Source organism: Caloenas nicobarica, chromosome 12 (assembly GCF_036013445.1).
Source record: "Caloenas nicobarica isolate bCalNic1 chromosome 12, bCalNic1.hap1, whole genome shotgun sequence".
In the NCBI taxonomy this organism is placed as follows: domain Eukaryota; kingdom Metazoa; phylum Chordata; class Aves; order Columbiformes; family Columbidae; genus Caloenas; species Caloenas nicobarica.
The window spans coordinates 16,184,186-16,297,063 of record NC_088256.1 but is presented as its reverse complement, the minus strand read 5'-3'; the positions used below and the strand labels follow the sequence as shown (position 1 = coordinate 16,297,063).

The 112,878-nt window shown below is 45.8% G+C and overlaps 5 protein-coding genes across 7 annotated transcripts; 1 reads left to right on the top strand and 4 right to left on the bottom strand.

Annotated features, from left to right (window-relative positions):
• The first annotated feature begins 2,758 nt into the window (after positions 1-2,758).
• Positions 2,759-44,163, top strand: ARHGEF6 (Rac/Cdc42 guanine nucleotide exchange factor 6). Of its 3 annotated transcripts, XM_065643292.1 has the most exons (22): positions 2,759-2,923; positions 3,996-4,079; positions 12,669-12,753; positions 17,688-17,815; positions 18,228-18,429; positions 20,906-20,976; positions 22,028-22,122; positions 23,658-23,753; positions 24,582-24,704; positions 26,534-26,672; positions 28,603-28,662; positions 30,789-30,935; positions 31,804-31,890; positions 32,893-32,971; positions 33,737-33,870; positions 34,177-34,302; positions 37,633-37,653; positions 38,440-38,533; positions 39,307-39,396; positions 40,202-40,301; positions 41,178-41,232; positions 41,864-44,163. In XM_065643292.1, exons 1-22 carry the CDS (start codon positions 2,759-2,761, stop codon positions 42,002-42,004), a joined length of 2,322 nt encoding a protein of 773 aa, XP_065499364.1. In that variant the 3' UTR covers positions 42,005-44,163. The 3 variants fall into 3 exon arrangements, with proteins under 3 accessions (XP_065499364.1, XP_065499363.1, XP_065499362.1); XM_065643291.1 differs by lacking the exons at positions 2,759-2,923; positions 3,996-4,079 and adding an exon at positions 9,492-9,554; XM_065643290.1 differs by lacking the exons at positions 2,759-2,923; positions 3,996-4,079; positions 12,669-12,753; positions 37,633-37,653 and having other exon boundaries at positions 17,737-17,815.
• A 5,329-nt stretch (positions 44,164-49,492) lies between these two features.
• Positions 49,493-55,889, bottom strand: CD40LG (CD40 ligand). The gene is made up of 6 exons (XM_065643516.1): positions 55,734-55,889; positions 53,817-53,954; positions 52,531-52,576; positions 52,169-52,225; positions 51,818-51,880; positions 49,493-49,863 (listed from the first exon to the last, which is right to left on the bottom strand). The coding sequence occupies exons 1-6, from the start codon at positions 55,887-55,889 to the stop codon at positions 49,493-49,495; spliced, it is 831 nt and encodes a 276-aa protein (XP_065499588.1).
• A 20,886-nt stretch (positions 55,890-76,775) lies between these two features.
• On the bottom strand, positions 76,776-84,482 carry VGLL1 (vestigial like family member 1). The gene is made up of 7 exons (XM_065643547.1): positions 84,392-84,482; positions 83,810-83,845; positions 81,615-81,678; positions 80,551-80,780; positions 79,564-79,983; positions 77,457-77,516; positions 76,776-76,816 (listed from the first exon to the last, which is right to left on the bottom strand). Exons 4-7 carry the CDS (start codon positions 80,759-80,761, stop codon positions 76,776-76,778), a joined length of 732 nt encoding a protein of 243 aa, XP_065499619.1. The 5' UTR covers positions 80,762-80,780; positions 81,615-81,678; positions 83,810-83,845; positions 84,392-84,482.
• Positions 84,483-86,161: 1,679 nt separating this feature from the next.
• HTATSF1 (HIV-1 Tat specific factor 1) lies at positions 86,162-101,682 on the bottom strand. Its single transcript, XM_065643539.1, has 9 exons — positions 101,325-101,682; positions 96,895-97,099; positions 96,550-96,597; positions 95,713-95,867; positions 94,064-94,227; positions 92,311-92,410; positions 91,728-91,817; positions 91,093-91,230; positions 86,162-90,711 (listed from the first exon to the last, which is right to left on the bottom strand). The coding sequence occupies exons 1-9, from the start codon at positions 101,496-101,498 to the stop codon at positions 90,430-90,432; spliced, it is 1,356 nt and encodes a 451-aa protein (XP_065499611.1). The 5' UTR covers positions 101,499-101,682; the 3' UTR covers positions 86,162-90,429.
• A 6,439-nt stretch (positions 101,683-108,121) lies between these two features.
• BRS3 (bombesin receptor subtype 3) lies at positions 108,122-112,481 on the bottom strand. The gene is made up of 3 exons (XM_065643513.1): positions 112,051-112,481; positions 109,090-109,441; positions 108,122-108,529 (listed from the first exon to the last, which is right to left on the bottom strand). The coding sequence occupies exons 1-3, from the start codon at positions 112,479-112,481 to the stop codon at positions 108,122-108,124; spliced, it is 1,191 nt and encodes a 396-aa protein (XP_065499585.1).
• Positions 112,482-112,878: the final 397 nt, after the last annotated feature.

Sequence of the window (112,878 nt, the reverse complement as noted above, 5' to 3'; positions counted from 1 at the left end):
CTCCTTCAGCAGTAGCTTACAGCGTGGGTACTGCTCTTTAGGAGAAAACAGATAGTCCTAACTAAAATCTAATGCCAACATGTGAGCTAACACATGAAAGAAAAAAAACCAGCCTGACTAAAATGCTAAATAATGAGAATTTACCAATGTAAATTAGCTCATGCGCTGACTCAGACTTTATCGTTGAAGTCACCTGTTAAAGGCATCAGTAGATTCTGCAGCAGAAAAATATTCCAGTGTTTTCCTTTGTAATGGCTGTTTTCCCTCTGCTGAAAAAATGAGCAAGTTACATAAAGGTGAGGAGAATCACTCCAGAATGTTTTCTGAACATCTGAATATTGTTCTTAACTTGCTCATGTTACCATGCTGTTAGTGATGGTTGTGCCATCAGTCCTTTGATAATTGGGTAGAGACCATCCGCCACCTCCCTTTAAGTGATTTTAAGTATACGGTCATCACTGGTGTAAATCAAGCTGCAAATGTGTATTTGTAATTTGGGGGTGGAGCTTGGATTCTGCAAGAGATGATCAACAATTCATTTGATTTGTCCCTGTCAACAAATAACCAAAGTTGAAGTCTGTGCCAGAGACCAGAAACGGTTCCTCTCATGGTGGATATACCTTCATAGCCTGGGTTTGCCACAGAATTAATTTTAGTGTTGGGTGGGTGAATGAGCTGGAACATTTATGGATCCTTTCTGAAAGATCTAAGGTTGGCGTTGAGGTGGCTAATCAGAAATATCTTAAATTTTGGGACTTTCTGAATATGCATATGTCTCCAGTTTTCCAAGATGTTGCTAAGTGTTCAACATGGTGAAAATGTTTTCATTTAATTGTAGTTGCAACCAGTAACATCTACTTGGGTGCAACAGCTGCATGTGAAATAGTCATGAAACTAAACCTGCCTTTCTCCACAAAACAAGGTTTGCTTTAGAGGAGGGAGTGGGTGAAATGGTCCATTGTGTTCAGCTTTGTAACACTTGAGATTAATGAAGCAGGTGTGTAATTTTCCCTGTGTTGAAATATTTCTCTTGCTCTTTACATCAGAAATTGGTATGTTCTGGTTAGATGACTGAAGTGCATGTCCTCTAGATCCAAATAAATGATTGTCCCCAGTAGATGAATGAACATTACCAGTTGTCTTGCCTGCTACAAATTTGGAAAAAGAAAAAGCAAGCTATGGAAGTGGAGACTGCAAGTACTCACTTATAAAAACTAGTGCTCATGAGAACTGGAAAAAGAAAAACACACAAGTTCTTGTAATTAGTCATAAATTTGAAATGTTTTGCACACATATGGATAGTTGTGGATGTACTTCACCAGATGGCAGTGAGTTTTGTGATTTAGCTTCAGCCAGCTTGCTTGTTCGTGCTGGCTGCAGCTCTGTATTACTGGAGTTTCCACACAACAGAGAACTGGAACTCATCCCCATGTCCTCGTAAAGGTCAAAAGTCTGTCTAACCCTAAAAGGACAATTCTGGCTTCTCGCTGGTATCTATTAAAAATGATCCTTGCATAGGCCCCGGTTACCAGTCATAAGACCTGGAAAGTGCAGACACAAACCCATGCGTATTTATTGTATGTAATTTATCCTTCTGCTGTTCTGTTTCCCTCTACCCTTTAAATTCCTGGCCTAAGGAGGGTGAGCGCACTGATGTCTTGAAAACAGTTGCTTCAAGTACCAGGGTTAGGAATGGGCCCAGAATATCATTACTGAGAAATTCTGGTCTCTAGAGTAATTTGTTCCTGTTGCTTCAGTCGGTGATGCTCCAGTTAACTTCCTTGGCATCATGAACTGAGAAAATCGGTTTGTTTTCCGTCTGTTCTGGTGAGAGGACAATTAGGATAAGAAAATTGCAAGATGACTGGACTCTTCTAAATGAATATGACTAATAGCGATGGTTAATACTGTCCCAGAGCAGGGTGAAAAACTGACACTACTCTGTCTTCATACAACGGATCCTCAAGAGCTGGTGGAAAGGGACATTTTAGTAGGATGAGTAGGTGGAAAGTTTCATTCTCGGCTTTGGCTGATGTAAATTTAATGAACTTTTCAAAGTCATCCAGGATGTTTGTTTTCAGAGTTTATTGTCTTCCAAAAATCCATTTTTGATTATATGTGCACTTCTTGTATATTGAAAAAGTAATTCCTTCTATATTAAATACATTATCATTTTCAAAAATCAGACCTTGAAAATAGAAAAGTATTATAGAAGGTAATTTTGATAATTAGGTTTGCCGCATAAAGTTGAAAAATGTTTAAAGGTAGTGTGATGTCCCTCCCGATCATTTTTAGTGTGAAGGTCAATTTTAATAATGTAAATACCTTATAATTTACAGTATTAAAGACAAATTGACTTATTTGGGCAATAGCCACAAGTTAAGACCAAGTTCACAGATGACAAGATGCCAGCTGCCACAAGGAGGAAGCCACTAGGTAAGATCTTTTTGGTGGAATAACCATCCACATCAAATACTTCGGTTTTCAATAATATTGCAAATGTGTAGTCGAAGGCCTGCTTTGCCATCTTACTTTAAAGTAACAGTGCTAGAAACTTTTATTTTTAAAAAGTAAAGTTTCTTAACTTAGTTAACAGTACTTTTGGTTCTTAAGATTCATTGAGTTTCTGTGCTGAGAAAAAAAAAATAGTTTCTCTCTTGAGCTCTGCAAGCAGCAGCAGAGGCAGGAAGATGCAATCACGGATGTGGGTTCCAGCAAGCTGCTGCACAGAACGGCGCTGGCAGCAGAACTCCCTGCGATGAATCCAGAAGAACAGATTGTAACGTGGCTTATTTCATTGGGAGTTTTGAATTCCCCTAAGAAAATAGTCGATGATCCGGAGGAGTTCCTGAAAACTTCTCTGAAAGATGGAACTGTGCTTTGTAAACTCATTAATCGGCTTCTTCCGGGATCTGCAGAAAAGGTAACGCTTTAAGATGTGTTTTGCTACCCTGAAACAGAGCGTGGCTCAGGAAAATACTGCCCTGGTTATTCCCAGGTGTGGTTTTCCTTGGAAAGTGAGATGAGCAAGGAGCATCGGAGAGATTAACCTTTTACGTGTCAGTTACTAGTTGTATCTAATTGAGGGCAAAGTACGATTGTAGGTTTAGTTCTTTGATTTTGTCTCTACATCCAGAAAAAAACCCAAAAGGTTACAGTTGGCCAAGTTACGCGTGTTCATTCAGCAGCAGGAAATACCGGGCCTACCAGAGATCGAAATACCTTGGGTTTGAATTCAGGGACACGCGGTTTGTCTGTATTTATGTAAATACCATTAATTACAACTGTAAATATATTCACTCATTCAGAACTCTTACTGTAAAATACTTTGCTAGTCAGGAGATACATTGGAGAAGCAGATTAGGTTAGGAATAAATAACAAACGTTGCATCTATGCTATTTTGAACTGTCCCAAGACCTGCAAATCCTTTGGTACTTTAAGCCACGTATCTCCTTTCAGTTTTACAAAGCATGTATTCAGTCCAAAAGTGCGATAAGTAACTGCAAGAGAAAAAAAGGGAAGGACTCCAATGAGATAGGAAATGGCAACACTGTAGAGAAGCTGTTTAATTAAAAAAAAAAAAAAAAAAAAAAGAAAAGAACACACACAGACACACAAAAACCCCAGGTTCTCCACCCTGTACAACAGGAACCTTCATTTATTATGCAACAATCGGTTTTGCTAGCTCTTTATCTTTTGCTTATATGTGATGGTTGGGGGCAGCATGTTCTTAAAGGCCATCAATTTCCCACTGTCGCTTTGGGCGCTGTCATGTGTTGACATTCAAAACAAGATGCCGACCATTTCGATCTATGCATCACTTCCTCCAGTGGCTCTTTCTTCCTGCTTCGACAGCTTGCCTGCCACCCCCGTCCGCCCCCTGAAGAAGCTTCCCTAATTCAGTATAAAACGCACATGTCAATATTCACGCAGGCCTTCTGAATAGCAGCTATACGGAAGGTAATGCAATGATCTCTGGATTTTCTTTCTTTAGTATTGCCCAGAGCCTAAAAATGAAGCTGATTGCATCAATAATATTCAAGAGTTCTTGAAAGGCTGTGCGCTTCTTAAAGTGGAGGTAAGTCCACTTGGATCTTTTATTTTATTGTCTAACATGCTGCTTTAATCAGCCTTCTGAAAGGACGCCAGATGCCAGAGGGATGAAATCCATAGTCATTCCTCATCTTTTGTATTAATAACATAAATTAGAGCATGGGTAATTTACTATTCTGGCTGGAGAATTTGGAAGCAGAGTGTATTCACTGTGAGCTTAACAGGTTCCTTCTCATCTCTTGAGAAAAATGGTCAGGTAGAAACAAGTGCAGCAATAACAGGAGCTCTGTCTAAACAGGGTTAAGCAGTGTGGACATGCTTACTTTTTTTTTTCATTATTGGAGAGAAGTGATTGCAGGTTTTAGCCTTGCTTTAATACGAAGGTGAAGTATTCTTAATATTGCAGGATTTTTCATCCCCTTGCAACTGTTGCGTGAGATTCTGCTAAACGCGAAATATTAATTTGATCCTTACAGAGAAAAATAATCCTAATGAAGGCAAAAGACACCTTTTCAGTGGCTATTCCCGGTCCTGTATATATGCTGATTCTTATTCTTAAGCATAGCTCATATTTGCAAGATCAGAGTCTAAATTAATCACTTCAGAGTTCAGATAATTTCACCATCAAATTTTTTACTAAGTGCATATAGATTTAAAATGTAAAGACTTTTGTATCACACCGAAATTCCTGCAGTAAAAAAGAAATCTCTAACTAAGAGCCGTCACTGGCTCATTTGAAATATGCTCAACACTGTGGAAAAAAAAAATATATATTCTGAAGACAAATTCTGGCAGAAGCAGGGACAGCATCCTTGGGCATTGCACAGAATCCTCGCGCACCACAGGGAGAAAAGCCCAGCCTGTGGTAGTTCTGTTCCTGCGCTTTTCCTTTGAAGGTCTGAACAAACAAAGAGCTTTTCTTCTCTTCAGAGCTTTTCAGCTAACCAGCATGGGAATTTGCTCATTCCAGAACTGTTGTTTCCCAGTAATGCATTTCTCAGAGCCTGCTGTTGTGAGAGCAGATACATGTAGACTCACTGAAGGCCTATCACATCAGAAATCAGTTGTTGTCAGTCTTCTGGTACTGACCATGTGATTTCCTCCATTTTTCAAAAAGTTTATATTTCTACTTGAAAACTAATCATAACAGTTGTGGTGGGAAATATTTAAAAATAGGAGTCTTAGCTAAAAGAGAGGACAGGGGAACAGTCCTCAACTGTTACGCTTTAACATCTCATAGTTTTGAAAGCCAGTTCTGGAATGTTGCAGTCACACTCCATGATTTTTGGATACTAGGAATTAGCAACATGTGTGTCCAGCTCTTGGCATTGCTCTGATCCTCTCAGTGCCTTTTCTCCCTTGGTTTCAATTTAAGAAAAGGTTTCTGACTTCTTTTTTCTTCTGATTTGTAACCCACTTAAATCTTTGAAATATTCTGGCCCTTCAGTAAGGTCTCTTATGTTCATGTGGTTACCCCTGTGCTGGTTGCTGTGAAAGGAGAGCTTGAAAGCTGAATCAAAGCTCAAATCTCTCAAGCGCAAGTTTAAATTTTGCAGGAAAAATGAAAACTTTTTTTTTTTCCCCCAAAATACCAAGTCATATCAGAATGCCTGGTGAAGAGAGGAATTTTGCTTCTTCCTGGCCCCTCTCTGCAGCCTCAGGCAGAGGAATGCTTGAGGTTGGACAGCCGAGATGGCGCTTGTGCTTCGCTTTGGCTCTCCCGTATTGCCAGCTTTGCTGAGTTCTCTGAAGGCAAAGCCAGGGGAGACATGAAAACCCTCTGCCATCTTTTCCTTCTAAATGCTGCTCCGTTTAGACCCTCTTGGCAAAGAGACTAAGCAGCATACCTACAGGTGGTCCTGCCTCATGTCTGATGCTTAGTTTGCCTTGGGAAGGACCAGTGCCCTTCAGAGAGTGTTTCTCTGCAGCACATTCACTCTGAAAGCATGTTTGGAGCATCAGAACAGGCAGGGGACATTCTAGTTCCAAGATCCGTCAGCAATGAAGTTGCAGTGATCTGGTGTTATGTCTAAGGAAGATGAGCATAGGGTAGAAAACCTGTTCTGCTCCAGTAAGCTAGCTGGAGAAAGGAGTAACATCAGGAAAGCTCTTGGCTTAACAGGTTTGAATTCCCTGACTGCCATCCTGCTGCTTACCCAGACCTTGGATTTGACAATAAAACTCTCATGGTTCTGTCAAATTCTGCCCTTCTCCAAATGCCACAGAGAACTCTTGTTCCCTGTACATGAAGAAGTAGCCTGGGACTGAATCTGAGCCACTTCTCTTGTCTTGAGACTGACAAGTGTGTGCTGAGGTCAGAGATTCTGTTCCTGTTGCAGATGTGAGCAAAAGATGATGTTCTGAGGAACTTCAGGGCTCACACTTCTACTCTGGATTCTGACTTGTACAAAAGGGCCTCATCCTGGGGAATCTCAAGGATGACAAATTTCATGCATGATATTGGCATCCCATGGCTTCGTTGTACTTTGCCAAAGCAGCGGCTACCTTCGTACCGTGCCTTAAATTTGGTTTTGTCGTAAATGTTTGTACAGCTGCCGTTTGGAGCTGAATACATCCCTTCACTGAGCATCACTAGCGTGCAGGAAGACGCAAGTCCCACCTTCCACTGAACAGATACTGCTTGCCAGTCTCTTCCAGTGTGAGGGCATGAGATGAGGTTACTCCTGCAGAGCTACACATACGCTCTTCCCTCCTACTCTTCTTTTTTGTTGTCCTGGTAACTCAATCTTAGGAAGTGGAAGAAAGACACAGCAAGGCAAACAGCACCTTCTCCTGTTTCACAGGAACAGTGAAAGATTTGGACATAGTGGAAGGAGGAAGAAGGACGCTCCATGACCTCCCTGCTTGGAAATGGCTCCATTGAGTTGCAGCAGCTCTATAGGCTGGTGGTGTGAGCTGGAAGAGTCCATCTCATTGCAGGGTATAAATAACCAAACTCTTCCTTAGCTGCAGCTCAGGACTGAAGCCTGCAAAGGTTTGCTGCTTCAGACGTGTTAGTCCTGAAAAAGAAGGCAAGCCAGGGAATCAACACTTTCTTCGAACTAGATGAGTGCGTAATTAGGTGAAACAATGAGGTTATCAAAAATTTCCTGACTGCTTTTCAGTGCTAGAATTTGATCCAAGTCATAAGAATGTCTATAAGCCCAGCTCTGCTGAGACAGGGCTGGGCAGAGGATGTGAGCACCTCTTTGGAGCTCAACCGTCCGTACAGGATTCTTTGGTGGTTTGGACTGAGGAACAGCGCAGATAACCTAGCGATCCTTCATTTACACTGTGGCTTCAACCTCTAAGCTGTATATGACCCAAGATCTGGCCCAGCGAGTACTGCTAAGGCAGTGACAGCTGAATGTAAGCGGGTTAAGGTGGAAAAAGGAAAGCGAGAGGCCAAGGCATGGTAGCCAGGTGGAGTCTAGTTTAGAAAATACAGGGAAAAGATTGAGGAAAGAGAAAAATCAGTTAGAAAGCTCCTAGCCTAGCTTATTCTTGAGGGCACAAATGGGAACTGTTAGTCTTTGCTGTTGACACCACCGTGCATATAATAACAGCAGCTCAATAGCTGAGGATCCTTTACTGCTGAAGAAGCATAAGCTCTTCATTCAGCAGCAGCATTTTATTGCTAATATGACTACAAAACTTCTGGCAAGGGGCTCAGTTGTGTGAACTGAGAACTGTAGCTGCAAGATAAATCAATAGCTGGATTAAACCTAACTGTCCAGAACGATCACAGAGCTTGCAGCGCATCGTTGCCTTTGTGGGCAGAAACTGAAGCTATTTCTGCAGCTGGAGGTACTTGCAACCTTCACCCATCTGTTTGTACTTGAACAGAGGCCTTGGGAAGGCAGATGAAAAATTGTCACCCTCTTGGCTCCCCATCCATATTCTCCCAAAACCTGCTCTGCTTTGGCTTCCCTCCTGGTTTCCTAGCTGCGTAATGTCAAAAGCGAAAGCTCCAGCCCAGCACAGACCAGTGCAAGCACCAGGGAACGGGTACGTCTGAATTCAGGCTGACCCAGAGACCTCCGGTTCGCAGGTGTGTGGGGTGACTCTCACACCCGTGTCCCTGCGTGGGGTTGGGACCTGCAGCCGGGCTGCACCCTGGATGTCAGTACTGTGCTTCCCTTTCCACGCTGCAGCCGGCTGTTGCACTGAAGTGTCCGGGGATTTTCATGCTCCCTGCAGGAGAGCGTTCCCCACGGGCACACGCGGCACAGGCACCACGCTCGCCGCAGTGAGGACACGCTGTCTCTGAGAATTCACTGCCTCCACTGACCTGTGCCTGTCTGCAGGCCCTTCTACAGTGTTTCTCTTCTCAGTGGTGCAAAAACATTGTTATCACCATTTCAGTAGCCTGGATTTTACTTTCTTTTACTACCCTTTTCCCCTCATTTGTCATGTCCTTTTTCCTTTCCCTCTTTCCTTTTCCCTTTCTTTCCCCTTTCCTTTTCCCTCTCCTTTTCCTCTTCCTTTCTTTTTCCCTCTCCTTTTCCTCTTCCTTTCCTTTTCCTCTCCTTTCCTTTCCCCTTGCCTTTCCTTTCTTTTTCCCTTTCTTTTTTCCTTTCCTTTCCTTTTTTCCTTTCCTTTCTTTTTTCCTTTCCTTTCTTTTTTCCTTTCCTTTCTTTTTTCCTTTCCTTTCTTTTTTCCTTTCCTTTCTTTTTTCCTTTCCTTTCTTTTTTCCTTTCCTTTCTTTTTTCCTTTCCTTTCTTTTTTCCTTTCCTTTCTTTTTTCCTTTCCTTTCTTTTTTCCTTTCCTTTCTTTTTTCCTTTCCTTTCTTTTTTCCTTTCCTTTTTTCCTTTCCTTTCCTTTCTTTTTTCCTTTCCTTTTTTCCTTTCCTTTCCTTTCTTTTTTCCTTTCCTTTCTTCCTTTCCTTTCCTTTCTTTTTTCCTTTCCTTTTTTCCTTTCCTTTCTTTTTTCCTTTCCTTTCTTTTTTCCTTTCCTTTCCTTTCCCCTTTCCTTTCTTTTTTCCTTTCCTTTCTTTTTTCCTTTCCTTTCCTTTCCCCTTTCCTTTCTTTTTTCCTTTCCTTTCCTTTCCTTTCCTTTCCTTTCCCCTTTCCTTTCTTTTTTCCTTTCTTTTTTTCCTTTCCTTTCCTTTTTCCTTTCCTTTCTTTTTTCCTTTCCTTTCCTTTCTTTTCCTTTCCTTTCCCCTTTCCTTTCTTTTTTCCTTCCCTTCCCTTTCCCTCTCCCCTTTTCCCTCCCCCTGACTTTTCTTCCCTTTCCCATCTCCCTCCCCGCCCCCCGGGCTGCTCCGCGCCTCCCGCCCGCGGCCGGCGGAGGGAGCTGCGGCCGCACCGCCCGCCCGCGTCCCCCAGCGAGCGGCGGGGCGGAGCGGGGCGGCGGCGCCGCTTGTCACTTCCCCTTCCCCTTTCCCTTCCCTTCCCCGCGCCGCGATCCGGCTCCGGGTCAGAGCCGCAGCGGCCGCCCCGCGGTCCGCAGCACCGCCCGCCGCCATGCCCCGGGGCTGCGCGCCCGCCCGCCCGCCGCCGTGAGTACCGACCGCGCCGCGGGCACCGGCCGGGCTCCGCCGCTGTCCCCGGCCCGGCCCCGCCGCCGTCCCCATCCTCCGGCAGCCCCGCCGGTGTCACCGGGTGGTCCCCGCGGCTGTCCCCAGCAGGTCCTCGGGGGTGTCGCTAGGCAGCACCCACGGGTGTTACCCCCACCGGGCAGTTCCCACGCTGAGCTCGCCGGAGTGCAGAAGGCAAACCGGCTCAGGGGGCTGGCTGGGGGGTGTGAAACCCGGCGGCACCGAGTCCGGGGCTCCGCGCCGGGCTGCGGGCTGGGCTGCGGCGGGGAGAGGCGCTCCCCAGCCGCCCGCCTGGCTCCGCCTGGGCGGTTTTCGCAGAGCCGGCGGGGTCCGGCCGCGCCGGCGCTCCCGGGGAAGGCAGCGGCGGGGCCGGGGGGCGGCCGGGCTCAGCGAGCGCCGGCGGGGCCGGTGCTGGGAGCGGCCGCGGGACCGTCCGGCTCCAGCGCTCGTCCGCGGGGTGGGCTGAAGGGTGGCGGTCGCGCCGAGCTCTGGGCTTTGCATCGAGCTTGAGGTTTGCCGGGGTTTTGTCGAACTGTGGAAATAGTTTGTCCAGATGGAACAGCTCGGGCTCGGTCACAACCTGGCTTCCTCTAACTTTTCTACAGCTCCCATCGCGGTACTGGGGTTTTGGGTGCCGGTAACTTGCTAGGCACACCTGGGTTTGATTTTTCGTCCTTCCCGAAAAGCTGGGTGCTCTTCTGGTCGCTGCCCTCCTCGTCGCCTCGCTGTCTGTCTGTCTGTCTGTCGGAGAACTCGGCGTGCAGCAGTGCAGGTTTTTTTCTCTCCCAGTGCGATGCCTGACGGAGCAGCAGGAGCTCTGAAAGTCGGAAAAGCATTTCAATGGAGTTCATTAGATGACAGTCATAGATTTAAGTGGAGTTTTATTTACATCCACCAGATCTTCCGTGAGCTAAGAGCAAAAAAGCCTCTCCCCTCACTATTTTGCTTCTAGTTTTGCAGCTTGTCTTTTAATCAAGAATAGAATTATGGATGGGTCATGCTGAAAAAAGTAATTTTTAGCTCATAAATTAGGACTTTTCTGCCTAATGAATTTATTCTGGAACAAGCTGCAGAGTATATTTACATTACAGTAGCTGATCCAGAAAAGTTTTCTACATAGCCATTGTTCCACGGTAGCTATTCCAGACAACTCCTCCATGAAGAGAAGTCCTAAATTTATTGCTTGCTTTTGTGCTAGAATATTTCACGTATTCCTCCTGCCACCATTTTCCTCTGGACTTTGTCAGGCTGATGACTCTGAGCTCACAGCATTATTCTGTGTATTGAAAGATCAGGGATGTATTTTACTACTTTGGTCCTTTTAAAAAAAAAAAAAAAAAAAGGATTCCATTCATTCAAGGCAGGACTTGTTTTTCTGGACTTACTGAAGTGGAGGAAAAAGGGTATGACTGAGAAAACGACACACCAGAGAGATGCACGCAAACATCTCAGCCTCGCTGTTTGCTTTCCTCTTCTGCTTGGCCAGAGGGTGAAGGCGCGTTACTGTAACGTTTCATCCTCCAGCGGCTGCCAACAGGGTCAGCGCACGCCCGGGCTCTCTGTTACCGTCTCCCTTTCCACGGAGATGCAGCTTGGGCTGGAGGCGATGCTCAGATAGCACCGGCTGCAATTGCGAGGCAGGAAAACTAGTTCACGCACCAGTTGGCAGAGGGGATGGGGTCCGTGTGGTCCAAAGGAGCAAACCCAAGCGAGCGCAGGTGATATATCAGCTCAGAAACAGGCCAAGGTAGGTGAGGACGTCCCCAAAATGTGCAGAGTGGTAGGTGCGGTTGGAGCTGCAGGGCTACTGATTTTAATATTTGTAATGATGGCTGGCTGTTCCCCCTCAGAGCGTGGATTAAATTTCTTTAGGGTAAAGCCTTTCTCCCAGTATTGAGTAGCTGAGTAAATTTTAAAATATATTCTCAACAAAGAGCAGCCTTTGTACTGCCCGTGATGTACTTTATTGCTGTACTGATGTGTCTGTCAAGAGGAAGAGGTGCCGCGAGCATCCAGGGCTGCGGAAGAGTCCGGTCCCCTTCCTGTTTGAAATATGCCAAATGTACTCAAGGAGCTATATGTGGAAAGCAAGAAAAGGCCATTTTAAAGGGCAGTACTACCCTAGAGGTAATTAAGGCTCATGTACTTATTTAGCAGGATATGCTCTTCAGTGCATTGGAAGTGTTTGTAAGTAGATGGTGTCTGCCAGGAGAGCTTTAAAATCATCTTTCCTATTTATTGGTTGTCTCCATCTGCAAGACAACATGTATTCGGGGATTAGCAGATGGTGCCTTGGTGGAACCAATAACAGGGGCTTTTTGTATCGCGTATCTTTGCTTCATTAATGGTAGGATTTGAGCAGTCTGTATGAACTTGAGGGCATTTCTCAGGTGTTAGAGGGGACTGTAGTGTTTTGGAAACTCAAATTGCCCCTCATTGTGCTGGGGTGGTTTCTGAAGGGCTGGGTGTACAACATCCAGGTTATCGGTCGCAGAAAATAAGCCCTTGCTAACTATGTATCTCTGTTTTGCCATTGAGGCTTAGTAGTACAAAATTCTTTAGAATTTTTTCACATAAAATAACTGGGCTTGGCTTCCTGTAAAAAAAAATGTAAATATATTTTGTATGACATATTGCAACAGCAGAAAATTCTGTGTGTTTGTTTCTTCTGCTGTGAAAAAACTCATGTGCGGATATATACATATGTACAGCCTCAACCTCTTCAGCTTTCAAAACCAAAAATAGCAGCAAATCTTTCCTTCCCTCAAGGCAAGCAATGACCCTCTCCATGGCTTTCAGAGGAGTCCTTTCCCTGCAGACATCGCCAGTTTCTTCCCTGTCCCCAGCATTACGCTCCGAACGCTGCCGGGTCCCCCTGACCTTCCCACGCCACTGGCGCCCCAGGAATTCACTCGCTATAAGGGAAAAGGGACTGGTTAGCCCTGAATAAACCCCCAGCCCTCACGGAGATGTACGGGCTGCTTCATCCTCGCTGTGCCCCTCCAGTGCCGTGGGCTGCTCGGATGGCCGGAGTGAGATGCTTTGGGCTCAACTGACCAAGATCCTCTTTCGCAGGTGTTTGATCCACATGATTTGTACACTGGGGAACAGTTCTCCAAGGTCCTGAGTACATTAACAGCTGTAAATAAAGCTACTGAAGGTAAGTAAAAAGATTTTTTTTTTCCTGTCATCTTTTAAAATTCTGTCCTATATGTATGCTGCAGTGGGTTCAGGGGTTTTTTTTGTAATTCCTAGATTATGATGATTTCTGGAGGCTTGTGAAATTGTGCTGCCAGCACCGATGCTTGCTGCTGGACAGTGGAATCGACATTTCATGCTTCTATCAACTCTGGCTTTAGTTGTGGCATTTCAGAGTCGCTATATGCACTTTGCAGTGCTTGGTTATGGCTTTACACTAAGAAACCTTGGCTCGGTTGTGACAGTACTAAGGGACCTCAAATTAGGTCATTGCAAAGGCGTCTTGATGTAAATGAGCATGCACCTCCCAAAATGCAAATGTCAGATTTTAACGAGCGTGTTTTAAAGCCGAAGAGAAAAACAGATCCATCTGCATAATATCTTTGCTGAATGTCAAAACAAACGTTGTTGCCAGATGCTCAGTCAATTGTATTGATGTTTCTCTCCCTCCTTTCCCTGGGTCCGGGGCATAGGCTCCTGGATTTGGGAATCGAGCTGATGGCTTGTGCTGCCTCCCCAGGCGCAGGAGCGGCTGCTGAAGCAGAGCAAATGAGCTCCTCTTGTTTCCATCCCACATACACAGGTGTTCCCTACGGGATGCTTTAAACTGATGTTCAGTCACATAGGCTGTGAGAGGAGAAATTCCACGGGGAGGATGGTTATGGCGTGGGAAGGGGTGAGGGAACCAGGGTCTCTTTGCAGAGGGGCTGAGGAGCAGGGCTGTGCTGAGCTGGAAAGAGTTCGCAGGGGGGAAAGTGTTTATTGCCCCTGTCATGCAAGTTGATTTGCACAGGGGGTCATGAGCACCCACCAAAGTCCAGCACCAGCAGGAGAGTTTGATTTCCCTGTTGCAGATTACATTTTAGGCGATTAGAAGGAGAAAAAGTAAAAATGCAAACACATGATTTTCCTTTCAAGGGAAGGTTTTTCTGTTGACTTACTGTGCTTTGCCTAGATTCAGTTTGCGATGGCTTTCTCAGTTGTTTTATTCCTCTTTCAACTGAGTTTTTGCTTTTGGGTTCTCTTCTGCTAGTACAAAAGCTGCTTAGGTGTTCAGTGAAACAACCTCATTGCTGGGACTGCACCCTCCCCGTTTGCTCTTCTCTCTTCTGATGTAAGGCTTTATAAAATCATAGAAATGTAAATCTATATTTTATAGATACATTATATAAACTATTGTATATTGTGTTATAATGTATATCTTATGCAAACAATATATATAACTTAATAATAACAACACCAATAATAACAATGTCTAACAGTAATAGTATATAAATGCTGCTCTGCCTTTTTGCAGTCAGCACTCAGCTCCCAAGAAGTCAGTGATGGTGATTCAGGATCCGCACATCTCCTTACAGCCTCTCACCATTCTGTTCAATGACAGCACCCGGTGACCCCACGTGGAAAGCTCTTGCAGTTCAATATGATGTGGGTTATAAAATGCAGGTTGCCTTTGCAAACGCTGTCGTTATGATTGACATTAACTTCATTATTCTGAACGTAAAAAGAGTGAGAAACTCTCCTGGCTCTGTGCTCACCCATTGCTGGACTGGAGGGGTGTGATGGGGTGTGCACCGTTGTCGCAGCATCCCTTTATTTACAGCCCCAACTTGGTTCTTGCAGCCACCCATGTCCCAGCTCACTCGTGCAGTCACCGGCTGAGCTTTGCTGGGGAATAGTTTCTATCACACTTTACCAACGGGGCTATAGGGAAGCTGGGATCCTCTTGGTTTCATGGTAAACATCTGTTTGAACATATGCTTTCTCTGTTTAAATGTTAAAAAGCGCAATGCCCGCGATATAATAAACTGCTCAAGGCAGAGAGCACCCTTGGGAAAAGTACAGGGTAAAATAAATACATGTCTAAAATGTTTGCTTTTTGGTGGCTTGGCCAAGTTCCTGAGAAGCAGGAGCCTATGTCCTACAAACCGCCACCGCAGATGGCCCGGCTTGTCCATCTCGCCAGAGGCTGAGGGCTGAACGGAGCCTCAGGACAGGGCTGGTACCAGTTCCTGCCATGGCCAGGGCTCTGGCATCCCTGTGCATCCCGACATCTGCAGAGCTGCTGCATCCTGACACCTTTGTCGGAGCAGAGGGAAGTAGGTGACAGCTCGGGAAACGCTGTGGGAACGTGGTTTCTGAGCATCCGTTTGAAGTCCAAATCCCGGTGTCTTCATGGATCTTGTTATGCAAAAAAACTAGAGGCATCATGTGTAGTGGATAAACTCAGAGTTCAGCAGCTCAGCAGTAACAGAAATACAGAGCTTGATGCTTTCATCTGAGAGAGAGGGCAGGGGAGGAAAACCAGCTGTGCTGGATCAGGCGAGGCTCATCTGCCAAAAATAGTGTAGGAATGTGAGCAGAAAACCCAGCTATTTTAACCGTAGTTTAAGCAACATATGGCAGCAGTGTTACATGCTGGACCAGGCATAAAATAGGATGCTGTCATGATGCAATATAAATGATACACTTCCCTGCCAAACTGTCAAAGTCAGTTTTACATTTGTTTCTAGGTTGCTGCAGATATTTATAAAAGCTTTGGAAGATTGGGAGGGGCAGGGAGAAGCATAAAATCTAAAGTAACCGAGTCATTTCCGTGGGACTGGTGCTGATGGCTTGAATAAGCAGAGAAGTCTGGACTCGCAGTTTACGCCCTCCCTTTTTAGAAGGAATCAGGGGAAGAACATCTCACGCTGGCAGCCGGCCACCCCTCCTGGCCCATGAGTCGCCGAGAGCAGCCGAAACTGCTCCTGCTCAAATATCAGGATGCTTCAGAGAAAAAAAAAAACCAAACAACACAACCAAAACCACTCTGTGTTGCAAAGTGGGTTTTGCTGTTGCTGCAGCCCAGCGAGCTAGGAATTCACCATGTGGTCATTAGGCAGTTGTGTAACAAGCAGGGCAAGAGGGAAAACTGCCTGACTGACAGCACACGAGATTTAACAGGAACGTGGACCGGGCAGAGCGGTGCGTGTGGCCGGGGGCTTGTAAGGCAGCGGCGCCTGGAAGTCACAGTCACAGAGTCGGTCCCCATTGTACATGGCGCTGGAGAAAGACAAAGCAAGTCCGTTCTCCAAGAGCTCACAGTTTGCGTTGCTCCAGATCCAATTTAAGGATGAGGTTGTTTTCCTATTGAAACAAAAATCCTCTGGGGAGAATAAAAGCCCAGCTGAGTTCCTGTAACTCCCACCAAACTTCCCCTTTGGAATGATTTTTCCATCTTGACATTCAGACTGGACGAGAAGCGGGGCAAAGCAGTCTTAGAGTTTGTGTTTTCTGATTCCTGCTGATGCTTGGTGGCTTGATCACCCTCTCCTCTTGCAGCGTTTTCAAATAGGAACTCCAGACATTTTCCAGGGGACTTACACACCCAGCACAGAGGTTCCTGCAGACGGCTCTGCTCTGTCCTCCTTTTGAGGTCGGTCCATGGGCACGCCGGGTCCACAACGCAGGTGGAAAACAACAGCTCTGGGATACAGAAATGTTCTTAAATCTAAAAAGAAGCTACAAGGCAAATCTCAAAAGTACCTCACGTTTTTCCGAAATGGTAACGTCTGCTGGTGCTTCATTTGAGCACCATGGCACATAGAAAGGAGGTGATCTGCATGTTGTCCCATGCTGTGGCATGAAGTGCAGTAGCAGAGATGTACTGGGAATTACCAGGTGGCTTGGATCCCATGTTTTTACCTGTCTGCAGCATCCAAGCAGGGCTGAGCGCTGCCAGGTCCTGCAGGAGCCAGGACTGCTCTTGGTGATGAGGCCACTGACTCAACCTCAGCACAGGGCAGTTGTGACCAGGAAACTGATACCAAAAAACTTGCCAGAGGGTAAAAAATGTAGAAATAAATCACTAATCGTGAAAAATAGGTATGTGTCAGAGCAGCAGCATTATTTCCACCATCAGGCAGATGGTGGCAGGAACAAGCCCGGAGAATAGTTTGCAAGACGATGAGCATTGAGCATGTGAAGGAGGCAACTCCCAGAGCTCCTGGGACAGTCTGAGCCTTTCTGTGGGCTGCCAGTCTCCTGGAGTGACACTCCTGTCCTTCCTCAGTGCGGGCTGAATCCCTCTCTCATGTGGTGATGGCAACAATCCACAAACAGTGATCAAAATGTGCCTGGCCTCTTGCAGCTGTATAATGAACCCAGAAGGACTTATCTAAATAGAGAAGCGATTGTGTTGACCAGCTGTTCAGCATTCTTCTCCACTCAGCAGGGAAGCCCACGCTGCAGCTGTGGAGGTGACGTAAGCGCGCTCACTTGTGAGCTAAACTTTGAAACACCTTCAGAGGTGCTTACTCAGATCACAGAAACATTCCTAGTTGGGCGGCATTGGGCTGTTATTCTAGTTTTCTACCATTTTAAGGGGGATTTCACAAACATACTGCGATGGGATGTGTGGCTGCAGAGCTGGCATAACCTCAGAGCGCACTGGGATGCAATTCAACTTCTTCCATCATGGAAGCATTTATAGAATTATAGGATAGTTTGGGTTGGAAGGGACCTTTAAAGCTCATCCAGTGCCCCCCCTGCCATGAGCAGGGACATCTGCACCAGCTCAGGTTGCTCAGAGCCCTGTCCAGCCTGGCCTGGGATGTCTCCAGGGATGGGGCATCCACCACCTCTCTGGGCAACCTGGGACAGTGTTTCACCAGCCTCATTGTAAAAAAATTTCTTCCTCATGTCTACCGTTGACCAAGCCCAGCAAAACCATCCTCACCGTTGACTGGGAGTACCCGCACTGGAGATGCAGTGCACTTGCTGTTCTGCACCGAGAGATGCTCCTTCAAGTGTTTTGCCCCATTCTTGTTTATGGGCTTTACCCTTCGTTTTACTGTGATACAGAGGGATGGGGGACAGTTGGGTAGAACTCAGACGTTGTTTTTGCCTCACCAGATCAGCCGTCAAAAGGGCCATGTTCACATCTATCGTCTCTTAGCTCTGCAGCTGGAGGTCCCCACGCTGACTCCAACGGCGCAGCTTCCCAGTCGGCGAGGGTGTTGAGGAGGCAGTCCAAGCCTGTGGTATCCTTTATTTAACATCTCATCAAGGGTTTGATGGCGGTGCGGGTAGAGGGGCATGAGTGGTACCTCTGGGTCGAGCATGCCAGAGGGGCTTGTCCTGCCCCGATCTCCATCACGGCTTTGCTGCCCTGGCTGGGGAGAGTCTGGTGGCTTCTCCAACTCGCAGTGCTGCTCTCTGTGATATGAGAAGAGCGATTCTTATCTGCGCTCCATCGCACTGTGATACTAAATTAATGCTCGGGGACCTCAGAGTCCTCTGGCAGGAGTGCTTACACAAAAGCAAGACATTATTGCTGTTATAAAGAGCAATACTGAAAAAACAGCTGTCACAACAAAGAAGAACAATAGCTTGTCCTAGTGCCTTCTGCTTTTTTGGACTATTTACTGATTTTTCCCATGTTTCTTTCCTTAGGAGATGACCGAGAATGGCAGTCATCAGCTGGTGGTAAAGGCCAGGTTCAATTTTAAGCAGACCAACGAGGATGAACTCTCTGTTAACAAAGGAGACATTATTTATGTCACCCGGGTTGAAGAAGGGGGCTGGTGGGAAGGGACCTTGAATGGAAAAACAGGCTGGTTCCCAAGTAACTACGTCAGAGAAATCAAACCCACCGGTAAGCAAATTGCTTTCAAGGACTGATTGAATGACAGCAGTATAATGCAGTGTAGATCCTTGTGCCTTTGGGAAATTGCTGCTATTTATTAAGGGCCGTTTGCGTCCTTCAAGCAGCAGGGCTAATGGAAGGATGAATGAGGCCAGAAGGGTAAATCCTAGTCTTTCGCATGAGTTGTTTGAGAGCTGCTCTGCCCTCTTCCCCAGAGCATCGTGCCTTTCTATGGCTTTTTGTCAGAGACCTTGGTCAGGCATTGAATTTGCATTTCATCCTGGCAGTGGTGGATGCTCATGGTCTCAGCGAGGAAACCAACAAAAACTATACGACCGCAGGGAACGGTCCCCTGGTTTGTCCATAGCGATGGCTGATTTCACATAGTACGTTTTCCCCCAGATGCATCTTCTGCTGCAAAGCTACAGGCGATACTGAGAAAGGAAGAGGGAGGGAATGATCCATCTGCCTTTATTGAGCTTTGTCTTGAGTGTCCTTAACATTTTCTGCCCTGTGATTTTAACCAGATGTGGGGTGGTGATGATGTGAAGCATGCTCCTGGCTAACTGCCCTGTAGCACTACATAGCCATTCAATCAGCTCACCCTGTTGTGCTTCCGAGGCCATTGTGTGACAGTAAACTTGGGTTTTTTCTTACAAAATTCAGCTTTAATTCCTTAATGCGCCTTGAGGGCTTGCCTTAGACAGAGACCTGTTGTGTGTTCAGTGCTGGTTTTATGCCTCAGGATCAGCCCTGGCCTTAAATGCCGTGAGAGATCTGCAGAGCGCACAGCCCCTGTTAAGACATTCTTGCTCCCACACTTGCAAGCGAAAAAGCAAAGGAAGGAAGAATAAAAAATACAAAGGAAGGAAGAATAAAATTAATGAGTGACTGTTCAGAATCAGGCCAGCTTTTATTTAATTCTAAATGAAAAAATCACTGTTAGGATATCTCATCTCCCACTATTTCCCTCTGGGAAATGATGTCTGAGCTGGAGCAGGACATTGCAGCAGAGATTGAAGGCTTGTCTGGCACAACCCAGGAATCGCTAATTAAGTCAGCGAGTGGAGAAGAGAAATGTTTTTGGTTTGTTTTTTTTTATAAAAGGACAACAAACTTCACTCCCATGGGAAAACTAGATAGGAGCTGCATGAAAAAAAACAACACCTCAGTGAAGCAAAGGGCAAGTCTCATTGATCCTCATGTAGGAGCCCATCTGATTTTTTTTTTTTTTTTTTTTTTTTAAATAAAATCCGCAGAGATTTTCCCTCCAGATCGCTCTCCAGCACCCATTTCCCTTGGGAGGGGGGTTTGTTCCCCCAGCCCCTGCTTGCCGAGGACACGTGGCCGTATTGCAAATGATGGCTGCAGGGCCCGCAGCCGGGGTGGCCGCGGGGCCGATCCCTGGCTGGAAACCCGCGGGAGCCGCTTTCCTCGCCTCCAACGTGCGAGACGTGTCACTCTAAATTGAGTTACTTGTTTTTCAGCAGTGTCTGTGCTTCCAGCGTGTCCTAAGCGTGCTCTTTGGGTGGAAATATCTAGCTGCGTGGAGCAAAGCTCCTCCGGGCCTTTAAATGAGGCACGAAGCTCCCGGCTGGAAGCGACAGGAAAATCGACAACGGCAATAATTAGACGATACATCAAGCCGAGGTTTCCAGGGGCTAAATTTATCAATTTGGAGCCTCTCCCCTGCTGTCGGTGTGGAAGGAATTGCCTTCCATGAGTGATTGCGGGCAGCGAGGAGACAGCGGCTGCTCCGCGGGGCACCGCGGTGTTTGGGTACAGATGACAGCGGTGCCGGGCGAGCTGGCAAAGCTGCGGTGCCGGGAGAGCTGGCAAAGCCGCGGTGCTGCCGGGAACGGGCTTCTGCAGAGGAGGGAAATCAGAGCGGAGACTTGCAGGTGTGTGTCTGCGTGCACCACGCTGGAGGCATCCACAGGGATTTAGCAAAGGCAGAACAAGATGGGGATTGACTTCCAGGTTCGTGTGAGCTTTTTTATTCAAATTTACCTTCGTTTGGAGAAGGATTTTGCATCACAAATGACTGCGGGGGTCGAGGTTCAGCGTCTTGGTTGTTGTTGGCTTCAAGTGCTTTGTGAATCACCTGGAACAAATCGCTGTATCCAGCATTTCTGATAGACACCCAGTTTTAAAACCCAAATTTTGTGGGCCGGGTGATGCCAAACTGTAGCTCCAAACAGTGCCAGACACTGGGCTGCTGCCAGGGTTTTCGGAGCAAACCTGTAAGTTATTTGGCAGAGGCCGCGCGGTGCTTCTGGTGCGACTTGCTCGGCTGCCTTTGGTGTTGTGCACGCCTTCGGTTTGCTCTTGTTTTTTCTGAAGCAGGCAAACAAACCCTGCAATCGAAGTTTTGTATTCGCAGGGGTGAAGTTATGTTTGCTGGACATGATGCAGCAGTGGCTTTTCCTGCTGGAAAAATGAGAGCTGTGCGCTGTAATTGATTGATGTATTTTTTTTCCTACAGATAAACCACTCTCTCCCAAAGCATTAAAAGGACTTGAAGGCACTCAGCTGACAAAGAATTATTACCCTGTGGTAAGTTTTAAAGTGCTGATCATACATTTTAATAAGTAGCATATTATTAATCTTCTGAACCGGCTTATTCCCTTAGAAACCAATTGAAGCGATTTGTAACAATTGGGTATGTGACTCCCTATTTAAATGCAGCTGTTGCCATTTCCTTGATTCAGGGCTGTCGAGACAATAAACCACAAATGGAAGTTGCTGCAAGATGTCAAAAGGAGAGACTCAAAGTAGGCGACTGAGATATAACATAGCAAAGACGGCAGCTTTGAGATCAGTGATAGGGAATAAGGCACGAGGGACCCCTGCGGGGTAAGAGTTAAAATCCCTGCACGCGAACAGCTCTGGCTCTCGGTGCCAGAGGTGAAACGTGCTCATCAGCGTGCCTAAATGTATTTCAAGTAAAGCAAAGCAGAAACAATACGTCCAGAGAGCTGGGAACCACCTCCACTCTCTCCAAAGCTCTTCTGCATCGAGAAACTTCAGTGCTAACTGGGAGCGTGCAGGCAGTGGGTTTGCCCACCCTGCTGCTGGAGACGAATTGGCTGCTGAGATGGATTAGCAAGACCAAACCCAACTCAGCTCGTCCTTGAAGTGGCAAGTGAGCTGTGCTCTGGCTGGAGCTGCTGCAGGAGCCGCCCTTGGTCTGGCCACTGTTGCAGTTAAATTGTCGCCTGCCTTCCTGCAAACGGTGCTCCCAGGACGCATGCACCAACCGTTCGCTTGCATACCTTGGCAGCCGGTTATGCATGCAGGGTTAGGCATGAGCCTCGCAGGGGTCAAATACTAAACTCAGGTCCAAACTGACGTTGTCTTCGTGCTTTGCCAGAGAAGAAGCAGCAGCCCTTAACACCTGCTTTCCAGGACTCCCCCAGTTTGCAAAGTAAAATCTCAAAACTGGACCCTCAGGGCTTTTCCGAGTGTTCTGAGTTCTGCATTAACAAATGTAATTTATGGACTTAAAATACACTTCCATGCTTTTCCACCCTTGGAAGCTGATGTCATGTTCCTTTGACTGGTCACTAGTTCTAGGATCTACTCAGTGCTCTGTCTCTCACTCTAGGTGTTGCAAAATATTCTGGAAACAGAACGAGATTATGCGAAGGAACTACAGTCACTTCTGGGAACTTACTTAAGACCCCTCCAGTCTTATGATAAGTAAGATATAAGGGCATCTGAGGTGGAGAGAACCCTGTAACATTGACCATAGTTCATTACTTTGCTGCTTTTGAATGTTTAGGGACTGTTACTGCTCTTCTTGTAAAGCCTCGCAGCTTCTGTGAACCAGGAAAAAACCGCAGCGTTGTACAGGTTTCTGCTCTTTCCTGTTCCCCAGGCGTTGGGCTGTGTTAGAAATGGGCATTTCCATCTGGTAGGGGGCTGGCTGCTACACCCCATCTGCAAGCTGGTGCCTGGCTGTCCCGGCATGCGTGTTTCCCGGCGGCATGCCTTGCATGGCTTCTTCCCTTGTGATTTGCCTTGTTGTGACTTTTCAGCCCCAAGCGGCATCTCCTTGTCATCTCTTCATTTCGTGCGTGACGACACGTATTCTCTGCGGTTAGATTGCCTCTTGCTGAATCCAACCTGCTGCTGAGCGAGAAGTGACCCCCCTGTCTCCCCATCTGCACGGCCATCGGCTCTTAGAAGCTCCGTGCTCGGGAAGAGCGTGCTGCTGTCCCTTATGGCCTGAGCGACACCGGGGCGACTGGGGGCCTTTGTCAGGGCTTTACCTGTGGAAATAAGCCCATGTGTTTTCCATCCGTGCTGGGCAGTGTGGTGCAGGGGCAGCACACACCGTCCTGTCCTTACCCAGGCAGCGTACTGGTACCTCGCAGCAGATTGCTGTCAATAATTTCACCCTGCAGAAAAGACCTTCGCCTCCTGCTTATTGCTTCAGCTTTACAGTCGTCTCTCCCGAACGGTGCCGGCTCGGTCACCCCGTCCATGCGGCTGCGTTTGGGGCCAGGGTCCCTCTGGCTGAGCAGGCGGCAGGAGCACCGGGCAGTCCTGGGGCATCACAGGCAAAGGGCAGATATTTAGACATTGTCCAGCCCGGAGAGATGGGAGAGCGGTGTCTTAAGGCCTTTTGTATTTAAATCTCTCCTTCCTTCCCTGTATTTCCACATGGGATATATTCAGCTGTGAAATTTTCTTGTGCTCTCAGCCTTGGCATTAAGCAAATGACTTCAATGAGGGTGGGACAAGAGTGACTCTGAGGATTGCTCTGAGGATGACAGAAGCAGACACATTAGTTTTGGCTAGGAAAAATCCAGCTTCGCTCAAGGAACAAGGCAACCCCTACCTGAGGGGCTGCCCTGTAGGACCCTCTTCCCGTAGGGAAACCCACAGCATGAATCCCTGAAGACCAAGCTTTCTCTGTGCACACACCTCCTTCCCCACCCCCGGCTCAAATCCCATCTGTCTATGTCTATTAGACAGCTAAATATCTAAGAAGATTAGTGTGATTAAGTGATTAAAATCCAATTAAGATAATCCTTGACAGCAGACATCTTCTCCGGGAGGCTGTGGTATGTAGCTCACAGATTGTGGATTTTGTGTTTTCCCATGTCTGATGGTGTATCTGGGGAAAGAGAAATTCTTGGGTCTTTTTGGAAGGACTGCTTAGAGATACCATGGGGGAACTCCTGAGAGCAACATCTCTTTGATGCTAATTGGCGATTTGATTCTTCTAGGCTCAGCGCCGTGGACATCGCATCATTGCTGGGAAACGTGGAAGAAATCTCTGCATTTCAACAAACACTGAACCAAGCCTTGGAAGAAGTTGCAAAGTAAGCTCACGCCATAGTGCCAAGGGTGTTAAGCTATTCAACTGCAGCTAAAAATAATAGAAAGACACATTCATTAATGTTCCTCTTGGCTGATGTCTTAGACTTGTTAAATATAGAAGAAAATAACAGGATTGAAGAAAGGCAGCAGGTAGTGCTTTGGCAGGAGGGAAGGTAGAAGGAACTGACATTTCTACTGTTACGGCATCTGCTGAATGAGAGTGTCACTAGACCTGACATGAAGGTGTCACTAGACCAAAGACGCAGACACATGCAGGGTGGGAGGTCTGGCAGGCATGAAAATGGAGATTGCCAGGGAGCAAACAGCAAATTATTAGAGGTAATGATTTCCCACGGGGAGGCTGGCACACGTGTTTGGCCTTAGCCCAGCCTCTCCTTTGGAAGGGCTGGAAAGAGATGGGGGAAAGATTGAATATTGGAAATGTATTCAGGCTGTGGGTTCCCTTTCTCTCTCCATCTCCTCTCTCATATTCATGGGCAACCCAGACGGTGGGACCCCTCCTCCATAGCACCCAGTGCTTTCCAGCACATCCTCATCAGCTACAGTGGGCTGCGGCATCCCAGCTGCAGCTCTGCTGGTGGGACGGGACGTGCTGGGTCACACCTTGTCCCAGGCTGGTAACAGGTTGTGATACCCAGTCCCACCTGAGGACCTTCATCCTCCTCCCCAAGCTCAGTGCTGCAGTTACATGGTGACCTGGGAACGTCCCCACGCAGCAGGTGGTTCCTGGGCAGATCCCTGAGAGTGCCATAGCTGCAGGGTGCAGATCAAGAAGCTTAACGTTGTGGCTGGTGTGTTGATGTCCATAGGCTCCCCGAGAACCAGCAGCGCGTGGGAGGCTGTTTCATGAACCTGATGCCTCAGTTCCGCTCCCTGTACCTGACGTACTGTGCTAACCACCCGTCCGCTGTCAACGTCCTCACGCAGCACAGGTGAGTGATGGAAGAGGAGATTCAGTGAAATCCTGCCTTTTATTATTAATACTTGGCCTAGCGTGGCTTTTGACAATAGAGCAAAGAGATTCTGCTGTTGGGAAAACTGCTGGGGCTTTGGGCTCTTTAGCGTAGCCTCTCAGCTCCGGCATGAAGACAAGTCATGTTGCTTGTCTTCTGAGCTGGTCTCACAGGACTCTTACCTTGGGTAAAACAGAGGCAATTTCAGCCCTTGCCGCAGCATCTCCCACATGCTGTTTCAGACCCGCTGCCAAAGTGCTCACACACCGGCAGATGGGAATATCTTCCCCTGTGACACTAAGGTGTGGAGCACATCATTGCAAAAGGAAAGTGGTCATCAAGTCAGAGTTACCCAATTTAATAATTCAGCTGCTCTTCAGCCAGATGGTTAATTTGCCAGTTCGTAGGTAGATCCCAGTAATAACATCTTCCTTCAACATGTCTCGTTTGAGTAGACACCTGAATTTGTGTAAGATCATGCTAAAGAGCATGCCAAGCCAAAGGGCTGCAACTGTGTCATCCCCACTGCAGTTTAGCTGTCCTGCCTGCAGCGATGGCACAGCCAGGAGCCTGGCCATGCTGTTTAAGTCTTCCCTTTCTGTAGTGGCAACTCACAATATATTTACTTCCCTGCTGAAATCCACCTTTAATTCAGCCTAATGAAAAGCTTGGCTCCTGTAAATGACTCATTCATGTGGTTCCTCAGTCTGACCCCTTTTCTTAAATCAAAGAATCAGCTTTAGCAAATGTGCCGGCACATTCAAGCCACATTTTCCAGAGCGATGTACGATGTATGCGCTCACACCTGCGTCACGGCTCCCAGCAGAGACCCAGCGTGTTGCTGCGGCACCTTCCAGCGCAGCACCAGCCTCTGCAGCCCATGCTGCCCACCAGACACCTGGCCCGGTGCCACCTCGCTGTGCCGGGGGGTCCGATGCTGGCACTGATGTAGCCCCGTGGCCGTGCACGCCACACCCACCACCACACAGCTTCCTCCCCTGCGTCCCCTGGTAGCGGGGTCTTCATAGAATCACAGAATACTTTGGGTTGGAAGGGACCTTCAAAGCTCATCCAGTGCCCCCCCTGCCATGAGCAGGGACATCTGCACCAGATCAGGTTGCTCAGAGCCCCGTCCAGCCTGGCCTGGGATGTCTCCAGGGATGGGGCATCCACCACCTCTCTGGGCAACCTGGGCCAGTGTTTTACCACCCTCATTGTAAAAAATTTCTCCCTCATATCTAGCCTGAATCTCCCCTCCTTTAGTTTAAAACCATTACTCCTTGTCCTATCGCCACAGGCCCGGCTAAAAAGTCTGTCCCCATCTTTCTTATTGGCCCCTTTTAAGTACTGAAAGGCCACAACAAGGTCTCCCCAGAGCTTCTCTTCTCCAGCTGAACACCCCAACTCTCTCAGCCTGTCCTCCCAGCAGAGCTGTTCCAGCCTCGGATCATTGCTGGGGCTCCTCTGGCCCCTCTCCAGCAGGTCCATGTGTGTCCTGTGCTGAGGACCCAGAGCTGGACGCAGGACTCCAGGTGGGGTCTCACCGGAGCGGAGCGGAGGGGCAGAGTCACCTCCTTGACCTGTTGGTCATGCTGCTTTTGGTGCAGCCCAAGATACGATTGGCCTTCTTGGCTGCAGCTGGAAGCTCGCGGCTCCCTGCCCACCCTGCTGGGTTTGCAACACGGGAGGCCGGGCTGCTTTTAAAACACAACTCAGAGCAGAGCCCCGGCCAGCGGGAGAGCGTGGGAGGCAGCAAAACACAGCCCTCAGCGAGCCCTCCTCCTTGTTGTTGTTGTCTCTATTTATAGTGATGAGCTGGAGAAGTTCATGGAGAGCCAGGGTGCGGCCAACCCAGGCATTCTCATCTTAACCACCAGCCTCAGCAAACCCTTCCTAAGGCTGGATAAATACGTGACACTGCTGCAGGAGCTGGAGCGGCACATGGAGGTAGGTGGGATGTGGGGCTGCTGGGCAGGCTGTGCCCCTTGATGCTGCAAGGGCTGCACCCCCCGAGCTGCAAGAGGTACCTCTGCCCATTGGTATTTGACCACCACATTGCCAAAAGTACTTACCATCCCCCAAGGAGATGTTCCACGTCTGTGGCACACCTTTCAGATTAAAAGTGGGAAAGCAGTGGAGGAGGCTGGGGAGAGTTGTGGGAAGGCATTGCCTGCTCTGCTCCCCAGCCCTTCCTCAAAGATGGGCCATTTCCAGCACAAGTAAAAGAATTCAAGGTCAGGCTACAGCTGGTATTTATTTTCACAGTGGGTAATAAATCACCATTTTTATTATCATTTGATGAGATTCCTGTCCCTGGCTGCTCGCTCCTGCAGCTCACAGGCACATCCCCACCTCTTGCCCGAGGCTGGTGCTCCAGGGTGGAGGCAGAGCCACAGGGACAGACTTGGGGACAGACATGGGGACAGACACCCAGCTGGCAGCTGGTGCAGATGGGGGAGCGGAGGAGCGAGTGCCTGAGAGGAGGGGGAACAGTGAGGGGGGACAGAGACTTCCTTGGCGGGTGGCAGATCTACTTTAGGACATTTCTCCCCTTGGGGGGACTGTAGAGATCTCCATCCCTGTGCCACTGGAGCTCTGCTACTCATTCACTTGCTCATGCACTCCAGCTGCAGGGATGAAAACCTTGGGAGTGGTACAAGGAGGTGAAGAAAACCAAAGTAACAGTTTATTTTTAACCCAGTTTGCTTTTTCCCCTCTTCCAGTATTAATTCCTAGTTAATTACTCAGCATGCTTAGCCATGATCATTCAAATCCAGATCCCAGCCAGAGGATTACAACCTCTGTGCTTGAGGCAGGGTTTTTTCTACACAGGAGAGGGCATAAGCCTGCACTGTAGGCACACTACAGGCCTGGCCTATCGTGCTCTCGCCTGGCTTAGCTGAGCTGCAGGGACTGAGCTGAGCCTGGCTGCAGCCACCATGCCCATACGTGCTGTTTCCAGGATGCTGGGTGGGGTCAGCAGTGGATTTGGGGACACACACATCACCTGTTTCTCTTAGTTTCTAAGCCAAGTGTGGTGGTTTGGTTGCATGAATCAGTAGAGCTGAGGTTTAAGCTGTAGGAAGTGTATGGATGTAGGCAATATAGATGTATACATTGCGGCCGTATACCACAGCATTCCCTGCACTGCTGCACAACTGGAGAGGGTGCAGGTCTGTCCAGGGCAGCCCATGTCCCAGATTTGGAGGCGAGTGATCCCAGACAGGTTCTGACAGCTGCAGGGACAGCTCCATCACAACCTAAACACCTTTGAATTTGCTTGGCGTGAGGTCTGGATGGTGAAGAGCTTATGATGTAGGGCCGGAGATGCCCAGGAGGCGGTGCCGGGAGAGTACCAGAAGGCAGCTGCAGTCAGAGATAAGGGGCAGCATCCTGCTTTCCCTTCCCTGGCCCAAGAGCTCTCCCCGCAGACATGCCCTCTCTTAAACCCAGAGGTGATGCTCCTGGAAACTGCACCCTTTATGGGGAAATGGCTGGAACAACCTTGCATGGCAGTGGAAGCTTCCTTCCCAAAGGTGAAACCAGAAATCCACCTTGCACTTCCACCTGTTTTGATTGATTTTTTTTTTTTTTTTTTTGCCAGCTGAGTTTGCTCGAAGTAAAACCCTATCTGCTTTTGTCACTTTGCACTCATTAAATTGGTATCAATGAATTGGGTAGTTGCTTTAAACCGTGTCACATTGAACAGGGTGGCGAGAAAGACACCTGGGGGATTTTGTCCCCCTCCTGCAGCCCATGCTGCTGGAGCCCCACATCCCCAGCACCCTGCGAGCTCTGCAGCCCTGGGTGCTGTGCTGGGACGGTGGGTGCTGCCCAGGGCGGCTGCTGGAGCCTTTTCACTTTTTCTTTTCACTAGGAGGCGCATGCAGATCACGAAGATGTTTTGAAAGCCATCACATCCTTCAAGTCCCTTGTGGTAGGTGGCAATTCTTAAAATAGAGTGCTCCGTTTCAGGGCTGCGTTTCATGAAGAATGAGTCAAGCCTGACATTAGAAAAAAAGGTCTTTTGGAATGGAAAAGATGGGTTATGAAGAATCTTAATTTCAAGTTTCAAGCCTAGAGCTGCCCCTCTGCCCGTGTGTTTCAGCGGTTACACGCTGGCTCCGTGGTCCCAGCAGCAGAAACGGAGGATCTCCAACTTTCTCTTCCGCTGCAGAAAGCCACGTGTGGGTAGTGGTGGTGGCAGGGTCCCTTTCATCTCCTTTTGCCTCCATACCCTGATCGTCTGCCAACTGAAACTAGCCCACCCTTGCTCATTCAGATGAGCTCTGAAAGGTGAACAAGGGTGTCTGACTCAGCCCCTCGGAGCATGTTGAGCGACTCTTGGTTTTGTTGAGGTTTGCTCCTTGGGCATCAGGAGGTTTTGACTAAATTGCAGGTAATTTGTGGTGCTGTAGCCACCAGCGGGGAACAGAGCAAGGGATGAGTCAGAGATAACAATCCTACTTCTGTAAGCTGTGTTACATCCACCCCTCGAAGTCCTACTGCGGTGATACGAAAAAGAGGGGGAGAAAGCCATCCACGTACACAAAGGTTTTACCCGGCAAAGCTTTTTTCGATTATTAAAAAAGCTTTAGTCTCTCTCGTTTTGTAGCCACTGAATACCTTTCACTAGAACCACTCCAGATGTGGCCCAGCTTCCTTCCTTAGCACAGCAGATGCAAGTTTTCGGTGCTCAGCAGTGCAGATAAGAAGATGGGGAGGAGAAAGTTCATAGAAAACAGGAAAGGGTGATCAGGTTACATTTACTTAGAAACTCAACTCCCTTTCCATATATTCTAGTAGATAATAGGGAATAATTCAGTTAAATTACAAGGTGTCATTATTCTTTAGGAATGCTTGTAAGTGATGGATGGTTTTACTTGAAATGTGTGCTTGGGCGCTGAGCATTTAATTTAATTACATTATGACTACAAAGGTTCAGTGCAGATTTGAGGTTAAACAGGCAGAAATGCCCCTTGTGACAGACACGTTGTCCCATGGTGGGACCAGGGATGCTCCTGAGCGACAGCAGGGCAGGGATCACAGAGCCACATTGCATCTGCTCAGGCTACGATGGATTGCTGTGGATTTTATAGGGATTTGCATCCTGGGAATGACGGATTTGGACACCCAGGGAGCCATCAAAGCACAGGACAGTCATAAAATCAAAGGAAGCCCCCACTGTCTGGTTCAAAATTGTGCATTTTCAGCCTAAACCCAGTGCAGCCTCTCTCTTTGAAGATCTGAATAGTCAAAGAATTTGCATGAAACTGAGCTGGAAAGGAGGAAAATCTCTGTCAGAAGCAGAGGTTTGGAAAAAAACAAGCGGCTGGTGAAAACTGAGCCCAGGTTTGGCTTTGCAGCAATTTTCCCTGTTGGCAGAGGGGTCAGTTAAGTCAAGTTTTGCTTGGACTTGCAGGTCTGTCATAGCTCAGTCAGCATTGTCCTCTGCTTGCCGAAAGCTGCTGAAGGACTGGCTGTTCTGTGGGGCTGTACCAGTCCCCACCTGCTGAGCATCAGTGCAGTCTTTTCAATTACAGCACCTTCAACAGCTTCTTTTTGTGCTACTGTACTGCACCACTGAAATATTGTGCCAAGCCCTGCTTTTGGGTTTGCAAGTTTTGGTTAGAAAATATCCACCCATCTGATTTGTGAGGGCTTTGCATTGCTGCAAGTATAACTCTCTCTGCTGTTTGGGCAAAATGGGCAGTACCTCTCTGAGCATCAGCAAAATTAGAGACATTTCACTCTGTGCTATCTTGGTTTGGAAAATATGACCCTGTACTCTCAGAGGCAGGACTGGTTTGGAAAGAAAAATTTGCTCAGTACAGTTAGCAATTTATTTGACATTTTAACGTATTCATTATTTCATAAATCGCTAGGGTGTGATTTTTTTTTTTTTTTAACTAACTTTATGTAATCGAGCCAAAGCAGGCTTTCCTGATCTCTTGGTGTGACCAGCCCTGAGCCCACGTGTCTGTGGGAGCCTTGCTGGTGAAACCATCTGCATTGGGATGGTTTGCGTTTGGGGCTAACGCAGCACCCCACTGTGATTCCCAGTCGCAATGCCAGGAGCTGAGGAAGAGGAAACAACTCGAACTGCAGATCCTTTCCGAATCCATCCAGCGCTGGGAAGGAGAGGACATCAAAACGATGGGAAACATCATCTACATGTCCCAGGTTATGGTGCAGTGCGGGGGAGGTGAGGTGAGTGCAGTGGTCCTTCTCCTGCCTAAAGACATCGTGTCCAAATACCCCCTTGCTCACGGGATCAGCGGCGCAAGGCGGCAGCTACTCCCACTCCAGACCAGCAACGTGCTGACAAATAAAGCCGATAAATAATTTTACCTGGAGAAGCGCTGTGCAATGGGACTCTGCAGGTCTTTGGAGTCAGGCACCCCGGGCACTTGGCTTCAGGTCTTTGCTGACACACTTTTCAACCAAAAGAAGTATCTCAGTGTCATAGAGCACATTAATTTCCCTCTTTTCCCCCTGTGACTTTCTGTGAGAAATGAGAGTGACTTGAAAGTGTGCATTAGCGTAACCATTTTGCCACGTCCTGTGCACAGCGCGGCAGATGCTGTGACGTCCCACTCCAGAGCTGACTGTGCTTTGGAAATAACTGGAGGGATTCCTGTGCTACTGGTCCTAAAGCATCACACCGGCGGTGTTAAAGGCACACATACTGCATGCTTGGTGTGAGAAAGTTCTTGTTATCACTGAATTGCTTGCTTGCTGTAAGAACTTTTCCTTGGGAAGGGAAGACCTGTAAAACAGAGCCCTGTAGAGTCAAGTCCCAGAGTCTTGTTTGGGACGTGAGATGCTGTGGGACATAAGGTTTTGGTCTTCTGAGGCACTCTGAAATGATTGGAAGAAGATTAGTAGGATGCAGACAAAATGTGTGTGGTAAAAACTAGTACAGAAATGAGACGCTGGAAAGAAAAGAAGCCAAAATAACTGATTTGGGAGTGATCTGTCGCAGGCTGTGATTCCAGCTGCAACAGGTTCGGTTTGTTGGAGGAAAGTGCTTGTGATGCATCGCAAGCTGGACTAACCTAAATTCTTATCCCCACAGGAGAAAGAAGAGAGATATTTCTTGTTGTTTTCAAACGTTTTGCTGATGCTGTCTGCAAGCCCACGGATGAGTGGGTTCATCTATCAGGTAGGCATGCTTTATTTGAGGTTGCAAGCCGTTAGATGTGAAAAAGGAAATCAGATAGCTCTTACCAAATTCAAGTCCTCTGTTTCCTTAAACCTCTCTGTTGTGATGCAAGTGCCCCAAGCTGGGAACCAGGGCTTGGTTTTACTGTGCCTGCCAGGACAGTTAGTGTCCTCGTCCTGCCAGCTGGTTAAACAGCATTTGGTAAGTGCGAATGCTGTGAAATTACAAAAAAAAAAAAAAAAAAAGCACCTGAAAAATGCTTGTAGCATGTTGTCCTACATGCTGTTCTGAGGAATTTTGTGTGTGTGTGTGTAAGGTGTCGTGACCCAGCTGTAGGGTTTTGTCCCACGCAACCAGCCAGCTGAGTCTCGTGGTTGTGCCCTCTCTGGAAAATACTTCACTACTATAAAGCCCACTGTAAAGAGCCCAAAATTTCCACTCCATGAGGCACCTCAAAACATTGCATTTCTTGTGTTTTACCATTTGAATGGCTGCGATCAGGCTGTTGGGAGCTTGGCTTTTCTCCAGCTGCCCGAAGCAGTCAGATGTTCTGCTGTTGATGTGTCCTACACAAGCGTGATGGGGGAGATGGGAAAGATGTGGGAAGGATTTGTCTAGGCTTTTAGATTTTACCCACCAGCAGGATTAAGGTGAGCAGGCAATTCAGATTGCAAAATGGGGACAGGGAAGCCTTTCAGAAAAACCAGGGGAAGTTCATCCTGCTGACTTGGTTGTAAAAAGGGTTTGCACCGAGTGAAGGGAAAGGGCAGCAGATGAGCCGGGGGTGACTCAGTTGTCAGGGGAGCCTCTTCTCAGGGGTTTGACCTACTTGTGCAGGGAAATCTAGATCCATACATTAAAGGAGACTCTTCCTGCAGTCTGAAGCCTTCACAAATTAGTTTTTAATGGCGTTTCCCAAAGAGAAAGGAATCAGCAGGAACGAGCAGAGCAGCGCCTGCTGGGAAGCAGATGCAGACACTGACTCCTCCTCAATTCTCCTAGGGAAGGCTGCCTTTGATGGGAATGACGCTGACAAAGCTGGAAGATGCTGAAGGGAACGAGCACATGTTTGAAATTGCAGGTCAGTGTGGCCCCTGCCTGGGGACATCCTCCCAGTCCAAAGAGCAGCTGCCACTGGAGGTACTGGTCCTCCTCCTCCCCCCACCCACTGCACCACACTCTTCTTTTTGCCTTTTTACCATGTGTTGTCTGAGTTCCTGACCATTTCCCTCCTGGTTGAGGCAACCTTCAGCCACTGCCCTTGAGCCCTGTCTTTGGCTGCTTTTGGAGACCGTAGTGTTCCGTATGGCACAAATCTCCTGCCAGGGCTGTTGGTGGCCCCAGTAGCACTTCTCTGTGCCATGCCTGCCCTGTCTAGATCTGGGGTCCATCCCACGCAGCTGTGAGCACAGAATAGTGGCCCTGCTCATCAGGTAGCTTTCCTAATGTTCCTCCAAATTTTCCCCTTCAATTTATCTCATTACCTGTAGCTATACATGGTTGTCATGCTCAGTGACTTGGCTGCAGTGCAGCTGTTTGTGCTGATGGTGTTTGGTGTCAGGGTCCTGTTATACATGGAAATGTTGCGTTTGCTTACTTTTACCATTAAATAATTCCTCACACATTCATCTCACCGGTTCCCTTAGGTTTCTGTGCTGCTCTCACACTGGCTGGCCCTGGGTGCCCAGAGCTCGATGGGCAGTCACATCTTTGCGTTGGCCTTCTGCAGCCACTGGACTTGGCAAGCTGAGGAGCCGTTTGCTGCTGTGCCAAACCGATCTCACCCTGTGTTTCCTCTTGGGTCTCTACCACTTGCTAAAGATGGTTATTTAACCCTCTCCCGCAGGGAACATGACGGAGCGGATCACTGTGTCCTGCAGCACCAGCCAGGACTTGCATGAATGGCTGGACCACTTGCAGAGGCTGACCAAGGGGACGTGCAACACCGTGTCCAAAACGCAGTCCTGGGGTGCTCATCCGGTGAGTGTCCCACCTCCCGGGGCTCTCTGCTGCCTGGGATTCCGCAGCACTGCCTGAGCTCTCTGTTTTGGCAATGCACCTTGATCCTGAGGTAACGTGTACAGCTGGAAGACACATCCTGCAGTTTTGCTTGTGACCGTGTCGTGCTTGTACCATTTGACCTGTATCCTGCCCTGTTTTTGTTACATGATGCAGATGTCTCAAAGGGAGGTCACAGTGAACTCTTCTCCATGCCCCTCTGCTGCTTCTTCTCTTTTCTTGTTTGTTTGCCAATAGTCTGTATTTGCTTCCCATCTATTCTCTCAGACATTTAGTTCAGCTGCACAGATCCGTGGGCCTCTGGAACCTCCCAAAATCCTCAAGCCCTGGAGCCTGAGCTGCCTCCGTCCTGCTCCTCCACTCAGACCGTCAGCAGCACTGAGTTACAAAGAGGTAATTGTCCCGTGGGCCTGCAGAGGAGCGTGGGTTCATGGCAATCCCTAGCGCTTGTGTCCAGGTTTCTTATCCCGATAGCGAGGGCACAGAAGCTCGGGTTAATGGGGATGTTGAGAGAAATGACTCTGAATCACAGAATGTCCTGAGTTGGAAGGGACCCACAAGGATCACTGAGTCCAGCTCCTGTTCCTGCATAGGACAACCCCAAAATTCACACCATGTGTCCGAGGGCATTGTCCAGTCTCTTCTTGAACACTGTCAGGCTTGGGGCCGTGACACCTCCCTGGGGAGCCTGTTCCAGTGTCCAGCACCCTCTGGGCAAAGAACCATTTCCTAATGTCCAGCCTAAACCTCCCCTGGCACATCTCCCTGCAAAGTTTCACCCCAGTCCTGTGATGGATGATTGTGGCTCAGGCTGGTTTTGTGCTGCAGATGAAGCACGAGCACGTGTGTTTGCAGGCTCAGCCCCAGTCCCCATGTTTGCTGTCGGCTGCTATAGCCAGCACCCTCGGCTACTGGATGTCACTGGTCCCACAGTGCGGTGTCCCACAGCCTTGCATGTCCCATCAGCGCTGTGGTGGAGCTGCCTCTCGTCCTCCTCCTCCTCCTGCCTTGGTCTGAGCCGTGGGTGGGAGCTGGGCTCCCTGGGACGTGCTGCCCGGAGAGGAGAGGGGAGGGGAGACCTGATCGCTGTCTACAGCTACCTGAAAGGAGGTTGGAGCATGGAGGGGGTTGGTCTCTTCTCCCAAGTAGCAAGTGATAGGACAACAGGAAATGGCCTCAAGTTGTGCCAGGGAAGGTTCAGATTGGATATCAGGAAAAATTTCTTCGCAGAAAGGATTGTCGGGTATTGGAACAGGCTGCCCAGGGCAGTGGTGGAGTCACCATCCCTGGAGGGGTTTAAAAGACACATAGAGGAGGTTCTCAGGGACACGGTTTAGTGCTAGAGTTAGGTTATGGTTGGACTCAATCTTGAGGGTCTCTTCCAACTGGAATGATTCTGCGATTCTATTCTGTGAGAGGAGCCGCAGCAGCAGCTCATTGCAGGATGAAGCAGCGATGCTGCACCAAGAGGCAGAGGAAAAAGGCCCGTTGATAGTTGTCGTGTCTTCTACCCTGCTGGGCTCCCTGCAGCAGCCGTGGGACTCGACCTTCGCTGCCCACCCGAGTGTTTTACACACCCGTTCCCTGCTGGGATGCAGCAGCCCAAAGGAATCGCTTCCCCCACAGAAACCCTAAGCCTGGGGGGTAGGAGGTGGCGTGGGGGAAACCCAAAACACAGCTCAGCTCCAATTCCCACCCCCCGGTGTGGCTACAGTGCTCTCCTTCCCTACCTCACGTTAAACTTTTGGGATTACTCACCAGTAACTTGGGTAACGTTCCTCTCACTGAGTGAGCACTCTGGTTCTGAGTCAGCTGCTGGTTTTGGTGCAGCAGCTCTTGGAGCGTCACTGCCCGGGCTCCAGCAGGGACAGGGGCAGCGAGGGGGCTCGCGCCCCCCCAAGCCCCCAGCACTCAGGGACGGAGAGCCTGGCAGCAGGGGGGCTGTGGATCCACTACTCCAGGTAGAGATTTTAGGTAACCTCACGGTATTTTGTTACATTTATTTCTTAAAATTTGTCAAACAACGCATTTCAGTTTGGGAATGAAACTGTTCAAAACCCAACCAAGCAGACTGGAAACAAACCTTAATCTTTGCATGGTCTAAATCCCTAATGTAGATTAAACCGTTTCTTGCTTGCGTGGTGAATTAAAATATAGGAGGAGGCTTCAATTAGACGAGAGATTTTTCTGCATGAGAGTGCAAGGCTGATATTTGTTTATAAGGCAGGCCAAAACCAGAGGCTGAGTGATATCATTAACACCACCGTCCTTTGCAGTTTCTTGGTTGTCCCCTGTTGCGCGTATCAGGAGTTAAAACTCTGCATTGAAACCAGGCGAGAGGTTTTTGTCACAGAGGCCGAGCATGAGGGAGCCCTGAGGGGCGGGATGCTGCTGCAGGCGGGATGGGAGTGTGCAAAAACCAAAACTGTGGGTTGCACAGGAGTGGGCTGTGCTGGCCACGTTGGTGGAAACCCAAAGACTCGTGGACACAAGCCTGTGATGACAAAAGTGAAATAAGTTCAGTTGTTGGCCTGCATCTGCCTCTTCCCTCCCTCTGGGGTGCTCAGTCACTAAGCAGAACTCCTATTTCACCTTACTTTTTTTTATTTTTTAAATTTAAAGTAGGGCACAAGATAAACTGTGCTAACAGCTCAGTGCAAATCACCTTCCTATAATGAAGATATAATGAACACAAATTTCAAAGGTTATTTGCAGGGAAAGGAGTGGGGGAGTTTGATTAAAAGATTAAAGAATTTCAGACATCCAGGGTTACTTTGACTGGCTTCGAGTAGTGTAGGACGGGATGGCACAGTCGTGTGCGTTTCCTCATACCTAGCCGTGCTCAGGAAACCCCAGAACCTGCTTGCGTACCGCCCAGCACTCTTGTTATTTCCATTGAAATTGGGTCATTTTTCCTGTTCTGTTTCCAGTAATCATTTGAAATGACAGAACAGGTGCTGTGGGTAAAGCGATGTGTCCAAATTCAGGTTACCAAAGTGAAAAAGATTTATGTATGATTTCTCCTACCTTTTTTTTTTTTTTTTTTTTTTTGAGTGGCCTGCTTTGCATTAGATGAGGGCTTTATGTTGCCGGGATTGAGGATTTCACTGGCCAGAGTGGTGCGGCTCCCTGTGCCGAGCATCCCCGGAGTGGGACCCTCCGTGGTCATGCTGGTGGAGCAGGGAGATGCTGATGCCTGACGCTATCAGGTCTCCAGTGAGGATGGCAGGTCCCCTCCAGGAGGGTCCCCTTTGAGAAGACACAGTCCTGGGAGATTGTCACCAGGGTGGGCAGAGCGTCTTCCCATCATCCTGGCTGGGTCGGGTTGAAGAGCACAGGACCAGTTTTGGGCACGGGGCCAGACCCCGAGCTGCTCCCCGGGGCTCGGACGGGAGCGTTGGCTGTCACCAAGGGGTGCTGCTCCTAGACAACCAACATCTACAGAAACCTATTACTAACCGAGGAGGCATGTTCTCTATTTTGATGCATTTAGAGTGTATTAATGCCCACTTACCATGCGTTTCACATGTAATTTTTCAGTTTTGCATGACACCATGCTCCTTTGCATGTTGGTAGTGCTCTAAAACCAGTATGGAGGGTATGCCACATTAATCACAAGACTAACATTTAAATGTGTTTTAGAATTGTGGATTTAATGGACTTGGTCAATAAAATCATCAGTCTCTCACAATCATCTTCTCTTTCTTTGCATATTCATTGTAGAGGATGTCTTATATCTTAAAGGTAAGGGTAGATACATCTCTTTGGCTTATTGTGGCAAATAATGCTAGTTCTGTTCATGCTGCTTGTGCTTGCATGACCCTAATTGCCTGGCTGTATCAGTAAGTTATCATGAGAGTAAATGGCAACTGGCAAATATATTTTGAGATAACTCTCAAGAAGGATTTAGTATTATGGTACTTAAACTTTCTGGCATGCCTCTTCTCCTGCTTAAATTCCTTATTGCATGTAACCTACTAATACACTAATTCTCTACAAATCAGCAAGACTTGCAAATCTTTGAAGGAGTTTAAAGCTTATGTTCCTCACTTGTGGAGTTATAGCAAACACTAACTCTGTGTGTGTTTGTTCTCTGTATATGGGGGGGGCAGAATTTATACTCTTAAACAAATCATTTGGAAACAATGTCATGTGCTGGTTTATATTAGAAATGAAATCGAGTAAAGGAAATAAACAACATTATAGGGTTTTTTTTAAACAGCACTAAGAGTGCTGTGAATGTGTTTGAATTCTTTGGCTAAAGGATTTTAGCTGAGGGTTGAATTCGCTAAAGGAGCTTGGCCTGGCCCAGACCTGCAGGTGCAATTCCCACTGCTGTTCCAGGGAGCACTGGGCCACAACTAGCACATGGGAATGGCAAAAACCATCATTTTGCCCAACTTTGTCATTGTCTGCTTTGTAGTTCTCTGGTGTATTGTGTGTGACATGGATAGCTGCGTTCAGCTGCGCTGCTCAGCTGTTTGAATTGCATTTGGTTCTGGTTAAACACAAGAGTCTCTTTCTTTATAGGATTCCAGCAAAAGTCCAAAAACAATGAAGAAGTTTCTTCCAAAAAGGAAAACTGAGAGAAAGCCATCTGATGAAGAGTTCGTTATTCGGAAAAGTAAGTGGTGTATTTTTCTCCTATTTTCGGAAGTTTCTGTGCGCTCAGTCACCTCCAGGGGACTTTGAGAACAGAGGACTCTGGTTACGAAGCCACAGAGCTACTTCCAAGTAGTTAAAACTGCATTAAAACTGCTTAGCAATGGTCATCAAAATGTGGCTAAGAGCTGGGACAAACCCTTACCTGGCCATGCCAGCAGGTTCTGGAACAGTTTCTATGGCAGTACCAGGGAACAAAAAGGCCGTGTCCCTGCAGGGGTGTTCGCCCGCAAAGAGCAGTGTCCTGGCAGCTCCCTGAAGTGCACTTGGGGGTTTTATATGAAAGGCCATGGTCACCCAGCAGTGAGCTGCTGCCGTGTACAGCCTGAAGGTCGGACGTCTCCCTCAAGAAGACAGTGCTGAGCTAAGGCTGGAAATAGAGCCTTCACATTTGCAAGTCCTGCTCTGATGTGGCTGTACCAGGGGCTGCTTTGCCAACCCAGCTCTTGGGGATCCCTGCACCTAAAGTCAGGCATGGCCCTCCGAGTTTTGCTGAGATGAGCGGCTAGAAGTGCATTTTCATACTGTTTAATCACGGTGCTCGATGGCACAGGATGTTGCAAGGCCCAGAAAATATAAAGGACCTTAAAAAAGGAATTAGGCAAAGTCTCAGAGATGGTGTCAGTCGAGGAAAAAACATGCTCTTCTCTTAGGGGACTTGGGAGCAAAGGTAGGGAGAGATGAAGCCAGAGCACTTTGCTTTTTGTGATAGCCCTTGCCTGCAATGTTTTACAGGTACTGCTGCGCTGGAAGAAGACGCTCAGATCCTGAAGGTGATCGAGGCATACTGTACTGGGGCAGGCTTCCAGCAAGCTCTCAGCTCAGGTGGGCACACAACCAGGTTATTTAGTTCTCACTCTGCCTGCAAAGCTGATAACCCCTCCGGGAAAAACAAAACAGATGGTTGCATCATACAGCAACGAGACTCATGCTAGGAAACTATGTGGTGTTCAATCTTCAAGATAAGGGAGCTTCATTTACCCGGTGGTTTAGTTGCCATTGTTTTTCTTCTAAACACAGAGAATGAAGCAGGTAGGAGGGCACATGAGACACATCTATTTCACCAGCACTTGTTAGGAATTAAGCAAACCTTGTCAGTACCTGTGGCTGTCAGCACTGAAAACCTGATGGTAATCTCAGGTTGCATGTAGCTTTAGAAAGGAAGCATGAATATTATCTCTCAATCAGCTGCGTGTTTAAGAACAAGCTGCTTCATAAGAACCTATCTAAGATCTTCAGCTCTGGAAATATAACTATCTATCATTGCTGGTGAGATGTCAAATTGAATCACTGAACTATCAAATAATGGTACACTTAAAAAATGGAGGGCATGTTTCTTCTGAGAGCTCTTGACCCTAATCAAATTATTTTATTTATAAGTCATGATGTAGCTTTAGATGCAATGAGCACTCTTGAAAACTTCCCACTTGCCGCTTTAGCCCCAGGGTAGTGGTCCGTAAAAGGCCACGTGTAACTGTGGCAGAGAGCTGGTGGCTGCTGGAGCCCCCGTGTCCCCAGCCTGCCCCAGGCTCTGGAGGAGCAGGGAGACTGAGGGCTGCTGTCTCCAGAGCAGCATAGGCATCAGAGAAAGTTTCCCTTTTTCTTCCTGATGAGTAATTCTTGTACACAGGCTCCCGCAAAGACTCCATCCCCCAAGTCCTTCTTCCTGAGGAAGAGAAAATCATCATAGAGGAAACAAGAAGCAACGGCCAGACTGTCATGGAGGAAAAGTAAGTGTGGCTGCTCCCCACTTGCAGATTCCCTTGTTGCTTTTTGGAAGGACATAAAAAATTAACGCACTTTCCTTCTGCATCTCTGCAGAGGAGCAGGGCTGGTGTCACCGTCTGCTGCCTTAGTCCTGGTGAGAACCACTGGGCTATTTCAGTGGCTGTTTTGTCTCTTTTGAAGAACAGTTGCCTTCCCAGCTGCTCTGATGTGGCTGTAGCCCTCTGGGACTCTGCGTGCTGGGTCCCATTGAGTCCCAGAGCTCACCCAAATGTAGCTAATGGGGTCAGGGAGGACAGAACCAAACAAATGGCTTTTTTTTTTTATAAAATTACTGACATACTGGGCCACTGTTACCCCTTGGGAGCCTGTCTGGCACCCTGGCTGTGAGTGCTCCCAGCCTGTTATACAGCTTCAGTGTCTGGCTGACCACACCGATCCACTCCTTTTCTAATCCAGACAGCACATTCCTTTAACTTTTTTTTTTTTTCAGCATAACCTCAAGGAATCAAGGCCATTTTACAAAAGATGCTCAGGCATTTCCAGTTTTAAAGTCATTGTTATTTATTGCAGTAGCATAAACAAGGAAGCCAAAGCCACAGACCTTTGTTGATAACTTAAAGATAGCAGAACAATTGTTTTTCTTGAGTTTTTGAGAAAAAAGCCCTGAATCTTGGACCAGTGGCCTATAAATGCTCCTGGACTGTGTTTCCAGAGGTCTCTCACAGCCAGCATGGATAGCAGCAGCCTGATGCTTGCAAAACAGAAGCTGGAAGCACCTTCCCCATCAGCGCCTCACTCACAAGAGCTCCCCTGCTAGTGCTGTTTTGCTGCACTCCAGCTCTTTTTATTTACTTATTGTTCTGCATTTCTTTTTGCAGGAGCCTTGTTGACACAGTTTATGCACTGAAAGATGAAGTCAAAGAACTGAAGCAGGTAATTTAAGTGGGATTGTTTTTGCTGGGAGCCAGGCTGTACAGAGTCATTGTCTTTGGTCGGTGCCCAGGAAAAGTCTCACCGATGCTGGCCCAATCCTGCAACTCCCTGACTCAGCGTTAGTTTTCTTCTGGTTTAGCTCCCTGACTCAGCTCACCACGCAGTCCCTTGAGCTTCAGGGCCAGGAGGAGGGAAGGAGCAGTTGGTCTGTGTGGTAGCGTGAAACTTTCCCTCTACTCTAAAAAGCTCTTTCAACTTGATTGTTCATTTTATAGGGGTCTGGGGGATACTAATTCTTGTAGACTCAGAGGAAATACATTGTCCTCCTGCCAGCCTCAAACCTGGAGGTGGGAGAGACCATCTCAGGAGAACAGGGTCCTCCAACCCAGGCTAAAATCAGTTTTCTTCCTGTTCAAAGTCACTGGGACTTTCATGGAGATTTGTAAGGGAATAGTGGTCTACTTGAGCAGATCAAACCACAGGTAACCCATGTTTATCCTTGCAAGCTGGCATGTTCAGCCTCCCTGGTATTTCATCTCCTCTGAGCCAGCAGGCAGCCAGGTGGGTGGAAGTACCGCATTGCATAAAGTGCACTAACTGCATCTTTATTCCTTTATTTTTCACCTTGCAGGAGAACAAAAGGATGAAACAGTGTTTGGAGGAAGAGCTTAAATCTAGGAAGGACCTAGAGAAGCTGGTTAGAAGGCTGCTGAAGCAGACAGATGAGTGTGGCCGGGAGGACACGGGGCGCAAGTCGTCCCTGATTGCCTGAATTTGGGAAGAAGCTGCTGGCAGTGGTGTGTGACCTCAGGTGTTTTTTGGGAAGCGGAACTGGATCTTTTGCCTCTTCTTGCTCCTTGTTTTGTTGGTTTTGGAGATTTTGTTACCAAAAAAAAAAAAAAAGGTCATAGAGAAAAAAATAGTTTTTCTTCCATCCAATAAGGAAATCAACCAGAAACAATCAATCACAGCTAAACCAGTAAGCAAGCGGTCCATGATTCACAATTCATCTGCAGCAACTAATACCTCATCGTACCTGCTACCGGGAGCAAATACAAACTCTGCTGATGATTGCCGCTCACAAAGGGTTTGGCAGCAGTTTCCTAGAGGAAGCTTAAGCACTTTTTAATGCTTTCATTCTTTTCAAAAGCACCGGTACCTATTTATTGAATGAAAACATTATTGAGGTGGCATTGAGCAGAAACCAAAAAAGCACCATGCTCCTCTTTTTAGATAATCACAAATGGGGAAGCTTTTCCCATCTACCTTCTTTTTCCGCCACCCATTAGTTGACTGTAGCGAACTAGAGCCCAGCAATACTGTGGTTCCCATGTGGCCTTGATACTGATTAAAATGTGCAATTACCATGAAGACATTTGAACTCTTTGGGGAAGTCAGATCAGATCCGGAGCACCTGTCAGAGCACATGGGAAGGTCTGTTGCCCAGTACAGCTCGCGATTAGCACAACAGGTAACTGCTCTGCCCCTCCATCCCTTTTCTTATGCATGACCTATAACTCCTACCCCTGGCTTTGTTTTCACATTGAGTTGTCCACGTATCGTATGAGTTTATAGTTTTGCTGTGCTTCCCCTTGCAGGACATGCTTTTTCTCTGTATGAAATGTAAATGCTGCTTGACAACAAAAGAACCCCCAAACGTGCTGGTTCCCCCCTCCTTCTACCCACATTAGGGTCTCTGTCGCTCCTTCCCAAAGGCTGGGAACGTAGCCAATGGCTGCTTCTCCCCCTGTCACCCAAAGGGGCTTTCTGATAGGAAAAAGGAACTTTCTTTTGTGATAGAAAAGGCATTTGACAAGAGCTGGAACGTTCCTGGGGCAAGGATGTGCAACACCCTTCCAGATCCCTGCACAGCTCCTCGACCACAGCACACGGGCAACATGCATATGTATTGGCTATCTTCATCTTATTCGGTGTTACACCCTAGTTTAGAACTGATGTTTTTTCCTTCCTTCCTTAGCAGCATTATAAAACTAGCCTTTTGTTAAAGTAAATAAGTCTGACGTATATCACAGGGCAACGTGGTCCCAGGGTGTGCAGACACACCACAGCTCATTACAGTCACACCATTACATTGATCATGAAGGACATCATAGAGGCAATAATTACAACTCTCTCCTTGCAATTAAAATTTAGCCAGAGCATAGCAAATGGTGTTTGGGGAGAGCTAGACTCCAAAACACAAGGAGTGTAAGAAGAAACCCTCCTTAAATCTAAGTTGTTTCTAGGACAAAACAAGTCTTTTTTTGCTCTGGCTACGTTTACCATCCCCAGAGCATCCCAGCCGGGAGGCAGCTCTCCACATCCCCACGCAGGCACAAAGCTGAGCGATTTGGGCACCAGTCAAGCCGTACTGTGCTGGCTAATTGTTTTCCAGGATAATGACCTTTGCTGCTGTTCTGGGAACACTGTGCCCAGACACCCCATCACCATCTGGTCCTGCTACCTGCCCGAAGCTGGGCTGGGGACCAGGCTGGTGACATGCAGCCAGTGCAAGGAAGCAAACCAAGGGCCATATACACACCAGGGAGAGGGCAGAAATGTTTCCTCCCTGTCCCTCTGGTTTAGTTGAAACCCGTGCCGTGTACATATGCATGTTTGTAAGATGTAGTGTGATGGAGGACACACTGGGACTTCTTGGATTTGTCAAGAGCTAGAAGCCAAAAAAAGACAAGAAAATAAAATAAAAAGGAAAAGAAGCCATGCCGGATGGTCAGCAATGTTTCCGTATTTACTTTGTTTACAGTGCTTTGTAAATAGGTTCCAGTGAGTCTGTCTTTAGATGGATGTGTCAGCTGCCTTCCAATTTATCTTTGTCATGTAGGTTTATTTACTGTAACTACTTATGCAAGTTCAACTTTTCTAACATGTTTTTATTTTGAACAGTTTTTTAATTGACATTTTCAACAAATAAAGAAGGATTAAAAAAAACCCAAAAACACAACATCACTTCTTAGCTCTCAGTTCTGCTTCCTTTGTTCCCACCACCACAAAAGCAAAGCCAGTGCTTGCACTGGGCATCTCCCATTTGCTCAAAATGCTTGTGGCTGCCTCATCCACCCTTTGACTTACTGGATGCTGGCAGGGATACTGGTGTGAATGGTGATGCTGGCACTTGGGTTGTTGCTCCCACCATCACCCAGACCTGCAGCAAGGAAGGGCACCTGGTCCCAGGGGAAAGAGATGCATTTTCTGTCCCTCAAGCCCCACTTGCACGCTGCTAACGAGGGTGCTTTATGGAGAACAAGCTGCTCTCCACTGCACCGGCAGGTTGCTGCAGATAAGTGACTTCCTGCCACTTTGAGCTTTAATTTTTTTAATTTTTTTTTGTTGTTGTTAGTGCATGTTGGTTTTTTTTCTGGAGATTAGGTGTGGTGACAGGATTTCCTTTGGTCTACCGCTTGGACAAGACCTCTCCTGCACGCTGGTATTTTTAACTCTTTGGTAGAGACACGCTGCGCTCTTGACCTGCAGCCACAGTGGGACGATCAAGGGCAGGAGAGACAGACCCTGTTCTCCCTCCCCAAACACAGCGGTTGGAGCGGAGAAAAAAAAAAAAAAAAAAACGTGAAAGAGAAACACTGTCCTGGGGCATGTTGTGGAAAAAACACTGAAAGGCTGTACCCAGACTTGAGCACCCAGAGCCTGCGCTGGGCAGAAGAGCGAGAAGGAGGCACCCCAGGCTCATTTTGGAGGGAGCATCTCCACTCCCAGGTCCACATGAGGCCAGATCCAGGCCTTAACCACAGACCCTCCATCCTGCTCTTCTGCTGAATATGGGGTCTCTTCATCCCCCTCTCTTACACCAGCTCCCAAACGGCATCTTTGCATGACCCAACTCCAAAGCAGGCACCACCAGCATCCTCCAAGCAATGGAGTTTGGGTACAGATGACCATCAATGTGGATCAATGGGGAAAAAACGAACCAACCAACACAAACACACACACAACAAATAAACCACACACAAGACAAACAAAGCCCCCACACAACCAAAAAAAAAAAAATCACAACAACAGCAGAATACCAAAACAACAGCTTAATCTGTGCAGCCCAAACCATTGCTGCAGCTGGGGATGCGCTGGATGTGCCCGTTCGTGGTGGGCTGATCCCACCGACCACCCCAGCGTGACACTGCTCCGCAGCACCAGAGCCCCCAAACCAAAATGGGGGGAGAAGTCTCCCTTGCCCCCAGGCAGGGGTGCATGCAATGGGTTTAGCTTCCTAGAAGAGATGGAGACCCTGCCCTGACCAGGGGAAAGGGCTGTCGCCAAGCAAGGGGTGCTGTGGTGAGGCTGGCACCAAGGCACGCAGTGCCTAACTGGGAAGGGGGATCAAAAAAAGAAGAAAAAAAAAAAAAAAGTAGCACACAGAGCTGCTAAGAGAGGCTCGTCACCCGAGTGGCCACCATGTACAGCCATGCAGCATGTGGACAGCCATCCTCCAGACCCTGCTGCCTGTCAGCCCTGAGCTCAGCGGCACGAGCTGGAAAAATCCCAATTGGAAACTGGCATCCCAATTGTTTTTGAGGGGGAAAAAGCTAAAAAACCAACCAAACAAACAAAAACCAAAACAAAAGAAAAAAACCACCAAAACAAAAAAACAAACACAAACAAACCACCAAAAAACAACAACAACCAAAAAAAAAAATATATATACATATTTCTCGGTGAGCTCAGTGTGTCTCGAGCCATGCAGACAACCATGCTGCTGCTTGCTCCTGCCGCTGCCCATCGTACCTGTCCTGCTGGTGTTCCCCACATACTCGCAACCCCGTCATCCCCTTCTCCCTTCTTTACTCAGAACAACAAAAATCGGTTCAGAAACCATAAAATCCATAGCTCAAGGCCCCACGTCAAGGGAAAAATCAATGTATTGACGACCTTCAAACTTTCCATGGGGAGAGGAAACCTGCGCCCGCCACAGCAGCGGGCAGGGGCCGGGGAGGAGAACAAAGCTGCTCGGGAGAAGGCCACAGCTGGATGGTAGCAGTCGCATCTCCTCCCACACACCACCTCACATCTGAATCCCACGGGCTATTTTTGGCAAGCAAAGAAACAGAGGCAAGAAACAAAAGCCCCAGGAAAGGCAGCAGCACGGGCAGGGGCTGGGCGAGGCAGCAGTTGGCATCTGCTGCTCTCGCTGCAGAAATTATTAAGTTAGTTTATGCCTATTTTTTTTCTCCCTTCTTTAATTGTTTCTCCCAAGCACACAGGAAAATCTATTTCTCCATATGATTTGCAGCTTTTGGATCCCCTCTCAGTGATTTGGGCCAGGGATCACAGCCCAGCCCAAACCGTCCAGCAGGTGCTCCTAACCACCAAAGCTGGGGGGCTGCGGGCATTTCAAGGCTGTGCACTGATCATGATTTCCCCTCACCTGTGACAAACAGCATTTCTACTCCTGAAGGTTTGGGGCACCTGAGAATGGCCACATGCTCTCCTCTCCATGCACACACTCCCAGGCAGCTTTTTCCCTTTTCTCAGACCATGCTGGTTTCCATAGTCTTTGGTTTCTTCTGTGGCTCCCACCTGCACTTCCACCACAGCCAGGTACCTCCATGTCCCCTGCAGAGATTTGGGGCTGTCCAGCCACACCAGTTCTCCCTCCGCAAGCTCAGCCCACAGAGGCTGGCTGGGTTTTTGCAGGGACCCACACAAGGTAGCGACCGCCCAGCTCATACCACCCCACACACAGCAGTCACAGGATCCCACCTTGTGCAGTATCCATCCCTCTGCTCCAAAGTTGAGATGTCCCTGCAGGCTCTGTGACCTCAGGGCAGTCAGGGGTAGTCCTCTTCCAGCCAGCTGTCCTAAATCCCCTTAAATTAGCCCCCACCCCTCCGCTCCACAGCTGTGCTGGGGCTCCAGCCCTGGTGCCTTGCTGCCTTCCCAGGGCAGGGAGTGGTCTTGCTCCTTCTTCCAGCCAAAATGCTTCCAGCACTGCCTGCCTTAGGAGACTGAGGGGTGACCTCATCGATGTTTATAAATATATAAAGGGTGGGTGTCACGAGGATGGAGCCAGGCTCTTCTCAGTGACAACCAACAGTAAGACAAGGGGTAATGGGTTCAAGCTGGAACACAAGAGGTTCCACTTAAATTGGAGAAGAAACTTCTTCTCAGTCAGGGTGACAGAGCCCTGGAACAGGCTGCCCAGAGAAGTTCTGGAGTCTCCTCTGGAGACATTCAAAACCCGCCTGGACACCTTCCTGTGTAACCTCATCTGGGTGTTCCTGCTCCGGCGGGGGGATTGGACTGGATGAGCTTTTGAGGTCCCTTCCAATCCCGAACATTCTGTGATTCTGTGATTCTGTGATTCTGTGCCTCTGGCACCCCAACATGCCCCAAGGAGTGGGGTGGGATGGCTGCCCCCAGAGGCTTTTGGAACTGGCTGTGCCCACTGTGTCCCCCAGTGCCACCCCACTGCCCTCTCACTCCCTGGACCCCAAGCGGGACACCGGGAAATCCCAGCCCAGGGCTGAGAAGAGTGAGCAGCGTTCAAAGCCTACAAAGCATTCTACCCCTTAATTCATAAACTGTATTGGTTGTACAGTGACAGTGGATGAAACCTCACACTCAGGAAGGGGGAACCATGAGAGTTGAAATATGTAGCAAAACACAGCTACGGCCACGCACAGTCCCCCGGCATGTAGCCCCTCTCTTAAACAAATGTAAGATGGTTTTAGTTAAATAAATTGTTATTATATACGGCGTCAGGCAAAAGTGGTCGAAGTTAGGCAGTTTTGGAGAACAGCCAACAATTACATATTAAATTATAGTAAAACCAGACTTACTCTGAGCTCTCCTCTACTGAGTTTGGGAAGGGAGCCATTCCAGGCACCCAGCACTGCAATGAGCTGTGCAAAGACTGCCCCGTCCATCCACTCGGTTACTGTGTTAGGGCCAGACCTGCAGCCTCCAGCCAAGCAAACTGTAAGGATTTTCCCAAATCTGAAAGCTCTTCCACTTGCAAACCTGTTGTCTTCCAAACTTTTGCACTCTGACAAGTGTGACCTGTATAAGCAAATGCTCCAGGCTTGCCACCTTCAGCAGCTTTAGATGCTTTTAAAATAAGCTGCATCAACATCCTTGTGCCCTGTTGTTGCTCAGCTCACCTTCAATGCAGGCCAAGCTGCAGAAGAGGGCTGGGGAGAGCCCAGGGTGCAGTGTCGTGCCCAAAAGGGGGTCCTGCCCATCTGCACAGTCCTGCTCTCCTGGAGCTCCAAGAAAAGTGCTGCTGTGGGCACATCCTCACTGAGGACAGCCAGAAGATGCTCTGTACAAGCACCTTGGAGGGCTTGGGAAGAAGCAGTTGGTTCCACCACCCCCATGCTTTCCTGGTCCTTCTCCTAGGGTAGGAGTGGTCTCAGGAGAGGAGGCAGGTCCAGATTTGGTGGTGGTGGCCAGTGCCCTTTCCACAGAGGAGTGAAATGGTTCACAGGCAGAGGGTTGTACACCTGCACTGGTGGGAGGAGGAAAATCCAGCAAGAGGGTTTGGAACACCGAGAGCAGAGCACTGCTGATGACTTACACATACTCTGGCTTGAAAGCAGCAGTGCCTCCTCAGCCACTCATCACCCCTCTGATGCGGGGTGATTATCACTGGGTGTGAAACCCAGCCAAGGCCATGTCACCCTAAGCAAGAAGGCTAGTTGAGTTTTGTAGACAGGCATGGGTGGAAAAAAGGGGGTTCTCAAGGTAAAACAGACAGTTATGGTGGCAATGATGCATCACCAGCAGCTAGCACGTAAGGACAGCACTTGCCTGATTGATTCATTTAGAGGAGACGTTCCTAAGCCTTTGAATGTTTTTCCACTGATGTTTTGTAAGCAGATTGGTATGGGAGATATGTACGAACCTAGCTTGGCTGGAGCACCCTGAGCCATCCTACGTTGTTAGGAAAGAGACGTTGAACATACAGTTTGCTAAATAAAGCTCTTGTGACGTAACGGGGACCTGCACCCTGTCAGGCATGTCGGGCATGGCGGACCCAGACACACAACAGCAGCATGTACCAAACTGTTGGCAATGAAAGAAAAAAGCAAAGTGCAAACAACAATAGCTTCGAACTTTGTTCCATTTGTGTTCTCAAGGCCCCTTGGCCCTCATTAATAAATAACAAAATATACAAATTAAGAAACATGAAAGCCAAAGAGGCGGAGGAACATAAATACGGGAAACAGGGAAAGCCACTTTGCTCAACAAAGTCGGGCTGGATCCCCAGCTTGGGGCAGCCCCCTCCTCACTACAGCTTGAAGATGCCGAAGTAGTTGCTGCCATGGTTGTAGTTCACTCGTGTTGAGTCTGTCACATTGACAAAGACCATGTCGCCTTCCCGGAGCTCGAAGATGCCTCCTACCCGGATGGACTGGAGGTCACAGTGAGCCTTGGAGGTGCTGTGTGTGTCTAGTCCCTTCAGCAAGAGCCGGTCCTCTTCCACGGGGAGATACAAATAAATATAGAGGGTGAAGGGTGCTGAAGTCACTGCCTTGGTGCAGAAGCTGACTTGGGAGTAGATGTAGTAGAGCCCTGCTTCCTTCACCTTCAGCTTCCCCTCCTGGTAGGATATCGAGTTGTTGTTCATGGGGCCGTACATTGTCGTCTTCCACTCTAGCACTACAGGGGAAAAGCAAGGCAGATGAGCTGGGAGAAGGAGACATGCAGTTTGGCAGGCTGATTTTGGGGGGACACCCCACAGACATCTGGTGTCACAGCCTCTGTCTGCTGTGGAGTGCGGGAATGTGTCCTACCCACCCCAGGACATCATCCCCAGCCCGGGGAAGCAGGGTCCCCTTCCATGAGGCCAGGACCTGTTTAACCCATGTTTCTGGTCCCTGGCCTTGACACTCTTGAATTGATTATGTGAGGGGAGGAGCATTTTGCTTCCTTCATCCAACCAAGTGGAAATGGTGGAGGATTGCACACCGTTACCACCACAGGCCAAACACCCTCATGTCCACCCCTGTAGGGTTGCTATCTCCATGGCCCTCTGAGCCCTCAGAGCGCTGCCAAATCGCACTGCATCTCCTGTCTTCAGAGGAACCCATCCCAGCTTTTCCAGACTGGGTGCTGCCTTTCCTCCAAAGTCCCTCTTCCACTTGGCCTCTAGAGAAAGAGAGACTTTGCCAAGAAAGCGCAAAAATGATTGTCTCAGAGTATTGGTCCCTGGCAGGGTGGAGTGCTGGAAGGGTTTTGCATGGCACGTGCTGCCTCCCACTACTATGACACCTGCCCATGCAGATCTGCTGCTGGCGTGGCTTTTGGAACACTGTTGGTGTCATCGGAGTCACTCATGAACACACGCTCCCACTGGAGCCAGCACTGGTAAGTCAATACAAGACCAGGACGCTGTGGTCATGGGGACTCAGCTCAGCCACGACCTCTGGGAGGGATTTTGGACCTCTGCCTTCCCCAGCCTACAGACATTTGCAAGAACATCAGAGGTGAGCAACCCAGCTCCGTGAGGAATAACTGGTTTGACTGTCCCAGCCCAGAGTGCTAGTCCCCATAGTGGGGTGGCACGGGTGGTCCTAGGGGCACCCGGCAGCCCGTGGTCCCTGCTCATGCATCCCATGGGGACATTTCCTCTGTGCCCAACTGCCAAGGCGCAGAGCTGAGCTCCAGGCAGCTTCCCCTCTGGGCAATTTCAACCTGCTCTATAGGCTCAACAAGCACTTAAGGAAGGAGTTTTAAAATGCAGCGAGTTTCTCACTCCTTTGATCTTATCTAACACTAAGCTTTCCACAAGTAGACTGAGCTCTGGGTGAAATGCTGCGTCAGAGATGAAAAGAGCGGTTGCTGATTACTGGCATTTACTCCAGAATTAAATCAAAAGTGCTAAAATTGTGAAATCCTTCCCAGATTGAGAGATTCACTTCGCAAGCTCTTACTTGTTTCAGTAATCCTTGCTCTTGCGGGATGTCCCTGGGCTAAGGCTATGCTGGGGGACAGAGCTGCGAGAGCAACCACGGTCTGCGCAGAGGGATGCACATATGCAAATGGACTCACGTGCGTTTCTCAAACCTAACATAGTCATGACTGTGAAGAAGTGCAGCTTGCCTAAATCAGTTTGGAGCTATCTATGTTGCGACTGTAAAGTCATCAGTCAGCCCATATTGCTACCAGAACCACTACAGGTGAGAAGATTATTAGATCAGCAGACAGAATATTCTACCAGAGCCCTACTGCAGCAGCCACCCCAGCAAGACATGGCCAGGAGAGCAAAAGCATTACACTTTGAATCCAAAAGAAAAGTGAGAGGTTGGTTCCCTTAAATATGAAGAGAGTTTTCTGCTCATAAAAAACACTGTAATGATTAAGCCATTGTGGTGCGTATCCACGAAGGCAAGTATAAGGCTACTGAGGATGGCCAGCGTGGGAAGCGTGTGGCACAGGTGCGTGTGGTGACATGACCACTGAGAGGTTTGCTGTGCCCTGGGGACACACTTTCATGCAGGAGTTGTGTTGTCCTGTCCCTGTCTTTACAGAGCTATGGGGCAGGACTGCAGGGTCCGTCCAGGGGATGTACACTGGCTCTCTGGCAAGGCAGTGCCAAGTGGGTCTGTCTTACCTGAGACTCTCTTCTTGTTCTCCTGAATTGCCAAGTGGGCTGCAATCGGCTGCCTCTTCTCCACTGTAATTTGGAAAGGCTGGTGTTACCAATGTCTTGGCACCCGCTGTCCCTCCCTGGCACAGCTCCTCTGCAGGGACCGCAGCACCTCCCACCCTTGATATTTCTCTATGGGCCAAATCCAGCTCAGAGACACAGTCTCCAGAGTTCCCCCAGCTTTGAGTGAGGCAGGACCTCAGCAAAGATCCTCAGTTGCCTTCAGGATGGAGCTTCTGAGAGAGAAAGCCCGTGGAGGAGCCTGTGCCACCTCGCCCACCATGGGAGCAGGACCTGGATGTGCCTGTCCCTTACCTGCCACAGACGTCACATTCTTTTGCGTTGGATGGGGATGCTCACGGTGCTCCTGGCCTGCAACGCAAAAAGGCCACAGACTTAATTTTGGATTCATTTTCATCAACTTCAGGCAATGTGGCAGCCAGGGCCACCTGCCCTGGTGAGACAGCCATGCCCAGTGCCCCCATCTGCCAGCCCCATGCCATGCACAGTCCTACCCCCATGGGGATGCTCCAAACCCTGACCCCGTCCCCTGTCCCCAAGCCGTGCCCTGCGGCATCAGCAGTCTGGTGTAGCGTGAAGGAAACCCCTTCCCAGGCCAAGCTGCTCCTCCTGCCCCCAGCAAGCCACGGGTGCACTGGTGGCACCAGGAGACTCACCTCTCTGCATTTCAAACTTGGGTGGCCCCTTGCTGTCGCCTCCATCCTGAAACAATAGCAAACATATATGGGTTTGGTTTTGTTTTTAACATGTACAAATCAATGATTTTGAAAGCTTCTGTGTAAAGAATGCTCTGGTCACTGCTCAGGTTGGTGCTGTTTGGCCCCAACAGCCCTGCCAGCTCTTGGCAGGGGGTGCCCAAAGCCGCAGAGCCCTCCCCATTACTTTCCCCAGCACCACATATGGCCATGGTCTTACCGGCTGTTTGCAGCAGGTGGTTTGTAGGGTTTACGAACTTAAATTTTATGCAATTAAAATGATGTAATAGGGAAAGTTATTTGAAAAAAAATTAAAAGACACAAACAAAACCCCCTCTACTTTTAATTTAAAGCCATATTGAAGACACCATGCTGTAGATGCCGCCCAGCAAGCTGGGCACATCCTTGGCCCTACAAGAGGGGGATTTTTAGGAGTGCTGAGCAGGGCCCATCTCAGACACAATTTTCTGCTGTCGGAAGCCTGAAGGTTTAGCTGAGACTTTTGATGTCATCGGGCACTGACAGCGAGGCAGAAAGGTCCCTCTGGCCAGCACAGCCCCTCCTAAACAGTGAATTCAAGGGGCTGAGCAGGCTGAGAGCACCTCGTCCCTGGCTGGGCAGCCCTCAGCCACTCCAGGAGGACATTGTAGTGCAGGCTGGCTCTTTTGCACCCAAATGTGAGGAGCTGCTGCATCGTCTGGAGATGCCATCCTTGAGCCCCTGGGGTGGCATTTGCACAGCATCCTCCTGCTGCTGGCTGGCTGCTGGGAGCCATGTCAGCTGGCCCAAACCTTACACCATCATCGATACCTGGGAAAAGTGGCCATGAAAGTGCTCCCAGCAGCAGGTGCCCACAAGCATCCTCATAGCCACCTGGACAGGGTCAGAGCAAGGCACCAGACAGCAGAAAATCAACATTTTTCAGACTGGGATTGAGCACAGAGCCAGGGTGTGTGCAGCTCCATCCCTCCCACCACAAGCCCTGAGCACCCCTTGGTATGCCGCAGCTGGATGTTCTCTGACCAAGACGTTTAGAGAAAAAAATGGATGAGATTTTTCAGTTATATCAATATGATGTAAATATATAGTGCTAAAAAGAATACAGTGTAAAAAAGGGCATATGTTAGGCAGCCCCAAGATAAAGGACACCCATGGCTTTAAAATAAAGCTTGAGGTGAAGCTCTGTGTGTACCTGGGAGCCCCCCTCCGCCTTCAGCAGGGTCTTTATCTGCCTAACAGCAATGTACCTTGCACTGAAGGTCCTGGAAACCCTTTAAAATCTTTTCACAGTCCAACAATGTCGACTTCTGACCTTCTGCTGTCTGACATTTCTGTACTTTCCTCAGGAAGATGTAATCTTCATTTAAGCTCAGCACCTCTTCCATCTGCCGGCAGGAGAGAGAAGAGAGGATGAATGGGATGTTAGCGGGAAACATGCACCAGCCGGTACCAGAGCCCTGCTGTATCCCTGCCAGCGATAAATCAGAGCCTGGAAAACTCAGCGTTGGTTGCTCAGCATCAGGATGATCCTAGCAGACACACTGCGGGTACCCAGTGCTCCCACAGAATCTGCACCTGCATCCACCGGGAACGGCACCCGCAAGGCTGACCCTGGTTGGCAACACTGGATGGGAGGAGGGTTGCTCACGATCCCATTCCTATTTTCTACCACCTTGATAATGAATTTAAATTTCCCACTCTACTTTTTCCAGAAGGCAGGTGGCAAATATCCCCTCCGTCTGCATTTACAGACAGCAGCGCAGAAATCTCAGCAAGTGGCCCCGGCGGGCAGCTGGGATGCCCAATCAGCCCCGCACTGCTCTGGCCACGCAGGCTGGCTTTTCATGTTTTTTCAACTAGCTTAGTGACTAAAAGAGACACCGAGAGACCAAAATGATTTGTGAGTCGGGGCTGAATTCTGCCAAGAGCTTCAGGTTAAAAAAAGAGTGATAAAACTTTAGAAAGTTGAAAAAAAGAATAATTTACATATATATATATATATATATATAAAGATCGATTTTTGAAATGGCACCATTTTTTTTGAAAAAAAAAGGCTAAACAGTAAAGAGGAGTGCAGACAGACATGAGTACACACAGCCTGGCAGAGTGCTTGGTGCAGGCAGCGCTGGGATGGGTTTGAAGCCCTCTCGTGAGCTCTGAGGCAGCTGAAATCCTTCTGCCACCCATGACTGTGCTTCGGCTGCCCCTGATCATTTGCCACAGCCCCGTGCAGTCACGTTTCGCTGTGCTGGGGACCCACTACTCTCCACTTTGCCTCAGGCTGCAACCGCCATGCAACAAAGTCCCCTTCTGTCCCCCCGACTTTTAAGCCCCTCTAGCTCAGGATTGCTCTCCAACCCTTGAAGATCAGCAGTCGCCCACTTAAATTTCAATTTAAGTTGAGACAACACATTTAAAAATCAGTGACGATGATCTTATCTTTGTATCTGGTGAGAAGTCATTTTGGGTTTTAGACAAATTTCATTTCTTTAGCTGGTAGTCTTTGCTAGTTTGGAGGAAAGTAACTTCAGGTCGGTGATTTTAAGCATTGAGCGGTGAGACTGCAGTCATGGCAACCTCACAACCAGCTTTTCGGGTTTGGATTTTGTTAGTAAATATTGTCCTGTGTATGGGACAGGACTTCAAATATCGTGTAGCTTCAGAAAAAAAGACAAGGAACTAAGATCCACTCTTTTCTTCCCTAAACAGAAAGAGAGCATCTGAAGTGAGATGTTGGTAAAATTCATAATGCAAACACTAAAAAAAATTTCATTTCTGGACCCCCCTGACCTCACCATTAACGTTACAGGGCTGCCAAATGTTATGGCACCAGAAAAACCACCAAAAAGCCTAAAATAGCCACTTGTGTGTTTAAGCTACGCTCTCTTCTTCCGAAACTGGCCATCAGCTGCTATTAACAACTCCTATTGATTGATCCATTCTCATTTTGCTAATGAAGGGAACAGATCTCTTCCTCAGCACACATCTCAGTGGCAAACTAAAGCAGAAACGAGAACGTGGGTTTAATAAATGCCACTCCCGCATCCATCCAGTGGCCAGCATCACCTTCTACCATGTTCATCCTTTTGGTGAGCCTGTCTCATCACGGCTGAAGGTAAACCGCATTAGCAATCCAGCAGAGACAACCCTATTTCTGCACTTACCTTATCCATCTTCATGTGAAGATACAAACAGAAGAGTACAGTTCCAATTGTCTGTGCCACCATAAATACAGTGAGGAAGCCCATGAGCATTTTCATGGTGCCGGGTGAGGTGCCGCTGATGGGTCGGGGTGTCGCGGGGCTGTAAGTTTCGTTCATCCTCCGTGCACGTTGCTGAGGCTCCTCCAAATGCGCTGCTTGCAAGTAGCATGAGAACTGTTGCGCGAGCACCCGCTGCTCAAGGGATACAGGTTGCGGCAACCTACACTTCCTGGAAAAAACTGTTCGTAGTGGGTAGGTTTGTTCACTACCATGTCCCACAACAAAAAAGGTTGCTTAGACTTTCTTCTCTGGTGCACTTCCATGCTTTTTCCTACTGTTCTACCAGAAGCAGAGAGAGGTTCTTATTCCATATATTCATATTTGCCCCTGAAACATTCCAAACTGAGCCCTGGTGGTTTTTTCCTGCTGTGGATGAAAGTTTCATGACAAATTGTCTTCAAAGAAATGAAGACCATGAATACACAGACTGAGATGCTGAACAGCACTGTGGGCTGCCAGGGGCAAGGAAGCACTCGGAAATTTGATTGTTTCTTGAAAGGGGAAGAAAGGCTTTTTTCCCCTCTGTTTCCTTCGTGAGAAGGATGATTTTGCAGTGAAGACACTTGGCTGAGGCAAGTGGGTTTTGCTGGTTTCTGGCCTTCCCTTGTGCTCCCCATAAGTAAGGTAGGCTGGATGATGCTGGAGAAAGGACCAGCTCTGTGGGCACTGCAGCCCTAGTGTGGGCACAACTTTCACACTCATCAACAGATGGTGGGACTTTTGGTCTTGGTGCTTGGTCATCACTTTGGAGAGACAAGTTTTAAGCAGCTTTCTTGGTACCCTGCTGAGGTACTCACGCTGTACCCAAGGGCACAAGCCATCTCAGACCCTGTCCCCACTTAGTCATGTTACCTATATCTATATATTTGGGAATGAAAAGAGCTGTTGGGGTTGCTGGGCACTCCTGCCAGCTGCTGACCTCCCAGCATCACCTCCATGCAACTTTGGGCATCTCATGCCCCCTGTATGCCCCCACACCTCTCCAGCCAGCAGCATGGAGGCGAGGCCCTGTTCTTCAGGCATCCGACACTTGTGTGGCCAAGCACCACCGACAAAATCATTGAGGGTAAATGCAGAGGGGTCCTCACTGCTTACAAGGAGCCAGGCTTCCTTTTCTCCATGGAAAGAAGATAAATCTGTGTTTCTGTTGGGGTGCAGAGGAGGAGGGCTGTGAGGCTGTACTGTGAGGAGGGCCGGGACAATGGTTTGAAGGCAGCCACCAAGCCATCATGTAAAGTTGTTTTGAAAGCAGCATGCTAAAGGCGATGCTCTTATCAGATGCGCATGCAGCAAATATAGGGTTGGATCCTGCTGGAAGCACGGGGTGCTGAGCAGGGCGCTGCTCGCCAGCAGCCCCAGGAGAGGAGGGCACACAGCGCGTTGCCGCGGCTGCTCAGAGCCTTGCAGGATGGAGTCCAGCCTTCGCTTTTGCTATCTAACCACTCTCTCGCATCCTGTCCTGTGTGGTTAGGGTGCTCTGAGCTGCAGATGCAAAAGCTGGTAACAAAGCACAAGCATCTCTGCAAACAAATTAGCGTTTGACCTTGTCAGGTCAACACGTTCCTAAATATAGCATCCAAATCACAAGTGTGGGATGGCACCAGGGTCTTCATGGGCAGCAATTCAGTGGCTGGGCAGAGGACAGCCTGTGGCCAAGGCCCCAGCTGGTGCTCTGGAGTCGCATAACACCTCCCCTAACTGAGGGAGCTTTAGGATGGGACTTCCAGTCCCAGAGACAGCCCCCCAGTGTCACTTTTGCCTTCTAGAGAAGCAAGTGGCCCTGGGGTTCCTGCCCCTGGGTGCCCATGCCCCAAGGGCTGCCTTGCTCTACAGCTCGCTGGGGCTTCCCAGCACCCACAAGAGCATCCTCCTGGCAGCAGCTGGGGATGCAGGGAGTTGGGTGGCAAAAGGGGATCCCCTCAGCATCACTGGGTTTCGGACCCGATCCCTCGGGCTTGCAGACCTGCTGTGCGTGGGACCAAGCCCACACACAGCCTGGGGGCACTGCCAAGCCACTGCTTTTAGTCCTTTTCGTCTTAAAATTTGCTTTATCTTTGAAAAGGCTGGCCCTGGCCCCCTTGCAGGGCTTTGGTCTGACACCAAGCTCCTACACACCATGCCTGTCATGGTGAGCTTGCCACAAGTGAAAGGTCATACCATGGTGGACATGCCCAAGAAGACCCCACGTAGCTGAGGGCCATGAGGCCACAGGGGGAAGCAGCATCCGCTCCCCAAAGTCCTCACCCTGTGCCTCAGCCCCATAGCACTCACCAGCATTTTCCAGGGCTCTTCGGAGTTTTCTCTGAATTTGACACTCACATTTGGGGGAAGTCTCTACACGAGAAACAAAACGACATGAGAAGACATCACATAATACTTTCCCCGAATCCTGGGTGTCGGGACTGAGAGGCAGCTGATAACGTGTGAAACCACAGCAACGAGCGTTGCAGAGAGCAGCAAGGGAGGTTTTACACAGCTATTCCTGAGCCCTGGCTGCCCCTGGCAGACAAAACCTTTTCAAAGCTGTTTCTGGATAGCCACCCCTCACTATTTCGCTGAAATGAGAAGAATCTGTAAGTAAAATGCCGGAAAGACCAAGCACATAACCAACCCCATTGCATGCACCTTGCTGGGGAGGCCAGAGCTGGTGGCAGCCTCGGATGGGCTGCCAGGTTCAGTGAGGAGGATGGGGAAAGGCTCCGGTTTTGGGTACCCAGCACAAAACATCACCGGAGGGTTGGACATGTTATGCAGCAAACCAGGAAACTGAGAGTCACTAGTCACCAGCACCCTGATGGGAGAAACCGTTTGGAAAATATGACAGTGGGGATCCTGGCAGAGGTTCGTCAGCGTGGAGGGCAGGCTGGCGGTTCCTCTTCAGGAAATCATTGCTGCACATCGGCAATCCGACCCCTGGCTGCCCTGGCTCGTGAGCAGCAAGCCCTCAGGAGCTGCCTCCTCCACCCAGCACCACCAGGTCCTGTGGTTTCTCTGGCTCAAACCGGGAGTCGATGCCACTAGTGCCAGATCTTCCAGGAGGTGCCAACCGAGCTCTGGGGAAGTCAGAGCCCCATTGGGCCATCCCGTCACTGTTGCTGTTCAGAGCCGGGCAACCCAGAAGGACAGAGCTGCCGCAGGGTGTGCGGTGGTGTTGGCCCCTTTGGACATGCTCTATCTCTGCTTCACATGGATGGGAGGGATGTTGGGGAAGACTTAAAACCCATGTTACCCCATGCTAGGGCCAGGTAGCCTCATGGTGGAACGTCCTTGACTGCTTGGCTGCTGTAGAAACATGGGGGAGCATAGTAGAGGGGGACACGGCCTTTGGGAAAGAGAGGCAAGGTCCAGAGGGAGGATGGGCAACAGAGAGAGGACCCAACACCAGCGGCAAGAGTCTGCTTGCATGACATAACCCCAGGGAAGGTGAAGTCACACCTTTACCTGGTGATGAGCCCGTCACCAAGAAACCAACATGTTTTTTTTTCACCCCCTAAAACTCTCTGAACTTAACCATACCCATCTACTTGTGAAACCAAACTGGCACAGTTCCTCCAGCCAGATAACCCCCGGGTGAGATGATGGGAAAATGTGGTCCATCGCTTGCATTCCTATTGACCTAGTTGTGGTATTTCCGCTGATCAGCAAATTGTCTCCACTTGTACTCAGCACTCAGAGTTTTGTTTACCGAGAAAATATCCGGTTGCCTGCCCGGATGATCTGTCAAAGGCTGGGAGCATTTCTGAAGGCAGCAAGGTGAAAGCTGATGAGAAGAGAGTGATTTTTTTTGGGGGGGGGGATGTCTGTTGCGGTTTTCGTGAGTAGCTCTTTAAATTGTGCTGCTCACCACACATGCTTTTCACAATTAACAAAAGCTGGGTGCTGTGCAGTACTAAGAACAATACATTTAAAAAGCAGATTTTATTCTGAGTCACAAAAGGAGTTTGCCTATGATGCCGTGGGAGGGATGCAGAAGGGAACCTATGAGAGAAAACTAAATTAAGTCTCTTCAGCACAGGTCCATGGGCAGAAGGCAAATCTGATCTTTTCTGTCATTTGCTTTGTCACTTCTTTGGATTGTTTTCCCTCTCCTGCATCTTCTGAGCTCTTGTGTCTCCAGGACAACCCCATCAACAAAGAGGAAGAGTGAACAGACGTAGCCAGAACACCACAGAAAACATCACCAGCATCCGGAGAAGGAAAGGTTGCGTTGCAGTTTCCATTCAATTTTTTACCTTGGTATGAATGAGAGAAAGCTCTTGGAGTCCAGAGTAGCAAGAAGCAGACTCAGGAAAAGGTGGTATCAATAGCTGTGATGGTCATGTCTCTCTGTGGATGAAAAGTGCAGAAGAAGGTGGTTGTAGCCATTATGGTGGTACTGGCAGGCTGCAGACCCATCACTCACTATGGTCCTCAGCCATGGAGACACCCATGGAGGTTCAGCAAAAGTTCCAAGTTCCAGCAGATGTGAACACGAGCTGTCCTAGGCTCCCAGCAGGTAGATCAGAGCAGGGTCTAGATTTCATCTGCACTGCATTTTCCCCAGCGATGTGAGTGGACAGCTGTCCCTTCTCTGCCACCCTGCAGAGCAGCAATGAGCAATGGGAAAGAGCTACAGGGGACAGCACTGAGGTGCTGCTGTCCCTCTGAGCCACCCTTCTCTGAAGGCCATCATCCCCTGTGTCCCCTTGCCTCCATCTGTCCTCACCGCCCCACCCTGCCATACCACCCGCAGATGCACCCTGAGCCGGTCATTCCCAAGGGAACCGAGGTGGGTGGAGAGCAGGGAAAGGCAGAGAAACAAGTCCCAGTGACCCTGCGGAGGATGAAGGGCCCCGAAGGGCATGTGGCTCTTATGCCACAACTGGGCTGCACATTTGGGCAGCAATGCCAGCCTTGCTTTGCTGAGCCACGGAGAGCACCCAGCCTTTAAACTGCTGATGCTAAGCCTTGCCGAAGCTGTGAAACCACAAATTGCACTAGAAACTTCTTGCTGTGACGGCTGCACCTCTCCCAGCTTCCTAAAAATAGAGCTTGGCGCAGGGAGCCCCACAGCCCCAGTCCTGCCAAACAAGCCCCTGCTGCCTGAGTCACAGCGGAAGGGAGCGGGAGCATCCCGTGCATCCCCCCGCACTCGGCTGGGTACTGAAAGCAGCTCTGCCCAGCACTGGGTGCGGGGGCCGGAGACCATCAAAGATGCAGTGAAACGCCCTGGAGAGACTCTGCCCTTTCATGTTGTGGAAGAAGAGGGTAGGAGTGGGGAAAAGCAAAACCCGCGGGAGGCTGCAGGGCTGCCGATGCCAGCAGCTGCCTCCCACGGCGTGACACAATGGGGTGGGTGGGGAGGGTCCCAGCATCACCTTTGCATCCTCCTTTCCTCCCCCGTCCGCCCCGTTGGGACAGGACCGAAAGGCAGCTGGGACCACGTCTTCTGCATCTGCGTGGGACTCACAAACATAACAAAAGCCTCAGGAGGAGGAGGGGGACACTGCCATGCCTCCCCATGCTGCAGGGCTGCGCGGGGCCAAACCCAGCCTTGCTGTGGCAGGGCCACCCATCCCTCGGCTCCCTCCAACCACAAGGGTCCCCGGCTGCATGGGTGGGAAGTGCCCATAGGTCAGGGTTTTCATAGTACCCTAAGGAGGGTTTCACAGCTCTTGGCCAAAGTTCAGGAGGTGATGCTACATGCAGTGCTGGGATGGGTGGAATCCCAAGGATTTTAGGCAGATTCTGTTGTGCAAGGTGGGTGAGATGCAGCCTGGATCAGGTGCTGTCCTGCAGAGCCTTTACCTCCATCACCGAAGGTTTGCAGTGACCTCTTGCGCTGGCTGAACCCCAGGCTGGCCGTGCCTGGTTACCCCTGAGGGGCTGCGCAGCACCGACACATCTTACGACAAATCATCTGGATCCCGTTTGGAAATTACCAAGATGGGCAATCTCCTAGGGTTGATTTTGCAGCCACTAATTTAATCTTCTGCCTTTGTCTCCTGTAATAAACCACACTCCCCCTACCAAGGCAATATTAATGCAAGTTACTCATCTGTTTCAAGACCTTACACACAGCGAGTTCCATAAGGCTCTTGCGGTAGGTCTTTCTTCACCAGAATCACCTCTGTGGCTCTTCACTGCATCCCTTTTCAGCCTTCACTGTCATTTCTCCCCTCTCCCTCTGTTGACCTTTGAATCCCTTGGGAGGCTGTGCCCATTCATCAAGATTGTTGGTGTCTTCTCCCAAGTAACAAGTGATAGGATAAGAAGAAATGGCCTCAAGTTGTGCCAGGGGAGGTGCAGATTGGATATTAGGAAAAAATTATTCACAGAAAGGGTTGTCAGGCATTGGAACAGGCTGCCCAGGGGAGTGGTGGAGTCACCATCCCTGGAGGGGTTTAAAAGACACAGGGATGAGATTCTTAGGGACATGGTTTAGTGCCAGTGTTAGGTTCATGGTTGGACTCAATGATCTTGAGGGCCTTTTCCAACCAAAATGATTCTGTAATTCTATGATTCTATCACTGAGATCCCCCTGGGGTCATGCACAGCCCGAAGGTGAGCACGAGAGAGTGATGCTGCTGGCAATGGCAGGAGATCAGCCAGCAAGGGTGAGCCACCAAAAGGGTGAGGGGCAGACAAGGAGCACTGCTCTGCCCTGAGGGCTTTGGGGAGAAAAGCCTCAGCCCCCACCTGGGAGTAACCGTCCCCATGGAGAAGGCAGCTCCTGCGGGCAGGAGGGATCTGTGCTCGAATGGAAATCCACAGGCAGCCACACTCTCTAGTAACACTCAGTCTGAGAGCCCAGCCCAGATGATGCACACATGGTCAGAGGCAGCAAAACCGATCTTGAATCTCTTGCAAAGGCCAGGCTGCAATGGCCCTAGTTTTGGGGCATCATCCTGTTAACAGATCCATCATAAAATCCCCGTGAGCCTGCAAGAGGCACAGTGGAGAGCAGATGCTAAAACAACTCTGCCATCTACTGACTTCTCCAGCTCCCCTCCCTGCCCTGTCCATTTGTCCATCCTTGCCACACACAGCCACCTGGAAAGTTGTTTCTAAAAGTGAAGGGTATGTGTGACAGGACGTGGCGACACGGGTGATGCTGGAGGAGCCCTGCAGCCAGCACACACACAGCCTCGCCTGCCCTGTGTCCCAGGGACATGGGCATGGCTCGAGCCAGTCCTGAGGCTGCAGAGCAAAGGGACATAATAATGTTCTTAGTGCTCAGGCCAGGGACAAGTCCTGCTTAAAGCACAGAGCAAGTCCAACTCCCATAAAGCACTGATATTTCAGGAATTTCTCCATCTGAACAGACCCCAGGTGCAGGTTTCCCTTTGCACAGCCAAGGAAGCAGCCCTGTGACCGGTGCATGTCTCCTCGAGGTCCAGTCATCTTGCTTTCCCCGCAGCTTGTGCAAGCAGGGCTGGTGCAGAGCCCAGGTCTGGCTGAGCTGAGCTCAGCTGCAGCACCAGGCAGATGTGGCGGGGAAGAGTAAGTGACAGCCCCGATGCCATGACCAGGGGTGTGCAAAGCCTGGGGCTGGGCTGAGCTCTGATCTTGCACAGGTGGTTTTACTGGTGGCCACAGTGACATGGACAACCCTCAGGCAGGGGTGGGAACTACTGTCTGTGGGCTGTGCACAGAAACCTGAGCACCAAGATCAGCTCAGTGTCACCTCACTAGTGAAAGGAAACAACACACATAGAAGTGATAACAGAAAAACATCCCTGGTGCTATGGAAACTATCTTGCCAGTGTGGGAAGGTACCTCCTGGACTAAATCCCGGGCACTGAGGCAGCTCCCTCTTTCCAGCACTGCAAAACAAAGGAGCTTTGGCTGCAGAGATCAGGGGAGACGCCGGCCATAAGGACGAGGATGTCATCGGCACTCCCGTCCCAGCTCGTGCCTTACCGAGTTCATGCCTAAGCAGTGCAGAGGCAGCTGTGTGGGAGTGTCAAAACACACTAGGAATTCAATTTTTCTTTTGCTTTCCTCCACGGCGAAGTCCCGGCACACACCGTGCATGCAGAACCTCTGCAGCCAGAGGTGGCCGGTGGGCCAGCACACCACGTTGCTGTGAGCACCATGGCCTCAGCCCCAAATCCTGCATCCACACAGTCCCAGTGGCTCAGGGAGGTTCTGTAGAGGAAAATGGTGGCAACGTGATGACAAATGTCAAGCTTGCATCTCGGAGGCCAAGGACTGCCTCCCTCTGCAGTGCTCTGAGGATGTGCCAGATGGAGGGTGAAGACTTCCCATGGCAGTGCTACAGTGGGATGGTGCTACCAGAAACATCAACACAAGGGTCTTTAAGATGTTTCTCTTTCTAAATGGTGAGAAAGTTAAAACCATGGTCACTATGTAGACCAGCTGCTCCACAAGCACTTTATTGTCCCAATGGAGATATTTCCATTCCAACACAAGTACCATCGGCAAAAGGCTGTGTGGCATCTTGAGCTCTCCTGCCCACTGGCACACCATTTCCATGACAGCCAGACACACTTGTCACCAAGAAGACCTGCTTTGAATATTTTTTTTGGTCACTGCCCAGAGAGCTGCAGGTCTCTGAGCACCCGGCTGAGCATCCCTTCCACAAAGGGTGTTGCACACTTGAAAATTAGTCATGAGATCAATAGATGCAGCCCACACATAGTGCCTGGCAACAGTGTGGCATTGGATATGCCAGCTTCAGCATTCCCCTCTGTGCTTCTCAGCCCAGCGGAGAGGCATTTCCAAGAAGTGGCTCCAGTCCAGGTGAATCCCAGCTCCAGTGCACAAGCAGAGCATCTCCCATCCTTCTGGGAACATGAGAGCAGAAGATGCTGCAGCCCCAGGCCCCTGCGTCCCATTGATGCTGGGAGCAAATCCGCTGCAGTTTCTAGGTAGAAGTCACTCTTCCTGGCAGACACGCGGTGCTTCTCAGAGCTTGCAGCCTGTTTGCAAAGGGCTGAGAGACCTCAGCTCATCTCACATTTACCACAGAGGCCAGGCATACCCAGGACACTTCCACAGAGCAGCTGCCGTGCTGGGAGTCCCAAATGCAGCCCTGGCCCCTCTCACATGGATGCCTGGCGATGCAGGAGTTCTGCTCCAGTTCCTGTCCCACCACACTCAGGTTATGATGTGTGGCAACACTTGGGAAGCATGCTGAGTATGTCATCTGTCTTCACCCTTCCCAGAGCTTCATCCACACCTTAGGGGAGGGACAAAGCTCCTGTAGAACTACAGAAAAACGTGGCTTGTTCAAACACTCTGATTTAGGAGGGGATGGGGCTAAAAAACCCTAAAATTAAGATGATTATCCACATGCAGGTTCCCCGGGATCAAGTCACACCAGAGGTGCAATCTTTATCTGGAAGAGACCCCTTGAAACGTGTCTCATGCATAATAAATCAGACACAGAGCTACGTGCCTCATGGGTGGGTGCTAGTTATGGGTCCAGGGGAGAGATCCTGACATCAAATTGCAGAACCATGAGATTTCATCTTTCCTGCGGATGCTCAGGCTCAGCCAGAGTCCTGGGCAGCACATCCCCACCTCCCCTCGGACCACACTGTGCCACCATGTCAGCTGAGGACAGCTGGCCTGGGGACACCCAAACACTGCTCGGGGTACACCTCTTTCCTTCCAGAGCAGCTCCTCGTAAGCCCAAGCTGGGGAACATACTTCTCACTCGCTTGAATGAGTCACCAAACCCCAGAGGCTGTAATTCCCTTTTAGCAGAAAAGCAACCTTTATGGTGAAGTGGAAGATCTTCAGCCTAAAAAAACCCCTGCACACCTGGAGGGAACTATTACACAGAGGTGATGCAGTCAGAGATGCTTGCACGCTGAAATGGCCACTTGCTGCAAAATTCAATGACAGAAAACCCCCAAGGATTCTATTCGAGGAAAACACCCAGAGGGCACTAACCATAATGACAGGAAAAAGGACTGTTTCCCACAAGTATTCAGGGAGGTGAAGAAGAACGTGTAGCTGTCAAGAAACTACTAGCATTTTGCTGAGCCACAAGAAAATCTACCCACGTAAGTATTGAGTGTTGTCAGCCCGGGGACAGTAAGTTAGGGGAACTGTACTGAAAACAGGGTTAAGTGGTTTGAGAAAGGAAAGCAAACCCAGAGCATATCCCAGCTGGTTTCCTCAGCATCAGCCTCCCCACAGCCAGGATGTGGATCCTGGTGGCCTTTGCCACAAGGGCATAGAGGTGGAGAGACGTGGAAGATAGAACACTGGAGTTCTCTAGCTGCCTGTGTCCGGTTGCTTACAGTACTGTAGATAAGTCAACTGATCTTGATTTCATCACCGGTGAAATGAGACATCTCTATTGCTGGGAAGAGTGAAGATCCAGAGATGGAAAAAGCCCAATATATTCAGTGGATATAGGAAAACAAAACAAAACAAAACCCAAAACGACTATGCCAGCTCTAGTCTTCAGAGTATATGATTTCCAAGTGGATTGTATCTTGAGATGAGTCTGCAGGATTAGCAGATCCCTCTTTCCCCAGGTCAAGTCTGCTTCACCCATGACATTAATTGGTCAGTGATCTGCCTGTCCTTATCTCAACTCACAAGATTTTTTCTTACCTTCTCCCCTTGTCTTGTCGAGGAGGGGGAGTGAGAGAGCAGCTGGGTGGGCATCTGGCAGCCAGACAAGGTCAACCCACCACAGGGTCCCAGGCCTCCCACAGCCCTGTTCACTTCCCACCCTGCAATGCCGTTGCTGAGGAGCATCCCTGCTCTTCCTGGCCAGTGAATTTACCGTAATTCTCAAAGAACTGAGCTGAATCACTACAGCTAATAATTACGTCATGCAATATTACTGAGTCCCAGCACTGCCACACATACGCAGCCCCCACCTCTACTAACCAGCTGCCCGGATCATGAAGGTGTCTGGCAGTGCCACATGATGCAGAGACAGTTTCTAAGTGACAGCCTGGATTTGATGCAGGATGGCAAATTCCACCCCCTACCCCCCCAGCCATTCCCTCTTGTGGTGCATGAAATAATAGCAGAGCATGCAGTCTCTAGGGCGGCCATCAGGATCTTTGAAAAGGGGACTCCGGTGTTTTTCTTTAGTTTTGCAAGGCAAGAACATCAATGGAACTGAAAGTAGGTTCACACCACAGTGCCCACCCATGCAAAACTATAACGAACCACAAAACCAGGCAATTACACAATCTTCCTCTAATGTTTACCAGGTTCATCTTCTGAGCACCAGCTTCTGCTGAAAACAACCTCAGAGTAGTTTAGTGGTAGAAATGACCTCTTGGTCTGTTATTGCCAGAAAAAAAAAAAACCAAACCACCACACTGAGCTTATCCTAAAGGGTAGAAGCATATGACTCAGGTCTCTAAGAATGAGCCCTGGTCTTCAGATAATCCTGCAAATGCTCAAAACACTTTTGATACAAACCCAGATCTCTCATATCACCTTGCCTCATGTACCTCTACAGCAAATGTAACGTTCAGAGACTGCAGCATCTGCAAAGTGTGACAAATGTTAAAGGCTTTGGGATCAATGAGCATCTTTTCATTCTGGGCGTCTACAAAGCAGATGAGCCTTGTCCTGGTGGAGCCTCCTGGAATTACCACACTAGTGTCATAACATGGCATTTGTCATGCAGGAGCTGCACCACATATCTATCTCAATCACCAGCAGCACAATGAATCCACCCACAAATGAGCGACAAACTTAATTGCATGGGTGCAAACACATTACATATCCTCAGGCATGCAAAGTACCGCTAATAGGGCTAATAACGTCAAAGTGCTGTAATATGCAAAAGCAGCCAGAGGTGACCCTTGCTGTTCGGACTGCTCCCATTCTCCTTCTGCTGCAGTGTGGAAGCAACAAGCAGGAGTTAAGAGAAATATCCTGTAAAAGGGAAGAGACACGCGGCATTTGCATGATCCAAAGACACAGAAGACTATAGACATGTGGTGAAAACTTGCTGCAGCCAAAAATAAACATCTAATGAGGCCAGACCAAGTGTCCTTCCTGACTGAGCTGTATCGACACAGCTGGATTTCCCAGTTTAGAAAAAAATGAGTATACACCTCAGGAAGAAGAGATGCTCATTCTCTGACCCTGCCACTTATGCCAGCAGCACCCAAGTCCAATGCACAAGCTGTGCACACGGTGGAATGTCCCTGCAGAACAAGCGATCATAGGCAGCAAAATCACCAATATGATGTTTTTTCAATGAGAGCAGCTGTGAATATATTTTCTGAAAAGAGAGATTTAGGGAGGTCCAAGCTCTGAACCAGGCCCTGAAAAGAAACAAAGAACAATGAACCATGTTTATCCAGGGAGTAAATGGCAGCACTGAGCATTCAGGAAATGCAAGACCAGACTCATTTCCTACATGGAAAATAACAATATCTTCTTTCATGCCATAAAGACTTCAGGCTCTCAGTATTTTTACTGTATGCCAGATGACTAAAAATAGAGCTACTTGAGTTCAGAGCCATCGAAGAATTAGACTGAGGTTACTGCAGCCATTGCTTTGGCTGAGGTTTCAGAAGGGCTCTTAGAGAAGTACAGAAACAAACCAAAGCCAAATGCAGCCTTGCTAGAGGGGCTCTTAGTTTCACATCCAACCACACTTGGTCAGTAAAAACCCGAACACTGACAGTTTGTCAGCTGCATGATTTACCCAAACCTACTTCTAAATAATCGTAAGTCATAGAAGTAGCTGTCAGCTGAGAGGCAGTCTCAGGAACACACATCAAGAGCCAACATAACAGCTTAAAACATCCTGCAAATGCATAGAATGATTTGACTCATTTAATTGCTTAAATCAAGCCAAAATGCAATTTAATAACAGCCTTATATACAAAGAATATGTCACAAATAACACGTCAACAGAAATACATGTTTAACACAAAGAAGTTAAACTGGTTCTGTGGCAGATGCTCGTTTACATAAGTATTGATTTAATTACAGATTTCTTTCCCTCCTTTCAAGATCGCTAAAAAAGATTCAGAACACAATCCCCAAACTGCTCAACTCGAGCCAGATTTACTAGATGCACTGATTTTTGCCTTTCGTCATGCCTGCAGAAATGTGCAACATTTCTGCTCTTATTGACATAAACAAAGGCAGAGCCACGGGCAGGACTGCCACAGCTTAAACCCCCGAGGCACCGGCTGCATGCGAGGAAGTTTGGATCTGTAAAAAGCGTAAAAGCTGGAATCAGGCCAGAAGATCCTGGGGTTTTCAGTCTACATTAAAGCAAATCCATGTGCATGCTGCAGCTGTGTATACGAGAGACAAGGAGGGGGAATATTCAACAGGGAAACCAACCGGGCTCTAGGTTCCCGCACTCCCCAGTTTGCAAAGGCACAAAAAGCATTTTTCCCAGGCAAGGAGGAGTGATGGACACGGCTCTTATTTCCCTGAAACCCCTCCCTTTGCAAGTATTTCTGCATGGAGATGGGCAGCAACTCTCATTACTCACTCTTATTCAGTTGTTTTGTGCCCTACAAGCCTGTCAGTGTGGGAAATCTGCCCAGAATAAGACCAGTCTGGCAGCTGGCTGCAGTCCAGGCAGCACCAGCACCCTGCAGGATGATGCCAGAGTTGCTTCCCTCACCAGTATTTCCAGGCTGCTTTCCTCTGTAAGCAAGGAAAAATAAATAAAAAAAAAAATAAACAAAACCCCCAAATGCACACACCCATTTTTTGGGATACCACTACATAGGCTGTGGGCAGACAGTGGGTTTATATGCCTGGAGGGGGGGTCGCTGCTTGTGGCCACGCTGGGATGATGCTGCACAGGGATGCTTTGTGGGATAACGGCCTGTGGTGCATCCCTCGACTTGCTGCCTGTGCGCTCCAGCGTGTCTTTTCCTCCTGATCTTCCCCATCGTTGCATCATCCCACGAGTTTTCATGGGAGACAAGGGGTCTTTAACAGTATGTTTTGAACAACAGACCTAGAAGTCTCCTCATCAGACCCAGCTCAAGCTCCAGCCTGCCCAGGTGTGGGCAGGCATTAGTCACATGCTGACTGGCTTTGTTCAGTATGCCATCTTGTAGATAATGCATATGGATTTTACACCTTAAATCCATCTAATAAACTGAATCTTCCCCTTATTTTTTTTTTTTTTTCCCCAAGAAAGAGTACAAACAGTGAAACCACGATCCTGGTCCTACATATTTGGACAAACCCAGAAAAACAGTCCAGATTGCCCAGGGCAGGTGTTGGGCAATCGTTTCATCCTTCATCTGCAAATGCAGAGGTCAATGAGGGGGTGCTGACATCCTGCATGAAGCAGAGTGGAAACACCCCCTGCCCCAGCCCTTTTACTCAGGGTAAATCATTTACCTTTGCGCTGTGCAGAGACCTCAGGTGCTGCGTACCCACAGCGCGGCACGGTCCTCGATGCGGTTGTTCTGGTCAAGTACCTTTATGATTCACAAGCAAAAGAATGCCTGGCTGCTCTTTGCACACTACAATCAACAGTTATTGGTGCAACCTGAGGCAGGGGCAAGAAAGTATTTTGGTGCTAATCTTTTCTTAAAACATAGCTCAAATCCAGCACCAACAAACCACGTGTGGTAGGTGGAACTCTGATAAGTCACAGCTCAAATGTCTTAGTTGTGTGACAGCTTGACTAAAGCCAGGAGATTTTCCTTAAAATCCACTTATTCTACATTTAAAAAACCCCTAATTTTTGCATCAAAAAGTCCAGCTGGAGAACTTTCCTAAATGCCTGTCATTTTTAATTAGCCCTTGTGTTTTCCTCTACAGTGATTTGAGTACAGCACCCAGATTGCATACAATGTTCCTCCTGCTGCTGAGCTGCAAATGGCGACTTCTGTTAAATATCATTTATCTGGCTCGCACTTGAAACTTGATGATGGGTAGTTCTTGACTTGGGTAGTTCACAAGAAGTAATATCATTCCTCCCTGCCCTCTTGAGAAACTGGCTTCTCTGCATGAGCCCATACTGCCCTACAACCTACAAAAACCCAAAGATCCTGGTTTCCAGAGCCACAACCAGACTCAGCCAGATGCAGGGGTTGCTCTATGAGGCCAGTAGCTAGATGGCATCCACAAACATTTGAGACAAACAGACTTTCAAGGTTTTCATAGGAACTCACCTTTAAAGACAAAGAAATGGTTGATCTTCAGCAAGACCATGACAAAGCATTGTCCCTTGGACACATCATTCAGTGGTTTCTGTAAGACTTGAATCATCTCTGACCCTGCGAACATGGGGAAACAGATGAAGCCTGAATGTGTGATGGTGCTTCTCCATTGCACAGGGAGACAGCTTGTGACAGCAGCCAGTACAGGATTATTTTAGACTGTGCTCAGTTATCAGAGATGCCCTTTGAGTGTTCAGTACATTCAGTTTCCTTCCATCCGCTCAATTTATTTTTCCGTTTGGCAGAGGGATTTACCTAAAGTGACACTTCTCTTTGGTAAACATACAGTGTTAGGAGCTAATTGAGTGATTTACAATGCTGAGCATAGAAACTTTTTAATTGTGCTGTGTGGTAGAGAGCTGTTACTTTATTCTTGTCTCAGGTAGAAAGGTAGTAAGCAGGAGATGAAATACTGTTGTATTTCAGTATGAAATACTGCTTGGTAAAAATGATATAGCCTTGTGCTCTAGCTAGAATTTGCCAGGTGGAGAAAGAGAGATGGGGAGAACAAAAATTGCTCTGGTCAGACTCACACCCAGAGCCTGCCCAGCCCACGTTCGGGCAATGGGGGAAGATAGGGGTACAGAGGTGAGGATGGAGGTCAAGGAATCAGAGAATCAATCCCAGGATAGTTTGGGTTGGAAGGGACCTTCTCAGCTCCCCCAGTGCCCCCCCTGCCATGAGCAGGGACATCTGCACCAGCTCCGGTTGCTCAGAGCCCCGTCCAGCCTGGCCTGGGATGTCTCCAGGGATGGGGCATCCACCACCTCTCTGGCCAACCTGGGCCAGTGTTTTACCACCCTCATTTTAAAACCTTTCTTCCTCATATCTAACCTGAATCTCCCCTCTTCTAGTTCAAAACCATTACCCCTTGTCCTGTCATAACATGCCCTTCTAAAAAGTCCGTCCCCATCCTTCTTATAGACTCCTTTTAAGAGGAAACAGCTTTCTGGGTTGCGAGGGCTTTGCAGGGCCAGGCTTGCTCACGGGAAGCGCTGCACCCAGCTTAACCCCCGCCGAGAAACCAGCCTGCGGGGGCAGCAGGAACCGGCAGCGGGAACCAGCCGTGTAGGTGCCGATGAGCTCAGCCGGGCTCATGGTGGCCTCGTGCTGGACCGTGTTTTGGGTAACACCACGTTTGAGCTGTCTCGTAGCCAGTTAGGGTCAGCCAGCTCCATTCTGGCTCCAGCCATCCAAAAGCACCCTCCGAGGGGGTGCGGAGAGCCCTGTGACCCCACCCCACAGCCCAGCCGCTGACCTGCCAGCCCCTCGGTCGCCTTTGCACCCCCTCAGCAAAGAAACGGCGACCCGGATGATGCGACCGCAGCCGAGTTGCTTGCACAGCAATATTGGCGGTGCGGTAACACGCAGCCCTCTGACACGGTGTGTGATGCTGAAATGAGGAGAGCATCCTCCTCCCAGCAACCAAGGTACCAAACCCACCGGTTTGCACCAGTTTTCTGCTGAAATCCTCCAATTTTAACAATCTACGATAACTCAGAGGAGAGTACCGAGGCCTCAGTGGATCAGCAGCTGAGTGGATTAGAGCCCTGAGCCCAAAACACTGTTTTAAACCAGAGAGTAGAGGAAAGCAGGGCTGGTTCATAGATGGCAATGCAACAAGGCTTTTACATGCTATGAATTCACTGTTCTCTTCAAGACTGCTTGCTTTCTTTCTTTAATACTTTGAGAACTTTCCCACACGAACCACTTCTGAGATTATTTTGTTCTAGGAAAAAAAAAAAAAAAAGAAAAGAAAGAAAAAAAGGAAAATGAAAGATAAAAAGAAAAGGAGTTTGGACACTTGCAAACTTCCCTCATGTTTCCTGACCTCGGCAGCATTGCGCAGAGCACAGATCGCACCTTTAGCTCAGACAGCTGCAAACTCCCTGGTGCTGACATGCTCTGGCCAGGTCTGTGCCTTCCCGTGAGACCCCGAGCCCCTCACCAGCAGCAGGACTGTCCTGCTTAGCGCAGCCTGCCAGAAAAGAGGCTTAAAAACTACACTACGGTCAAAGATTTCACTGAGGAGTGTTTACCAAAGGCTACGTGCCACATGGGTACACAAGGTGTCCCTTTCTCACCTGGGTTGTGGCAAATTGATTGACACATGAATAAAAACAAAAGCAACAACAGCTTAGAGATGAGGGATATCAGCCCCAGGGTGAGGGCCACCAGCTGTAACCATTTTCTCAGGTGACATCAGTGTCAGTGTCACTGCAAACTGGCCGTCCCCAGGGCTGGGGACACCAGCCCTCCCATGGTGGCTCCAGGGACAGCCCAGCTCCCCAGCAAAGTGCTGCTGCCTCCAGCCTGAGTGTGCACAGGAGAATTTGTGTTTCTTTCGCCTAAGATAAATGCAAACATATTGTCACACTTCTGTCAAGTTTCTGGGACATTTCAAGACCGGACCGACTTCAAGTAAAAAGCAAAGCTGATGGGGAAGAGAGGCAATGAATGCCCAGAAGAGGCCCTACAAACTGCAGGCCAGTTAGCCAGTAGCATTCCTGCCCTCTGTAATTTTTTTTTTTTTTTTTAATGTTTAGGTTTTTCTTTAGCAACAAAATAGTCTCTCTTGTTTGTCATTGCAGTGGGGGACTATTTTTAACACTGCTAATGAGTGACTAAAATGGGGTGGAGCAGCTAAGCCAGCTACGCTGCTCCCAGCTACCCACGAGATTTATCTGACCATCAGAAGAGGAGCTGGACCAGGGCAAACGCAAAACACGGAATAAAATGCCTGTGTCCTGGGACGTGCGTGTTGAAAAATGTACAACAATTCCTGTGGCTTATTAAAAAAAGCCCCACACTCCTCACAGGGTGGGTATGTCAAACACTTGAGTGTTTTTCTCTGCATTAATCTCTGAACAGAGCCCCCAGAGCACATAGTTTGCATCTCAGCGGCTCATCAGAAAAAGGCAGGAGAAAAACCATCCATGCAAACAAGTTATTTCTAGGCTAGAGTTTCAGAAATGGTACTCAAATGAAGGCAAATAGCAGTTTCCCACAGGGTCAGTAAATTACCAGAAAATGTAAAACCCGGCCCACGTTTGTCCTTCTGTCCTCTGTAGCCATCTCTGCAGAGGTGCATGAGCTGTCGGGGAGTCGGAAGCTGTTGAAACAGGTACATCCCACATCCCTTCTCCTCCTGTCACCATCCTGATTGCTGCATTCAGAGGAGGAACTGAAAATAACCATGGGAAGTACCAGATGGCAGCTGCTGAATGCAGAGCCCTGTCTGCCAATCCTTCCGAGCAAAAGAGCGCACGTACTGAATGGGAATGAAGATGCCATCATCAGAGCATGACAGTGGAATGGCAGCATCGGGAACACAGCACTAGCCTGAGTGGAAGAGCAAGAAAACACTCCACTCTGGACAAACAATATTATAGAGCAACATACATGCATATACAAACAAATACATGTATTATATCCATGTATATATAAAAGCCTACCTAATGCTGAGAACTGCTGTGAAATGTTAAAACCTCTATTCATACTAAATGATGAAAGGCAAATTGCACTGATGGGTTAAGTCTGTTTATTGCAGAAGAGAAGGAGGATGCCTGCAAACCCAGGCACGCTCCGATGCACGTTGCTGCGGCAGCGTAAGACAAAACGCTGGAGCAGCAGAACCTCTGTCCCCTGTCCTCTGCCCCAAGGTCATCGTTCTTCCAGCAGCCGAGGAGCAGAGCAAGCACCCGGGATAAGGCGCCAGCCCTTGGGCTGCCCAGGCACTTGTTCTCGAGGTCTGCCGCACAGGTGATGCCTTTTCTCCTTGCGATAAGCGACATGCATTTAAAAACAAGGGGTTTTTTTCCACGCCACTTGGTTGACTCACCAGACACACAGGCTTTGTAATTCACCTTGAATATTCCCAGCTATGAGACGTGCACAGGACCAAACTGTTCCAAGCAGTGCTACATTTTAAGAGCATTTAAATCTACTGCTATATGTATTTTCAGGCCTCAGAGAGAAATTATTTAAGCATTTTCCTTTAGGAGGGATGGCAGAGGCAGACAAAAATATTTCATTATTCTGAAGCAGTAACTTTTCACTGGAATTACAACACATGCTAGTGAGAGAGACGTACAGAGTTCAGCTGGGAAATCTTTGCTTCGGCCCATAGAGGATGTCAGATTATATTACCACACAGTCTTAAAAATCAGGGAACTAAGTGATTTGAGATGACAAAAAACTACTTGGAGAGGTACTCCTGAACCTAAAAGAAAGTCAATTTCATAGAATTATTAAGAACAAGTGATTTTTCAGTGCTCATCTATAGGGAGACAGGATGTTGGTTTACCTTTTATTAATTTAGTTAAAATAGTTCCTCTTGGATGTGATCTCAGCTTATATATATGTTAGAGCAAACTTGTATGATACAAACTGGGATTTTTAACATTTTCTTTTTAAATCGGTACCATGAACATCTGAAGTTGCTGAACTCGAATTATTTATAAAATTACACAAGGTGCTATAACTGAAGACGACCAGTGGCAGCATAGATATCTGGTGTAAATAGAGCCACAAACACTTATACCAGCAAAGGGTTTTTGTTATACAAAATCACAAGCCCTAGGATCTCAAAGGTCAAATTTCCTTAAGCAATGGCGTAGAGCTGCCAGAAAAAGTTAATCACGCTCTTTTATATTAGCTAATGAAAAAGGAAAGAACCGCAAATCTTTTTTTTTTATCCTTAGGATTTACAATAAAGACTAAGCAGTCTCTCTTACCTCAGGGATTATATACACAAGCCTAAACACCCGTCACATGAGGTTTTACCCACAGTAGCTTCAGCAAACATATTTGCCAAGGGCAGGTGGGTGAAGCGAGGGGGGGGACCTGAACCTGCAGCACCGATGTGCAGTTCGGGGCTGTCACTTCTGCTGCACGGAGGAGCATCGAGACCACCCCCCGGGCAGCTGCTCTGAGGTTTCTGGGATGCAGCTGCCACAAAGGGATTGATTTTTGCTTATTCAGGTGACCGAGCCCTTCAAACTCAAAAATTCAGCCCCACAGGGCTTATTTAGAAAAATAACCTTTTACACCTGCAGAGAGGCTGGGAGAAGAGACCATTCGCACCTTCGGCTTTTTGCTCAATGGTATTTTAATTGCATCCAACGATGATTCAGATTTCCTCCCAGATCTAGTGCTAATTCACTGTTTTCTAGAGGATGGTTATACATTAGGAGAGGCAAAACAAAGCTTTCAGGCATATGCATATTATATAGTTTTCGAACAACGTCCCTGTGAATGGCAAGTATGGTTACAATCTACTGTACTTCCAAAACAAATACAATAACATGCTTTGCTGATCTATGGTTGTCTTTAAGTCTCTTTCCCATTGTCTAAGACTATTTTAAACAATGAGGAGATATCAAAACAAGTTAAGTAGCTGCAGCACTGAATTTACGCTAACTGCATCCCTGCACTTATCAGTTATCAACTGCACTGATAAGAATTGTGCTTCTTATCAAGAGATTGTAAATGAACAAACAAAGTTAGATTAAAAAGTGCTAAGGCTCCTTGCAAGGAGACCACATGAAAAGCCTTAAGACGACAATATTTCTTCACAACAAACATACTGTCAGGTTTAATACCACAGCTATTAAAAAATCATTTACTGAAAAGAAAAACATTTTTCATTTCCCAAACAGTAAATAGTACACGTATTCTTCCAACTGAGAGAAAAAGCACAGAATAGCTGCAGTTCATTTCTTCTAGATTCACAGTTGCAAATAAAAGTTCACAGCAAGAACTTTCTCTTTCAGAATAGAGTAGAAACATCTAGTTGCTAAAAGTACAGATCTCGTCTTCTGTCATTAATCTGAATACCTGAAAGACACAGCAGGACAGTCAAACAGCATAATCCATGCAATCTCTTAGGATGTTGTGCAAACAAAACTGCACCTTCAGGTCTTCTCTGGTGCAAGGCGACCCTCACTAGAATAACCAGAATAACCCATCCAAAGTATCCCCAAAATATCGCGCATCAAAGAACCAACATCAGGGTATGACAGAGAGTCTCAAGACACTAATAAAAGTATGGAAGCCTAAATGCTTTGGGAATAATTTCTTAGAACAACTCCCCTAGAAACGTGGTGGGTTTGTTGGTGAGAACAGCCAGAAGCCGGGTGCTTGAGATACAAAGCAAAGGGTGTCCTGTCTTCCTGGGGTCTGAAACATGGACAGCCAGCATAGAACAGGTGTTGTGAAGTGGCAGGCTGATGGTATAATCACAAAAACTAAGGTGGATGGAGCTAGAAGACCATATGTGTCATTTTAATAGAAGGTTTTCCCTCTTCTGTTAGCGCAGTTATAAGAGATGGTGTGTATATCTGAAGGGAAAGCAAGCTTTTGAAATACAGTGTGGAAGCAAACAAGGAAGTATCTTTAATTCTGCATGCATAAGCAGGCAGCTACCCTTCATAGGCGAGTATTAATTTGTTTCAAACCTGCTGGAGTCTTTACTCACCTGCAGTGGCATGGCTTTCACTGGGATTTTCTGGGCCTTGGTAAGAGCTTGCTTTTCTCTCTTAGATATAAAAAAAAATACTGGAGATGAGCAGAGATTCAACACAGAGCTAAAAGTAGGCAGTAGTTCCCAAAGAAACCTTGTGCTTTTGCAGCCCAGCCTATAGCACAGGTGCTGGGGAGCTCTGTGCTGTCTGGCACAGCGATATACACTTCCATAAATATAAATATCAGCTGTTCTTAAACATGACACAGCGCAACGAGAAGTATATTTAACAGATAGAGCCAAGAAACAGGGACTCCCACAGCCAGACTAGATGCACATATCCTAGAGACTTGCCAAAGGTTCCTTGTGAACACAGACCAGTCATTTGTTATTTGTTCTTTTTGGGTTGCCTGATAAGCACATGTACAGCATTACACATGTGGTGTTATCAGGCTCCCCAAATATGTAGAGAGGCCCTGTAAACACCCTGAAAGAAAAGGCTTTAATTGGTGATGGCTGGGGAACATTGGGCTGTTTAATTTCCTTTTATATTTCTCCCCACTCATTTTCTTTCTGAAATTTTCACAAGCCCACTGTTGTTAGCACCGCTTGCCTTTTTCCATCCCAAGACTAGTTTCATGAAACATCTCATTTTTTGGAGGAGTCAGTTCCTCAGGCTCTGAAACCTTGATAGGCTCACATTGCCCCCTTGGGGGAAGAGGGCATGTTACCTTGTTCTGAAAATAAATCCTAGAAGTCCAGACAGTGCCTTTAAAGTAATTAAACTATCATTTATGAGCTGCAAAAAGTCCAGCGTGCGTGCCTGTGCAGTCTCAGCTAAGTCTATGTACCATGAGCAGAAAGTTTATATTCCAGTTGAACACATACACACTTTCTTTTTCTCTGGGCATTAGACACTCCAGCAGGAATAAGTCAGCAAAACACCTACAGCTGGGGTCCTCATAACAACACAGCTTTGCATGGCCTCAAAAGAGGAACAGTAGATAAAACTGGCTGCAGCTACAAACAGCAGCTTTAGCCCATGTTCTGCCAAACTCCTGCTGATGCAGATTAGAAACTAGTTAACCAGTAAATATTTCACAGCTGGTTATTTTTCAAAACCCAAGACTCAGGATTGCTTCTTCACATGCCTGGCCCGTTTTATCTAGAAGCAGCAGGTAGGAGACGCTGTATTTTTCCACCAGACTCCCTAAACAATTTCACAACCCCTTTTCTTGGAGACCAGTGCCAAGCTGAGCGGTAACGCCCAGGAACAGCAACACAGGCGTACCCAACAGGGCACCGGGGCTCTGCTCGGGAACCCTGATCCTAGAGAACTTCTCAAAGGCAGGAATTACCCACAAGGGAGCAGTTTTCTCCAGCAGACCTAGATGCTGTGAAGATGTAAGCTCCTGGGAAATGGACTTCAATCACCAGCCGTCTTTCTTCTGTGTGCTGGTGGCACCTAGGATTGGGATTCCTACTAATTGTTAATAATAAATAAGGAATAAGTGCATTAGCTCTGGGAAATCTGCAGAGAGCAAGCACAGCCTTTGGCACACAGGGCAGTGGTGCTTCATGGAAGGCAGCAATCAGCTGCGAGACAAGGCAAGGCTGCCCCACCGGCCCCTCAACCCCAGTCCTTCCAGCTACAGACAGAGACTGGGGAGGAAGAGAAACCCCTGGCCTTTCTGGTAAGGGCTGCAGTTCATATACTGTATTCAGAATATCACTAGTGCCCTACACGAGATTTAGCTCAGGGCTCTTACCTGGCCGTGGCTTTCTGGCCATAACATGGGAGCACCCAGTACGCACAGTGCCACCCAACCTGCTGCCTATAAACTAGAGATCCTCATAGCACTATGGATCATGTTTGTAGTCACTTAACGTATTTCCCTAATGTAAGCCAGAAGGTAAAGTATTGCACAAGTGGGCAAGGCATATATTTGATTTAGCTACCCAGTTCCGAGTACCACAGTACATAGCATTGGTTATCTATTGAACAAAATTTCTATGAGCTGGGCTGAAGATGGCTCCAAGAACCTTAGGAACAGATGGTATTATTTTGTCCCTTTACATAAGATGCCATCAAAGAATAAAGAGATAGTAACTACTTCCTTACCTCCCCCAGGAGCTGAACTTTGACTTATATTTTGTAACCTAGCAGGTCCAGTCATACAAGCAGAACTTGAGTGTTGCTTCATGGTACATTCCTGCACGGATGTCAGGCACCTTTCCTGTTGCAGAAGATCAAGAAGAGAACCGTATTTCCTGTCAGAGGTCGGTTCATCAACCACGTGCAGGTCAGGTAAGGCATGATGATATACCGAACCACTAAGATTTGGAGTCCCGATCGAAGGGAAGGGCCAGGAATCTGCAGGTTGAGTTGGATGATGCCGCAGAGCTGATGGCTGGTATTGGCCTGCCATACCAGCAGCAGAAAAACTCAGAGCAGAATTTGACACACTTGTAGCAGAAGATGATGGATATGGTTTGGAGCAATGCGAAGAGAAATTCCACTGATGGGGAGGCATGCTATCTACTTGAAAAGAGAAAGAAAGCATCTGAAGTCTCATCAAATCTTACTTTTTTCCAAGGCAAATTCCAATGGACTTCTAAGGGAATGTTACCAGACTGCATATTCAATTTTAAAGAAATATATCTTCACTTTTGTGCTGCTTATCTTAAAAATGAACAATAAATTCATACCAAAAGCTAACTAAACCACTACCACCAATACTTTCAAGTAAGTATTACATGTGTTTTCTTACAGGCCACTAGCATAGGCGGGGTTTTAAAAATTGCAAGCTTAGACAAATATATTTTTATAAAGATAACAAATAAAGACATAATGCACTTAATGCTTCTGACAGTGATGGAAGCTCCTGGCTGGAAAATGAAGAGCTGGACCTGCCAGCAGGCCCAGGGAGACCTTGGAAAACACCCCAGCAAGCACAGAGATTTACCAAGGAAGTCCTCGATACATAAACCAGGACTTTGCTTTCTGTTTGCACACCACTCCGAATTTAGACGTGCTGCATCTTAAATTCTTAAGCGAAAGCTGGTCTCCCCTGTCCAGCGCCACACGCATGCATGGAAAGCAGCTCACCGTTCTTCGGGACAACAGTCTCACCCTTGTGCTTTGTGCTCAGGTCTTGTGGGTTCTTGGCATTGCTTAGAGCTCTAGAAAAATGTTCATCTACCATGCTGCTAATATCCCCTTGGAAATACGTAAATACAACACTCTGAGCCCCCCATTCTGTTTTCACAGGTTCTTTGCTTTTAGAGGGCTTTGGAGAGAGCTTCCTTGTCCCTTCCATTTTCAATAACCAACAGCCCCTGCCAAAAGAAAACACAGGCTGGTCAAAGAAATACTATTTAACTTAAAGTGCACAGTCAATAGTGAGCCCATCTTCCTTCTGAAACTTGTAGGGCCAGAAGAACTGTTACTAGTAAGATTAGATTCTTTATCTGGGTTTCTGCTTCTTCCATACCCCTTTTCTTTACTGATTTCCTTATTATATGCTTCTAATATGAAATCCTCTAAGTTGAAAGAAGAAACCTTTCAGTGAATAGGTGCTGCGTTTTTCAGAACTGTGGTGGGAGTGCATTTTTCCCAATCAGACAAATTGAGTCAAATTAGTCTTTAACTCGTTCAATGCAGGATCTTTTGCTGGTCAGCCCTAAGTTGGATATAACCATACAATATGCAACATTTGGAAGGGATTCTGTGTCTCGAAAGCAGTGAGTGGCTCAGAAATGCAGAGGGCCTGACGGATGCCAACCTTGTATGAGTTACCTGTCACTGTCATGGCTCTATTGAAGAATAAAACAGGCACATGTTGACCATGACCAACAGGCACATGATGACCAACTGTCATCCCTCATCCTCACCATCTTTATTAGTCTGGGCTGAGGACCAAGCACTGCACAAACATACCCTGAGGATGGACGTGTGCTGAAAGAACTGAAGCACTTAGACAAATAATTCAGAGGTGGCATTAGCTCTGGGTGAAGCTCAGGGTGAACTTATCAAAATATTTTGTCCAATTCTGGTTTTTGCATTGTTCAAAAAACATACTGACAGAGTGAAGGAAAAAAAAAAAAAGAATAAAAAATAATCATTGGAGCTTAAAATAGTAATAACTTTAGATAAGGTAAAGTTCAAAGTACCTTGATCACTATCAGCACAGACCTCCACGAGGAAAAGACTTCTGAGAATAATTAGTTCCTTTACCTGCCAGAAAAAGACACTCAGATTAAATTACTGGAAATACAAATTATGTAAAAAAAACCCAAAAAACCCACAAAAACCAAAACCAAAACAAACAAGCCAACCAACCCACACCAAACAAAAAAAAAAAAAAAAAAAACAAAACCAAACCCCCTTTTTTGTTTGAAAAAGCTTACCTGGGAAGGTGGTAGGTCTTCCAGTTGCTTAAAACTTGGGTAGCAAGACTGCTAAAACACACACTGTAGCTCAACCAGAAGTTGTGGATTTAAGGCAGGAGTTAATCTAAAATAGTTTGCAGGAGGTCAACAGAGACTATAAGACTCTTTTTGGTTCTCCTTAAAAATCTCTGCTGCCAGATATGGTAAGAGTAGGACAAGGAACATCACTGCTTGCCCTGGAGAAGCACCATTTTAATGCATTTGTGCAGTTTCTGGCCACAGGGGAGCTAGTTCTACAACCAGAGCTCATGCGTTCTGCTGTAATCAAAAACATGTTCAGCAAAGCCCAAACTGTGTGTGCAGTGAGAAGTTCCTGCTGTTTCTATTCAATTTTCCAGCCTCATTGTCAACTCATCACACTGCATAGCATAACTGATTTACCTCGTTAGCAAAAAGAAGGCTGTTACTTTTTAGAGACTGCAGAAGCCTTTGGCCAATAGCCGGTTGTATCACATAAAACCTAACGAATCATTAATTTATGTTTCCATCCAACTAACCCTGCAATAAGCAGTATTGCTTAACGTATTCTAATACATTTATCTGATTTCTTTTCTAACCATAAACCCCTCAATCCTCAGAAGCTTCTTAATAAACACTGTGCTCATCTGTGCCTTGAAGGGTATTCTGAAATATCTGCAAAGGCTGCCTCCAAATGGTATCTCAGTGTTTCTTACACATGAAAAGACTGTTCAGGCTGCAAAGCCAAGAATTCAGACATTAAGAAACATGAGGATGAAGGTTAGCCAGCCATAATCCATCCCCCTTTTTAATCCTAAGCCTTCATCTACAAACTTCTTGTCTATGTTTATCATCTGCTTCCACGTCTAGTTTTCCTTGTTAGCTCTACATACCCTGTATTCTCTGTTCAGTTTTCCCCCTCTTCACGATCCCTTGCTCAGCTGACCCTGGCCCCCTGTCATAAACTACCAATTTACGTTCAAACTCAGGAGTTCTTCAGTCCTTCTCTTAGGATTTCTCTTGCTTTGTCCTTGCATCCTTTCCCCATCTCCAACCTGTGGTCCACCTGAACACAGTGGTGGGGATGGGACACATACAGGTTGGCCATCTGTATGTGCAAGGGTATACTCTGTAATAGTCATCTGATTCAAAAGACCGTCTTTCAGAACTTTAAAACTGACCAAACTTTCCCAAACACAGAAACTTAAACCGAAAAACCTTCCTCCTGATTTATAGGCACCTTCCCAAGGCCCATGAGGGGAGCAGGAACTGGTACATCCCAGCCAAACAACTGAAAAAACTTCAAGCGCAAGAAGAGACACTATTTTTTCCCAGTCTTGTTTTAGAAAGCAACCCACTGTTTATGTTAAGAGACTTTCTGGTTGTTCAGTTGGAGGCCAACACTTGCCATGGAAAATTCCAACCCAGGTGATGAAAGCTTAGTGAAGTCATCAGTGACCATACGGCCTGAGAAAGGACATCGGGCCATCTCGACTGCAAGCAGCAGAACAGCTCTTCCTACACCGCTCCACCACTGCACATCAACATACAATTTAAAAAGCATTAGCTCTGGCCCAGAGGTCTATTCTTCCTGCTCCTCACGCAGTGCAAGTCAGCCACTGGGTCTTTGTGCCACTTCATTAACATGCTTAACTTGCTCGTGACGTTAATTGTCAACTCCTTCGGCACCGTTTATTGGTGTGTAGCGGCTGTTAGGCTTGTGTGAATTGTGACAACGGTAGTTAAAATGCTAAAAAATACTACATTTTTTAAAAGAAAGAATGGTCATTGTTCTATTTTTTTCTCATTTCCCTTAAAAGCCTCTTGTGCTTTCCAACAAGTAGAAGGTTGGATATCACCAGGGTTACATCTCAGTCCTCTCCCTGGTCATATGCATATGAGGAATGGAATGTTCTAACAGTCAGGACTTAGATTTGGGGCACTGTGGTCTTCATTACCTGAACTTCCCATTCTTCTGTCCTCCAGCAGGATGTCTGCAAAAAAAGGCAGAAGTCCTTCCAATTTGTGTCTGCCACAAACTGTTGTCAAAATACAGTAGAAGTGGAGCTCAGGCTGAAACCGATCCAGCTCATCTCACACTAACTCTCAGAATGGGTTAATTATGGCAAAATAGTATGAGGAATTGTCCAAGTTATTTGTCCTCCAGGTGGACAACGATACATGGTCAACACCGGCTAAAGAGACATGGTTGTCACTGCAAGTGACAATACTTTACAATATTTTTCATATACTCCATCCTTGCTAGTAGTATTAACTTCCCATCACTGTAGCATCACAGAGGGAACATTTTATTCTCTATTTATTTTCTACAATGTTCCAGAGAACATTCTGTTCTCTATTTCTCTGTAACAGCCCAGACCAGTTTAAAAAATAAATAAAATTTTTTAAAAATTCCACTTCCCAAGTAGTAAGCTATAATTTCACAAGCAGGCATTCTCTTTCATCAATTGTCTTTCAAACAAGGGAACATTTGAGAAAGTCAGCGAACACAGGTTGACATTATCACCGGATTCTCCTACCTCAACTCACTGTCACGAGCGGTGTCGCACCAGTAACGTTGTCTGGGTGCGGGAGGGTCATGCTGTGTCCAGCAGTTTGGGATCCTTCCCCGGGAGGCGACGGGAGCTCCGCAGTGACTGCAGGAGACAGGCAGCGTTCATGAACTCCCTACCTGCTTTCCAGCCGCCAGCAAACGAGGCGTTTCCTTCAGCCGATCTGCTAAGAATGCATGAAATGCACTCCAACGAGTCAACCAGGTTAGGAGGCTTCAGGAATGAGGAAAATAGGACTGTAAGTAGTGCTTTGTGGTTTGGTGTGTGTTTTTTTTTTTTTTAATATGACATTGTGTACACAATAAAGACGACAGCGCCTTGACTTCAGAAGAGTTTAGAGTAAGATGATAAGTTATGGCAGAGAATCAAACGTGGCAAAGAGCGTAAAGGACTTTCCTCTGCCAGGTTATGGCATATTCGGTATAAAGTGGGTAATTACAAAGATCTACAAGAAGGAAAAGATCACCTGTCACCATCCCAGATAAACTGGATGACCAATTTTCTCTCTGTTCTTTGCTGGATCTCTTTAAATGACTACAGAAGTCTTCAGAAAATAAATATATCATTCTTGTTCTGTAAGGGCTGTAGCAAGAAATAGATGGCTTGGTGTGTTGTTTTTTTGTGGTTTGGTTTGGGTTTGGTTGGTTTGTTTGTTTTGTAGTAAGTTTGCAAAAATTACCAAATCGCATCCATTCCAGAAATGCTGAATCAGGGTCCAATTTGTGTTTCAGCTGGAAAAATACCCTGGGGAACTGGAGTCACCAAACTGGTGACATTGTCTTTTAGGCAATGGCTGAAGAATTTGTTTACTCACCAGAAAGTAGGAGAGCACAATCCTCTGCCTAAATATATACAAATCTACCCTCTGCCATCTCCCAGAACAACGTAACTACCAGGCTGGAAGATTTCCCAAGACAGTGTTTAGTCTTTTATTGACACACACTCTGCATAAGCACATTTTCATTGTCAGACAGGCTGGATTCCAGTCTATCAGCAGGGCAAGTGCCCTCAACATCTCAATCACTTGTTCTTTGATCCCCTTTCTAAAGGGTTTCATTTAGCAGAGATTTATTCTGCTAAAGCTTGAGATCTCATTCAAGAATCTCCTCTTAGGTTGGCAGTTAAAGCACTCATAACCTTGTTAGATGGCATCGGTTTAAAGCTCCCAGGTGAACACCTCAAAGAACTACTGGGTAAAAATGGGATTATCAACCCTGTTCCTTTTTAGTACGGGAATTGAAACAACTGATTTCCAGTGCTTTTTAAGTATTCATGGTGTCAAGCTTTGAAGAAAACAAACAAACAAACCAAAAAAACCCCAAACGAACCTAAAAAACCAAATCTTCATTTCTGAGAATAAAAATTTAAATTCAGCTTGTCATTACCAAATAGCCCCCCCCAGAATCTCAATTACAGCGATGGTGTCTGCAGTGATTCCCCCTGCTCCTTTTCTCTTCATGCAGGGTCCATAAACACATTGAGCCAGAATGAAGTTGGAAATAAAACCCACGACGAGGGAACAAACACCATGTCCTGCTGTGAACACCCCCAGTTCCAGCCACACGGCTACCGGGCTCCAGCTGGAAAGCTCCGACACGTTAACTCAGGCACCAAACACAAGGCACCTCTTACTGGGGAAAAAGGTCAGACAAATACGTTATCTCAAAACCCATCAGAAAAGACTTGTTTTGTTCATGAGTTTGTTTATTAAAAAGGTAGTATAAAACACAACCCCTTTAAGAAACAAAACTGAAGACAAATCAAGGGATTCTCAGATTCTACCACAACTCTAGATATTACTCAAATATGATTTTTTTTTGGTAAATGTTGGCTTTCTAAAGGATAAACGATCAATTTAACTTATCAGAAGAAAATAACCCATCAGAAAAATTCCAAGTCAACTTACTGAAAAGTTTAATCTAACAATATACTTTCATATTACAGAATGAGCAAAAAACAACTTGCTGCAAAAGATTTCATAATTCTATAAATATTTTACAGAACTTTCAGAGTATTCTGACAGTAAGACTTCAAGCCTTGTATAATGAGCACTGAAATACACACAAGTCAAATCAACACAAGTATACAACTTACATAATTCATGTATCATACTGCAGTATGTTTCCTCAAATTCAGAAATAAAAATAAGAATTTAAAATCCAATTAAAATCTATATGTATATGTATTTTTTAAGAATTTGGTTCGGTTACACAGTTCAAGAATTCAGGGTATGAATATTGATTTTACTGGAAAATCTAAAGGCAAGTTTGAGTTCCTATGAAGCATCCACTACCTTTAAGTTTTCTTAAGTGAATTAAGCTACGTATTTGTAATTGTAAATAGATTAACATGTTTTAGCTAAAATGCACTGCATTTAACATACTAATGATTTTAAGTGAATTGCAATCCTTATACAAAATGTAAGTTGTACGAGGGACTGAAATTCAATTAAAAAAAGGAATTAAAAAAAGTCAGCAGGAGAAACAGATAAACATTTTGATGCAAAATGAAACTAATTCTCTCTTTACAGCTGTATATGAACATTCGAGAACCTGCTACAACTTATGTACCTTTTCTTCAGGGCTTTTTGGTTTTTGTCTACCTTGGCAACGCTCCTCGAACCACAGAATCGCTGATGGATACTCCAAACTCCATATAACCACCTTGCCAGCAAAACACTAAACGGCATTTGATTGTAAAGCAAACTACCAATATATCTTGAAGCTAAGCAACTGATTTTGTATCGCATGGTTAAATGATTATCTGTGCCGAATTATGCTGAAATACCAGTTAATACTCTTCCCCTGCTGTTATATTTAAGTGGCTTCACATCCATTTAGTTACACCGTGCGAATTAGTAGAAATAGCTATTTCTCTACGTCAAAACTGAGCAACAACCATAATCCAGAAATTGCTTCTAGTTATTGTTTCCATACCATATGGAGGGAAGGACACAGCTTTTCTTAAAATGAACCTCTCACCAAAAGCCTAGGGATGAAGGAACGTGCAGGATACTGGAACAGAACCTAAGAAAAATTAGAAACTGGGCAAAAAGTTTGATTTTGTCACTTCTAATGAGTGAGTCATTAGAAGGCACTTCTAGTTAAAGAACAAATACAATGAAAATTGCATTGGCGTTTTGACTTCTTACCAATTTATCTATGATGCTGCTCAGTCAGAAAAAAATGGAAGTTTAAAAAGCAACTCTGCTTGCTCAGCTTCAGATTTGTTACAATTTGGTATTAAACATTACTGCTCTATACTATAAGATTTTCATAATCATACTTCAAAATAGTAATTTTAACTTTTGTGAAAAAATTTCATTTATGTTCAGATTAATTTATAAAATTGGCATTATTTAAAAAAGGAAAACATCAAAAGAATTCGGTCTCAGTGAAAATCTGCTGAAAAGAAAGTCACAGCTGCATTAACCTCTCCATAGACTATTAAATGCCTCAATAACTAAATGAATAGTTTATAAAAATATATTTTTACATTTTACTGGGGAATAACAGAGGTAGACAAAAGGAAAAAAAACAGTTTGAGTATAATGCTGCACTTCAGAACAATGTATTTTCATGGAAAAACAGCTTTTATTTTCTTAAGAATCCTAGTTAATAGGAAAGCCAGTAAAGCATTTGGTCTCAGTCTTTGTCAGAGCTCTACTTCAGTGTGAAGTCTAGAGGAAAAGGTAAAAAGACTTAACATCATGTTTGACTTCTGAAGCAAGCCAATCCAATTTGTACATCAATTGGAGAGAGGAAGGTTACTGCACATGTAATGATTCTTTATCAAAGTCTTTTTTCAAACGCTAACCTTATTTTTTATATCGATACCATGATAAGGCTTCATAGAACGGTACAATATTTATACATTTGTCAATGGTTACCCTGTATCAGGATCAATTCCACTGCAAAACTGGTGATTTAACTGTGTAGTGTGTTTATATGACTAGGCTCAAAAAAACCCAAGCTAACAAAACACAATAGTCTAACACAGATCTAAAGCCTGGAGTCTAAAAACTGAAAGAAAAAAAGGAGCACTGAAAGCAACACCCATCACACTAAATTACACTCATGTGCCAAAACCTTCAGCCCTCAAAGGTCTGTGGTGCTTATTTCCAATAAAAATAACTAAGGCAGCACCAACACAACCCAGAGATGTAATCTGAATATGCCACTATGTGCACCTACACACCAGAATGTATTTCAGATTCCTTGAACTTGTCCAACACTTGTTTTGCCAAAACATACAATTCGCATACTTGTAAAGATGAGAAAGTGTTCTTTCTTAGCTGACAAGGGTTATAGCTGCTCTTTATCACGCAACGCAAAATTGGAAATTTGTCATCCTAGCTTATAATGAGCCCCCAGACTTTTAAACCCTGAATTCAAATACCATCTCTGTTTTAAGAACAAATATTTTGTCACAAAAAGATAAAATGTATCACTACAGTGGCACAGCGTTAACTTAGATGCTCTGGTTAGCATAGTTACTGATTTAAATCGATTACAGATCAAAAAATAAAAACAAAACAAACTTGAAAGTACCATATAGACTTCTAGAAAAAATAGATGGTAATCTCAGAGTTTTAGTAATCACAAAGTCAGAAAATACCAGTTTTCGGAGTATTATGAATACTTTGGGATGGAAATATAAGAATTAGCATCTATGGTTTCTTGCAATCCAATATGAATTAAAAAAATTCAAAAAAATCCTTCTTACAAATGTGTACTAGTAACCATCCCTATGAACAGCGTGCTATGAATTTAGCACCAATATTTTAATTGTTCAATGCCTATATCCGTATTCTTATATCCTTAGGTATCAAAATAACGGGATTCTAAATTAAAAATGACTACGCACAAAATGGCTCCCCCAGATCTATTTTTGAAAGCCTGACACTTATTAAGATATCTAAAGTTAGAATGTCTTCTGAATCCTTGCTTTAGGAAATATTCCTATGAGGGCCAGCATTTGCTTTTTCCATATAAAAGAATATTATTTGAAAGCACATTTTCAAGTATTCTAACTTTTGCACTGTAGTTCAAGTTGTCAAAAGCCTTTGAATTTTATGAAATATTGGGAGATCCTCCCCACTCTGAAGGGCACATAAGGCTAAACTAAAATGCTGAAGAGAATTCACACTCATCATCTAACAAAGTTAAATGAAAACCTTTTAATATTAAAGCAAAACCTAAACAAAGCCAACAACACATCAATCAAAAGCCTGTTTTGCAAACCTATAGCACACAGACCATGAGAGTTAAAGATCAATCTGATTTCATTCTGGCCTAGAATGTGCGTGCTCATGCATTTCTAGTCTCCTTGACATAGCTCCAGCCTCAACGGAAGATCTAAGCATCAACAGAAAATCTAAAGAGGGGAAGAACAAAATAATTTACTGAACGCTGGGATTTAATAATCTACCTTCACTCAGTTTTGTCTTATGTTTGCTACGGCAACCTTGTTTGTTTTCCACTTCAAGTTTTCAACTTGGTACTATAGTTTTCATTTGCATCCAATGCATTCACCCTATATGTGTCACACCATCTGCTCCATAAAATGACCCAAAGTCCTCAGGACAAGAATCCTTTTTAAGCATGAGACACCAAGTTCCAAGGGGTACAGGAAAATTAACAGCAAAATCCACAAATCTTGTAATAGCTCCGCATTACTTAAGTTACATATAGCTACATAAACTTAAGGGTTGGAACATATTTCACACTTACATAATGAAACACTGACAAGCATAGTTCGAACAAAAGAAGCCTGATGAGTTTTACTGCATTCTTGGCAACTTGAGTTACTTTACCTGAACAGCCAATTAATACAAACTTTTAGAACCTCATTAAATACTGCTTTTAATGAAAACTTCGAAGCACACAGTTGATGACATCCTAATATGCATTTATTCATATGAATGTTGGCTGCAGTCACCCAGAAGAAAGGAATAAACTCAAACATCACCCTAAACCCCATGCTTTCATAAAGCATTAAAGACGTTATATATCTGCTTCAGCATCACTGCCTGCAAGGCTGCTGTCTGTGGATGGAGCACCATCTTCATCAACGCCCTCACCATTACTCTCCCTTTTATGGGCTTCATCATTTACATCCTGAGATGTGTCATTAACTTCTGAAGGTGATCTGCCTTCAGACTGTTTAACGCTGCTTGTTGCAGAATCAGAATCAGCTGTAGGTTGCTGCTCCTTTGCATCAGGATCCTCTAAAAATGACCCCCACACCTTGAGCCTTTCTTCCCTTTCTCTTGCAGTCTCCTCCACCTATTAAAGATATGTTTATACACATCATTACAAAGTCATACTTGTAAAAATTAGTATTTTCACAGGTAAAATTATATTGCAGTAATCTCAAGTCTTCAATAGGCCTTGTTGACTGTGAACTCATCATCTCTACATCCAGTGACTAACGCTCTAAGTTGACCTCTCCAACACAAAATTTTTAACATCGAAAAAGTCCTTTACATTTTTGCTAAATTGAATAACTAAGGATGATTTTTGAGACATCCCAGCAGTTTTTGACAAGAACCAAGATGAGGCAGGAGTGGGAAGGGTATGGGGATAGGAACACCAAGCGCTTCTCAAATTAAAACATATTTTAAGTTTTGAAAAAATATTTTATGAAATAGGACCACAAAAGGCTACCTGATAATCTGTTACACCATCCCATGTTTCAGCACTGAGCTGGCGGCCACCAAACCACCTTCCATTTAGAGTCAGCTTGCACAGATCAGCTTCATTTGGTTCTTTAAATGACACAGAAGCTACGCCATCAGGGTGTCGCTGTAAGGAGAGAGAACTTTCATTTAGTAGTTTTCTAAATAGTGTATTTATTCCAAGACCTTTTAGATTGTCTTACCCCATCCAAAAAAAAATCCATCAGGATATCATTCCATCCTGAGCACACACAATCGTGTTGAAAAACTCAATTTGCACATTTAAAAATTTCTTCTGTTGGTACACAGACCAGACTTTTTGAACACAGAAAACACGTTTCAGCTAGTTTATCTACAAATAAATGTATTTATAAACTTTCAAACTTGTGACATGTATCCAAGTTATTGGGAATAGTTAAGAGTTTGCCTTCACATAGAGTGAAGTAGTACGTGCTTACAAAAATCACTTCCCAAACAGTTAATAGTGGAAGACTAGGTCAAGTTTCCATGAAATAAAGATACGAAACCAAATAAATTCTCCATTCACATTTAAATAAACCTAAAAGTCTTGCACGTTTACACATTACATCAATTCTGCCAGCATAACCTGTAAAAAATACGTACATCAAATATGAGAACCTTCTTTACTTGACCAAACTTTTCACATTCTGTCCGCAGATCTTCTCTGATCTCATTTAGGACTAAGGGATCCTCCTGCAATGCAATCAATCACACAATTAGATTTAACGGCAGCACTTCTCAGCTTTATTTTTGCTCAATAACCAATGAAATGCATCTGCCAATCTATTAAAAGTTCATAAACTGTTATGCTGCATTTTCAAAGCCACTTGGGAGCTGGCAGACAGCCTGTATTCAAACTTAATAAATGCTACTTATCAATAAGGCTTTTGTGCTGGCTTCTCCTTTCCACCACAGTTACTGTCAACTCCTCTTCCCACCCCAAAAAGGAATATTGTCAGGACACACACAGTGAAGAAGGCCGATGTGAAAAATCTTTGTCTTGCTTTTTTGAAATACACAAACGAATTTTAAACAGCTGCTTGGCATAGGAAAAAAACTCTGCCCAAAAAAGGAGTTTAATTTTGTTCTCGTCCTCCTAGAATTTTGCTAAAATTCTTATGGTAGAAAGTTCAGGCAATGTTAATTATAATAGCAAAATCTACAGTAGCAAATTGCATCTTCCTACCTCAAAGTCCTTTGGGTGAAACATATTCCTGATAATAACGATGCGTTCATGTCGCATTCGAGTTGCGCCGTCTTTCTTCTCAGGCCTCCAATCCAGCTGTCTAATGAAATGAAGCAACAGTAAGAAGATATTGTTGCGGCTCTCTTCAGTTTCTACAAGTATTTGTTGAAAAAAAATCATTAATTTAGCGTTTCCTGCAATACATCAACTAAAACATGTATTTTGACAGAGAATTAAGCTACTCTTCTAAAAAATGCAATAATCATCCAGTTTCACCACTTCTACTACAAAGCAGTTGAGGTTTTAAGGTCTTAATTTATAGTCCTTCTATGAGCAATTATCTTAAGAATCAAAGCATTTTCTTAAACACTGAAAAAATGATCTTCAAGTTTTAATTCTTTCCTAATATCAGCTCAGACACAAAAAGCAGCTGCTGCCAAGTATAATAAAAATGTCAATACTTTACCATTTTTTCCTAACTTATTTTGTAAAAAAGGAGATCCGCTATTCCCTTTGGTAAAATTTAACTGCTTTTATTTAAACAAACATGCAATAACACCTTGAGTCTTACACAGGCATTGCTGCAAGATGCATTTTGTTCCACAGTGTACAGAGCCACTGCCACAAACCAGCTATGGAACTCAAAGTGTCCGGTTCTATGACTCTGCCTTCTTACCAAAAAAAATGGTATTTCTGGTAGAAATGCCTATTCATATCCTACTACAACCGAAAAAAAAAAAAAACAAACACACAGTCACACTTCTAAATCTTGGAATCTTATATTTAGCGGGAAAAAGTCCTGTTTAAGTTCCTTCTTGTATCTTCTAGTTCAGCTGAAGAAAACTTGGATTTCCACTGAAGGTAGTAGCAAGTAAATTATGCTCTTCAACTCAAAGGGAACACCAACCAAAGCCAGTTTCTTCCCACAAATTGTTGTCAAATGCAAGTTCATTATTTTCATACTTCTCTATCCACACTGCAGACAACTTATAGCAAGAAATGGCAACTTATCTCTGAGGCAGATACATTTCAAGCTGCTTTTATTTTTAATTGATGTCAAGTAGACTTTGTTCCCTTTAACTATGACAGAACACTTCTGCATTACTATTTAAAATGTTTAGTGGAATGCTGCTATCATTCCAATATTGAGTCCTATATACGTCAACTTTTTTCTTCTTTAGTCTGCATCTTCTTGGTTCCAAAAGATAGAAAAACAATTTTTAAGTGACAAAAGCAACAAATCTAGCTACAATTAAAAAAAATCAGCATATCTTATACCAGAGAGAGAGCGAGGTCTGGGGGAATCTACAGAGATATTTTAGTATTTGCACCTATGGAAGCCAGCACCTCTTGGCCTTTACAAGTAAAGTATGGTACAAACAATATGTGGACAGCTGGAGTGTTAATACCTTAAAAAAAATAAGCCTAGACAGGGTGACAGGACTTGAACAGTCTCACACACTGTGGAAAACAAAGAGTCTTATCTCCCCAGAGTTGTAATATTTTCTTCTGTAACTGAAAGTACCTTGGTTCTCTATGTACTATTTTAATGTGTCAATTGCAAAGAAGTTCATTATGTCAACATTTAATTTAGGAGTTCCTCCCCTCCAAATGTGTATTAATTAAGCTCTTTTGCTGTCAGATAAGACTTCAATTTTCGCATAACTCTTCGCATTGCATTTGAAAGAAAGCAGCGCTTTACTAATGGCACTTAGAATTCAAGCAACGTTTTACTGAAATAAAAAATACAAACTTCTGCTGTTGAGACAACTTCTTCTTGTAGTCTTTACATTTCTTCTTCTTTTTGCTTGCATCATACTCCCCCTTCAGCTGAAACTTTGCAACTTCAACATGCAACTTATAGCCTCTAATTTCTGCCTCATCCAGAAGTCTCAATGCAAGTTGAACCGATTCTCTCTATTTGAAGATAAAACAGAACACAAGCTTTAAAGAACATGGCACAGCCAAATTAGTCCAATAACATTTAATTAAGAATGTTAAGAATCAATTCCCTGTCACTGAAAACCATAATGCCCTATCTCTTCCAAGTCTCTTAACACACAGTTAGCAATGTTTTTTTTATTAAAACCCAGTATTTTTTCACCGTTATAGAAGATTAATGCTCCCAAAAGCAACAGCATACATTTCATACAAGTATGTCCTAAAAACTAACCTGCAACAGTCAAACAAGCTGATTAACATAAAAGTGAGAACAAAAAAATTTCAGGGGGCCGATTTTCTATAAAGCTTGTATCACTTTTTCAACAACCGCAGATGTTGAGGCTCTTCAGTAATTTTTGATGTTTTCCTAAAAGTCCTTTAGAGTGCAGACTGTCTTTATACCTGTGCACTAAACAGCCCTGACTACTAAAATTACAAAACTGGCACAGACTGTGGGAACGGCAGGACGTGTGGTTCCAGCCACCTGGATGATAAAGGAAGATCAATACTAACATGACCACTTGGACGAATAATACTAACGTGATTAAATCACAGCAGCTAGTCAAAACATAAAAGGCCTTGGACAGGTTATACAGAAGTATGTTTTTTATGAGCGTAAGGAGTGATAGCCCAGGCAGTGAGAATGGTATCTCACGTTGGAACACTGCCCCCGTATGTATGACGTGTGAATATTGGGCCTGGGCCTGTGTGTTTGGAATAACATTTTTTGAAAAGAACATCCTGTTTAACCTCTTGGTCCAGGCCCATATCTGTAAAGCTATAAATTGAGAAAGGCTAATTAAAGGCTCAGCTCTGCCTGGCTCTGCTCTCGCTGCTAACAAGAACTCTGTGTCTGTGTCCCTCTCTGTGTCATTCTCAATCACCGCACAGACTCCAATGCAGTTGATTTAGTACTGCCTGGCGCTTCTTGCAGAATTAAAGCAGATTGCACTTGCAAGCACTAACTTTCCAAATGATTCAAAAGTGAAGCACATGAAGGAAATAGTACTGCAGCCTGAACTGTTACAGGTTAATACATAATGCGAGAGGAGTTCTGAACCTAAACAGTTCTCAACTAAAAGCTGTAAATACAGGAGTACAGTATATGCATTTCTGTCTTGTTATTTCTGTATTCTTGGCCACGCAGTGGCATGTTTTCAAAGTAAAAGGTGAAGAGGTCCCCCTTTTCACCTCATAACCACTGACAGCCAAGACAGGAACACGTAGAGACATGTTCAGCAGCTACTACAGATATTTTTGGGGGAGGGCAGGGGTGGTTAAGAGGAAACAAATGAGGTGCACAAGCAGATAAGTGGGTGGTTCTGGAATAAACCTGTAAAACAGACACCTAAATTTTAAGTTATACTTCAGATATTTCAAAAATCTTCTGAATGTGATTCTGAAACAGTGGCCACAGGATCTTCAATGGGAAGGAAAACTGCATTTTAGTACACCACTGACCTTCAGATAGCAACAGAGACCATCTCCTTTAAGATTTCCCTCCTTATCTTTGTAAAGTTTGATTTTATGTTCTTCTGTCTGAGGATCTCGCATAATGATACCACATTTTGACATGACTTGTACAAATTCATCTTTTGTAATGTCTGGAGGTAAACCTGCAGAATGAATTAAAAGAGAAAGCTTGATGACATTCATTTTTTTGAAACCTCCTGACAGCAAAAACCCCAATGTTTCTTTAAATGAAAGGTATCAAACTCAAGGATGAAATTTTACATACATACTAAGAAACCACTGCCCTCGGAATAAATATTTTTGGTGTTACCTTTTAAACATTACTTCATAGTAATTTTTGAAAATCCTTTCACTTTTTAATAGGTGTAACATACAGCAATATCGTTGTGCTCCCTAATATGTAGGCTTAGAGTTTTAATGCTATACATGACACTGGCATTGCAGTGACACAATGGCCTACATGAACATAACTATCCTGCCCAAGTTCTAAGTTCCACTGCACCTCTAAGGATTGGAGACAAAAAAAGCCCCAACCTATAAACAGATGACTATATTCTCCATACACTAATTCAACAAAAACAGCAACTGATACTAATTCAACAAAAACAGCAACTGATAATGTATGGACTTTTCAAAGTCTTAAGCCTCATATTACTTTCCTACATCTGCAATTTAAAGGTCACAAAGACGTTATGCAATCAGGAACATAACGTTAAGTAGCTTGCAAGCGGCAGACTGAATAGGTAATATTCAAAGTCAGTGAGATACACATGTCTCCTTTACCATCTTTAGCTCAAAAGTAGATAAGTAAAAGCTATCACTTACCAGTCACATAAACATTTGTGTTCCTGTCGTCTTCGACATGAAACCACCCTGCAAAGAAAGTTTCATTTCAGTTATTAAACATGGGAGCATATACTAATGTTCACATTCCATCAGATTTCTAAGAATTTTTGCTTGCCCACATGAAAAGCTCTGAATACACTTTAATTTGCTTTTCTTCCACCTATTGTATAGTACTTCATAGGTATCCTACTGAGTCCATACAATTTCAAAATCATTCTGGGAATCTGTATCTTTGCTGCAGATGGTAACAACGAACAATTGCCAATTTCCACTCAGTACTACACAGGTTGCAGCCTACACAGAGGGAAACCCTTTGTCACTTACCTGGCTCAAGCTTCCGTTTTTCTGCTTTTTGTTTTGGATCTGTTTGCTGTGGTCCTTTCTCATTTGCTGGTGGTTGTGCTCCTGTTGTCTTTGAACTTACTGGTTGCTTACTTTCAGTTGCTGTGCCAGAAGTGGATGAACTGTCTGTATCATCTGCATGGAAGCCATAGTTGGCATGATATGTTGCCAGGAAATCTTCTGTTATCTGAAAAGAAATTTGGAAAATTAATGCAAAATTTCAAAGAACTACAAATTCTGGTTTGTGTTTTAATGTTAGTGTTTTAGAAATGATCTTCACTGATGATGGCCATTTTCTAATCCAGCACCACAGAAAACAGTAGTATTTTAAACTGGTTTAAAATAATCTTTGTAAAGCCATACACACAACAAAAACAATCAGCATGATTCTGTGAGTTCAGGTATTACTGGAACTGGACTAACATCCTAATTCCATACAGCATGTGAAGTTTTTAAACAAATATTTCACCAGTTCTGCTTTTTCTCAAGCAAAGCTTTCTGCTTTCAACATAAATCGGATTTGTCTGAAGGACAGAAACCAAGCACTCCTGATCGTGTGGGAAGAGACAAAGTGACACTGAAGGGAAGCCAACAACTTATCCACAGATGATGAATGACTGACATTTGTAGGCATCTGCCTTTTCATAGAAACAGTTTCAGAGATGACATATATTTGTGTTGACAGACAATAAATATTGCACATGGAGACATATCTTAACGCTGTTTAAGGCCATACACTCTACCTTAAATCCTCCTAATAGATAAATAATTAGCTCAGTCTTTTCTAGAGAGAGATTATATTTGGACAAAATGTAAGATTGGTTAATGCCTATCTTTTAGAGACTAACACAAACACTCACCCTACAAACTACAGCCAGTATTTCCAGCCAGGTAAATATTAATACTAGCCACAAGCAATAACATGAAAAGATATAATACCTCAGAGCTGATTTTGCTGGCATCACTGCACTATGAAGTGCTTTCTGAAGTTACACACTCTGAAACAATTTAATCCCAAAGCTGAGCCTTAACCTTTGAAAATTTTATCTGACTCTGATCTATGCTGCACTTGCTTCATTCATATTCAAAAGAGAACAAAACAATGTCAGTGGGCTTTTATAAGAGAGTGGCACAACGGACAGCAGTAAATATCAATAATAAGAACACAATCTCATATCTTCCATAGTGATTTGAAGCTTGATGTTTCAGCTCTAAGTTTTTATTATGACAAATAAAAAATGCAGAATTGACAGTAACAGGCTTGTCATGAATAACACAAGAAGCTGTGGAGCCTCATATAACTTAAAAGTTTAGCATGAAACAGCTTCTACACTAAACAAGATTTGCAACACACCTCAATCAGGAATGTTAAGTGGCTGCTCCTACAGACATGACACAAGAGAAAGGAAGAGCTCGACCACCTTCACTGAGGGAAACAATACTCCTTGTTCTAATATGGTTCATTATATTTGACACTAGCAATCTTAGCAAACAGTTTCACAGTTGATGAAATCCAGAGAATTAAACTTTTTACACTTTCTGCTGAACAATATTAATTATTTTCATCTGAGAACTTACTGATAGATTGGTGATTAAGCCTGCAATAACCAGCCACCTTCCTGCAGCAGTATTGTTTTTCAACTTCAGGTGGAACCGCATTCTCATGTAAAGCTAGATTTATTCTTAGCGAATTACCTACTATGTCAAATTTTGCCCATCAATAACGAAGATTCTTTTTCCATAATATGCTATCATCCTACCATATTTACCATCACGACTGCTTCATTTTAAAATGTATTTTTGCAAGCATAAAGGAATGTATACAAGTATAAAGGCTTTTATTGGAACTTATGCCATAGCACACCTGCATGGAAAACAAGGACTCACAGAATTTCTTACTTGGGGCTTCAATCCAGGTCTGGTGGAGAACACCACAGAATGAGATCAGTTCTACCTCCATACCCACACAGTTGTACAACTTTGGGCAATTAGACTTATAGGAAAAAAAAATACAATAATACAGGACATGCTAGCGTGTAATTAACTGCTGGTCCCACTGAAATGGAAAGGAATAGATTAACCAAATGAAGAACGGACACACTGTGCCTACAGAAGACACCCGACGTCTGTTTCTTCATAGCAAGTGATGAATGAAGGCAGACGAATTCAATGTATGATTTTGTGCTAAGTGTGTAAAGGACTATAAAAAGTTGGTATCCATCAATATAGTACCATTGGAAGAAAAATCATTAAATAATACACAAATTTCCTATCACTTCTATTAAATACTTGACTGCCTCCAAATTTTTCTGAGCAATGTTGACAATTAATTTTCTGCTCTGCTTTGAAGTATGCTTTAGTAGAAGTTCAGCAGACATCTATTCCCAAAGCAGAGTAGCAGTGCAATACTAACCTGCAGATGATGATTACTTAGACTAGTCAGAATAATCTTTTGTCAGAGAACAGAGATAAGGAATTTTATTACTGCCCATAGAGTAGAGAAAGAACTACAACTTCTGGCTCCTGCAGTCTCTTAAATCTATTTCGATAAAACACTGTTCAATAATCACCAGCAAAATGAAGTAACCTGAGATACTATGATATCTAGCTCAGTGACCTAACTATAATATATACGGCTTCATAATTATTCTATACCAACTTCTACTATACATCATATTCACTAATGAACTTTGCTGCTCCCATATAATCTCTCCAACCATGAATGTTATCTCCACTACAAGATGGAAATCTGAGATAAGAACAGGCATTTAGGAAAAGACCAATGCTCCTGAGAAGAAGAGATAAATAAAAAAATAAAACCAAAAGAACCCTTTTAGAAATTACAGTGCTTACTGGATATAGCACTCCCCAGGGAGCCAGGGATACTCAGGTCTCCCACTGCTCCACTTTGAGAGTCTGGATTTTTGACATGTTCTTACCCCTCTGTAAGACATCTGCTACATGGACACCTTTCTAGGTTTACACATATATAAACTTGGCACTACTGGGTTCACTCTCACTCAGATTCTCTGAACTGCAATAAATTAATAGTCACAAATTAGAACTGGCACACTAGATTAATGAAATACGTGCTACAAAACGTCTTAATATTTGTAAATTGAGTAACTGCCCTCAATTATTGTTATATAGTAACAAAATTACTCTTTCACTTGTAGGTCAGTAGATTGGCTTGACACATTAAATCTACATCCCCTCTCTACCTCGAAGGGCCACCTTGTTATAGCAAATTCATTTTTAATACTCAAAATATTTAATTTTAAATAAACCCTGTAACATGCTTCCATTCTGCTGAATGCTTTTAAGTCAAATACACTTAACTTTCAAGTGCTTTTCCAAGATCTAAGGAGAGGTAACAAGACATCTTCACACATGCATTGTTTTTGGATAATAACAAAAGAGGAATATACTACCCCAATTTCATCTAGACCTCTTAACAGACTAGTTCACATCTGCATTACCAACAGAAAGCCAAAGATTGCCACAGCAACTGTGATAAAGAAACCAAAACATGCCAAAGGCAGTACCGATTTGTTAAGATCCACAAATATAACCGGGACTTCATGTCAGGCCCAAGCAATTCTACAGATTCACAGCCAGGCAGAAAAGCCAACCTACAGCTCTTCATAACAGAAGACCAGAAAGCAGCCAGTGAGGTTAGAGATGGAGACAACACCAGCTGCCATGGGTTCGCCTGTAAAAACGGGGTGTTTCAGTGATACAGAGATTCTGTGGCAGTTATTTGGCCAAAAAGTGAGACACCTCCATGGTGGAGACCCAGTATCAACTGGTTTTCATCCTCATCCTTCCTCAGGAAAACTCGAGTTGCCCCCGGGCAGTAGGCGGGAGGAGGGATAAGCCCCTGCAGAGGTCCAGAGTCACAGAATGTCCTGAGTTGGAAGGGACACACCAGGATCACCGAGACCAACTCCTGTCCCTGCACAGGACACCCCGCAGTTCACACCGTGTTTCTGAGGGTGTTGCCCAGTCTCTTCTTGAACACTGTCAGCCTTGGGGCCGTGACACCTCCCTGGGGAGCCTGTTCCAGTGTCCAGCACCTCTGGGTGAAAAAGCTTTTCCTAATGTCCAGCCTAAACCTCCCCTGGCACATCTTCCTGCCATTCCCTCAGGTTTTGTCGTTGGTCACTAAAGAGTTCAGCACCCGCCCCTTCCCCTCCCCTTGTGAGGAAGCTGTAGCCACGATGAGCTCTCCCCGCAGCCTCCTGCAGGCTGAACAAACCCAGTGACTTTAGCCGCCCCTCATGCGGCTTCCCCTCCAAACCCTTCACCAACTTCGTAGCCCCACAAGTCAGGCGGGGAGGCCGCTCCTCACAACGGCAGCGGGGACGGGGCACCGCGCAGGCCCGGCGGCCCGAGGCCTCTCCCGCACCCACCTTGGGGAACCAGGCCTTCTTCTCCCGGTCCCACTCGTAGGCGGCCCCATCGGCCGGGTCCACGTAGGTGAAGGGGTCGGACTCGCCCTCCCCGCCGGGCTCGGCCTTGGCCTCGTATTGCTGCTGGAGCTGCAGCTGCCGGTAGAACTCCTCGTTCCCGTCCTCGCCGCTCATCCTGGCCCGTTCGGCGGGGCCTGGGCGCGGGGGAGCGGGGCGGGCGGAGAGAAAACACCGCACCGGGCCCGGGGCCTGCGGGGCTGGGCACCCGCCGCCGCCTGAGGCGCCCGCTGGCCCCGCCCCTCCCGTTGGCGGCGCTGGGGAGCGCGCGGGCCCTCTCCGCCTCACACAGCCGGTGACCGTCCCAGAGCCCCGCAGCGCGCAGGAGCGGAAGTGTCCTTCCCACCCCCTCCGCCCGCGTACGAAGGTTTTTTTTCTCCCTCCCGCCCCTATCCACGGCGCAACCACTGAGCCGCCGACTGGCTGATCACGTGGAGAGCGGCGGAGCCAATGGGAAAGAGGGGGGGGGGCTCTTCCTGAGAGGGCAGGGGCGCGGCAGGGGGCGGGGCTTATTTTCCCGCCTCTGGGCGGGCCGGGGCCTGCGGACATGGCGGCGCTTGAGGGCGCAGGAGCTGGGACAAAGGCGGCCGGTGTCCCCGCCTCCCCAGAGTGGTCTTTGCCGCTTTTCCTCAGCCTGCCGCTCAGTTTCACCACAAGCGGGGCATTGGCATGAGGGTGGCTGGCCCTAAGGTGTGACGGCCCCTCCGTGCCTGCTGTGGGCAGAGGGCTGTGCCTGGGCAGGCCTTACGTGGAGACTGTTGAGGATTTACTTACGTGATAAAATAAAAGCCTGCTAAGAGGCATGAAGCATTGATTTCCTCCTGAAGTACTTCCTTCTTGCAACTCGGACAGCACTGGGCAGTGAAGTTGCTGCCAGTTGAGGTGATGCACCTCACCTGTCACACCGAGAGGCTCCGCATGGCCTACCAGAGGCAAAGACAAAACCAAAAAAGAGGCAGATGACTCAAAACCAGAATGCTAAATGTCCATAAATGGCACTGGTGCTTGCTTCTGCCTTGGCACAGGTTTCTGGTACAAAGGGCTTGAACAGTTAAACCTTCTGGGGACAAGGAGCCGGAGGCGGGGTCTGCAGGTGGGACAAGTACCCGCTTTCCACAGGGGTGCGACAGGCCAGGGGATCCGGCTGCAGGTGCTTTGCTCCCTTTGGAACGGTTGATGCGTTGGTTCAATGCAAAAGGTGAGGCTTACCACGGAAATTTTGAATTTATTTGCATTAATGAAGTCTGCGATTAGTTATTCATCAGTGTAGTTCTCTGTGGATACCCAAATATTTTAAATAAAATTTCCTCATTCAAATCAGTTCTTTTAAAAGACCTTCATTCAGTGCCATCTAGTGGTTTTCACTGCGTAATCCAAATAGTATTACATCGAAAACAAAATTAATTGCTAAAGTATGTATTTAAAATTGTTTTTATTTAGAGAATGAAGAAGCACACTGGTTAGGTTTTGTTTGCAAAATTTAACCTAGAGCTATAAAGCCCGAGTATTAAAACGGTGCATATGTTTTAAATGAAAATTCAGCTGAACAGCCGCATCAAAGCCAGCAGTGACAGCAGCTTGTCTTGGATTTTATGTTCTAGAAACTGCTGTTGTAACTATGACTCCTATACTGGAGGCTGCCTTTTTATACTGTAATTTTGTACCACTTTTTGAGAAAGTGCAATCTTTCCACTCAGAAATGAAAATGATATTCAGTACAGAACTTTTCTGAAAATGAGTGTTCTAGAAATAAATGAGCAAATATATCTTTGCTGTCATACAGACTGGAATGATAATAAAATCAAAGACACAATCCTGAGTTTGTGCAACTCTGTAGGGAGAAACCGACGGCAGCTAACTGGCCGGTTGACAGACTGTCAGATGAAATTGCTGAGGATATAAATATAGACTTCTAGTAATGTTTGGCTGTTACACAAAGAACTTCCAGCCTAGTTAATGACATCTTTCATGCTTCAAGAATTTTCTCTTGGCAGGGCTATTACGACAGTTGTCCAAAGATTGTTTTGTGATCACTTATAAACTGACAGCTTAAGAGATATTTGTATTAGCTCTCAAATAGGTGTTGGGTTTTGGTGAGGAGCACAAGAGGCTTAACATAAACCAGGCTTACTTATAAAAATTGGAATGGGATCCGTGACTGGAAATAAGATAACCATAGCCTTAAAAATTATAAGAGCAATACTATTTGAGTTTTAAACTGCTTATTTGATTTTGGCAGAGCTTTTTACATTCATAACCTGACTAAATGTAGTGAAGCCTGTGCCCACACAGTACAGATTTCCCTAGTGTGCAGATTTGCCCACAGCAAGTCCTTGGGACACTGTCCTGAGGAACTGGAGATCCAAATTTAATCTCAAATCCGGTGGAAATGAGAGCAGGGTTGGCGCATGGAAAATCTGATCTGTGCACTTTGATGTAGCTACGAGGACAAAATACCTCAAATTCCCTCATGCTTTCTGTAGATAACAGCATGTGTGACGGCAGCTACAGTGCCACAGCTTCTAACCGTGTCGCCACCATCTGTTCTGTTCCTCTTCAGTAAAGACAGAACAGTGAGCCAGCTCAGGGAGCTGATTCAGCTAGAAATGCCTCATTTTTGGGGTTCAGGACAGTTTCCTCAGAATCACATCCTTGAAATGGTATAATTAATGGCTGCATAAGCACTGCTGCTGCAATCTGCGTGTTCTGGGGAGGGTGTGAAGAGCTCCGGTATTACACAGCTCAGATCAGTCTAAGCTGTCGAGAAATGGTGTTTTAAATTGTGACAACGTCTCAAATATTAAAACGAGGTATGAGCATGATGATTTTGTATCTGTGTCCGATTCTCCTGTGTGATAAAGGGCAACCTTGGTTCATGAGAGCTGACTGTTGGTCTGGAGATACCACCTACTAAAAGTAATGAAATCTTGGTTTTTGTAGTGGTGTTTTGCTGTTAGAGAGGTACCAGCAATTCACTAGATAATGCTTAATTAGGTCAAGATGCTTTGTTACATTAAATCAAGGAGGCAGTAAGTAGTGATTAAGTACAGAGAGGTTACTCCTCTCTGGGCTTTCCATGTGGCTGGAGCCTGTAGCTGTTACACAGCCTAGTGAGAGTGGAGTCTTCATGGTGCAAAAAATGACAGGACCATGTCCAGATGTGCCAAAAATTCAACACCCTTTTCTATGCTGACAAAGGAAATTCCACAAGACAGTTCACCTTGCACTGAGGAGACCATCTGTGGCAGAACCCATAACTAAATGCTAATGAGAGCCTGGTTTATGTTTGTTTGGTTGGTTGGTTTTTGGTTTTTTTTTTTTCTTTAATTATAGGTGACACTGATTTAAATGTGTAAGTGCTGTAGCTGTGTGTAACTTTAGCTTATTCTTTAATGGTAATTTTCTCAGCAGAAATACGAGTGTCAGTGGGCAGCCCATATTTAACTATGTAAAATAAAACAGTACTTGCTATGAAAACAGGAGGGCAAACTTTAAAATGGCTATAATTTCATAACTGGCTTTAATATTCCATACCATTTGCTGGAGATGCAGTCTGTTACTCTTTCTCTGTGCTTTGACATGGTTTTGTTCATTTTTGTGGAATTTTTTTTTTTTAAACTAAACCAGCATCTCATAGTGACAGCACAAATACTGATACTAAACTTGTTGCTAACGTGAACATTCATTGTTACAGTTCTATGTATTAAAGCTGTTAATGTGTACATCTCATTCACAAAACAAAGTATGAAAAGGTACATCCAAGAAATTGTATTTACTTAATAAGACTCCACATGAACAAGACCTTTGATGGAGTCTCACCTTTCAGTATTTTGTGTCTTTTTTCTACCTATTCTTTCATTGTTGATATAAATAGTAAAGACCTTATTATTCATGACTGTTCTTTGCTAAATAACCCTCCATATTTCTGTAAATAAACATTATGCACTTATAGAATTACACTTGCGTTACCTAGGGGTGAAAGAAATGTTTTTTGGAACACTGAGAAAAGATTGCGAAGGAAATAACCCTTTTCTCCTAAATCCAGTTACGGTAATGTGGAGACGTTTCATAAATAATTATACTGGGGGAAGTGATGGAATGGATAATATCAGATTGTTTAGATAAAAATAAATGTTGACCAATATATCACTCCAATACAACATGTCATGAAGATTTGAAAGTACAGAATTATAAAAGCATAAAGTACACAGAATAGTTAAATTATGGCTTGAAATATTGCCAGTCTTTAACCAAAACGTGCAGCATATAGCAAAAGCATCATTTTTGTAACAGGATATATTAGCAATAGATAGACCATCCAGTTAGAGAAGCAGTTACAGAAGCAAAAAGTCACTGCATGCAAAGCTGGGAAAATGGTGAATTAGGAAACTGTGGGTTTTAAGGGCTACTGTGAGATGTAGCCAAGGATTTTGTAGTGGGAAATTTGGTCTTTGACAGAGACAAATTATGAAGTCGAGAAACATGGCAGATTTGTTTTCCAGAGGCTTTAATAAGCAAGAATAAAGAATGATGTAAAGGACTGTAATGTTCGTTGATTTTTCTTTTGTTTAGAATTCCCTATAGTACAATCCAGGAAAATAAAAGTAGGCTTCTAAATGTGTAGGCTTATTTACTTACTTCAGTCGCACCCTGCAGCTCTATTAAGAAAAAAGAGAAGGGGAAAATATCAGTGCAATATGTTTGTTATATTTGTACATAGCTCAGCACCAGGGAATGTGTTATATTAAGACAAAGAGAGTAAAATAAGGTCTCTGGAGTCTGCTTTGCCATAAATTGTGTTTCTCCGCTGTTATATTTCAATTTATTTCAGTGGTCCTATCCTGGTGCACAATTGGTATAATAAAAGGGACAATCCATTTGGAAATTAATGCTTATAGCCTTGCAGCTCGTAACACAGAGTGTAGTAAAATAAGGTCAGGCTTGATGGGATTAGAATGGATGTCATTAAACTGGTTTAAGATGACAACAGAGATTGTATTCCAATGCCATTGGGATTTATAGTTTGATTTTATTATTCTGATTAGGGCAGTCAACAGAGAGAGACTGCAAATAGATTTTCTCATCTTATAATGAACTCAAATAATGGTGTGTGGATGGATGGATGGATGGATACCCGGCCGTGTGTTGTTAGGGGCTCTGTGCAGCTGGAGGGGTTAGTTAAAACTGAAACTTCTGTGACCAACAGCAGTATTTTGTTTAATTCACATATTGCAACCTTACTTCTATACTTTTAACACAGAAATTCTTTTTTGAGATAGAAGTCCCTTAGTTTAATGGAAATGGAAAATCTATTGTGTTATCTATCCCCAACTCCCAAAGAACAAAATTTCATTTCAGGGTACACAAAATTCATAAAAAATAAGTGTTGTTCAACATTTTTGTAACAAGGGGTAGGAAGTCTTGCCTCGTGTTTTTCCTCATGGGAAGACAGTCCCTGCCAGCAGCGCTGCTGAGCTTTTAGTGATGGACAGGCTGATGGTGACAGGCTGTCACTGACTTGCCTCTGCATGCAGAGTCATAAAATCAGTGCATTTGGGATTACAAGGCCTATCTGATAAAGACAGTCTATCCTAATATTAAAAGGGATAACTTGAAGAATAGAAACTTAGTACAATAGAAAAATCCAGCTCTCCATCATGCTTGAAAATGTGCAGCTCACTGACATGTGACCACGTTCACTCCAGCAGGAGTGGATCTGTGGAGGTAAATGGTCTGACCCCCCCACATCGTACACTTTTGGGGGCTTTACTTCAAACTCTAGTCTGATTTTGTGGACTGGACACACACTTTCATCTGAGAGGAATCCAGGTCGTGCACTCAAGACCATTGGGGGACAGAGCAAAGTACAGCAGGAGGGGATGTTTGAACAGTTTGCTTCTGAAATGCACTGTAAATCCAAACTAGAACTCTAATACAGATCCACCCTGATCTCTTGGTGTTAAACCACTATAACAATAAAGAACTCTGTACTGTTGAAATGTTTTACCCATAGATCGCAAAGAATTTTACAAGTGTGCATAAAGATGATTATAGCTTTTTTAGAGAGATGATCACCTGCTGCTTCCCTTGACTGCCATAGGAACTGAGCCGGGCATCTCTTTACACAGCCAGCAGCTCTTACCCAGAGCTTCAGTCACTGACAGAGCAAAGGCCAGCGTGGATCTGGCCCATAATGCTTTTGCTTTTTTTACTGCACTGTACAACAACCTTTATCTCTCTTCATTTTAGTATGCTTTCTGATGTGTTTTCCAATTTTTAACGTTGAGATCAGAAAAGAAATAAATAAAAAATCTGCCTGGTTGACCGTGTGATGAAGATACATGGTTTTGCTTGCTTGCTGTAGATGCGAGTACTTGACAGAGGCAGCTCTCGGTCACAATTGAAATAATGAGTCACCAAGAACAAAACCATCCTCACAGCCAATTCTCACACCAACTCTGCAGACTCCTGTCCTGCCCGATCCAAGAATTCCAGCTAGGCATCCGTGTTTGTGCTGGAGAACACAAGCAATCCCTTTGAGCTTACGCTCGGAAGTCCAGCTGTTTCAGCGTCTTCTCCCACACAGTTTGATTTCTTTATTGTATATTTTAAAAAAATGAGGAACTCCGGATGAAAACTCTTCCACAGCCAGAGCGAGGCATGGCATCTCCTTCCAGGATCCCAGTAGTAGTGACTTGATTGCAAAGGCTCAGTTTCTGTCTTTCTTCATCCCAGAGGAACTAAACGCTTTCCTCTTCTTTTGTGATACTATAATCTGTGAGCAGCGTCACGCTGATCTCTGAGCCATGCATGCTGCTCGTGACTGACAGGGCTCTGGTAGGTGTGTTACTGTGGGTAGCGCTGGGAGGTTTTGTACGAAATTTTTCCTTGCAGCACGAGACTTGCTTTTTAAAATGTTGCCGGAAACTTTTACTCAGCCAATAAAGAGCAAAAGGATTGACGCAGGAATTGCTGAAGGCCAAGGCACGGGAAAAAATAGTAGCTATCAGATGAAAAGTGGAAGCATCTACGGAAGCATGGTATGTAAAAGAGCGGTATAGGTAGAGGATGTGGTTAGGCAGCCAGCAAAAGGCAAACAAAGCAACAAGCACCAGCACTGTTTTTGCAACTCTCTTGCGGGATTCAATCTACGAGAAAATAATGCATATCTGGTATTAATAGCAATTAGTAACACACGTTTATGTAGTGGGTGCTGATTTCAAAGGGGTCTAAATGGACTAGTAACCGAAAGAGCAAAATGGAAAAACTAACAAAAAAAAGAAACCAACAGAAAAATAAATCTATTTCATGATTTTTAACAAGTATTTCCAATGCAGAGCACATTCCCTTTCCATTATAAATCACGTGGCAATCTCATCTAGGCTAGGATTTAAAAGTACAAAAGTACAATGTGTCAGCTCACATGGATGAGGTCTCGGTGTTTACAATTCAGCGTTGTAACTCATGAGTTTGATAAGGTCATAATAAAGCAAAACAAACGCTACCACTCTTTAGGAAAGCACGTACACTCACCATTAAGTTAATGAGTCATGAGTTTGTGCTTAAGTGCATAGCTGAATTTGGATTGCTAATATGGGATGAGTTTATGGAGCTTGTTATCAGGTAAACGTTCGGCACTCGAGTTCAGGCTTAAACAGCATGATAGATTTTGGAAAATTGGACACTTTAGTGCTTGATCATAGCTTACCTGCTTACGGGCATGACCGTGTTCTTCTGCTGGCATGTTGGATGTACTTTTATATAAAGTTCTGGCGATAAGAAAATAGTAGACAGAAATGACAGCTAAGGGTACAATATAGAACACTAAGAAGCAAACCAGGGAGTGAGCTTCCTGCAGGATCTTCTCAGAGACAGGATAGGGGGCACATGCCTCAAAAGTTACATTTTTCTCAGGATTGCTGAAAGAATACAAATCTGAAAAAACAGCCTCTGGGATAGCAAATATCATGGAGATGATCCAAACACAGCCAGCTTTACAGCAGGTCTTCAGGAGCGCATCTGAAGTCTGCAGTTCCAAGGGCTTCACGATGGCTCTGTACCTAAAACAAACCAACATCATTGTCAGAATAAATACAGAAATAATGCAAGCACTGGCAATGCAAATGTCTTGAGGATGTAGCCATCTCCGTTCTCGCTAGACTAAGGGTCGTAGAACTGTCTTGGAAATGAAAATAGAGACTAGGTCTTTGTAATTAACATGGAAATGTAACAACTAGTTTTAAGCATGTATTTTAATGAAATGGATGGCAGGACTTGTCATTAAAGTTTTCCTAAGTAAAGATGATTTCTACTGTTTGGATTAGGGTCAGTAAGGGCAATCATCTTTCCTATTTTTATGGTGCTGCCTAGAAGAGTAATTGAAGGAACTGATACGCAAAACTGGTAAAGGTATGAAACAGGTTCACTACTTTATAAATACATGGAACCACGCATGCACTCCTCTCCTTTCTTCCGTGTTCTTAAGATCCCAGCTGAGCGCAGTGATCTGACTCAAAATAACGCTCCAGTGTTCATTCATATTTATAAAACATGAGCTAACCCTGCTGTTGATTCATGGCTGTGATTCTGCAGCATGTGGACTGAGCCAGACATATCAGAAAAATCTGGGGAACTCTATAGATGTGTGACCATCTGTGTGGAAATGGGACATGGAAAAAGGACCAACTGGCACGAAGGTGAAGCACAGGAAGCAGTATGACCTGTTCCCAAAGTATCAGGGACTCTCCATGATGCAGAAAGAGGAGACCCTTCCATGGGGGCACAAGACTGGCATGAAAGGAAAAGCAGTGGAAAGGGATCCAGAGGATAAGACATCTTAGTTGTACCATTTTGCACAGCCTGAGAATCTGGTCTTTTTGTCCTCTAGGCAAATTTAAATAGAAAACTGCAAACTGGACTGCTGTTTATCAAGAAATTACCATTTTTATTGACTTCAAGCATACTGGAAGATGATAGTCTGGCACCGCACACCAGCTTTCTCAGTAAGTTTACCATATAGTTACCCTGTGAAAATGTAGCACGGAGTATTTATGTTAACAGCTACCATGAAGAATTAGATATGTTAACAGAAGCAAGTGTCTAAATCATAGAATCATAGAATAGTTGGGATTAGAAAGGAGCTTTAAACGTCATCTAGTCCATAATGAATTCTGAATTGGCATCATAGAGGAGCAAGACCTTGGGGCTATGATAGATAATTCAGTGGAAACATCAGCTTAATATTTAGCAGTAGTAAAAAAACACACCAAACCCTAAGAAAACTACAAAAAGAAGAAAAAAAATGTTAGGAATTATTAGGAAAACAATGGCGAGCAAAAGAGACTATTGTGCAGTTATCTGTCTCTGGTTCATGCAAATCTTGAACACCATGTGCTGCTCTGCACACCTTAACTCAAAAAACAAACAAATAAAAACAAACAAAACCCCCCCCAAACAAAACAAAACCAACCAAACCAAACCAAACAAATAAAAAAACCCAACCCAAACCAAACCAAAACCCCACCATACTAAGAGTGGAATATAACGTGAATAGCCTGGAAAGGTGGATGAGGATCACTGGCTATTCTGGCACAAGAGCCAGAGCCATCAAATGAAGCCACACGCGAAGCAAATAAAAGGAGTTGTTTATGCAACAGGCAGTGAAAGTCATTGCTAAACAAGTTCAAGAAGAGACTGAACAAGGATCTAGAAGATGAATCCATTGAGGTTATTAAATAGACATAAACCACGCCTGCTCACAAGGTCATATGAAGGCTTAGGGTATAAGTATATTGTTGGACAGTGGTATTTAATATTAAATTTAGTATTTAATACTAAAATTCATTTTGGGTTTTTCTGCTCCTTGACATGCTCATGCTGATTGAACTGAAATCTCATCGTAGTTTTGTTCATTCAGAAAAGAAGTGCATGGAAAACTGGTTGTTCAGCAACTCCTGACAGCAGTCAGATGGGAGCACCAATCCCATCGCTGTCACTGCAACCTGAGTTTAATTTCAGGACCTCTGGGCTAAAATAAGAACTGTAAGAGAAAATATTTGGATTGTGTCATCTCACACTAAGCACTTATCAAGCTGCAAATTAATATCGTATTGCAGTAACCATCAAATCATGAGAGTTATTAATTTGCCACGCTGTCTATTCTGTGTTTTCTTTTGGCTTTTTAGCCCACATGTCAATATTTTACATTCTAGGATTTTAGACCCTCACTGACAGCGTAGGACAAAGGATTTTCACGCAGTCATTTTTGCAGTTTTATTTTTCTTCTTCCTTGGCTACTTTAGTGCACCACTAGATAGCACCAATATACTGTCGTTTCCCTGCCTCAAGCTATTTCCCTTTTCTGTGCAATTGAGAAAAAAACCCCACAAAAACAAACATACAACAAAAAACTGTACTGTACTTCAAGCTAATAAAAGGTCAAAAGACTTAGAGTCTTTCTCACTTCATTAAAAAGAACTGCTCCAATTTTTCCAACATACATTTTAAATTTAAATGGGACAGTCTTTTTTTTTGTTGCCTTTTATTTTTTAAAAAAACTCTATTATAATGTGGCATTTCATATTTTACAAAATGATAATTTCTGCTCTTTTATTCATTGCTAACTTCACACCTGCAGCACCTCCTGGCAAATCAGTCGCATCAGACCCACCTGTCAGCACTGAGAACAGTCAGGGTAAACACTGATACTCCAACTGAGGTTAACTGGATGAAAGACAGCAGCTTGCACCCAATTCTTCCGAAGAGCCACGTATCCACGATATAACGTGTTGCATCTACAGGCACACAAGTTAATAAAAGCAGTAGGTCTCCAAATGCCAGGCTGGTGATGAAGATGTTTGGAACCGTCTGCATTGATTTAATCTTGAAAAAGACTTTGATGAGTATAGCATTTCCAAGGAGACCAACTGAAATGATCACAGCATATATAACATAAATTGTGCACAGTATTTCTAATCCTGGAAAGGAGTCTTCGGTCCATTTTTCATTTGTGGTTTCATTATCAGTGATTAATTTCAGTTCTGTGCCATTTGTAGATGCACACAAAGTCTGATTAGCTGAATGCAAGTATACCTGAGACATTTCTTTAACGGTTTCTTCTCCCCAAGCTGGACTTAAATTGGTAAAAAATGGTTTAATATTTAGCTTGCAGCATATCAGCAAGGTCAATAGAAAGGTACAGATTTGTGCCTGAAATTAAGATTCCTGTTGCACATTAACTACTTTCATCCCCTTCTGAGTCTCAAAACATGCCTAGGAGAAATGCACACAGATCTTGTTCTGAACTGTGTAGGAGGTGGAGAATTTTTTTATTGGCTTTTCAGCTGGTGGAGCAGAGAGGGAGGAGGAAAAAAAGAGGAGTTTCTTTAAAGATATTAGCTGAAATGATGTGTTTTGTTTTGTTTTTCTTGAAGGTATCTGGCAAGCAAATATTGTATTGTAATTACTGTAGCATTGGGGCTTGCATGTTGCCTAGCAA

What these genes read in the sequence shown, in the direction of transcription:
- VGLL1 (XM_065643547.1), bottom strand. Translation starts at nt 80,761, where the DNA reads ATGGAAGGGACAAGGAAGCTCTCTCCAAAGCCCTCTAAAAGCAAAGAA. An exon ending in AAGTTCAGCTCCTGGGGGAG is followed by an intron (nt 77,517 to 79,563) that starts GTAAGGAAGTAG and finishes TTTATATCTAAG; the next exon opens with AGAGAAAAGCAAGCTCTTAC. An exon ending in TGAAAGCCATGCCACTGCAG is followed by an intron (nt 76,817 to 77,456) that starts GTGAGTAAAGAC and finishes TGTGTCTTTCAG; the next exon opens with GTATTCAGATTAATGACAGA.
- CD40LG (XM_065643516.1), bottom strand. Translation starts at nt 55,889, where the DNA reads ATGAACGAAACTTACAGCCCCGCGACACCCCGACCCATCAGCGGCACC. An exon ending in CAAGTTTGAAATGCAGAGAG is followed by an intron (nt 52,226 to 52,530) that starts GTGAGTCTCCTG and finishes TTTGCGTTGCAG; the next exon opens with GCCAGGAGCACCGTGAGCAT. An exon ending in GAACAAGAAGAGAGTCTCAG is followed by an intron (nt 49,864 to 51,817) that starts GTAAGACAGACC and finishes TTTCCCCTGTAG; the next exon opens with TGCTAGAGTGGAAGACGACA.
- HTATSF1 (XM_065643539.1), bottom strand. Translation starts at nt 101,498, where the DNA reads ATGAGCGGCGAGGACGGGAACGAGGAGTTCTACCGGCAGCTGCAGCTC. An exon ending in AGAAGGCCTGGTTCCCCAAG is followed by an intron (nt 97,100 to 101,324) that starts GTGGGTGCGGGA and finishes ATTTCTTTTCAG; the next exon opens with ATAACAGAAGATTTCCTGGC. An exon ending in ATGGTGTAACAGATTATCAG is followed by an intron (nt 90,712 to 91,092) that starts GTAGCCTTTTGT and finishes TATCTTTAATAG; the next exon opens with GTGGAGGAGACTGCAAGAGA.
- ARHGEF6 (XM_065643292.1), top strand. Translation starts at nt 2,759, where the DNA reads ATGAATCCAGAAGAACAGATTGTAACGTGGCTTATTTCATTGGGAGTT. An exon ending in GTGCGCTTCTTAAAGTGGAG is followed by an intron (nt 4,080 to 12,668) that starts GTAAGTCCACTT and finishes CCTCTTTCGCAG; the next exon opens with GTGTTTGATCCACATGATTT. An exon ending in CATCCTTCAAGTCCCTTGTG is followed by an intron (nt 28,663 to 30,788) that starts GTAGGTGGCAAT and finishes TGTGATTCCCAG; the next exon opens with TCGCAATGCCAGGAGCTGAG.
- BRS3 (XM_065643513.1), bottom strand. Translation starts at nt 112,481, where the DNA reads ATGTCTCAGGTATACTTGCATTCAGCTAATCAGACTTTGTGTGCATCT. An exon ending in ACTGTTCTCAGTGCTGACAG is followed by an intron (nt 109,442 to 112,050) that starts GTGGGTCTGATG and finishes GGTTTGTTTTAG; the next exon opens with GTACAGAGCCATCGTGAAGC. An exon ending in ACGGTCATGCCCGTAAGCAG is followed by an intron (nt 108,530 to 109,089) that starts GTAAGCTATGAT and finishes ATTTTCTCGTAG; the next exon opens with ATTGAATCCCGCAAGAGAGT.